Here is a 139,552-nt window from a genome sequence, read left to right as displayed (position 1 = left end):
CCTGTTCCCACAAATGCCCACAACCTAGCAACATAGCAACCACACTATAACAGAATCAATCTCAATCCCAAAATCAGCCATCTGGTTAAAAACCATCAAAGCATTCTTGGCACACCCAGTTTTGAAATAGTATTCCAAGAGACCAAACTCCTCTCGTTCACTGCATCAAAAACTCTTTGTGCTCCTTCCTTCCTCCCACAATTCACATACATTGCCAGTAAGGAATTCTGCGCATAGGGGTAACACCACTGTGGCACGTCTGCCTGTGAACCACTCTACCCAATCCAAGCAATGAAAGCTCACTAAAAGCCTTGGCAACAATGGGATAAGTATAGTTGTCCGGGAGGCAATATTCTAATTTAAGCATTTCAACAAACACCTTTAGCACATCCAGAGTATCGCCTATTTGTGCACATCGTCATCAAGTTATTATAGAAGAGAGCACTTCGTTCAGGCAATTTGTCGAGCAGGAGCATGAGAGATATACCCGCAATGCACATCGGCAGCAACCAGGCTTGTTTGATAAGGAGATATATTACAGTACAACCGTATTCCATGGAACAACAGCCAGGAAGGACAATTAAACATAATATATATATATATATATATATATATATATATATATATATATATATAAACCAATCGGTCCTATCATTTAAAAATAATAATTTTAATAAATAGATAAAACTGAATTTTATGAATTTAGAATGATTATCAACACCAAATAATTGATTCATTATATAAATTTTAATTTACATAAAATAATAGATTCATTATATAGTTTTTAATTTGATAACAGTTATGAAAGAAAAATCATATCATCTCATTAAAAAACGCAAAATATGACGTTTACAGAGGACATGGTTGCCGTTTGGATGAGTAAGGTCTCATATTCAATTTGTTATGTTTATGTAGAAGTTAGCATTCTACAGAAGCTCATCAAAATATCATATTAAAATTGCACAACGGATTCCTTAGTTCTGCATAATTTTTTTTTTTACTCAATCAAAATGGCCCCTTCACATAAACTACACCAACTTGGAAATCCATATGAATTAGCACAAAAAATTATTATAGGAAACATGAAATCAATTGCTGCTAAATTTCAGAAGATATAATGAGCTATCATAAGCCAATTCTCATCCATGATCACAATTATTAGCCTTCTATAATCCACAATAGGTCACCATAATAAGTAATTCAAGAAATTAAGCTGTTAAATTTTTTTCATGATTGACACAAACAGTATGTAAAACTGTCAAAGCATACCTGCTAAAAAAAAACCTAAACAATTGACAAATTAATTAAATTTGATCTTAGGACGTAGAAGTTTGGCAAGGCTCGTGGAGCTGAATGGTAGGCATCTGATGGCGGCAAAGCGGACAAAGGTGGCTGGACATGAGCCATTTAACAATGCAATCCTCGTGATAAAGATGAGAGCATGGCATCTGAATCAGATCATCTCCATCCTCGAAATCTTCCATGCACACGGTACAGTTTTTAGAATCCTGAATCCCAATAATCCCAATACGAAACATAAGTCTTGTTAACCCGTCAATGGATGATTTTGACGCAGGAATTGGCAAGCGTATACCAACCCCCATTAATAGATTAATGACATAAGGATTCCTGTGGTCATATTCTCGCCAGTGGACTTGTGTCATATATGTGTTTACTGAAGCTGATGTGGTGTAACCAGATATTTCAAGTAAGAACATAACGTCAGGACAAACTTGACTCAGAACATGCTCATGGATGTATCTTGGGAGTCCCATGGCAGTCAAGGTCTCGCATGTAAGATTGCTTGCTGAATTTGGATAATCACAGGCGGGAACTTCGATGCATCTTTGAACTCTAAGGATCTCCTGTGAAAGAATGATTGGATCGGGAAAATCAGGCAATTGAACGTAACCTTTGTAAATATGAAAGAGGATGAAATTCATCCTAACCATTGGTGCAGAGAGCTGGTCTTCCATGAGAAGGAATGGAGCAGTAAAACTGTGGAAGACGGGAAGCAGTGAAACTGTAGAAGACGGGAAGCAGGGATAATTTTGGTTGTGAATGGTGTGTATATATATATATATATATATATATATATATATATATAAGAATCTCCCTAATTGTACTTAGTTACGAATTAGGATTAAGACTTGGTTTTTAAGTAGGACTTGTATCATACTGAAATCCTGTGAGGGAAAGGATTAGTGCTAGGCAAATAAGAATAGATATACATATCCACGAATTTGTCTTTCCCTTCTCCTGGAATGACTAGGAAACTCATGGGTACGAATAGAGCGTGATGTCCAACGTCCAGGTAACTAGGCATTCCCCTTCCTTTGATTCAGTGTGTTTTCTACTTCCCATTCAATGAGAGAGTTTATGATAATGGAGTTAGAAACATGATATTTTGATTTTATTTCAAAATTTAAACCCTCAATCCATTTCCAATTTTGGCTCTTTATGATTGATTTTCCCTTGTCCTGCTCAAGACCCCTTTTTTGCTGAATTTACTGATCGTTGATCAATAAAGCTAGACTCAAGCTATTGTTCCTTTTTAAGTCGATTTACAGAAATCGGATCATTCTAGGGATTTAGAAAATTTTTGGTGTAAACTGGAATCTTTGTTAACATAAAATTACTCCTTTTTGATCCCTCTCTCAAGAAACCATATTGGTTACACTTACCTGAGCTGATGATTAACGTATATCACTTAGGAAATTCAAAGAATAGAGCACAATTTTAATAAGGAAATATCCATAAAAAATAAGAATTTTATTATAAAATACATATATTTGAATTAAATAAAATCTTAATAAATGTTTCTTCAAAGCATAAAGCAAAGCTAAACAATGAACTAATCAAGGATGGTAAAAAAGATTTTACAAGGTGTGTTTATGTGGAAGAAAAAATAATTCTCAGTAAGAATTGGGTAATCATTAGATGTGCTGATTTAACTTTAAGTTTACGAGTTTATGAATATTTTTATAAAAGTTAACTGTAATTTCTTTAATAAATTTCAATAAACTTTAATTTAATTACATAAAGTCACTGTAATCATAAATTAAAAATTTTTAGGTTAATTTTTAAACAGGTTAAGATTATCAAGGTATCTAATTCATTCGCTTCCCTAACTTTTGTTTTTAAGTGTTAATGTCAACTCAACAGAATGCTTTCGACATTTATATCTTTATGATCTCACGATTACACATAATAATGATAATTATAAGCTATCTATGGAATTACAATGAATCCAACTAACTATGAGACTGATTGGGGCAATTTATGGCAAGGTTGACTCCAAATTCCCTCAATGGCTGAAATGCATGCATGAGACTTACAAAATTAGTAAAATGCTTAAAATCATTTGATGTTGAAGCTTAGCTAGAGCTCAAGCAGCCTCCATATGTAGGGAACTCCTTCCCAATTAGCGTCAATGCATGTAATGATGAGAAAGGGTAGATAAAAAAAAATCATATAATAATTTGCTCAAAATGGAACATGAGAAAATTTTGGAGCTGTTATTATTATTATTATAAGAAATAATAGTTAAAAATTGAAAAAAAAAAATTATCTTGAAAGAATGCTTAGTTAATAAATAACTCACTCTTGAAACTTTATAGTCATTCTGAGTCACCCAAGATGATTGATTATAATTTTCAATATAAATAGTGTATTTAATATTAAACTTATAAGTAGTAATAAAATACTATTTTTTCGATTGAGACCTAATTCAACCATCATAAATTTTTCTATAGTTTCTAAGGCTGAACATTGATTCAAACCAAACTGAAATGAATCATCAAAATCAAATAAATCGAATTATCATATTTTATAAATCAAATTGAATTGAACCATCATAATTCAATTCTGTTTAGTTAGAACTGATCGATTTTTGGGCTTTATTTTTTTATTTAGACTTATTTTTTAAGTTATTTGGTCTGATTTTTATCTTGATTTGAACCTAATAACCATTAATCAATGTATATATATAAAGTAATTCAAACATTAATAAAGCAATTTGGTTTGGTTTGTTTCAACATATTTTTTTTTTCTAAAATTAAACCGAATCAAAATAACTAAAATTCTTAAAATCTAAAATCAAACTAAATCAGATTACCTTAAAAACCAAACTGAATTGAGACGATTCAATTCAATTTATTTAGTTTAAATTGAATAGAGCTCATCCTAATGGTTACATCTTCATTTAATTAATGCTATTATTAATAAGTATAGTTTTCATAAAAAATACATATTCCCTCCATCTCATTTGAAGGTTTTCACACAAAGATGAAAAAATATTGAATAACATTTTTTTTATATAAAAATTAATAATTAACTAAAGTATCTTTATATTTAATTAAGATAGTTAAATGTGATAAGAAAAAAAATAAATACATGAGGAATAAAAATAAATAATGATAAAATTAAAAAAAAATTAATGCTTCTTTAATTTTTCTAAAAAATAAATAAAATGAGATAAAAAAAATTTAAAACATTACTTGAAATAGGATAGAGAAAGTATAATATATTAATAATTAATAAAACAACATTATTCCGATTGAGATCTAATTTAATCTTCATAAATTTCTCTCTATGGTTATATCTTAAACAATGAGGTGAGGCCCCTCATTCATTTAATTAAAGCTATTATTAATGTGTATAGTTTTTCATAAAAAATGGCATACTCTCCCATATTATTAAGGTTTTTGCATAAAAATTTTTTTTTAAAAAAAGACAATTTCCTTTTTATAAAAATATATTAATAATTAATTAAAATATCTTTATATTTAATTAAGATAGAGAAATGTGATAAGAAAAAGATAAACGCAATGAGAATAAAAATAAATAATTATAAAATTAAAAAAAAATTAATGTCACTTTAATTTTTCTAAAAAAAATAAATAAAATGACAAAAAAACTTTTTTAAAATATTTCTTGAAATGGGACAAAGAAAGTATAATATATTAATAATTATTATATGACAATTTTTATCTGTCGTATTTAGGTTTTATACAATAATTAAGAAAACGATTAAATAGCCTTATTCTTATAAAAATATATTAGTAATTGATTACAACTCAACTTAACTAAGCTTTTATCCCAAAAATTTTGGGTCGGCTATATGGATTCTCTTTCTACACTCTAAACGATTTTGAGTTAAATCCTCGGAAATGTGTGATGCTTCTAGGTCATGTTTTACTACTTTCCTCCAAGTCAGTTTAGGTCTACCCCTTCTTTTCTTTCTATTATCTACCCTAATGTGCTCTACTTGTCTAACTGGAGTCTCCGTATGTCTACGCTTCACATGACCAAACCACCTTAATCTCTCTTCTCTCAACTTATCCTCAATTGGTACCACTCCTACCTTTTCTCTAATACTCTCATTACGGACTTTATCTAGTCTAGTATAGCCACTCATCCACTTTATCCGCAACTCTTATCTTAGACATATATGACTCCTTCAGTGCCCAACACTCACTACCATATAACATGGCCGGTCGTATGGCTGTATGGTAAAATTTTCCTTTCAACTTATTGGGAATCTTGTGATCACGTAAAACTCCCGTGGCACATCTCCATTTCAACCATTCGGCTTTAATCCTATGACTAACATCCTCCTCACATTCCCCATCCACTTGCAGGACTAAGCCAAGATATTTAAAATGATTACTTTGGGACAATATCACTCCATCCAAACTAACTCCTTTTCTATTACTAGTTCGGCCTTCACTGAAATTGCAATGCATATATTTTATCTTCGTTCTACTTAACTTAAAGCCCTTTGACTCTAGAGTACTTCTCCAAAGCTCTAGCTTTCTATTAACTCCTTCTTGCATCTCATCTATCAGAATTATATCATCTGCAAACATCATGCACCAAGAGATACTCTCTTATATATGTTTCGTTAATTCATCTAAAACTAATGTAAAAAGGTAAGGGCTTACAACTAAACCTTAGTGTAATCTAACTGAGATAGGAAAATCTCTTGTATCCCCTCTCACTGTGTGCACAATAGTGGTTGCTCCTTCATACATGTCTTTCAACACTTGCATGTACCTAATAGATACCCCCTTTTGTTCTAACACTCTCCATAAGACATCTCTTGGAACACTATCATAAGCCTTCTCCAAATTGATAAAAATCATGTGTAAATCTTTTATTGCATCTCTATATTTTTCCATCAAGCTTCTAATGAGAAAGATCGCTTCCATAGTTGAACGACTAGGCATGAAGCCAAATTGACTAGGAGAGATAGAAGTATCATGATGTAGTCGATGTTCCACAACTCTCTCTCATAACTTCATAGTATGGCTCATGAGTTTAATTACTCTATAGTTTGAGCAACTCTATATGTCTCCCTTATTTTTAAAAATAAGTACTAAAATACTCCTCCTCCATTCATCAGGCATTTTCTTTGAATTTAGAATCTTATTGAACAATTTAATTAACCATGTCACTCTCATATCTCTCAAACACTTCCATACTTTAATTGGTATTCCATCAGGTCCACAGGCTTTACCCACTTTCATTCTCTTAAGTGCTTCCTTTACTTCTAAAGATCTAATCCTTCTAGTATAATTTACTAAAGAGATCATCAAAATAATTTCTCCATTTTTCTTTAATGTCCTCATCTTTCACTAATGCTTTTCCTTCTTTATCCTTAATGCACCTAACTTGATTGAGATCTTGACATTTTTTTTCTTTGCTCCTTGTTAATCTATAAATATCTTTCTCCCCTTCTTTAGTTTCACGTTTCTCATATAACTTTTCAAAGGCCTGCGCTCTTACTTGACTAACTGTCTTTTCTGCTTATTTCTTTGCTATATTGTACTGTTCATATGCCTCATTATTATCACACTTAGATAATTTCTTATACCATTCTCTCTTTCTCTTCACTACCTTTTGTACTTTCTCATTCCACCACCATCTCTCTTTTGAGGGTGGTCCATGTCCTCTAGACTCTCTAAGTATTTTTCTAGCTACTTCTCTAATCTTTGATGCTATCTGTATCCACATATCATTGACCTCCATATTCAACTTCCATGCTTCGGACTCGAGAAGCTTATTTTTGAACTTCACTTGCTTTACTCCTTTGAACTCCCACCACTTTGTTCGAGCTACACTATTTCTTCTAACCTTACTTGAATTATTCCTAAACTTGATATCCAAGACCACTAACTGATGTTGACTTGTTAAAGCCTCTCCCGGAATGACCTTACAATCCTTGCATAGAGCACTATTTGTAATTGACTAAATTATTATATAATCACTTAAAAAATTATATAAATATTTATTGTAATATTTAATATAGATAAAGAATAAAATTTTAAAAAAATTAACACTACTTAATTTTTAAATATGACATATAATTTAGATTAAAAAAATTTTAATTAATGCTATTATTAATGTGCATAGTTTTTTTTATATATAAAAAAATAGACATACTCCTTCCATCTTATTTTAAGTGCTTTTAAATTTTTGTACAACAAATAAAAAAATAATTGAATAATCTTATTTTTATAAAAAAATATTAATAATTGATTAAAGTACCCTCATACTTAATTAAGATAGAAAAATGTGATAAGAAAAAGATAAATGCATTAAGAACAAAAATAGATAATGATAAAATTAAAAAAAAATTAATATTACCTAGAAAATGTAATATATTAATAATTACTACCTACGTTAATTTTTATTTGTTGTATTTAGGCCTCACTCAGTATTAAGAAAATAATGGTAGCTATATGGATGTGTAAGGTCTTATAACGGTCAGGAGGTTCTCTATTCCACCTATGGGATAAAACCGTGAGGCTTATGGCCAAAGCGAACAATTTTTCTAGCGGTTGGAGCCCGATCGTTACAATAGTTCCCTCATTTCATATATCATTACTTTTTCAACCAAAGACCATTTCCGTGCTTTGCCGATGTGGGATTTGCCTAAGGGACCTTTCTCCCCCCCTTTTGGGACTTAGCGTCCTGGCTAAGGTTTGCCCCACCATCATCCAAGAGGACACACAAGCTGCTCTGATACCAATTATAATAGTCGGGCTCCAACCACTAGAGGAATTGCTCGCTTTGGCCATAAGCCTCACGGTTTTGTCCCATAGGTGGAATGGAGAACTTCCTAGGAGGTCACCCATCTTAGGATTTCTCTCAAGCGAGCACGCTTAACCCGGGAGTTCTTCCAACTCTCCAGGCCATTCCACCAAAAAGCGCCTCTAGTGATTAGTTCCTCCATTTTATATATCATTACTTTTTGAACCCAAGACTATCTCCGTGCTTTGCCGATATAGGATTTACCTAAGGGAGCCCGATCATTACAATTGGTATCAGAGCCGCTCACTTGTCCTCTTGGGTGAAGGTGGGGCAAAACTCAGCGAGGACACTGAGTCCCGAAAGGGGGAGAGAAAGGTCCCTTAGGCAAATTCCACATCGGCAAAGCACGGATATGGTCTTGGGTTCAAAAAATGATGATATATAAAATGAGGGAACTAATCACTAGAGACGCCTTTTGGTGGAATGGCCTAGAGAGTTGGAAGAACTCTAGGGTTAAGCGTGCTTGCTTAAGAGAAATCCTAGGATGGGTGACTTCCTAGGAAGTTCTCCATTCCTCCTATGGGACAAAACCGTGAGGCTTATGGCCAAAGCAAACAATTCCTCTAGTAGTTGGAGCCCAATCGTTACAGTATGCATGAGACTCACAAAATTAGTAAAATGCTTAAAATCATTTGGTGTTGAAGCTTAGCTAGAGCTCAAGCAACCTCCATATGTAGGGAACTCCTTCCCAATTAGTGTCAATGCATATAATGATGAGAAAGGGTAAATAAAAAAATCACATAATAATTTGATCAAAGTGGAACACGAGCAAATTTTGGAGCATTGATTATTATTATTATTATAAGAAATACTAATTAAAAATTTTAAAAAAGTTATTTTGAAAGAATACTTGATTAATAAATAACTCACTTTTTAGTTTTTAACCTTTACGGTCATTTTGAGTGACCCACGATGATTATCATAATTTTCAATATGAAAAGTACATTTAATTTGAAACTTGCGAGTAGTAATAAAATGCCATTTGTTCAATTGAGACCTAATTCAAACTTCATAAATTTTTCTATGATTTCTAGGGTTAAGCATTTGGTTCAAATTAAATAGAATAGAAACATTACAACCAAATTATCATATTTTAGAAACCAAGTTGAACCGAACTGTCATAATTTAGTTCAGTTCGATTTGAACTGATCAATTGTTGGGCTTTGGTTTTTTTTTTATTTAGACTTGATTTTTGATACACCTGTATTATATAGATATCTTAAGGCACAATTACATTACATTTCATAGCATATAGATAGTTAATTGTACGCATTTTAGTTAGTTTCATTAGTTTTTGTTAAATTAGTTAATCTCCACTAAATTTCATATATTCTATATATTTTTAGGTGTTCTAAAGGAAGTACAAGGCATAGGAGTCAAATAAACAAGCTTTGGAAGAAGGAAAAGTGGGGGAAGCTGCTGCATTGTAGTACACAGGTCGTGTACAAAGCAAGTCAGACCCGTGTAACCTTCTGGCAGGAAGAGATGAAGAGAATATGAAGAAGCCAAAGTACACGGGTCATGTAGCTGACCCGTGTAACTCTCTGGACATCTAAGCCTAAATAGCTAAAGAAAGGAAGGCAGTACATGGGCCATGTACTTCACCCCGTGTAAACCTTAAGACCCATGTGTAACTTTCTGCTTCCCACCTGACTGAAGCCAAAGTCCATCCAGAGGTTTACACGCCCCTAGGCCGTGTAGTGCCACACGGGCTATGTACTTTATAGCAGATAGGCTTCTGATATGATTCTAACTCCACTTTTTGCACTTCCAATAGACTTCTAAAGCTCTTAGGGCTCTAAAACATGGCTCTGAGACACCTCATATAAATACTAGAAGACAGAAATAGGGGGAGGAGCCCTTCGAAAGAAGTTTTCTTATTTAGAGTTAGCTTTGCAAACCCTAGTTTTTCAAGCCCTTTGAAGAGAAGTTGCATCAGTACCAAGGAGAAGACATCTCAGTCGAAGTTCCAAAAGTTCAAAGTTGTATAATCTTCTTCTGGGTTCTTTTGTTTAATTTATTCAAATTGCTTTTATGTTATTTTATTTTAATTACAATATGTTTGTTAAACTCATCATGAATGAGTAGTTTCTTTAATTCTAAAATTAGAAGATTAGCTCTTTTAATTTCTATTATGGATATATATTAAGTTTATTCAGTAGAATTGAGCCTTGTCCTTTGATTCAATATTCTGTGTTCTTAATGCATGCTATGTGTTGGTACCCCTTTAGTCATGATATAAGATACTGGTTGAAGAACTGAAAGGTAAATATTAGTATTGGATATCAGAATTTTGAACCTAGGAAATCTGACCTAGAGATAGGCTGACATCCTTTATGAAATTTCACAATTAATCAAAGATCTTAAAGGGTTTTAATTAAGATTGATCACCACGAAAGTAGGGTTCATATTAATTAAAATACACTTTAGGTTCTTTAATAGAGGACCTAGGATACTTTAAGATTAATTTCCATCAAAGTAACAATCCTCAATCTATTGAATAAGCAAGGTTAAATTCATAATAGGGTTAAAGTGTGAAATCTTAATCTGGAATTGTTTTCCTCATAAATTCTTTTAGATTAAAATTTCAACTTTATTCTCTCTTATTTCCCAATATTCTCAGCAGTAGTTTAGATTTAATCTTTTCATAACTTTAGTAGTTTAAACAGTTAAAATCGTTGTCTAGCTTAGTACTTACACTTATAAATTTCTCGTGGGAACGATGCTCTACTCACTACTATATTACTTGTTAACAATCCGTGCACTTGTGGGGTTGTAAATTAGCAAACAATTTTAAAGTTTTTTTGTTTGATTTTCACCTTGATTTGAGACTAATAACCATTAATCAATGAATATATATACAAAATATATAAATTTCCTATAAAAATAAAGCATTAAAAAATTAATAAAGCAATTCGGTTTTGTTCAGTTCAATATTTTTTTTTCTTCAAAATTAAACCGAGCTAAAATAACTAAAATTTTTAAAATCTATAATCGAATTGAACCAAATTACGTTAAAAACTAAATCAAATTATCAAATTAGAGTGATTCCGTTCAATTTATTCTATTTAAAACGATAGTTCTCACCCCTAATGGTTACATCTTAAAAGTAAGTTGGCCCACATTCATTTAATTAATGCTATTATCAATGTGTGTAGTTTTCATAAAAAATGATATATTCTCCCCATCTCATTTGAAGGTTTTTCACAAAGATTAAAAAAATATTGAATAACTTTATTTTTATAAAAAAAATATTAATAATTAATTAAAATACCCTTATACTTAATTAAGATAGAGAAATGTGATAAGAAAAAGATAAATACACTGGGAATCAAAATAGATAATAATAAAATTAAAAAAAAAATTAATGCTTCTTTAATTTTTCTAAAAAAAAATAAAATGAGATAAAAAAAATTTTAAAATCACTTAAAAGAGAACTAAAAAAAGTATAATATATTAATAATTAATAAAACAACATTGTTCCGATTGAGATTTAATTTAATCTTCATAAATTTTTCTATGGTTACATCTTAAACAATGAGATGAGGCACCTCATTCATTTAATTAAAGATATTATATTAATGTGTATAGTTTTTATAAAAAATACACACTCTTCCGTATCATTTCAAGTGCTTTAAAGGCTTTTGCACAAAAAATTTAAAAAAAATAGATAATATAAAAAATATTAATAATTAATTAAAATACTTTAACATTTAATTAAGATAGAAAAATATGATAAGAAAAAGATACATGCTTTGGGAATAAAAATAAACAATAGTAAAACTTAAAAAAAAATTAATGCTTTCTTAATTTTTTTAAAAAAATAAACAAAGTAAGAAAATTTTTTTTTTAAAATATCACTTGAAAAGGGACAAAGAAAGTATAGTATGTTAATAATTATTATATCCGTCAATTTTTATTTGTTATATTTAATTTTTGTATAATAATTAAAAAAATAATTAAATAATCTTATTTTTATAAAATTATATTAACAATCGGACTAAATTATCATTTGTTTTACTTAAAAAATGGTATAAATATTTATTATAATATTTAATAAAGGTAAATAATAAAATTAAAAAAAATAGTTAATACTGCTTAATTTTTTAAATATAACATATAATTTAGATAAAAGAAAATTTTAATTAATGCTATTATTAATGTGCATAGTTTTTCTATAAAAAATTGACATACTCCCTCCCTCTTATTTTAAATGCTTTTAAGATTTTTGTACAAAGATTAAAAAAATAATTGAATAATATTATTTTTATAAAAAATATTAATAATTGATTAAAGTACCTTTATACTTAATTAAGATAAAAAAATATAATAAAAAAAAGATAAATGCATTGAGAATAAAAATAGACAATAGTAAAATTGAAAAAAATTATTATTTTCTAATTTTTCTAAAAAAGAAAATAAAGTGAGACAAAAAAAAATTTTAAACATCACCATGGAGAAAATATAATAAATTAATAATTACCACATGCGTCAATTTTATCTATTGCATTTAGATTTTACATGGTATTAAGAAAATAATTGGCTAGATAACTTCATTTTTATATAATAATTTTTTATTTAAATTGAATTAAATAATTTTATATGACCCAACTGACTAAACTTTTTGACTTCGCCTCTGGCCATGCATGATGAGTGCTGTTGTGGCATGCCACATTAGCACCATGTCATACATGGGTATTATGTCAATATGCCATATCATCAAATTTTATCCCATAATTTATTTTATTATCTAAGTGAAAAAAGATAAAAGTAAATGTCATAAATTGTAAATATGTGAAAATACAGGTCTTCAATTTTAAAAAGGGGAAAGTTCAAGTCTTAAATTTTAAAAGCATAAAAATTTCGAAACTATATGAAAAAACAAGGAGAGAGAGAGAGAGAGAGAGAGAGAGAGAGAGATATAGATACAGGGAGACACAATGAGAGAAAGAGGAAAAAGAAGAAATGAAGAGAGATTGATTCTTCCATACGTCTCTATTGCAATGAATTGATTACCTCAATCATTTTTATTTATGTTTTTATAATCGGACGGATTGATAAATCAAGATGTTGATAATTTGCTTTATTTTAATGAATCGATTTCGTAAAATATTTATAAATATAAAAAATTAAATTCGAAAAAAAAATTAAAATATAAAAAGTAATTGGACCCAATCAGTTATTGAACTAATTCATATTATGGTGGATGACTAAGACTTCACAATTAAAAAAATTAATAAAAATATCATATTCAATTTGTTATGTTTCTGTAGAAGTTAGCATTTTTTCTAGAAAAATATAATAAATCTATTACTCTACAGAAGCCCATCATAATATCATCTTAAAATTGCACAAGCATTCCTTAGTCCTGCATATTTTTTTTTCTATTCAACCAAGTTGAAAATCCATATGAATTAACGGAAAAAAAATATTATAATGAGCTATTATAAGCCAATTCTCATCTATGATCTCATTTATTAGCCTTCCATAATCTGTAATAGGTCATCATAATAAGTAATTTAAGAAATTAAGCTATTAATTGTTTTCATGGTTGACACAAATAGTGTTTAAAACTGCCAAAGCATACCTACTAAACAATTGGCAAATTAATTAAATTTGATCTTGGGGCACAGAATTTTGGCAAGGCTCATGGAGCTGAATGGTGGGCATCTGATGGCGGCAAAGTGGACAAAAGTGGCTGGACATAAGCCATTTAACAATGCAATCCTCGTGATAAAGGTGAGAGCATGGCATCTGAATCAGATCATGTCCATCCTCGAAATTTTCCACACACACGGTGCAGTTTTTAGAATCCTGAACCCCAATACGAAACATTTTGTTAACCCGTCAATGGATGATTTTGACGCAGGAATTGGCAGGCGTATACCAACCGCCATTAATAGATTAATGACATAAGGATTCCTATGGTCATATTCTCGCCAGTGGACTTGTCTCGTATGGATGTTTACTGAAGCTGATGTGGTGTAACCAGATATTTCAAGAAAGAACATAACGTCAGGACAAACTTGACTCACAATGCGCTCATGTTTGTAACTTGGGTGTCCCACGTGTCACGGGACGGGAGTTCTAGCCCCGTGCGGCACCTAGGTCCCCCTTGGCCAGGGCCCCTAGGTCAGCCTCTCCCTATCTGGCAAGCTCGCATAAGCCCAAAACGCCGGAAAAAGAGCGCGAAAACCACCCAGCGTAGAGCGCGCCGTTTCGGCTTCCTGGCCAAAATCCTACTGATCCGGCCACCGTTTGGGCTGAGTCTTGTGCCAAAACACATCTACGCCGAGAGCTTTCCATAAACACCAAGAACACCAAAATCCATTGAGTGGTTTGCTCAATTTTTATCCGGAAAGTTGTAGCCTATTTCGATTTTTGGACTAGATTTCTCACAAACCGTGAACCCCAAGAGAAAACCGAGAGTACCAGAGCGCTTCACTCATCGAGAGCTTCGCGGCAATATAAATTTCAAAATTTTTCGAAACCGTTTTTTTGTGGGTCCCACGAAACTTCGTAGTATTTTTTCGAGCACTAAATGAGCTTAGAAAATTTCATAAAAAATTTTATACTAACTCCCGTGTTGTGGGTTTCGTGTAGGTACCTTCAATTCGTGGAAATTCAATAGTTGTCCAAGTCTGCAAATTTCCGGCCAGACAAACAGGTTACCGAAAAAGTCTTGGAATTGGGTTGAGATTTTGGCTACCCTACCGTTGTCAGACATTCCGAGCGCGTCCAAGGAGTCAGAATTGGCATAGGTAAACCCGAACCTTACTTTTTATTAATTGTTTAGTGCTTGAATTGGATTAAAAATTCATAAAATATTCATGGTAGCTCAGAAAATTATAATTCTATTTGCATTAGCTTAGTAATAATGCTAAGGACCGCAGGGTAACGTTTTAGAATTTTTAGAGCTCATTTGGGTAGTGTTTGCAAAAGAGTCAATTATAAGTACTAAACTGTGATTTTACATATTGTGATTGATGACTGTTTGGATGGGCTCAGGAGAGGTTGTGTGATGTGATTGAGTTATGGGTGTATGGTTTGTGAATATAGAAATACGTTTTAAGCCATTTTACAGGTTGGGTAGGTCCTAAGTATGGGGGAGACTCTGCCGGATTTTTGGTACGACTTAGGACATTTTTTGTCTTTACTTAGTTTGTATTGAGTCAAATGTATTAAACAATTATAATAAAATTGTCAGGTGAGCCGGGACAGCCTTCCTCCTCTGCCCAGCTGCCACAGTGACTGCGGTTAAGTCTGTGAGTAAAATATTAATTTTAAACGTAATTTCGATATTAGTATATGCTCAAACATGCCCATGCATCACTTATAAATATATATCTATGTAGTTAAACATTAGGCACGTTTTATATTGCATTTATAAATGTTAAGGTGTTATGGATGTTGTTTGTGGTAATTTGGAGCAGTGTGTGTGCGTGGCGTGCGTGTGATATGGTGTTGGATATGGACAGGACGGGGAGACACGACTTGAGAGATACTTGCTGGGACTCGGTCCTTCGGGGTAGACACGGCTTGAGGGATACTTGCTGGGACCCGGTCCTTCGGGGTAGACACGGCTTGACCCTGGGACCCCATATTTGGTTTATTAAGCAAAAATCCGGCTTGAGATCTTCCCTGGCAGAGATTGGATTAAGATGGCTGTATAGGGAATCAGCTCCCATATATGTATTGTTTGACAGTGTTGGATGTGTGAGTGTTCCAAATTGCCTTTTTGATGTGATTTGTATGAAATTTATGATAATGTTGTATTTCACTCCATATGGTGCATTAGCTTAGATAGCTATAGAGATTATGGTTAAAATTGATATTTTACTCTCTGAGTCGAACGCTCACTCTGTTCACCTTATTTTTCCAAGATATAGGAGATTTTTTGTTGAGTTCTAACTTGCCTCTCTCCCTCGTAGGTCGTCTATTAATGTCTGTAATATTTGTATAATTTTATTAACTCCTAGAATTCCGCATATGTTAGAAATATTTATTTGATTTGGGTATGTAATATAATTATCATATTGGACCTGTAAACTTATTAAATGCATATATGTTAGACTGGATGAGGGAGCCGAACTCTCATTTATTTTTATGGCATCGTGATTATATGGAGGGTGAGCTGAGCTCCCCAGATGATTATATATTGTGTTTACAGGTCGGGTGAGTCAAAAGCTCCCCGTTGTATGGTCCATTTTATGGCCGAACTCTGTCCGGTTGAATTCTTGAAATTGAGCCCAAATGGGCCTTAGAGTTGGGTTAAGGAATAGTTAGGCTTACTACGGACCGCGGGAGTTTTAGGCTGGCCCAAGTCCTAATGCCAGTCCTGCACATAGGTTGGGTCGTGACATAAAATTACTCATTTTTTATCACTCTCTCAAGAAACCATATTGGTTACACTTACCTGAGCTGATGATTAATGTACCACTAGGCAATTCAAAGAATAAAGCACAATTTTCCACCTTCAGTTATTTCATTTGATCCTGTAGATGAGATTAGGGTTGTTTGGATAGAGTAAGGTAAGTGTAAGTAATGGAAGAGTAAACAAAGGTAAAAAAAGAAAAGAATAAGGAGAGTTATAATAAGAAAATCTTATATTTAAGAAAGGGTGAATTAATGAAAAGTTAAGAGAAATATAATATATATTTTTTATTTTTGGAAAAGAGTGAATGATGGGTAAATTTAAGAGTGTATAAATAGAAATTTATAACTCTTATCTCTTCTGATATTCCAATTTGGGATGTAAGAAAAATTGAGATTTAAGGAGTAATGGACAGTAAAACTTACCCTTATTTATCTTTATCCTTCGTTAAGTGGCCTCTTCCCAAACAGGTTAATACTTGCCCCTTCTTAGCTTTATTTATCCCTTACTCACCCTTTTCCAGACAGACCTTAAAAAATAAAGAACTTAGCAGAGGTTTTAGTTGATGACAAGATATTTTAATTGCTTATTTCCTTTTGTTTGGATCTGCAGTACGAAAAGGACAAGGCACAATCTTCTTCTAGTTCTTCAATTCTTTTGGCTAGTGGCTTTATTCTTCCTCCCGTTTCCTTTTTTCGTCTTTTAGTTGCTATCTCTCTTTTGTCAATGGCTTCAGCTCTGCCTCAGACTCTGCAATATTTTTGACTAGTTTTGGAACAAATGAGTCTCCCGTAAAATTTCTGCTTCCCTTGCAGCAGTCTGGCCCTTTATCATTTCCTCCATTGAGTATTGGTATGTAGTAACAAGCGAAGATAGTACCCCGTAAAAAATTAAATATTAAACATAGAAAATATACAGCTTAATAAATGGGGAGTGGGGTTATTCAGATCTGAAGACAGAATTTTGGTTTTTTACTTAGGAAATCTCATTTACTAATTAGTTTAGGGAATCTCATTTGCTAATTAGTTTTGATAGGGTTGGGAGAAAGAAATTTTTATGAAATGGAATAAGTTCTCCCTTTAGACAGCAAATGGATAATACTAAGTCCACAGCAAATTGATAACATTCATAAAATTTCATTGTGTCTGGTGAAGCTCTATGCATAAATAAGATTTTCCAGTGGCTGAAACAAATTGATATAAACATATATTGGATCCCTTTGGTAAAAGAATTATTGGTTAATATGAATTATAATTGTGATTTAGGGATTGAAGTATATGGGGACGTACCTAAAATTTGCTATACACACTTGATATGCTATACAAACTTGCATTCAACACAACAATCACTGATTCTGATCAGTCTCTTAATTTCTTCCATGAATCATAGTTAAATTCATTTCTTTGTGAAAAAGATAATCTACAAATGCTAAAGGATCTATGTGGCATTTATGCTTAATTTACTTTTTGTGGAAATGATGGATGGCAATAGAGATCAGATAGAGATCAAAATTGCACATCACACATTGCTGGAAGCATTGCTTGCATCTCTTACCACAGAAGTTACAAGAACAATAACAGATTTGAAATAGAGTAACAAGGTGTAGGTGGCCCTCATACTGAATGGAGGGTGACAGAAAAATGTCATTTATATCAAGGAAAAATGGGCACTTATCACAGTGATATGCAAAGAAAGCAATTTTGTGATTGCATGCATTGCAAGCGACAGGTTGAGGTGGGTGAACCTTGGCGCGGATGAAAGGGGTGCTACTGGATTTTTTTGAGGTAATTCAGCACATGATTTGTGTGAAAAAAAAAAGTTGCATCTCTTACAACCATAGGTGAGATGGAAAATGCTTTGCAGCGCCAGCAAACGTCATCACCATGCTTAATTTCACAAGGCAATAATGGATGTTCGTGGTTAAAATGTTCAATCCGCTCCTGACGTTCAGATGCCAATATGTTGGGAAGTGATGCACGTTTAACATTCAATGTGAATTCATATTAGCTGCAGCGGAACATAAAAGCCTGGTCAGGATCTATTGCAATCATGACAAAAGAAGTGAGAATTTACGTACAGGGTCAGTGGGCACCAGAGAAAGAAGTGTTGAATTTCACGTGGAAGATCAGCACAAGATTTTCGCAAATGAAATTTGCAACGGCTACACTGGTATTTAGGACCACAGCAGAAATAAGAAATTTCCACAAGCCCGGGCGATCCTTTCCATAGTTTGCACAACTGTAAGAAATAGAAGTAGGTGTTAGTCGCTTGATGCCAGCCAGTCAAACCTTGAAGTAACTACAATAGGCAGACAGATTTATAATAGAATTAGAATTTCACATTCTCAAAGAAGAAAGGTAATTAGTTTATGGCAATGGAAATAAATGTAAGTTGAATGACATGGATGCCTTTCTCATTAGTGTTGTATAACCGTCAACCTTCATGAAGGTGACATATTTGTCCAGACATCACCTTTTTTTAGGTCTTAAAACTTATTCCAATAAATGAAGCACACATCCTGCAAGCTGCGAAGAGTGACTAGGGGCACCATTGGCGTATCTTTGACTTGTCCGGTGACCAGTTTCTTGCAACGCTTGTGCGGTCATTGGATAAGATAATCTAAAGTATTCGCTTAGCTTATTTCAACTGCGTCTCAAGTCCTGGCAGCCAAGCTAAGAAAAGTAATTCCCTGTGATAAGAACATCTCAAGTAAGAAAGGATTTCTAGAACTTCAGCGTTTGAACATATATACTTACACATAAAGCATGACAAGTATAACAGGGAAAACAATGAAACTAACAAGAGCTCTCATCATTTACTAAACGCCAAAAATTTGTCGGAGAAGGTAGCAAATTAGATTACAAATCCCAAATAAATGCAGGAAAGGCCTACAATCAGTTACGTTACCCACCACAAATACAGCTCATCACATACACATCCTACCTGGACAATTTATTATTGATCTACAAGACTACACTCACAATTGACAAATGGAAAACAATGTGGCATGATTCTAAAAATCCACAAATTTTGCAAGATTTTGAGAACGCAAACCCAAGAAATGGTCCTTTAAGTAACTATTTTCACAGCCTTTCTCTTCATCAAATCAGCTCTTGATTCCATCTTCAGGGGCGATGGGGCAGAGAAAACTAAGCCCCCATCTTGATACTGGCAGAACCCATGAATTTCAAACTCACCGCCCCCTCTTACATTCCTTGTAGGATTCCTCTCCCCATCACTGCTCTGTGTAGATGTCGCATTCTCATCCTCAACAAAGCCATTCTCCGTACTTTTAGAGATCCCCTTTCTCTCTTCAATTTCATTTCAATCCATAGTCTCTCCATGACCATCACTGGAATCACTCCACTCAGCGAAGCTACCATCTCTACTTAAAGCTGACTCATGGTTGTCGCTGAAAACCCTATACACATTTCCATTCTCAGCAAAGCTGACAGTTTTCTTCACTCTAGGTTTACCAACATTGTTTTTTATCAAAGCCACATTTCTAATTTTGGAACCGCCATGCTTTCCATCAGGGCAAAACTTAGGGTTTACAAAGTCATCTTCCTCGTCATTGATGAATTGCTGAAAACCTTCAAGCTCCACATCTTCTTCATCATTATCACAAACTCTAGAAAATCCACGAATCTTCTCAACTCTGTCACTCAATTTCTCCACTATGTCCTTCTGATATCCACTTAAATCTCCATATCCAATACTGGCATTCGAAGCCCTAGATTTGTAGCTGTTCCTAACAAAACTCACTTTTTTTGCAGGTTCATATGAATATCCATGCCTTTTAGCTGCAAGCCCATCAATGAACTCCAAAAATCTCACTATGTCTCTACTAATTGACCTTTTTCCCTCTCTGATCGTAGGATCACCGCCCTACAAACAGAAGCCACTAAGAATTAAAAGGATAAAAAAAATTATAAAATTGCAAAAAAAAAAAAAGGAGAACTACCTTTGAATGATATACCTGAATAGAGTCAAGTTTGAGCAGCAAGTCCATGGCTTTGTGGGAAATAACATCACAATTGAGATGGGTTTTACTCGAGATAGAGGATTTGAGAGAGTGGAAGCTGGATTTAACAAAAGCAATGTCCTGGAGCTGACTTAGGGTTCTTGATCTAAAAACAAGAAAGGCACGGAAATGGGTTTGAATAACGCGAGCGGCTGCCTCTCTAAGAGAATACGATGGATGGCTATGATAATTCAAAGCAGAAGAAGTAGAAAAACGGTGAAGAGAGGATTCCAGAGTGTTGATTCGTTGAAGAAGAGAAGAGAGAACAGACTGAGTTTGTTGGTCATCAGCCAGCTGTTGAAAATGAAGATTTTGTGGCTGAACTTGTAGGTTTTGGAGATGATTTTTCTGGGCGCAAGGTTTATTATGGCTGGAAGGATAAACATACGGTAGCTGCCGAAGGAGAGATCCAAGAGCTTGGAGAAGTGAATCAATTGATAATTGCTGTAGTGGTGGTGGTGCAGAAGGGTGATCAGGTTGGATGCAGCAATGGTTGCAATGGCAGCTGCAACAGCAAGTTGTAGTTGGGGGGTTGGAAGTGGCGGTGATGAAGGAAGGGTTTTGGCAGTGATGTTGGTGAGGGATGCTAGGATGGTGAGAAGCCATTGTTTGCTAGTGAAGAATGTAGAAGCGGAGAAAAGAGGGAGTGAAGGTTGAGAAATGATTAGGTGCACGCACATGTATCGTTTCTCACGTAATTACGTGAGATTTATTCTCAATATTATATATTATATTATAAGAAGAATTTTTTTTTTTTTTTTTTTCTGTAAGAGAGAATTATTTTTTAGTGCCTAAGGCACATCTAATAATTGGCCGTGAGGGTTTTGCGAGCGAAATAAAGAAAGTAGGAGAATAGAGGTATGGCTTCATGCGACGGGATCAGCAAAATCTGGGGTAGGACCGCCACGACCTGCCGTTTTACTGCCAATGCACGTGCACATCGTAACAAGCGGTTCTTGGCCGAGGCCCCTGGGCCTTGAACCGGACTTCATGGGGCATGATTCTGATTTTGAGGTTTCAAACCAGTTTAAGAAAATTGCGATATCAATTTTAATTTAATTGTTAAAACAATTTAATAATAATAATAATTATTATTATTATTATTTAAATTCAATCAAGAGTAAACTATTAGTCAAAATATCGATTTTGATTTAATCTAATTTAAATTTTTATTATTACATTGTATCATTTAAAAAAATTTATAATAGATCTACAAAAAAATAAGAATATAAAAATTAAAAAGATTTAATAAAATATAACTTTGTTGCGAATAAAATTTCTACAAATGGACGATAGGAAGCGCCCTGAAGCGCTCTCGCGTGTCACTTCGCCAACGTAAATATCAAACCGCCTCTGTACTACAATACAAACACCAACACTCATACAAGCTGCACTAGCGTTTTCTCAACCAATCAAAATGGGCCACTTTATCCACATATTTGAAATTTCAATAATCTAACCCCAGGTGTGATAAATAGAGATGGTAAAGAAGTAATCACCCGCAGAATAATCAAATCCCAGATCCCGTCAACGTGGGACCCCTCGATTTTGGATCGATAAAAATAGGTCCGTGAAAGGAAAATCACGGAGCTTTTTTCCTTTCTTTTATGATTGACCGTTTTGAATTTGTACTATCTTCTTCCACCACTCGCTATATACACTCTGATCGCTTAACACTCGTCACTCATCATCACTGAAAGAGCGAGACCGAGGGAGAGAGAGAGAGAGAGAGAGAATGGCGACTTCACATTTCTCTGCGACTTCGCATTGTAGTCCTGTTTCGAGATTCGTCGATTTCGGTTCTAGAAGCGGTGGCAAGTGGAGATCGAATCTGTTCTTGATTCGGACCTTGAGGTCGCGGTCTCTTACGAGGTCGTTTTCGGTTAAAAATGTGTCTAGCGAGCCAAAGACGAAATTCAAAGATCCGATCTCTGACGAAGGTGGGCTGTCTCCTATGTATTGTATTTTCTGTTGTTTTGCCGTATGTTGTTCTCAAGATTTTGTTTGTGTTAGTGTGTTGTGGTTTTGAATGTTAATGATGAGGTTGAGAGCGTGTTTATGTGGATGGAAGTGTGCGGATCAGCGGATGAGAGATCTTCCAATCTAAATATGTCGTTTTAGCCTCTCTGCTCTCCCTCTTTCTCTCTTCCTCTTCTTCTTCTTCTCTTCATTTTTTCGTCCTTGAATGTGTAGTGTAAATGCTAAAGTAAAAACTTAAGTATCCATCATTTCTCTTTTAGTATAGGAGATATTGAGAAAGTGATGCTTGCTGGCTGTTGATAGGAACACCTCTTATGTTATCTTGTTAGTGTTGAAAAAGGATTGGGACCCACCATCTATTGGATTAGTATGCAATATTATCAAAATTCATACTATTTGATGATTTTAACTAGCCATCTCTTTGCAATCAAACTTGCTGGACGGTACACGAGCTCTCCAGCTTGTCTTGGAAAATAGAGAATGCTAGCTAACTGGCTTCCTTTTATGTTAAGCTACTAAATCATGCATGGTTGTTGGGTTCGGATTTTTTTTGATGCTGACATGATAATGTAAACTGGTTGTTGGAAATGTAGCACGCAAAAGTTAAGCTATTTTGGTTTGTGTTTATACATGGTGGAGGGCGTTTTTCTTCTAAATTAAGATAAGTACGCAAGTAGTTTTGATTAAGCGACAGGAAAAATCTAACTCTTACTTCCTAGTCCTGCAATCGTGAGGAAACAAAGAGTTTTAACTTCATGCGTGAAGGAAAAACCCTGCCTTGGTTCGATATTCACATATCTCACTTCATGTCTATCCTATTTGTTTAGGCTCCTTGTGTTTCAGATTAGCCCTAAATGTGCTTTAATTTTGCAATTGAAGGTTTCCTTCCTTCTGCTACCTGTTATGACTCTCTCTCTCTCTGCCTCTGTGTTTGTGTCTCTGTTTTTCTCCATTTATATTTTGTTTTATTTATTTATTTTGGGTTGGGGGGGGTGTTTGGGGTGTTGTTTTGCACTAAGTTTAGGATATGTGGTGGCTCATCCTCTCTTCATAATAACAGAAAAATAGGAAAGGTTGGAAGGGGTTTCCTTAACATTTTCTTAATAGTATTGCAATGTACTTAATATCTTTTACTACACTTAATTCTTACTTGAATATTTTGGTGTAGAAAATCCAAGTAGTCGGAGTCCTTTCACTTCAGATGCCTCATCTATCGCCTCAAGTATCAAATACCATGCAGAATTCACACCATCATTTTCCCCAGAGAAATTTGAGCTTCCAAAGGCCTTCTTTGCAACTGCGCAAAGTGTTCGTGATGCTCTCATCATAAATTGGAATGAAACGTATGAGCACTATGAGAGATTGAATGTAAAACAGGCGTATTATTTGTCAATGGAATTTCTACAGGTTTATCATGATCTTCTGCTTTAGTCTTAACAACTGATAATTCATTCTGTAAATAATTATGTTTGTCATCATGATTTTTCTTGTAGGGTAGAGCACTGTTGAATGCAATTGGTAATTTAGAGCTGACTGGTGCATATGCAGAGGCTTTGACCAAGCTAGGACACAATTTGGAGAATGTGGCTCGTCATGTGAGGTTTCTTTTTAACAACTTTTTTCAATTTTTTATTTTCTTATTGGTGGTAAGTTGTGCATGGCAATGTTGGTACAATTTGCTAATATATTTTAAATTAACTTAGGAGGATTGATGCTCAAACAACAGGCTTGATAGCCTGTGAGGAAAGTCAAAAGTATATGGGATATAGAGTAAACCCTAAAGAGCTTCAGTTCAAGTCTTATAGTTTCAAATAATTTTGATTTGGCAGGTTTTCCTTTCTATTTTTAAATGTCTGCTTTAAAGCTTTCATACTTTGATCTGTTATGGACCAGTGGTTATAGGAAAAGAAATGATTCTCTTTTTGTAAGAGCGTGTGTGCACACTTATATGGTTCTACATGTGTTTTACTGGCTGATTTCGTTGGTCAAATGATAACAGGAGCCTGATGCTGCACTTGGAAATGGAGGTCTTGGGCGACTCGCCTCCTGCTTTTTGGACTCTTTGGCAACATTAAATTATCCTGCATGGGGTTATGGATTAAGATACAGGTATGGCTTATTTAAACAGCGAATTACAAAAGATGGTCAAGAGGAGGTTGCTGAAGATTGGCTTGAGGTATGCTTGCTTTCAGCTCACTATCTTTTGCTTCAGATGATTCCTTTAAATATACCTATGTTCTTTGAAGGATAGCTGGCATTTTGGTCCTTTACTTTTCTTATTTTATTAGCTAATTATGTTTTTCTGCTTGTAGATGGGTAATCCCTGGGAAATTGTGAGAAATGATGTTGCATATCCTGTAAAATTTTACGGCAAGGTTGTTAGTGGATCAGATGGGAAAAAACACTGGATCGGAGGAGAAGATATAAAGGCTGTGGCATATGATGTCCCAATACCAGGATATAAAACTAAAAGCACTATTAACCTTCGACTTTGGTCAACTAAAGCTCCAGCCGAAGATTTGGACTTGTATGCTTTCAATGCTGGGGAGCACACTAAAGCATATGAGGCCCTTGCAAATGCTGAAAAGGTCTGTATTTCTTATGAATATTTTAATGTTCTCATAATTAAATCGACTGCTATGTGCCCATTATTTTCCTAATTGTTCTGATTCTTGCACGCCGGAGAGATTTTACTCTCTAATTTATGTTAATACTTTAAGTTTATTTCTGTGGCTTCCACTTTTCGGAAAATTTAATACCTAGCAACTGTGTTTCTTCTGTTTACACATTTTATGTTGCTGCACTTCATACTAGTACCTTTTATCAAATGTTCCTTTTCGGTTCTACTTTTGCATCTGCTTTGTCTTTTTTGGAAAACAGTATGAATTTATGGGATAATCATTGCAATACTTTCCCGTAATGTTAGATTTGCTATATTCTCTATCCTGGGGATGATTCAGCGGAGGGCAAGATCCTACGGTTGAAACAACAATATACCTTATGTTCAGCTTCTCTCCAAGATATCATTGCACGGTTCGAGAGAAGATCTGGATCAAACATAAAGTGGGAAGAATTTCCTGAGAAAGTTGCAGTGCAGATGAATGACACTCATCCCACTCTCTGCATTCCAGAGCTGATGAGAATTTTGATAGACTTGAAAGGCTTAAGCTGGAAGGAGGCCTGGAATATTACCCAAAGGTATCATCATTTATCCTTGTATTAACTATTAACTACATGCATTTTTTTTTTTTTTGGTTTTTTTGATAAGCTGTGTCAATAAAACAATTATTCTACTATTTTTTTTTTTGGAATATATGCAGTGTAATATGGTTATATTTGAAACATTTCAACATAGTGGAGAGTTGGATGGTTGTGATGTGAGTGTGGCATTAGATCTTTGCTAATAGTTTGCCTAGTGAATTTTTGTGGTACTTAGTTACTTAATACTTGCTAGTGAATTATTGCCATTACTTGGACTAATGATAAAGGTCTTGGTCTTAAAGTCACAATGGTTCCTTGTATCACCAATCCCCCAATCTGACATGTGATACACCTAGGGTTGCAGGCCTAAGTCTTTTGTGTAACCCCTTCATTCAAAAATGATGAGAAGTAGGACCAAATATTCAAATTTTCTACCCCAGGCGCTCACTTCAGTGGAATGATAATTGAGTATGGACTTTTTCACTTGTTATTGATTTATGACAGTGAATTTTTTCTATAAATTAGAATGAGCCAGCTAAACTTACAGTATGAAACAACTGAGATGTTACATTTTTTGATGGTTCTTTTTTATTTCTTCTCGTCTTCTTTTTAATTTTCTGGTGGTGTTTGCCGGTGAATTTCCTCAGAACATCTCACCTCAGCAGTTTCCTTTGGCTTTGATTGTAATTCGGCGTTTCATGAGATCCAAAGAAAATGGAAACATGGGAAGTGAATATTTATCATTTATTAGTTCCCCATCTAGCAATGGCTGTTTGCAGTTGTCCTTTGTTTGTTGGTCATCGCTCTCCTCTTAACCTCTTGATTTTGCAATTTTCTTTAGATGTTGCAGTACCTATCTCATTATACCATGTAAAGAGGTGGGCAAAATGCTGGGAAATTTAGATTTGTTATTTAAAAAAAATCTTCTTCCCGTACAATTTTTTAATGGTACATAATATTCCTCCACTATGTTTACTCTCAAATTTTATATCTTGTAAGTTTTAACCTCATTTCCTGTCAATTATATACCAGAACTGTGGCATATACGAACCATACTGTTCTACCTGAAGCATTGGAGAAATGGAGTTTAGAGCTTATGGAGAAGCTGTTACCACGACATGTTGAGATCATAGAAATGATTGATGAAGAGGTAATACTGGATTTTTTTTTAAACAAAACCCTATTTCTGTGGTGATGTAGTGACGTACTCATCTTAGTTCTATTTCTCTCTTTCATATTTTGCAGCTGATAAAAACCATTGTTTCTGAGTATGGAAGAGCAGATCCCGACCTTTTGGAGAAAAAACTGAAGGAAATGAGAATATTAGAAAATGTAGATTTGCCTTCCACCTTTGCGGATTTAATTGTTAAACCCAAGGAAAGCTCTGTTGCAGCTATGAGTGAAGAAACTGAAAAATCTGATGATGAAAGCAAGCTGATTAGTGAAAAAGATGAAATTGATAGTGAAGATGAGCCAGAAAGCAAAGGTGAACCCAATGGCAAAGGCACTCAGAAGAAGGAAAAGGTGGTGGCAGAACCGCCACCAAAACCACCAAAGCTGGTCCGTATGGCTAATCTTTGTGTTGTAGGTGGTCATGCAGTAAATGGAGTTGCTGAGATACATAGTGAAATAGTGAAGGATGAAGTGTTTAATGCATTTTATGAGGTGAGGTGATTCTTGCTTTATTTGCTTGCAGTAGAATGCATTCAAATGACTTCAATGAAACTGAGGGGTTTAGGTTCCTCTCCTAATTATTGTGGAAATGTTCATAACTCTGACCCCTGTGCTTTCATTCTGGCAGTTGTGGCCTAATAAGTTTCAAAATAAAACCAATGGGGTTACTCCAAGAAGATGGATCCGTTTCTGCAATCCGGATTTGAGTAAAATTATTACTGACTGGACTGGATCTGAAGAATGGGTTTTAAAGACTGAAAAGCTTGCTGAACTAAGAAAGGTAATCCACCTTATGTAAATCTTTTATTTTTGAAATTCTTTCAATTGGCAGACCACACCATGATTAGTTTTCAAAGTTGTTCACATGGAACATCTTTTACACTTTGTTGCAATCTTCAATGGTTTCATACTATAGGAACACTTGACACTTGACATAACAGTGAGAGCAGTCTATGTGGTAGTAACTGTGCATGGTGGTGGAAATGGTGATGGTAACAAATGTGTTGTTGGTTGGTGATGGTACTAGCAAAAAAAGTAGTAGTGGTGTCTATGCCCATAAGTGGAGGTGGTGGCAGCATCAAAGACATTGGTGGGCGGTACAGGTACTGATGGAGGCAGACATGCAGTGGTAGTAGTTCTGGTGGTCATCAATGGAAGATAGTAGTGGCGGTGACAGTGACAGTGACAGAAATGGTGGCAGTGGCCACATCCATGAAGGTGGGGTGGGGGTGGAGGTGGATGTGGATGTGATGGTGGTGGTGCTGGCATAGGGAAGTGATCATACTGATTAATATTTAGGTCAATAATTAAAATAGGTATAAATACCCAACCTTTATCCATTCCATGTATTAATGAGTTGCTTCGATGCATTTAATCTGCATTAAAACATAAGAAACCCATTTATAACCCACACACTTTGTAAAGGATGTGTATGGTATGGGTCGAATTTGGCACCTTTATTCTAGACTTGTATCTGACTTTCCTTTTGGCATTGAAAAATGATGATTGTGCCTAATATTGGGCTGGTAATATATAGATTTATGTGGAGTAGGGGAAACCCTTCCTGGATGCACTAATAGATTCTTTGGATTACATGTTCTAATTTTTGTCACCTTGAGTTTCAAAATGATTCAAGTAGCTATGTTGTACTGACTTAGACTGTTTTGGAAGTACATCAGTTCAATTTTGGCCACTGAAGAAGAGAAATTGAGTTTCTTTGGAAAATTCGTTGTCTCCACATTCTATAGATTTGGAGTTCTGATGAGAGCTGCAAGCTCCCAAATATTTCCCATCTTTTCAGTGGCTAGGTATATTGCTTACAAAATAAAATCTGAAACATTTGTTTGTGTAGGATGTCTTGAAAATAGTCTGGTTCCTAAACTAGCTGACTACTTATTTGATAATTAATGTTAATATTTATTGGATTGGCTTGATCAAAATGTCACTGCATATCATCTTGATCAAAGTTCGTGCAATTTGTATATGTAGTTTGCAGATAATGAGGATCTTCAAACCCAATGGAGGGCAGCAAAGAAAAGCAACAAGATGAAGGTTGTGTCATTCCTCAAAGAAAAAACAGGGTATTCTGTCAGCCCCGATGCAATGTTTGATATCCAGGTAGCTTGTTGTTGAAGTCTTCACACTCCTATTAATGTGAGTGGACAAATCATTATATATTTTAGCAAACAGATGAAAATACTTACAAGTTTCAGATGAGAAGCAAAATTAATTATGTTGAGTTCTTTACCTGCCTCAGAAAGTGGAAAAGAAATTATGAGAATGTATGGAAGGATTAGGCAATAATTAGGGAGAGTTTTGTTTCTTTCCATTCCTTTTTCTTCATCCGAATCGACAGTTTCTAAGTAGTTGATAAAAGTTATTGTGTACAGGTGAAGCGTATTCATGAATACAAGCGACAGCTGCTGAATATTCTTGGAATTGTGTACCGCTACAAGAAGATGAAAGAAATGAGTGCTGCAGAAAGGAAAGCTAAGTATGTTCCTAGAGTTTGTATATTTGGTGGAAAAGCATTCGCTACATATGTGCAAGCCAAAAGGATTGTGAAATTTATCACGGATGTGGGGGCTACAGTTAATCATGATGCTGAAATAGGTGATTTACTTAAGGTATAGCTTTAACACTTGATATTTGTTGTGCTAATTTAATGGATATCTCATTTGAATTTCTTTTTCTTTAGCTATTATGGTATAGTTTTCGGACCTTAGCAATAATGGAGCCCTGAACCAAGAATATTGGACGACAAAGATCCATATAGAGGAACTCGGTTGTATTTTGTCCATGTATTTGGTGCTGATGAGTAGTTGGAATCATCTTTCTGATTTGGTTGATTTTTTTTTTGTTATCTTCAGTGCTTTCAATTACAGAATGCTTGATATTGCTCACAAGGAATTGTCATCAGAGTATGATCTGATGCAACTACCAAACTGCATTTCTGTAATGCAAGAATTCCTTTTTCTTTTTATTTTTTCTCAAAAGAACAATTGGCAAACATTGAAATTGTTGTGATACTTAAAAGACAAGACTATCCATCTTCTTTCAATTTGTCAATCAGAGCCTATGGAATCTGTTTGGTGCCTATTGATTGTGGCTTGAACAATTCCATATTTGTGCTTACTTATATATGGAATTTGGGGTTATTATTTGATCTGAGTTAATATTTTTTTTTGTAAAACATTAAAATTCAAATGCTTTGTTCTGTTTAATTGTAGATGTCAATCACTTGCAATAAGTCCCATTCTATCACTAAAATTGTACATGTTCTTTTCGTTATTGAACTTTAGGTTGTTTTTGTCCCGGATTACAACGTCAGTGTTGCTGAATTGCTTATTCCTGCAAGTGAGCTTTCACAGCATATCAGGTAATTCAATTTTGTTCACAATGTAGTTATTTTGCATTTATTTCTTGGCCACATAGGTTTTCTGTTGGCCTCAAATGTTATTGAGATACAAAACTGGGAATGGTTCCAAGAGTACATTCTACTTATATTTAGACCATATTTGTCTTTCAACCGCCTTGTTTTGCCTGAAAGTATATTTACTAAAGGTGTGTCTGGGCTGTGCGCCTTGTTGCCTAGGCATATATTTTTCTAGGTGCAAGGTGCAAGGTGCAACAAGGCATGCCTCTGTTATATTTTGACTGCCCCAGTTCATTTTTCCTATAACTCATACTATTTAATCTATCAATTTTTTGTTGGGTACGAGTTTATGGGGTATTCGAATACACCTAATTAAATTGAAAGCAACAAAACAAAAATGAATACTAACTAGATAGGTACTGCAACATTTTCAATTGAAAATAACACCAAAAAAGAGGAAGAAAAAAGGAAGAGAAGATAGGAGGAGAAGACAATAGGCTTCCACAGTTCCATTTAACCACTCTCCTCTCTCTCTTGGTCCTCTTTCTTTGTTCTTTCTTTTAATAGAGCATACATGAAACACATGCTTTTTAAGTCGAGAAGGAGCATTGACTACAGATCAGAGGTCTTATGACATGTAATTTTTTTAAAAAAAAATTTATAACAAATTTCATTTCTTTTGCACTGCTCAAAGGCATGTGCCTTTGCCTAGCACCTAGGCTTTAAGATCTTTTTGTGACTTAGTGGTCCTTGTGCTATTTAGAAATAGGTCTGAAAAGAGCTTTGTGATACTAATTCAAAGTGAGCGTTTGTTTCCCTCCTTCTGTAGCACTGCTGGGATGGAAGCCAGTGGAACGAGCAACATGAAGTTTGCTATGAATGGTTGCATCCTAATAGGGACCTTAGATGGGGCCAATGTTGAAATACGTCAGGAGGTTGGAGAAGACAATTTTTTCCTCTTCGGTGCTGAAGCTCATGAGATCGCAGGGCTGAGGAAAGAAAGAGCTAATGGGAAGGTATGCCAAATGAACCAATTTTTTAATCTTTGAAATAATTTATTAAACTAAATTTCTGGCATTAACCTCACAGATAAATGGTATCACAATGATCTTAGTCTAGGCTAAGATTAACAAATGCAAGTTTTTCTTCAATGTGTAAGGGGATGATAAAATAAATAAAAGGATTTAACATTTCAGCCGTGCTCTTAATATAGTTTGTTCCGGACCCACGATTCGAAGAAGTGAAAGAATTTGTCAGAAGTGGTGTTTTTGGCTCTTACAACTATGATGAACTGATGGGATCACTAGAGGGAAATGAAGGTTTTGGTCGTGCTGATTATTTCCTCGTTGGCAAGGACTTCCCCAGCTATATAGAATGCCAAGAGAAAGTCGATGAGGCATATCAGGACCAAAGTGTAAGTTGCATTTTTTTTTTTTTTATGATTTCCCTCAATTACTGAATAACAAGGAAACAGACATGATGGCATACTTGTCCGCTAGATCCATCTTGGCTTTCATTTATATTTAAATAATTTGGTAAAATCCTTGTCATGTTGTTAACATCTGTAACTGGTGGCAGAGATGGACCAAGATGTCAATCATGAATACAGCAGGTTCATACAAGTTCAGCAGCGACAGGACGATCCATGAATATGCCAAGGATATTTGGAGTATTGAACCTGTCATATTGCCATAGTCGCCATCACTTGAGTTGCTGTGTTGGTGGCGCCACAAGCTCAAGACTCTGAGCTTTCCGCATCCGACTGTAAACGTTGATTTGCCATCCTGAAATAAATGTGGCTTTAATATTAGCAATGAAAAAAATAAGAGAGCTTGTATGTGAAGTTCGACCGCTGCAAAAACAAATAAAAGAATGAAGTTCAAAATATCATTCCTCCATTTTGTAATAGCTCAACTGCCTCTTCTATCCCCTTGATCAAACCATTATACACTTGTCGCCTTGAGAGAGGCTTGCTTGGATTTTGACAAATGGTCTTCATTTCCATCCAACCACTGCCACTTGGGATTGGCAATGGGCCGGTTGTGAATCCGGGCAAAGATGGGTCAAAAGAAAAAAAAAAAATGCCAAGTAGAAGTAGAGCGCAAGTATTTTCCTTTTTTTTTTTTTTTAATTTTAGAAGTTATTAAAAATAATATTTTTGGCATATTATCATTGATATTATCTATATAAATATAAAACTTTATATAATATTAATTGATATTTGAGAAAGAAAATAATATTCAAGTAATTAAATATATTTTTTTTAAAAGATAAATTAGTTTTGTAATGCAAATGCATTTTGTTTGAGGTCAAGAGTAGAGCAAAGTGGATTCACTAAAGTCTTGAATTCATTCGTTTTGCAATCTTCTTCGGCGATTGTGGAATTTCATATCGGGCTCGAGGCGTGATGAGTGATGATATAGTCTTTCATCAGCAAGGGACAAAATTCAATTGACAAAGTATAATGGGTTGGCTGTGCTTAAACTTAAGGTTTCTTATTTGAAAGGTTTATTTTATCCAATGATTTAAACTCCACCATACCCATCATTTAGATGGTCACATTCATACCAATGAGCTTTATTGGTACTGAAGGTCTTGAGTTCAAATCCTATACATAGCCAGCCAAATCAACCAAGAAACATTCATTTTGCAGTATTATTCTGCATTGACATGCTTTCGTCTTTAATGCTCCACCTGAGTGCAGCAGTGAAGGAAATCTCTAACTTTCTATACATGTAAATGAAAAACTCCTCTGTTTGTGGCATCACTTTAAACCCGGCCATTGTCCAATTCAAACGAAAATGAGATAATTCAATTTAAAACTGAAATTAGGCAGAATTAATCTTGTCTGAATTTTGACAGAATATAGATTTTTTAAAATATAACTTTTTATTAAAAAAATTTTACTGTTGAATTTAAATCGAACCTGAATTGAAGGAAACTCTATGGTCCAATTTTATTCCCCTTGACCCAAAACTGCTGATTCAGGCTCTAAAACGGCCCGTGCCCACCCCCAGCCTCGTATCTAGACTACATCAAATAGACGATCACACATGCATTCTTCCAACTCATATAAATTAACCTGAAACAATACCATTAAAGAGATACCAGTAAAAGATGGATAAAAAAAAAAAGGTATTAAAAGTAAAATTTACAACAGCATGCATAAGATTCTTGGTCTCCCACGCTGTGCCAGAGATTCACATGTGAACATCTGGAAGACAAAGGCAATTGTATACAAGTGAATGGACCCATGTCTCGAGGCTAAAAGGATTTTAGGATTATCGTGAAAATGCTCGATGAACACCAGAAGTCTCTTTAATGAATGTGTCTTTCAATAGCCAACAAGAACATTGTGCATGGAAGTTTGTTGTCTAGAACATCATCAATGCAGAACAGGTAACACCTTCTAACGAGAATATGGACATAGTAATGAATGAAAATCACAGAAGTACTAGGTTTGCCAAATCTTCTACTCCAAATATTTTTTATTCAGGTGGCAGCAACCATTATTACTCCATGTTTCTTTAGCATTGCAGCATGCTTGCGCCCGGTGAGATGATCTTTGTATACATTCTCACTATTGCACACCACATTACAAATTGCACATACTCTGACTGCCCCCAATGCTGCCCCACCTTTAACAATTTTCCTTCTCTTTGTCTCCAAATCTTCTGCTGGTGCAGCTGCTTTCTTCTTACCCCTTTGTCCATTGAAAACTTTGGCCTTATCAGGATCTTTTTGTAGCCCAATAATTGGATTACATGACACTGATGAATTACTGGGACCACCAGCAGCCGCTTGTAATTTCTCCAAGTTTTTCTTGTGTTTCTTTCCCAATTTATGTTGGTCAAGTACTTCATTGCTGTTACAGTCCACTTTACAAATTTGACAATATGCAGACTGAACAACCTTTGTTTTCTTTTGGTGTTTCTTCCAAGTGCCATTTCCCTGAAGCTGAAGTGCAAAGTTAGTCCACAAAGTGGACCCAGGATGTGCAACCGCCAACTGTTCTGTGCCATCTTGAGGTATTGTGACAGTCTGTAGATTCTAGAGGCATTAATCATTGATGAACAAATTATAATATAAATGCTATAAAGAAGGGGGGGAAATGCAAATAGATACAAGAGTAATCATGTTTATTTACGGTCTTTGACGGCCGCCAAACTAATGCTCAATTTCACCACGTGCATGAGCAAACGAGGCATGCATCCACTAATACCATAGCTACTGGAACAATAATAACAGCATCGTCTCCCAAGCACAACTTGATTGAACTAATTCTAGATCAAAAATCAATTTGAAGTCAGCTACATGGATCACCTTCTTCCCATTAGCTCTCTTAAGGGCAAAACTTTCTATTAGCTGTCTCAATATTATGTCAGTTTTTTTACCACTTCAGTCAACATCATCTCCACTTCTCCAGTCCACTTCTACCTTAATTTCTCTCACTATCTGAACCTAATATTTTTCCAAATTGGAGCCTCCACAGGTTTATGCTTGATTAACTAATCCAACTCATAAAACCCTCCTGCCACTCATTCTTGCAATATATGAATAGACACATTTTCTTATCCTCGCCACGGCTACTCAAATTAAAAGACCTTCCAAAATATTTTAGTTACATGAGAAAATTAACAATTCCAAGTAAACGATATGAAACAAATAGTTCAAACAAAAGTGAAAAACATGTCAACTTGGGACATTTTCCATTCAATGGAAGCCCGCATTCTAGTTAACTACTTTTGGATAAAGACATGTCAAATCCTGTTTTTTGCACTATAACTTAATTTTAGTTTGTTGTAATTTAGCATGTTTGACCCACAGAGGCTTGTGCATATAAATATTGCCTGAGCACTCGGAGGTCCAGGCCTAAAAGAAGTTTTCTGAAAGGAAAAGAGTATTTATCAAGAAACATGCTTACAGTGAGATTCTAAACAATGGCACATGCTAATGTGCCTCCATCCATGCTTGCAACAAAAATGCAAGTGCAAATTTGAGATGATTTATTGTAAAACGATGACATCGCAAAAGGCTAAACTGAAATGGGAATGTTGTTCTTACCACGTTTCACTGATGGGGTAATTAACATATTATACTGATAGGTAACGTAAAGATGGCAAAAAATGCTCCCAGTGAACAACCTAGCAACCATTCCGCTAGCTTTTCATTGTCCATCATTGGGCAATTAAATATTATGCAAGACGTTATTTTTCTCTGATTTCATTATTGCATTCTATAATTTTGTGTTCACAAAGAGACAATCTTCTAACACACACCATATTTAAAAGGGAGAATACTAAACTTCACATGGAATTCATCACAGCATTTTAGTGAAAATAATAAGTAACATCACAAAAATTCATAGCAACAGATGACTAGAGTCGTGCAAAGGAGACTTTCAAATGATGCCACTTTCAATAGAATGGACTACGGCACTATAATTAATATATAACCTCAACAACTCCTAAACCTTTTACAATAAGCTCTAGCCAGAAGGAAACTTGACCAAACACTCAGCACCGGAATGAAATCCAAAAGTGCACAACTTTAAAGCTCATATTAATATACCGGCCGGTTAAGGTCAGAGTACTTTTTGTCACGATCAAGGCTGGTACTTTATAAAAATGGTCACCGTTAGTCTAGAATATTTTAATTCTATTTAATATCCAATCACTCAGCAAATATTTTAAAATAAAAAATTAAAAACAAAAAGTAAAAGAAGACCAACCACTTACAACAGCGCCTCCATATCCAGCCGGGTCAGCCCCGTACTGCCGGACGGCCTCCTTGGCAGCCCAATTCTGCAAATTGGGATCGAAATAGTATCCAGAAGCATCAGCTTGTACATAAGAGAGGGCGTTGGGTTGTGAGAAAGAGATCAGGGAGGGATACGAGTCCACTCCAGGTGGTCTGAGAGCGGTGGTGGCGGAGGAATCATTATAGACATGATGGAGTTGTTGGAGAGGGAATTGAGTATTAGGGTTTTGGGAATAATAAGAGTAATAAGGGTCAGTGGGTGGTGGAATAGGGTTGGGATTCATTTCAAGGCGGAGGTTGAAGTCCTGAAAGTTTCACATATATAATAATAAATCAGAGCAGAAGGACGGAGATATTGTTGGCTTGCACTTTTTCTGTTTACAGAAGTGAACGACAGAGAAATAAAATTGTATTTTTTTTTATTTAAAGTGATCATTTCAAAAAAAAAAATTCATGTTAGTTTATAAAAAAAAAAAAATATGACCCTTTATGAAAAAATAAAATTATAAATATAGTTTTTTAAAATAACATAATAAAATAATATTATTATTAATTTAAAATAATATTTTATTGTGTTATTTTATAAAAAATATCATTTTTATATGTTTATTCTTATGTAAAGTGTCTATTTTTATATTAACTTATTTTTTTGAGGAAATTAACTTATTATATTTTTTTATAAAATAATTACTTTATAAAAAATAAATATGAATTTACATAAAATTTATGAGATAAAATTTGTATAAAATTTCGTAAATAATGTAAATATATAATAAATTTGAAAAGTATTTTAACCTGACAAAGGGAATGTCCATTGCATGGATTTGAGGCTAAAGCCCAAGAAAAGGTTCCATTGGATTGATAAAATTAATGTTAAAGATAGTGAATTAGCGATTAACAAAATAGCTGGAAGCTTATCTATGCATTTCCTATTCTGAGGTCATATGGAAGGATCACTAAACAAAAATTTGTAGCAATTTGTGTTTAACTTCTGTGCCAATTCATTTCCAGCTTAACCCTGTCACTCACGTTCTTAAATCTTAACAAATGGTGGCAAGGTGTGAACCACAAGGACCACCATTGTTTTCTGCCTGCCAAAAAAATTCTAAAAAATTCAGGGCATACACATGGGTCCATTGATTCTTAATTTCTCATATCTTTCATCTGGCAATGCAGGGCGTCGTGCAGCAGAGATATTATTCCTTTTATTACCCTTGAACTTAAAGTAGGCCAACCCATATCTCCAGGTAAAGCAGGCAAGCTCATTCCTAATTGTAATTACTAATCCAGAAACCGAAGGCAATAAAAACCATTGTGAACTTAACCCCAAGCTAGTGGCCTCTCAGCTTAAAGTCATTTTATCTCCGTTTATATACACTATTGAGCTTCCTTGGAAACTCATTTAGCTCCTTCCAAGTCTGATTGAGAGCTTGAGCATTCACGACGAATCTGATTTGGTGTTTGTATTCATCTTGGTTTCATGATAATGCTAGTGCCAATGTGAGGGGGAAAATTACATAAAAAGAGGAGAGAAGAGGAGGATTTTGAGAAAATGTTCCTTCTGATAACAGGAAAGTGCCACAGCAGTCAAAAGTGGGTACAGATGTTAGTTAGAGGATCGCCTGTTTAGCATTGCTTTGCAAGTAATATTTCCTTTAGACTAAAAGAGACAAAACTTGGTGTTCTTCAAGCCTTCTCTGTTGCCCGTTGGGCACTATAGAATATTTAGACTAGAGTTTGAAACAAAACACAAGCTATTTACTAGTAGCTTGATCCTTTGCAGCCCAATCGATTTAAGCTTGTGCCTTGAAATCTTACTGTTATAAAGTATAAAGGAATTATTCGCCTTTAATGTCAAGGCAAAGGCCCTTTTACCCATCTACCAGCCAGCATAAGAAGAGCGTCTACAAGACATTGAGAGGGAAGAGAGAGAAACAAACAATATATAATACAGTGTAAATTTTTTTTTTCCTTGATTGCAAATTAGAGCAGGAAATGACAGATAGATTGCAAATTTGAGATAATATGTCATATTTGTGGGTGTCAGGTGACTAAACAACCACCTATAGCTCAGATAGACATATAACATATAATACAGATCTTAATCATCTTGATCATCATCATGCTCCTCTGTCTCTCTCACAAGTCCCAATCCCACATATTAAACAATTCCAATCTTCTAGATTGCACATAGACAGTAGCCCAAACTACTGAGATTAGCATTCAAGAGCAGAACAGAAAAAGAAGTATATTGCATTTTGTTCAAACGCTTGGTACAAAAGAATGAGAAGCCAAAACTGGGAACTCAATGTAGAATCAACAATAGTTTTTCTGTTCAATATCTTCCTTTTGACATACCTATAAGAAAACTAAAATGCACAAGGAACAAAACAAATCCTATTTCAGTATCAAAATTTCGAAGACTATTGATAATGAAGTTCTTTCAGATCAAAGACAAAAAGATGTTAAATGTAAGAGAATAAACCAGATAAGGGTAGCAGTCAGTTCTAAGCTATAAGCAGCAAAGTCAAGCTCTATATCCAAGCGGATTATCCTTGAACCAGTAATGAAATCCACCATATTCTCTACTTTATTCAAATCTTCAGTCTTCAGAAGCCAGATGCTGTATTATTAGCCTCAGTTAGCTATAAGATCCACCAATGACTCGTGTTTGTAGCTGCGAATTCCAGCCCTCCATGACTCGAACCCAAATTCACAATTGGCCTCTGTATGAAGCATGCCAGGGACATTAATATCAGGTGCATCACAAATATCAAGATCCTCTTGTTTCATTGCCATATTCTGCTCTTCTCTTGCTTTAGAATGATGAGCCCTCTTGTGACCTCCCAAAGCTTGGCCCGACACAAAATTTTTAGAGCAGATGTGGCATTTATGCTCCTTGCTCTTCTTAGACTGAAAACTTGTCATAATCACTCCATTTACTTCCTCTTTCCCTGAATCCTTAATGCATTCAAGATTGACGAGCTTGCTTGAAAGGTCAATTTTGTCAGGCAAAAGTTTAGTCTCAATATCCTCTTGCAGCTGCTCAATCTTTAAAGCAACGGAACTTTTTGTTGTTCTATGAAATGTTTGGTGGCCACCAAGTGCCTGATAAGTGGGAAAAATCTTGTTGCAGATCCGGCACTGGAATTGGCTCTTCTTAGAATCATCTGCAGTATCAAAATCTGAAGTTGAACATATCACCTCAGTGCAAGAATCCTTCCCCATTTTAGCATCACAAGCTTCAAAAGTGGCTTTCTTGCTTCGAGTGCATTTTACATATCCCAAACCAGAAAGACCCAATCCAACTTCTTCGGTAAACTCCTGGCTTGATTCTGACTCAGTGGCGCTATCCACTGCATCATGAATTCCCTTCTCTGTCTCAGTATCACACAAAAGCAATCCAGATTCATCCTCCGGTTTAGGCCCCTTGGAATCAACTCCCTGATAAAAATTCTCAATAGGAACTTCCAACGCAATCTTCTTTTCTTTGTTACACACCATATCAGAATCACAATCACTACATTCAGAGGTCTTATTCTTAGAATCTGAAGCACAAGGATCTAACTTCTGCTCTCTTGGCTTTTTCTTCTTGACAGGTTCATCATCCTCCAAAACATAGTCTCCATCCTCACTTCTCCCCCCAGTTGGGTTACTTTGGTGCAAAGATTTAACCTCAAAGCCAAAGGACACAGAACTATTATCCAAAGACTCACCAATTGATTTAAATTCACCCCATTTGCATACGCCCCTAGACAGCATCATCAAACACATAGCCACCTCTTCCACTTCTTCCTCAACTTCAAAACCAGATGCAGATTCATTCAAGCTAGAAAATGAGGAATTAGGAGTAACCTTGTACCTTATTCTATTTGATCTCTTCCTTCGTACAAGACCCGCAGTCCCAGTATCTGATAAAGTCATTACAACCAAGCTAGGCCTTGAACCGGTCATTGATTCTCTGGAGACTTTATACTTATCAGAGTGCAGCCTCATGTGACCAGTAAGAGATCTTAGTGTCCGGAACCCTTTCCCACATTCTTTGCAGCGAATTCCTTTCCTTTCTTCCACCGAGTGATGCCTCATGTGACCATGGAGAGATCTTGGGAACTCAAATTGTTTGCCACACACTCTGCATTCCAAACTTTCTTGAACGGAGACACTGTCATTATGGTTCAAGCCCGAGGATTTCCAAGATTTCTTGGGGTTTTCTCTTAGGCCATAACCTTCGATACTCAGATTGCCGTTTTCAAGCTTAACCTCTTCTTTAGCTGAATCTCTAGCTACGTGAATCCTCATGTGACCCCCCAAGATTCTCCCACTCAAGAAACTCTTGTTGCACAATTTGCACACATGCTTCCTTTCGTGATCTTGCTCCATTTTATGTGTTTCACTAACCCAATGAAACAAACGGAAAAACCCAGATCATAAAACCAAGCAAAACCACAACTTTTCCCAGAAAAAAATGCTAGAATTTTCTCACATTTCAGGGGAACAAACAAAAAAAAAAATTAAAGCAGAGGAATCAATGAAAACCCGGATAAAAAGGAAGCAAAATTCGGAGGCAAATTTCGGTGCCCATGGTTTTTTTGAAGGGAAATGAGAATAAACCTGTGGGTTTTGTAGTCTTGAAGGTCAAAAACAAGATCTACAAAAAGAACCCTATACAAAGAGCGACCTCTGTTCCATTACTCTGTCACTCTTGTGGGTACCTGAAGCATATGCAAGCGCGACATCGCAATGAAATAGTGACTGGTACTGCGACCACAGAGCAAGAATAGCCCAAAAAGAGAGAAAGGGAGAGAGAGCGAGAGAGAGTGAGTCTTTCCCTCTAAGATGGAAGAGAAAAAAAAAAGGAAGAAATCCTTGCATGGAAGTTAAGCTAAAGAAGCAGAGTTTAACTCGCTTATATACAATATGAATACTCGCTTCGCTCGCATAAGCATTGATTTGGTCTGGAAGTGGGTAGTTTGGAAAGAATGTGTAATTTTCTTGGTAATTAAGATTAATCAATTTTGCTAATGAGAAAAATAAGATTTGGGGTAAAAATGATTGCTTGCAGTAGAAGTAATTTGATATAGTTTTAGGTTCGCCATTTCAATCCATATTATTATTCTTTTTCACTCACCATCAGTTTTTAGCTAAGCAATTTGCAAGACAAGACTACTTGATCCAATGGCTAGGATTGTCCCTTCCATCTCTGATTACTTGTTTTAGCTTCGATGAAACCAGCAGCCGCTAACCATTTCTGCATTTTGTCGCATACTCAATGTCAATGCGTTTGGTATATTTTTATCATTTTATTGATTGAATTTATTTATATAATTAAATTCATTTGTTTGGGTTGATAATTTAAATCCAACAATACAAACGTCTGATCATAATTTTTTTTTTTTTTCATACAAATGAAAGATAAATAAAATTAAAATGAGGTTCAAAAAACATGAACTCTCAGAATTTAAATCTTTAACATTTTAGATTATGAAATTAATAATGGAATGGATTTGTGTTAATTTCTTCAATAATGATGCTATTTGTAATTAGATTAATTAGTAAGTTTCAACCTTGTGGCTTCTCTGTTATTTTAATCAAAAAATAAAAGGTGTTTGCAAACCTTACATTAATTAATCAACAGGCTGGCCAAGATGGATCAGATCCAAAAGCTGGGCCATGATTACATAAACCAGAATATTAATGTTTTTTATCTTCAGACCGTAATTTTCCTTCGATTCCTCAAAGCATGAATCTCTAATGAACACATTACTAACTTTCTAGATGATTAAAATATATATATATATATATATATATATATATATATATATATATATATATATGGATTGGACATCAAATTAAATACATGCATGTTTATAAATAGAAAATGCAAAGAATATCAGATACAATTACCAAAGGAATCCCAAACATTATCATTAGCTTCAAAAATGATGCTTAAATTTGACAACTTGACACCTAATCTGAAAAGTCTTTATTACTACCCTTCTAAATTATTAAGGTAAGACTATCAAAATTAAGATGCCTTACTTTGTGCCTTCAATTCATAAGCTAAATCATGAGGCTTCTTACATTTACCAATAAATTTTGTTTGTTTGCAATATAATATTTATATCTTAGATCAAACGTTCGCATGTAATCTCTAAACTAATGATGCTTAAATTACTGGAATGATAATTTTGATTCTTAGTTTGCATGGTAATTGGGCAGTAATTGCTGATGGTGGTAAGAAATAATAATAATAATAATAATAATAATAATAATAATAATAACATCACGAAATAAAATAATAGTGATTACATTCTAATAATTTTCTTCAGTCAAGCAAAATAATAAAGCAATATAATTGCTATCACATTAAAGGCAAAGAATAAGATTTACACATTAGGAGACGAGACTGGCAAAACCCATCATCGCCTATTTAATGAGCAGTAAGCAAAAGCTTCAAAAAAAAAAAAACATCTTCCAATGAGAATATATATATATATATATATATATATATATATATATATATATATATTATTGCCACCGCCAACCTGTTACATTGGGCATCTCATTAATCTTTTCCGGAATTGATAAAATACTAGAATGAAAGCAAATGAAGGGGACAAAAGGGCCAACAAACCCAATCAGTACCAACTGATACGAAAACAACATCATATCGAAATAACATGACGACATGTGAAGGGTAAACACATTTGGGATGCAATTCTATTGCAGCCTGACACTGAAGTTATCAACTGGAAACATATTTACTTCCGGTATTTCAGGTCATGCCACACAGATTGCAACTGCAGCTTGGCAAATTTCCACGAAAGTTCCTTTGGCCCATCCGTGGAAAATCCCAACACCATCTATAAAACTACTTTTTTTTTTTGGTCAAATGAAAGAATACAAGCACCATGATTAAGGACAGGACTAGATCGCTGTTAAAATCATGGCCTATAAAGCTACCTTACACTTTGCAATGCCTCCATTTCACAAAACTTGCAAGCAAAAGGTAGATTGTTTAGCTGTCAATCTGAGAATCTTTCTTATTTGTACAACTGGATTGCTGAGTGGCTTTGAGAACGCCTACCTAGGCCAACTTTGCATGATAACAATCACTAACGGTGACCGACATCATACTTCAGCAAGCACCCGGTTCACCCTCCTCTCAGGAAGTCCCCTGCACAAACTTGTCAAGGTAACAGCATTAATTCCTTCACATATGATAGTTTATGATGTGTTCCCTGATTGGATCACACTTGACCGGAGTGTCTTCCATCGTTTACAATATCAAGTGGACCACAGGAATCAACATTGTCCCTCTGACACTCATATGATGTGCATGAACCGTCTTCGATATCAAAATCATTCCCCTTGTTACAGGAAATCCCTCTGAAAAGTTTAAAGCCAACATCACCACCACAATCATCAGTGGAAATACCAACATGTGCTTCTGAAATATCATCCAAATCTCCCTCATACTCCTCATCAGTTGCAACTCTCTGAACATCATCAGCAGCAGCACTCTCTCTTGAAGCACCAATTTCATCATCATCCTCGATGGGTTCATTGCAATTCTCAGCATGACCCTCCTGATAATAAGCAATACCATCTTGTCCATTGAGAGATTCCACTCCAGAATCCTCATCTTCCTCTGCCATTCCAGCTTCATTTCTTTGCCACTCATCATTATCACTGTCAATGTTTAGCGGGTCAAACCTATTCTGCTCAGAACGTCTCCGAAGCATGAATACATTGAAATAATAATTGAAAAGCTCCCCTTTCGTGCGGGAAGGGAACGCTGCTGCCAGATGGTCCCAAAAGTTCCTGCCCAATGATGGAGGGTTTGATAGGACTACATTATGGAAGACTTGCTCCTCCTCTTCAGTCCATTTGTTTGCTACATCTTCTCCCATATCATAAAAACCCAGCCCCTCAAATATCTCCTCCCCAAGGCTCTCCCTAAGTTTCTGCCTAGCTTCCACGATGTGCTGTTTCACACATCCAATAGATCCCAGATCAAGGCAACTACAGTCAGTTCTGGTGCCCCCACAGTAATGGGTTACAGATGCTTCCAAATCAGGCATAGGAATGACACAAATACCTATCAGCCTCTCCTCATAACCATCATCAACTATGACACTGGGGCTGGATGATGATGCAAGCACAACTTGGGGATTAGACTTGTCTAGCTTATTAGAAGAGGTATTTGGACCCTCCCACTCTGGAACAAAAGCTTGATGCCCTGGTCCAATTGAAACTGGCTTCCGAAAAGGATAGTCAAGAGATGAGAACACCTCATCAGGCTGCATTAAAGCCCTTAGCTGGTGTCCATGATCAAAATACTCTGGGAAAACTGAGAGGTTATCTGCTTCAAGAATTCCGTTGTTGATCCAAAAAAAATGGGGCAAATAACCAGAAGGACCACTTTCTAAGTTGTTGGGGTCATTTGAAACAACTGTGACCAAATCATTTGCAGAGCTCCCAACATCTTGACAGTTACAGAGACTGTCATTGCCATCTGCACAATAAAAACAAATCAACGATGAAAACTAGAAGACTTAATATTATCAATTAAACCATCTTATATCCAATACAAATTTACTGCCCATAATATAAGAACATTACAACCATATTAATTGTGATTATCAAGAAAATCCATTAAATGAATTCAGGAAAGCAGATGCAGATGAACACAATTTGAAGGCCACAACCTTTCTTTTAAGAGACCACAGATCACAAGAGAGCTTCCTCAAGTCCCTTTCAATCTCATTTGATTGAATTAACTCTTAGAAAGTCAACATGATATATATATATATATATATATATATATAGTGAAGTGGTCCTAACTCCTAAATACATTTCCATATGCCTTTTTCCATATAAAGTGATCGAATAGGCTAGGCTAAATCATTTGAAGAAAAAAGTTGGAGCATAAACTACTAGTATGGCTACACCTTAAGGATAACAAAAACATGCCTCATTTTTTTATCCAAAGAATCTCAGAAATTCATAAACAAGACTGTCAATTATTTGTTACCTGAAATTACAGCTTTCTGGCGAGAATCATTAGGAGGGGCAATTGGAGCAAACTGTTCAATGTGTTCAAGGTGTCTAGGGTGCTTACAAGCAACCTCATAAGAATCATCGTCAACAAAAGGCCGTTTGTGAATCATTTTTTTACCTGCAAGTCAAAATTATTTCTATTCAGAATTTTCTTTTACGAGTTAAAAAAAAAAAAAAGGAAGATGAAGAACAAGAAGAAGAAGAAGTTCAATGAAGTTAGAAAAGAGAAATGCAAGCAGTAAACAAAGTTCTCAAAAAGTGGGATCTATAGACCTAGAACATAGGATTTTCTTTTTCAACTACAAAATAAATCAAAATAGTTTAAGAGGCAATAAAAATACGTACCACAAACCATCCTAAAACAATCTGTTTATTTTCAAATAGAAACAGTATGGAGAATTGAAAGTATAAAGAATGAACATAATAAACACTTGGTTTAATGCTTCAAAAGCTTGTCAACCCAACAAAGGACAATTAATATCTAACTAGGCACAAACACTCTTGGCATCTATTGGCTTTAGCATAAGCAAGTTAAAATTAGTTTTCCTTCCTTGTAAGACATGCTTTTTCAAGTCATTACTTTCATGCATATTCTAAGCAAAGTCTGGATAAAACAGTATGCCTAAAAATGTTGAATTAGCAAAAAGTCAGATCGCATTCACACGACACAAGTACCTACATTACCTGCTTGGAAAAAAATTAATGAAAAAATAAAAGAGAGCTAACATATGCCTATGCCACAATATTTAGCTATCTCTCTGGTGCTCATTCCATATGTATTATATAAACTCCATTTTCTAGCTCCCAGAATTACCATTATTAATATGTTTCCAATTTTTTCTTCAACTCCTGTATCCTACATATATATATATATATGACAATCAATCTCTAATCAAACTCATCACTTGAGTGATAATTATAAAAATGTAATCACATGATTCAGCTAGAGGAGCTTGAATTTACCTAAAAAATGTCCGATGAAAAAATTGATAATATCACAGGATTGACCAGAAGGCGATGAAGTTGAACAAATATGTAAACCCAACTCACAAAATCGAAACTCTAGATTCCTGATTTTAATTACAATTAAACACCAGTTTCCAAGAATAAAAAACAGAAAATGATGTCACTCCGTGTAGACAAATTGAATCGAAAAGAAAATCGACATAAATGAAAATTTTTCAAAACTTAAAAAATGAAAGAATTTTGACTGACCCAGATGAATCGACCCCACAAAAAAAAATATACAGACCTAGATTTAGAGATCGAACAAAAATCCCAATTCTTAATAGCAAAAATATCGAGGACCTGAAAACCCTAACCCTAGAAACGAATCCGAGGCCTTTAGGATCAATAGATAGAGGAGAAAGCGAATCGAAAGAAGAAAGGATCTAATTGGGGAACAGAGATAGAGATCAGAAGAATTTCTGATCGAAATGTATGAAGATTTTGGATCGAGAAAAGGGCAAAGTCAGGGCCAAATTTATAGGAAATTTAAGGAGTGCGGTCGGTGATCCGAGGAAAGAAACTTTTGGCCCTGGAGCCTGGAGGTCCGTGGCGACAATTGAATTACCAAAAGGAGAAAGAATCTTGCGATAATTACGTGAATTGCCACTTGAGGATTCTTTCGGGAATTAGGAAACGAGTCTTTAAATTATGTTGATGCAAGGAACTTTGATGATTTAAGGGCCGTTTTGACACATGGATGATAGTGATTGGGACTTTGAAGTTCCAATAACGGCACGTGGAAGTTTGCGCAGGAACCGTGTTTGGTTAGACGTCGCAATTTGGGTTTCTATAAAGTGATGAATCGATTGAATTCTCAAAACGATAGGCATTAGATATGGCTACTTCCAAACAGTCCTTCAGAATATCCAAAAGCAGAAATCAACTGGACTATAAATGATAATTGCGGCTAAATTAGATTCACACTAGGGATATGAATTCATGGTTTGGAAAAGTTTCATTCTTGCAACAAAATATGAAAATAATATAAATAATTAAGATAGAAATTCAGCATCATCAAGAGTGAATGTTGAATGACCCAGTTGAACCTGTTCAAACATTATACCGCAGAGCCTCATGTCTTTACGCAATCAAGCAACTCAAGCGAAGCAAAAATGCAGAAAGGAGAACTCAATGCCATGGTATTGCAGGACAAATGCAAGCACAGACCATATATAAGACCTGATAGTAATGGATTAACAAAATGTAAAATTGAACCTCAGCAAATCTCTCGAATTTGTAAAAAGTAATAGCATATGAGGATTGTTTAGCCTTACGATCCTGAAATTGACACTTACATTATGTTTGAGAAGGGAGGAAAGTAAGAGGGGAAAGAAAATGTAAAGGAAGAATAAATTTATTTTTTATTTTTTGTTTTGATTGATTAGAAAATAAAGGAGGAGGGAAAATATAAATATTTTGTCTTTTTCTCCTTTCTCTCCAGTGAGGAAAAATAGAAGGAAAATGTTTAAAAGTATAAAAATACTCCTGTATTTAATTTTTTTTTTTTTAAATTTAGAAGCAAAGTTATAATTTTACTATTCATAAAACAACTTTTCCTTTAATATTTACTCTCCCAATCCAAATAAGGTGAAGGAAAATAATTCCTTATTTTTCTATTTTTATTTTCTTTCCCTCTTTTATTTTCCTTCCTCCCTTCCCAAATATAGTGTTAAATTTGTCATCAAACCTTTATCAAATACAGTCCAATTGTTTTTGCTTCTCAAGCTTGATCTAGTTCACATAATGAGATTATGCTTAGAATCTTTTCCTCCTGCTGATAGAAAATAACCATTCCTAAGATCGAAGTATGCAACACATTTTTCAATCAGCAGCCTCTATAGGAGGCATATCAAAATTTAAACTAGAAACGAATCTGGTCGGCTCCTCAGAAATCAAAGTTGGTCAAATTTTTTGAACCTGTCACGACTCAACCTATAGGCCTGCCAGACAGACACTAGGACCTGGACCAGCTTAAAGCCCCCGAGACCTGTAATAAGCCTAACTATTCCTCAACCTAACTCTAAGGCCCATTTGGGCCCAATTTCAAGAATTCAATCGGACAGAACCCAATCATAAAATGGACCATTTAACGGGGAGTTTTTGACTCGCTGACCTGTAAACACAATATATAATAAATTGGGGAGCTCAGCTCACCCTCCACATAATAAAAATGTTATAACTCAAATGGGAGCTCAGCTCCCTCATCAAATCCCATCATGCATACAGTTAATAATTTTATAGGTCCAACATAACTTTTATAATACAGGCCCAAAATAAAAATAAGTGCTTCTAACACATGCGGAGTCTAAAAATTTAACTCAATTGTATAAAATATATTAAATACTATCAATGGACTTGAGAAGAAGAAGAGCAGGTTAGCCACAACAAATAATACCTCTGTAGCCTGGAAAAAAAGATGAACAGGAGTGAGCGTTCGACTTAAAGAGTAAAATATCAATTTTAAGCATAATCTCTATAGCTATCTAAAGCTAATGCACTCTATGGAATGAAATGCAATATCGTCATAATTTTCATATCATAACAGCAAAAAGGCAATTTGGAGCACTCACACACCTAACACTGTCAAACAATACATATATGAGAGCTGATCCCCTATACAGCCCTCTTAATCTAACCTCTGTCAGCGAGTGTCTCTCAAGTCGGACTTTCGCTTAATAAACCAAATGCGGGGTCCCAGCGAATGTCTCTCAAGCCGTGTCTACTATGAAGGATCGGGTCCCAGCGAGTGTCTCTCAAGCTGTGTTTACCCCGTCCTGTCCATATCCAATACCATACCACACGCACGCCACGCACATACACTGCTCCAAATTACCACAAACAACATTCATGGCACTTCAACAATTATGAATGCAAAATAACACATACTTAGTGTTTAACTACATAGATATATATTTATAAGTGATGCATGGGCATGCTTGAACATATAATAATATCGAAATTACAATTAAAATTAATATTTTACTCACATACTTAACCGAAGTCACTGTGGCAGTTGGGCAGAGGAGGAAGGCTGTCCCGGCTCACCTGACAATTTTATTATAATTATTTAATACATTTGACTCAATACAAACTAAGAAAAGACCAAAGATGTCCTAAGTTGTGCCGAAAATCCGGCAGAGTCTCCCCTATACCTAGGACCTACCCAACCTGCAAAAGGGCTTAAAATAACACTTCTAAACTCAATCCATATCTCATCATCATTATATGGGCCCTCCAAACCAAGTAATAATCACAACATCAGATAACTCAATTATAAAACTTCAAAACTAATAATTTTCAAAAACTATCCAAACTAACTTTAAAAATTCTATAAACCTGCCCCGCGGTCCTTAATAATATTATAAGGCTATTGCAATAGGAATCGTAATTTTCTTATCATCCACGAATATTTTATAAATTTTATTCTAACCCAGTACAAGGTAAAAATTGAGTAATATAGAGTTCGAGTTTACCTATACCAAATCTGACAACTGGAACACTTCCAGAACATCTGAAAACGGTGGGGTAGCCTATAATCTTGACCTGGTTCTGAAATGGTTCCAATAGCTTATCTACTATGCCCGAAATTACAGATCCGGACGACGATCGAATTTCCACGAAATGAAAGTACATACGCGAAGTCCACAATACCAGAGTTAGAATTATATATATAAAATAATTATTTGAAAATTAGGGATGCTCATTCTTCCCTCCTTATAGAAAATTCGTCATCGAATTTTACACAAGGTAGAACAATGACACATAGTTGCATATCAAACTTATAAGTACTTGCTGCGCATATCCCGCTCTAACTTCCAAGTGCATTTCTCCATAGATTAACTCCTCCACAAGACTAGCCATAGGGATTTGCCTTAACCAAAGTTGTCTCATCTGATAGTCTACTATAACTACTAGTTGCTCCTCAAATATCAAATTCTCATTTAACTCCACTGTGTCTGGTTGCAGCACATGAGAAGGATCGGGAACATACTTTCTAAGCATGAAAATGTGGAATATTGGATGGACATGAGAAAGGTTTGGTGGCAACTCTAACTGATAGGCAACTATTTCCACTTTGTCCATGATCTTAAAAGGTCCTATATAACGGAGTGTCAATTTACTTTTTCTTTTCAAATTTCATAACCCTTTTCATAGGAGAAACCTTCAAGAACACGTCACTCATTGCAAATTTTACAACTTTCCGCCTTGGATTTGCATGGATGGTTAAAAATTTTTATGTCTATTTGCCCCTGTCGTAGTATGCCAGCTACCATCCTCCTTCTGAATCTAAACTATCACATCTAACTACTCGTTTATCCCTCTTTTTTTTGTCATCTCTAGTACTCATTATAACTCCACTACTCTCGACTTGATATCTGATAACTTTAATAAACTTTGGTGTGTTTACCTCACTTTTATTACGCCCTAACGTGTCTCTTGGTGAATTCAGTCCTTATTCCTTTGTTTCAATAATCTCTGTTCTCCAAAAACATGACTTATGTTCCTTACCCTATAATATCCTATGAAATGCTTTCCTGTAGCACCTATCATATACATCTCGTTCGAAACCTTTACTTGTCCTATGACCTCAATGGTCAATACCTATAAATCTTCTCACTCCCATAATACTTCAAATTTTCAATCTGTTTTGTGTCATTACTAAGGTCCTTAGACCAGCTCCTGTCCATCTTATGTAACTAGTTATGTAGAGCTCCATCCAAGTGTCAAGCATACCCTACACCACTTATCAATATTGGAAAGTGAACTTGGTCTCTTCTCTTATAGGACAAATGTATTTGTATTCCCTGACAACCCAGTTAATGCAACTTTATCGTTTCCCACTCCTTCTCTGGAATGGAAATATCTAGACTTCTTCCTAAAGCTTCTTAGTATGTGGCCTACTTCTGACACATTGGCACTTAGATCGAGGCTCTACTACTCCTTTAATCTATCATCTCATAATAACTTGTTTCAAACATCTCTTAGTGTGTTCCTAGCTTACCTATTCATTCTTATCCTCATCATTATAACTAGCTCTACCAAGCTTTCTTCCTGTCATTTGGATCTTATCCACTTTCTTTTCCTATTTCTGCTATCATTGATATCTTTTCAATATGCTGTACTTATTCCTTAATCTTAGTCCTATCTCACCCTTACATCTTTTCCTTCAAAGATGTCCATCCCATCATTAACTTTAACTTTTTTTTTTTTTTATTTCTTAGTCTTATCTTAATTACTAGTTCCATTACTTCGAGAATTCTAACTTTACGATTGACTCCTACTAGCACATTCTTTATATTACGTAACACTTGTAATTAACTATAGAAAATTCTTTTTGTATCCCCTTTCCCAACTTACCTATCAGAACATTATCATTCCCTACCAGTCTTAGTAGGAAATTGCTCATCCTGGATGGATAGAAGCCCCAGAAATTATAAGTTCCATATGAACTAACACGGCTGTGGGAAATATGTGCCATGCCTTAATTCTGAACAAGATACTTCACGTGTTATTCTCCTTAATATAATCACATATACTGCCCATAGCTTTCCAAACTTCAGCCTCAACTTTTCCCATTAGTAATAATTTCATTCGTTGTAACTCATTAGCAAATAGCACTTCCTCCAGCCTATAGTTCAAAAGGGTTGTAAGCCCTAGTAACTAGCTCGATTTAACTCCTGTCACCTCTATGATCATTCTTTTATACTTACCATTAGGTATACCATTATCGTCATTTTCGCCTCAAAATATTGGATATGTACTAACGCCCATCAAATTTTCAATTAATTGGGTCACTTTGACACGACCTCTCTTCTTAACATAATCTCCTAGAATCGAAACACGAACTAATTTGAAAATAAAGAGAAATGTTCTCCCACCATTTATGGTATACTATTGTTTGATAAATAAGATTTAGCTCATACCCCTTAGTCTCCCTTTTTAGTTTCATTATTTATTTGTAATTATTGTGCGTTATTACAAGATATCAATTGTATCTATCATTTGTTATACTGTTGTCCTGCCTGACATATCATCTTAGAATTTACTATTTCCTTTTTACTCTTCATTGATCTTCCATACTTATAATTATTTGTCCAATGCTCTTTATACTTAGTTATATTCTAGAAGATAAAAGCACTCACAGATTCTTTCAGATCTACTCCAATCTTACCAACAATCACTCCTCTAATCCATGTATTTCTCAATATCTTATAATTTTACCTATACCTATCTTGTCTTATTCTAACCGTTATTAGCGTTCTGCTACATATTATCATACTATTATTTATTTATTTATTATTATTATTCTTTTTTTTTACATAATTATTCTATCGATCACACTAAAAATATGTTTAACTTCAATTTTTGACTCTAGGTCTCACCACTCTAAATTTTAATATCAAGTCTCTGTGACATTATCCCTCATCTTGCATATTTATATCCCTTTTATTGACTTTTATCCAACTTACTCCTACTGATCTTGCTTCTTTATCTGACAATACAATTCAAGTTACCACAGCACGCTCAACAGTTACTACCTACTTTGGTCGCACACCTCACCAAATTTCTATTGTACTGTCAATAACTAAAAGGGTTCTTATGTCATTGCCCCATTATCCTACCTTGGGGGTAGAAAACAGATAAGGTCTAATCCAGATCATGTAACTCTAAGCTCTAGGCTCAGGCTCCTAACACTACATCAATTATGACCTGCTCTAAGTCTTGTACTTCCGGGTTTCATAACTTAACAATGTTCTTCCTAATGCCATCCTTTTCTATGCTCTGTATCCTTTTTTTTTTTATCTCGTTTACCTTTTCTAAAACCACACTTACCTCCTCGGTATTTTAGCTCTATTCTTCCTAATCTTATCCTAATTTGTTTTTTCAGTTTATTCTTTAGCAAACTCTTTTTATCTTACCCAAATCCAAACTTTCACTCTTCCATCCTTCGGCTCTATTTTCTTTTTGAACCTGATTGTCATATCAGAAACTTATACCTTTCCACTATCCCTACCACGTCATCTATACCTCAATGTTAGTCAGAATTGATCTTCTAACTACCCTAGCTAGACTTCTACTGGCATTCAGGTTATCTCTCCTCCTGCATTTGAACCGCACTCCATCTATATATATATATATATTCTATGATTTATCGATGCTAACTTTTGTCATTTTTCTTTTACTTTATTTGGAGTGTACTTTAGTCTTAAGCATTAAGAAGCTAAAGATGAACTTAGGGAATAGCAGTCATACTTCTCCTGCGTGATCTCTATTCTTACCCTTTTGGACTACATACTACCCCCTGCTACCTTAGGGAGGGGATCTGTAGCAACTCTAATTTTTTATATCCATTTAATTAGCTGAAACTTAAAATACTAGGTATCCAAACCCGTCATTCAATTTAAAGGCTTACATACATCTTGATCTTACATCTTATAATTCCTACATGGAACTTGTACCCTCTCCAGAACACCTGAGCTAACAACTCTCTATCTCACGCTACAATCCCATCTAAGACATTACTCCATAAGTCATCATTATCAGTAATAATCTTCGATCCCTTCTGAAAAGATAGGACTGTACCCTAACTTACTGCAACAAAGGTACTACATTTATCACCTTGCCAAAACCATGTCAAATTAATAATTCTCTTATCATATCATAGCTCTGTAAATCATCAATTCATAGTTTCGACCTTCCCTAGGTAGTAGGGTTATACTTTACACCTTACTGATATACACAATGTATACTATTCTCACTAAGCTCTAAGCAAAACGTCTGTCGTACTGCAAAAACCATCCAAAATTTCATACCGAAGACCAGATGGTCTCACTCTATAGATGTCACATTTACTTTGCAACTAATCCGTAGCCTCTGGTCTGATGGCAACTCTTGACGTAACTCGAGCTCATGCTAGAGTAACCGAGTTACTGACTCTAATTACCACCCAACTGTGACCTTTCGATATTCCAGCTCTAGATCCCTAACTAGGAGTTTCCAACTCCTTTGCAGATATAGAACTCTGTTATGGCATAATTGTACCAAAACAGAGGCCATCCATAAACACCATCATTATACAGTACCACGGGGATGCACGCAGCTCTACACAATAATCTCATGTCGGTACTATAATCTGCAGCTTATAGAGCAGACATCGAGAACATTGTATAGTTACTACGATACGTCCTGACAGACTAGGTCTCCTAATCTCTTATCTCTCTTGAATCTACTATTATCATAAACTTACTCTGACTGGGTCATCCACTGATGACTACTAGCAGTGGTATCCTCACCCTTATCTAGTGCAATTATACTATCAAAACTCACCTTTATGTACTTGTACCTAGCACCAGATAGGCACAACACTTAGACCCATACTGATAGAAATATAGTGTTTCTTGGAGAACATATTTTCATGGCAGACCTCAACATGTCTGCTAACTTTATTTCACACTTTTATGTACTTCACAAAACTGAAGCACTCTTATATTAACCAAGGAATAACGCAGAATCTATAAACGAAAAATTACAGAAAAAAGACGAAACAGAATCCTATACTCTGCATGTGACAACTCTAGGTGCACACTTCGTCATAAATCTAAAGCCTAAGCTTTAATACCACATTTATCATGACCCAACCTATGAGCCAGACCGGCACTAGGACCTGGGCCAGCTTAAAGCCCCTGAGGCCCGTAGTAAGCCTAACTTTTTACTCAACCCAACTCTAAGGCCCATTTGGGCCCAATTTCAAGAATTCAACCGGACAGAGTTCAACCATAAAATGGACCATTTAACGGGGAGTTTTTGACTCGCCCGACCTGTAAACACAATATATAATAAATTGCGGAGCTCAGCTCACCCTCCACATAATCAAAATGTCATAACTCAAATGGGAGCTCAGCTCCCTTATCCAATCCCATCATGCATACAGTTAATAATTTTATAGGTCCAAAATAACTTTTATAATACAGGCTCAAAATAAAAATAAGTGCTTCTAACACATGTGGAGTCTAAAAATTTAACTCAATTATACAAAATACATTAAATACTATCAAAGGACCTGTGAAGAAGAAGAGCAAGTTAGCCACAATAAATAATCCCCCTGTAGCCTGAAAAAATAGATGAATAGGAGTGAGCGTTCGACTCAGAGAGTAAAATATCAATTTTAACTATAATCTCTATAGCTATCTAAAGTTAATGCACCCTGTGGAGTGAAATGCAATATCGTCATAATTTTCATATCATAACAATAAAAAGGCATTTTGGAGCACTCACACACCCAACACCGTCAAACAATACATATATGGGAGCTGATCCCCTATACAGCCCTCTTAATCCAACCTCTGCCAGCGAGTGTCTCTCAAGCAGGACTTTCGCATAATAAATCAAATGCGGGGTCCCAGCGAGTGTCTCTCAAGCCGTGTCTACCCCGAAGGATCGGGTCCCAGCGAGTTTCTCTCAAGCAGTGTCTACCCGTCCTATCCATATCCAATACCATACCACACGCACGCCACATACACACACTGCTCCAAATTACCACAAACAACATCCATGACACTTCAACAATTATGAATGTAATATAAAATGTGCCTAGTGTTTAACTATATAGATACATATTTATAAATGATGCATGGGCATGCTTGAACATATAATAATATTAAAATTACAATTAAAATTAATATTTCACTCACAGACTTAACTGAAGTCACTGTAGCTGCTGGGCGGAGGAGGAAGGCTGTCCCGGCTCACTTGACAATTTTATTAAAATTATTTAATACATTTGACTCAACACAAACTAAGAAAAGACCAAAGATGTCCTAAATTGTGCCGAAAATCCGGCAGAATTTCTCCTATACCTAGGACCTACCCAACCTGTAAAAAAGCTTAAAATAACACTTCTAAACTCAACCCATATCTCATCATTATTATATGGCTCCTCCTGGGCCCTCCAAACCAAGCAATAATCACAACATCAGACAACTCAATTATAAGACTTCAAAACTAATATTTTTCAAAAACTATCCAAACTAACTTTAAAAATTCTATAAACCTGCATCGCGGTCCTTAACAATATTATAAGGCTATTGCAATAGGAATCGTAATTTTCTTTTCATCCACGAATATTTTATAAATTTTATTCTAACCCAGTACAAGGCAAAAATTGAGTAATGTAGAGTTTGAGTTTACCTAAGCCAAATCTGACAACTAGAACGCGTCCAGAACGTTTGAAAACGGTAGGATAGCCTATAATCTTGATCCAATTATGAAATAGTTCCAGTAGCTTATCTGCTCGGTCCGAAATTATAAATCCGGACGACGATCGAATTTCCACAAAATAAAAGTACATATACGAAGTCCACAATATCAAAATTAAAATAATATATATATATATAAAATAATTATTTAAAAATTAAAAATATTACAGAACCAAACTAGTGAAAAACATTCTGTTTATGGTATAATTCCTCATCAAACAATAGCTTTTTTTTTTTTGGGTCCACTCAACAACCATATTTATTCTTTTCTCCTTTTAGTTCAAAAGTACAGGCAAAAGACAAACATTTAGAACAAGACAAAAAGAGTGCTTAGATATTTCGACATTCAAAAAGATGCGAAGACATAGGTTTTCCACCTTTCAGGAATTCACCATTCTAATTATTATTATACATAAAATCAAGTACAAGCCAAATCAAGTTTTCTGAGAATAAGTAACAGTGACAGAGATATATTTGAATGCAATGTAAGGTGTCGCAAAACATAGAGCCTCCTGCTTCCAACATGAAAGTAATGCTGACTGTCCCAACTACTATGGGAAAGCAAGAAACAATAACGACAATAGTAAAGAATCAAATTGCTAGCCTATAACTTCAACGAGTTCACCCGCAGCATGAGCAAACCAAATCAGCCTCTCTTTTAAGCTACAGCAGGCATGTCCTTGAGCCATGCATCCAGTGGCTTACCAATCGAGTATACAATGAAGCCAATCTCCCTCAGCGTATCCACATTCACAACATTCCTTCCATCAAAAACAAATGCTGGCTTCTGCATGTTATCATAAATCCTCTTGTAATCAAGAGTCTTGAATTCATCCCACTCAGTCAAAATGCAAAGACCATGGGCATCTTTTGTTGCCTCATAGGCATCCCAAACTACATTAACTTGCTTAACAGTGGTGGGGCTCGTTGGCTGGAGATGGAGAGGATGGTCCCAATCAAACTTCTTCATGGTAAGATCCCTCTGAATCTGGTCATCAGTCACCTGTGGATCATAGATGCTCAACCGGGCCTTATCTCCCAACAGTCCCTTGCAGACATCGATTGCTGGGGTCTCCCTTGTATCACCAGTATCCTTCTTAAATGCAAACCCTAAAATGGCAATCTTTTTGTTTGAAACTGTATTAAACATAGAGGATACAACACGGTTCACAAATCGGTTCTTCTGGTAGTCATTTATCTTGATGACTTGTTTCCAATACTCTGCCACCTCTGGAAGGCCATTGCACTCACAGATGTAAACTAGATTCAAAATGTCCTTCTGGAAGCAGGATCCACCAAAACCAACACTAGCATTCAAGAACTTGGGACCAATTCTAGTGTCCTTGCCAACTGCATATGACACCTGGGTAACATCAGCCCCAGTTGCCTCACAGAGAGCTGACATCGCATTAACAGATGAGATCCTCTGGGCCAAGAATGCATTGGCAGCAAGCTTGGACAGCTCTGCAGACCAAAGGTTGGTTGTTAGGATGCGATCTTCCGGTACCCACTGAGCATAAACATCCTTCAATGCTTCAATTGCTGCCTGGCCTTCTGGGGTTTCCCTCCCACCAATGAGAACCCTATCTGGGCTAAGCAGATCACTGATTGCAGTTCCCTCAGCAAGGAACTCTGGGTTTGAGAGGATCTGGAATTTGATCCCCTTGCTGTTGTGGGTCAAAATTTTTTCAATTGCTTCTGCTGTCTTAACTGGAACTGTTGATTTCTCAACTACAATTTTGTTAGACTTGGACACATCAGCAATCATACGTGCTGCACTCTCCCAATATGTCAGATCAGCAGCTTTACCAGCTCCCAATCCCCGTGTTTTTGTTGGGGTGTTAACAGAAACAAAGACTATATCAGCCTCTGAGACATGTTTCTCCACTTCAGTGCTGAAGAAGAGGTTCCTGCCTCGGCACTCCTTCACAACACCATCAAGGCCTGGCTCATAAATGGGCAGCTGTTCACTGTTCCACGCATTGATCCTTGAAACAGAGATATCAACTACAGCCACCTCAATTGATGGACACTTGAGTGCAATGACTGCCATTGTAGGCCCACCAACATAACCAGCTCCGATGCAGCAAATCTTCACCATTTTCTTATTCAAAGTTTAGTACCTGAAACATATCAAATTTATACATATAAGGGGAGGGCAAAAATACAATACATAGAACGTATATTTCCAAATGTTCCCATGGCAATTAACTGATCTGTACTTACAAACAGTAAATATGGGAAACGGACCCAGAATTTGCAAACTTCCAACACAATGAATGACAAAATCAATGCTAAATAAATAACATTTGACTTTTACCTTTGAATAATTAGAACTCCATCATTTTCCCTTTTTTTTTTGGACAGCAAGCCATTTTCTAGAGCATAAGCTGTGTATTTGCCTTCTATGATATCATACCATGTTTACTCCAACACCAATTTCGATACATCCATTTAAACATTACTAGATCTAGAGTTTTGGACTCCATATCCTTCCTTAGTCCTAAGTACTACTCATTCTCAATTAATTACTTGTTCAATGATCATCATTGCAAACAAGTAGACTAAAAGATTAAAGAAAAAAAAAATGAAACCTTTTGCTACCTCAACAACAACTAGAGCTGAGAAACATCAAGATCCAACTAAATCCCAAAATTATCCTGGACCACAGAGACAGATCCAGAACAATTCAGAGAAAAACAATGATAGATCTTATAAATCTCGAGAGAGAAACACATGAATATCAAATCAACTACCGAACATTTGAATCAGATATAAAATATCCCACTTAACACGAAAATTGGATTAATAATCTCAAAAATTCCGATATGCGCAAAAGTCACGGATCAAGAACCAAAAAAAAAAAAAAATGCCAACAGATCTACAGAACTAGCAACCAAAGAATAACAAACAAAATCGAAAAATAATCACATCAAAGACGACCAAATGGAGCAATCGAAAGATTCAGAACGGCATTTATACCTTTCTGCAATAGAGAATGTAAAGAGAGAGATGTACAAAATGAAGAGAGGTCTTGTCGGTGCAAGTGCTGTTTTGGTTCGTTGTAGGTGCACGAAAACAAAGAGAGCAGAGTCAGGGTTTAAATATCGGCTTCAAATCTTAGACCTGCCCAGAGAAAATTACAAAATGACCAAATTGCTACGGTTGATGTGGCGCTCTCAATCTGCTGGCCTTCTAAACACGGCCATCTGATTCTGACGGGTGGAGTGGAGGAGGAGAAGGGTAGAAAGGTAAAAGTGAAGATAACGTGGAATATTATTATGCCGGGTGTAGAATGAAGTTACGGGAATGCCCTTGGACCGCTCAGTTGTATTGTTCTATTACTGGATGCCACGCGTTTTGCATTGGAATGAAAAATACGGAGTGGGAGGGACCTTATCTGTAAAGCACACACATTCATAGATCATGGTGTGTTGCTCCTTACCTTCCTCTTTTTTTAATTTAATAATTATTAAATTAAATATTTATATTTAAATATAAATAATAAATTTCTATAAAAATATTTAATTTAATAATTTTTAAATTCATTTTTATATAAATTTAAGTTATTAAATATGTCTATTTATTTTTTAATAAATATGATAATACATTGTTGGTGGTATATAAGACAAAGTGAATTTTCGAATGCTACGCCAAAGTGAAAGAACAAAACAAATAGTCTTTACATTGGCCAGTAACTAAACAGCAGGTCAGCTCGTCGTTGTATGAGCAATGGCTCTCATGTGCAATTAAGGCCATGAGAGAAAACTTAAGATAGTACAATTTCTGGCATATATGAACAGGGGAAGCTTCAAAAACAAGCATAATTTGCTTGAGGATTCAGGAAGGGGAAGGTGTTAGTGTATCTTTGCTGCTATATTAAGTTATGACGGAAATAATGATTTCCCCAAAAGTTCATGATAAATTAGTTTGAGTTATGGAAGAAGATAACAAGTAATTTAAGATCAAAACAAACATTAGAATGTAGAGAGAATGTGAACATTTGCTAGAAGACACAATACTAATTTGTCATTTGGGCATTAGAGAGTATGAGACAGCAATGCCCATAGGACTCATTGCTATAATATATTTTGTATATAGTTGGTCATGTCATCTCCATATGCCTATGCTCCATTTTGCTTTTAAGTTTTGTTTATTCTGAATTTTGTTTATATTTCTTTTTTGTCTTCCATGCTTATGTTCTCTAATATGTCATATTTTTGCTCATATATTTTTTTAAAAAAATCTTATTTGATAATGTTTTAAAGTATTTTTTTAAAGGGAAAATTTTAAAAATAATTAAATGTAATGAATGTACATTTAAAATGAATGAATAATTTTGAATTTTTATTTTAAATATAAATTATAAAATGTCATTACATATTAAATTTAAATATTATTTCATTTTAAGTCTTTATCAATTCAAATGAGCCCTTTTGAAATGTTTGACCATGAACCATTTACATACCAACTTTGATTTGAAAGACATTTTCATATTTATTTATTCAATTACAAGGTTGCATATTCTTTAGCCCCCACAATTTTCTTAAAAAAATTATAATTAATTGATATAAAATATACATCACTTAATATAATACATAAAATTTATCAATAATATTGTCTCAATATAATGAAAATAAAAAATTATATATACAGCTTAAAATATCTTATATAATTTAATATAATTAATTTCATTAATAAAAATATTAAGTGTTAAAGCAGTGAGGGATCTCACGTATATATTATTGTGTTGGCAATTACTCACCAATAACATTCTTATGGCCTATGCAACCATTTATTGAAAAAATAATAAAATCACAAAAAATTAAACTATAAGTCTTTTTTTTCCTTGCAATATATGTATATATATAACACAAATAAATTTTAATTTAATAATAATGGTATTCTTTCCAAAATTTCAATAAAATTTCCTATCATCTCACCACAAATCCCTTAGGCTTTGTTTGGATGGGGTAATGGAAGGGTAATTAATGAAATGGTAAAGGGGGTAAGGAGGGTTATAATAAAAAAAAATCTCATGTTTAGAAATTGGTGAATTAATGGAGAGGTAAAGAGAAATAATGTATATTATTTATATTTGAAAATAAGTGAAAGAAAAGTAAATAATTATTAGAAGTACAAAAATATTATTTTTTATTAGATAATTTATTAAATGATAAACTCATCATGATAAATCTTGAATTTGCAAACAGTAATGGTCTACCATTAATAAATTACAAAATTAATAAATTAAAATAATAATGCACAAATCTAATAAATATTCAATAAAAAATTGATTATTTAAAAGAAAAAAAATTTGTTAATTAAAGTATAATAATTGCAATAAACTATTGAAAGATCAAAAAAAAAATTTGATAATTGAAGCATAATAATTACAATAAACTATTAAAAGAACAAATAATTAAGAGCGGTGAAAATATGTATGACCACTTGAGAAAGAAGATATTTATTTGTAGTGGTACTATAAATTTATTTTTAATGGATATAATTAAATTTTTAATAAAAAATTAAGAATACAATAAAAAAATAAAAAATAAAATAATTTTCAATGCTTACCTCTCCCTACTTACGCTCCAAAATTAAAGTGTAAGAAAAAATAGAATTTAAGTGGTAAATATAGAAAAAGCCTTATCCTAGTTACCCTTATTTATCATTCCCTTGCTACCACCCAAATAGAATCTATCAAACTCTTTCAACATTCGCCTTTCCTTATTTTATTTGATACTAAAAAAGAAGCATACCCTTTCCCCACACCATTTCATATTTGATCTAATTTCATATTCGTTTACAAGAATTATAATGGAGTAAAATGAAATTGAATCTTGCAATCTGCATTACAATTCAATTGCAAATTTGTAATGTAAGAAAAAATAAAGTTTTTGTGATGATTAAGAAAAAAAGGAAATTAACACATTTTCATTTAAATTATTTAAATATTTATTTAAAAATCATATATTAAAATTATATATATATATATATTTGTAAGATTCTTAATTTCATGTACTACAACAATGCATACACACGATAATTAGAGTAGTACTCAAAAATAAAAATTATAGTTTGTAAAATAAAAATCTAAATTTATCAAATAAAAAAATTCATATCCCTCATTTTTACAAGAAAATAAAGGATATTTTATACGTCATCCCTGTGTTGATCTTTGGCTCGCAACCTATAACGCGGTTATGAATCAGAACCATCCGCATCTCTAGACTCCACGATTATTTGGTCCCTAAATCAGCCAATCTACGGTCAAAAAACCAAACATTAATTCAAATAATAATCCAACGCACCACCGCAAACTACAACCCTACCACCAGGAAAACTAGCCGTTACAAAGAGCGTCCAAAACCTTTAACGCTCTTTTTTCTTCATCTATTCCTCATTCATTGTTCTTTCATTGATCAATCAAAGAAACCCAATTCTCTCCCAGCCTCTGAGATTTCTGCACTATCTCATCCTAAACCCCTCAATTTTCTCATAAAACAAACAGAATAACTTTTTTTTTAATTTACTTTTATCTGTTGATTCATTTGTGTTTTCGGGCGTTTCTTTTTTCCCATGGATTTGAGCACCAAGACTTCAATATCAGTTACACCGATGAAAGATCCTCTTGCATTTCAATCCAAAGTTCATGGAATCTCCAAAATCTCTGAGAATTCAAATCCCAACAATTCCTATTCAAGCCCTGGGGCAAAACCCACAAATTCCCCAATGATCAAATCTGCAAAATCCCAAAAATCAGCATCAAAGAATCCAATCATCAATCACAATGCAGTCCCTTACTTCCCTAGAAACAAGATCAGGGAAAGGAAGTTTGTGGTGGCAAAGAAGAACTCCAAGAAGGAGAAAGTGAATTCAACTTCAACCGTGGACTGCAAGTGCAAAGAGAGATTTGGAGGTAATGTAAACAAGTGTTTGTGTGTGGCCTATGAGACTTTAAGAGCTTCACAGGAGGAGTTTTTTAAGAAACGAGATAGCACCGGAGAGAAAGATGAACTGGACAAAGAAAAGGTCAGTGATTATAAAGCTGAAAGTGAAGAAGAGGATGAGATAGAAAAGGGATTTATGGCTCAAAAGGATGAGGCTGAAGGTGGGTATGGTTCAGATAATCAAAGTTTGGGTGAGAGTGAGCAATCAGGTCAAGTGGGCATTTCTACAATTAAAAGGAGGAGAGACAGGCTGCTTGAACAAGCAAGAAACAGTATACCTGAATCTGGGATAGTGATGCATCTGGTTAAGGCTTTTGAGCAGCTACGAACGATACCAGATCCCAAGGAATCTGATAAGAAGGAAGACGAGAAGATTAAGGAGGAGAAAAAGAAGGCAATGCTATGGGTGCTGCCTGGATTGCAGAATCCTAAAGTGCCTGATATTCAGACTAATTCTTCATTTTCATTGCCTGAATTCCAGCATTCTAAGATGCCCAAATCGCAGGACTCTCCTTCTTCGTTATGCCCATCAGATTTGTTTCTGACTTCTGAGAATCTGGGTTTGGATCCAAGGCTTTCTGTTTCCTCATCATGGGACAGCAGTAAATGCAGGTTAGTAATGATTTCTGAATTGATTTTTCAACCCCTACATTAGATCATTTGTTTGCGTGTTTTAATACTTGTTTTGACTGGATACTTCATTCTGCGCTCCCCCCAAATTTCAGTATTTCTAGCAGGACTTCTAATGGAGGTCGGAGAAGCAGAAGAAATGTAAGATTTTACCCTATTGAGAGTTTGCGTCCATGATCCTTCATTTATTAAATTTGTGTCACATTGTTTGTATCTTAGAGCTCTGAGTCATGTGGAACAATGGGAGGGAGCAGATGGAAGAAGAAGCAACTGAAAACCACATGTCAAAAGCCATTTAAGCTAAGGACAGAGGTAATATTTTACAATGGGAATTCATCATGAAATGTTAACTTTGTTTTTCAGATGAATTATATTTTAAACTGTGGAGATTGGTTCTCACTTTAGCAAAGAGGAAGAAAGAAGGAGGAGGAATTCATGAAAAAGTTACAGGAAATGATGGCTGAGGAGGAGAAGCAGCGGATTCCTGTTGCACAAGGTCTTCCTTGGACAACAGATGAACCAGAGGTGAGTTTGTCAATTGCTAAAATCAAGTGGGAATACAGAGGTGGGGCTTTATAATCTAAACAAAATTAAGTCATGCCTTTGTTTTTTTTAGTTCATACTTGAGCTTGGTCTATGTTATTTCAGTGTCTAATCAAACCTCTAGTAAGAGAGAACACCAGGCCCATTGACCTTAAGCTACATAGTGATATTCGGGCAGTGGAGCGAGCTGAGTTTGACCAGCAGGTAATTTTTTTTAACTACTTTAGTATTCTTGCAAATATATTTATGCTTTACTCTCTCTTTATGGTTAAATGCAGGTAATTTTTTTTAACTACTTTAGTATTCTTGCAAATATATTTATGCTTTACTCTCTCTTTATGGTTAAATTTCTAGTAGCTAAATAAAGTTTGAATTCTAGTTGGGAATGATCTTTATGGTTAAATGCATCAATCCTTGAAAGTTAACAGTTTGTGTGATATCAGGTAGCTGAGAAGTTAAGCCTTATTGAGCAATACAAGATGGAAAGAGAAAGGCAGCAAAAGGTAATTCAAATATAAAAGGCATGATATTGAGTTATTGGTGTTTCCTGACTAAAATATTTACACTAGTCTTTTTCCTCCTGTAGATGCATGATATTCCATAAGCCCTTACCTTTTTACATTAGTTTTAGATGAACTGACGAAACATATACAAGAGTACTTTCTTTGGTGCATGATGTTTGTGAATGATATTATTCTGATAGATGATGCACGAGAAGGAGCCAATAGAAAGCTAGAACTTTGGAGAAGTACTCTAGAGTTAAAGGGTTTTAAGTTAAGTAGAACAAAGACCAGAATACATGCATTACAAGTTCAGTGAAGGCCAAACTGGTGATAGGGAAGGAGTTAGTTTGAATGGAGTGATACTGCCCCAAAGTAATCACTTTAAATATCTAGGCTCAGTTCTTCAAGTAGATGGGGGATGTGAGGAGGATGTTAGTCATAGGATTAAAGCCGGATGGTTGAAGTGGAGACGTGCCACGGGAGTTTCATGTGATCGTAACATTCCCAATAAATTGAAAGGAAAATTTTACCGTACAGCCACCGGCTATGTTATATGGTAGTGAGTGTTGGGCACTGAAAGAGTCATATGCATCTAAGATAAGAGTTGCAGAGATGAGAATGTTAAGATGGATGAGTGGCCATACTAGACTAGATAAAGTCCGTAATGAGAGTATTAGAGAAAAGGTAGGAGTGGTGCCAATTGAAGATAAGTTGAAGAGAAATTGAGGTAGTTTGGTTATGTGAAGCGTAGACATACGGAGGCTCCAGTTAGACAAGTAGAGCACATTAGGTTAGAGGATAGAAAGAAAAAAAAAGGGTAGACCTAAATTGACTTGGAGGAGAGTAGTACAACATGACCTAGAAGCATTACACATTTCTTAACCCAAAATCATTCAGAGTGGAGAAAGCGAATCCATATAGCCGACCCCAAATTTTTCGGATAAAGGCTTAGTTGAGTTGAGTTGAGTAGATCTAGCCATACGACCGGCTATGTTATATGGTAGTGAGTGTTGAGCACTGAAAGAGTCATATGCATCTAAGATAAGAGTTGCAGAGATGAGAATGTTAAGATGGATGAGTGGCCATTCTAGACTAGATAAAGTCCGTAATGAGAGTATTAGAGAAAAGGTAGGAGTGGTGCCAATTGAAGATAAGTTGAGAGAAGGGAGATTGAGGTGGTTTGGTTAGAGGATAGAAAGAAAAAAAAAGGGTAGACCTAAATTGACTTGGAGGAGAGTAGTACAACATGACCTAGAAGCATTACACATTTACCTAAATTGACTTGGAGGAGAGTAGTACAACATGACCTAGAAGCATTACACATTTCTTAACCCAAAATCGTTCAGAGTGGAGAAAGCGAATCCATATAGCCGACCCCAAATTTTTGGGATAAAGGCTTAGTTGAGTTGAGTTGAGTAGATCTAGCCATACGACCGGCTATGTTATATGGTAGTGAGTGTTGGGCACTGAAAGAGTCATATGCATCTAAGATAAGAGTTGCAGAGATGAGAATGTTAAGATGGATGAGTGGCCATTCTAGACTAGATAAAGTCCGTAATGAGAGTATTAGAGAAAAGGTAGGAGTGGTGCCAATTGAAGATAAGTTGAAAGAAGGGAGATTGAGGTGGTTTGGTTATGTGAAGCGTAGACATACGGAGGCTCCAGTTAGACAAGTAGAGCACATTAGGTTAAAGGATAGAAAGAAAAAAAAAAAGCGTAGACCTAAATTGATTTGGAGGAGAGTAGTACAACATGACCTAGAAGCATTATACATTTTTTAACCCAAAATCGTTCAGAGTGGAGAAAGTGAATCCATATAGCCGACCCCAAATTTTTGGGATGAAGGTTTAGTTGAGTTGAGTTGAGTAGATCTAGCCATACGACCGGCTATGTTATATGGTAGTGAGTGTTGGGCACTGAAAGAGTCATATGCATCTAAGATATAAGAGTTGCAGAGATGAGAATGTTAAGATGGATGAGTGGCCATTCTAGACTAGATAAAGTCCGTAATGAGAGTATTAGAAAAAAGATAGGCCACGCCAATTGAAGATAAGTTGAGAGAAGGGAGATTGAGGTGGTTTGGTTATGTGAAGCGTAGACATACGGAGGCTCCAGTTAGACAAGTAGAGCACATTAGGTTAGAGGATAGAAAGAAAAAAAAAAGGGTAGACCTAAATTGACTTGGAGGAGAGTAGTATAACATGACCTAGAAGCATTACACATTTCTGAGGATTTAACCCAAAATCGTTCAGAGTGGAGAAAGCGAATCCATATAGCCAATCCCAAATTTTTGGGATAAAGGTTTAGTTGAGTTGAGTTGAGTAGATGACATGATATTGAGTTATTGGTGTTTCCTGACTAAAATATTTACACTAGTCTTTTTCCTCCTGTAGATGGCAGAAGAGGAAGAAATAAGCAGATTGAGGAAGGAGCTTGTTCCAGTTAGACAAGTAGAGCACATTAGGTTAGAGGATAGAAAGAAAAAAAAAAGGGTAGACCTAAATTGACTTGGAGGAGAGTAGTATAACATGACCTAGAAGCATTACACATTTCTGAGGATTTAACCCAAAATCGTTCAGAGTGGAGAAAGCGAATCCATATAGCCAATCCCAAATTTTTGGGATAAAGGTTTAGTTGAGTTGAGTTGAGTAGATGGCATGATATTCTCATATTGGTGTTTCCTGACTAAAATATTTACACTAGTCTTTTTCCTCCTGTAGATGGCAGAAGAGGAAGAAATAAGCAGATTGAGGAAGGAGCTTGTTCCAAAAGCACAACCTATGCCCTATTTCGACCGGCCCTTCATTCCCAGAAGGTAAAGGTTTATCTGGTTTGTTTATTTGCAAGTTCAAGGAATGCCTCACCCAGAATGAGGCATTTATTTATTTTTATACTCAGCTTAGAATGAGTTGTACACAGTAACTGTTTTCACTGTTATTTATGTACAAGAGGGCAAGGTATGCAGAACCTTTTCTTGTTAATTAAAAAGCATAGCAAGTGCATGTCTTCAGTTTGGCTCATGTCTTGTGCCATATGAAGCTTTCTTTTGCTGAGTGGGCTAATCTGTTGCAATTTTAGTGAAGCATTTTCACGAATAAGGCCTTACTTATGTTTTTGGCTTGAGTGAAGGTCAATGAAGCATCCAACTGTGCCTAAAGAGCCAAAGTTTCACATACCGCAACATAAGAAGATTAAATGCTGTTTATCATGGAACGACCTCAGCACCTTTACTTACCAACAGTGAAGCAACAAAAGGCCAAGATATAAGAATAGAAGCATTTCAGACATCATCATTCCTTGTCAGGATTCTTTTCTTATATCTTCTGTACATGAAGCAAACAATTTAGTTGCAATTCAAACCTTTGGTTTGTTTATAGTGAAATATGAAAAATCCTAGGGGGATTTGAATGAATTTCTCTTCATTTTGCTTGTCCCAGCTTCCACTGTCGAACTATAAATGCAGTGGTTGTGTTGTTCTTTGCTGGGTATGGGATAGCTCATAGACAACTTATCACACTGATAATTCATCATGGACAAGATTTACTCAAACATAAAATAAGCTAAGGCTTTTTCAGCCTATAAAATGTAACCTACATTTATAGTTGCAAACAATTCATTAAGTTTCAGTATCAACATATTTTTTTACAATTTTTTTATTAGTTTTTTTTGCAATTTCTTTTTGTTGATATCAACAATTTTAAGACGTTGGATATATAATTTTATATAAAATATTTTTCTACATTATTTATATAAATGGTGTATTAAATGCAATTAATGATTCACTAAAAGGATGGGATAATTTAAAATCCCCGTAAAATAAATATTTATAAAAAAAATAAATTAATAAATTTGCAAATTAATTTTTATTTTATTTTAATATAATTAATTTTAATTAAAAGCCCGCTTGAGATATTATTATTTTATTTTTATTATTTCTTAAAGAATTTTGGTCTAAAGCTTGACTCAAAGTATTTGTCCGCCCATCAATAAAAAGCTTAAAGTTTTTTTTTTGGTAGAAGTCACTAGGTATTCAAAGTTCTATGGCCCGATTAATTCGGATTCATGTTAAATAGACTCATAAAAAAAGATAAAGTGCTTTTTTTTAATTTTTAAATATATTTTATACTCAGAACCCTAATTAAGAAAGAAGAGACTCTTATCACTCTATCTCACCTTTTGCGTGTAGAGCCCAAACTTTTTTATAAGACGTTGAACATATTATCTTACATTAAAAACTTTTCTACATTATTTATATAAATAGTATATTAAATGCAATGGATGATTCACTAAAAAAAAAAAGGAATAATATAAAATTTCCTTAAAATAAAAATTTTTAAGAAAAAAGTTAATGAATTTGTAAATTAATATTTATTTTATTTTATTTTAATATAATTAATTTCAATTAAAATTCAATTTGAGATATTGTTATTTTATTTTTATTATTTCTTAAAAAAGGTTTGGTTTAAATCTTGACCCAAAGCTCATGGGATCCAAACATCCCCGCAAAACTGTAACTGGGCTGGTCCGAAGGGAAGGAAACCCTAACCTAATTGTTGCCGCACTATATAAATACTGATAACTCACAAATCCAGAAACCCTAGCGATTGACAGAGCCTATCTTATCCCTGAACTCTACAATTAGCGCCTTCTGCTTGAACAAAGGAGGCCTCTTGCCGTGACTGAAAGATGGCGACCGCTAAGACTGTCAAGGACGTATCTCCCCACGAATTCGTCAAGGCTTATGCTGCACACCTCAAGCGATCTGGCAAGGTATAGCTTCTGTAGTTCCTCTCACTGTAATCTATAGGTTTTTCGGGTTTGTACTTATTAGATCTGATTTTGGAACTGCTATGTTTCAAGTACTGCGTATTCCTTTGTCTTTGCGGATCACGGAATTTTCTTTGATTGGTTGATAGATATGTTAAATTTTACCTTGTGAGTTCATGAACTGTATTATGAGACTGGAGCGGATTGCTAATTGATGGTGTATGGTTTGATTGGAGGAGACATCGTGTCTCTGTGCAGAACTGTTGCTTGAACTTCAACTATGTCCCAAAACGTGCGAACTTTTTTTTTTTGTAACTATGTTTTTGAGGGCTTAACATTAGAACATTGTTCATCTTGTGTGAAAGGTGAGCTGAAATTGGGTTTATCCCTAACTTGTGGGAAAAATAATTACCGTCCACTTGAAGGTATTTAGGTAAATTTTTTGTTATAAAAAATCATACCATAGATGGATCTCTGTTGCCTGATGTGGTCTGAAACAAGGGGTAGGAGGATGTGATTCCTGGAAATTTAGGCAACAAGGTTTATTCGGTCTTTAGGGAAGACATGAGTGTTTCTAATTCTTGAAGATGTATTGACCTAGTGCACCTGAAAGTATAAGTTCATTAATCATTAGTGATGCGGGTGTGTGGTAGAGTGTAAGGTATATTGTTTATATTGTTGTTGATCTTTTTGAGTTAATGACAAATGAGAACGGCTGTATTTGTCATAGTTATCTATTGACATTATTTATGGAACTGTTTGGGGAACCTTTGTTGATATACATCATGGTAAGTTTTCTCTATTTTTATTTATTTATTTATTTATGTTGGATAACAGATTGAGTTGCCTCCCTGGACTGATATTGTGAAGACTGGTAGACTCAAGGAGCTTGCACCTTATGACCCAGACTGGTACTATGTTCGAGCTGGTAGGTCTCTCTCTACCTTCTTCTCATTCCACACATACACCTACTCTGGATGTATGCTTATGAAGTTGGTGATGCACTGCTGTGATTTTCTTGTATGTTTAATATTTTATTTTGTTTGCAGCCTCCATGGCTAGGAAGATTTACTTGAGGGGAGGCCTTGGTGTGGGTGCCTTCCGAAGGATTTATGGTGGGAGCAAGAGAAATGGAAGTCGTCCACCCCATTTCTGCAAGAGTAGTGGTGCTATTGCTCGTCACATCCTTCAGCAATTGCAGAATATGAATATTGTTGACATCGACCCAAAGGGGTGAGATCTGGATTCCTTTAGGCTTATTGTACGCTGTTATCAAATTATAGTTCCTCAGATTTTGCTCAAATTTCTACTTTCTGTTGCATTGATTTCATTTGAACCTTCTTGGAAATTCAATTTCAATTACCTCTCCCCATCTTTAGTTTTACCATGAAAAAGGCTGAGGAATAGTAATTTTCAATTTTTCATAGTGTGATGCTCGTGACAAGTGTTCATATTTGCTGATGTGCATATCTTTGCTATTGTGGTAGGGGAAGGAGAATAACTTCAAGCGGTCAACGGGATCTTGACCAAGTGGCTGGGCGAATTGTGATTGCCCCTTGATCAATCAAATGTGGAGCTATGCTAAGGAAGAGTATTTATTTTGTTAGTTTTAGCTTTCTGTTTTAGAGTGCTGAAGAGATGTTGCTACAGAATCAGATAACATGTGATGAAATTTTTTGGTTTCAGCTGTCGGTGTTTTTGAGATAAACATGGGTTCCCTCTCGTTTGCTTTTTATTTATGGCATTTTTGGATTTACTCTTTTTGTTATCCCATTATCCCGTATATATATATATATATATATATATTTTTTTTTTTTTTGGCTATGAAAAGAAACCACATAATAGTGTCGTTCCTTCCGTCGTGATTACCTTCGATTCATTTAAAATATTTTTTATTGGACGTTTAAATATTTCAAATCTTGATTGCGCAATATGGTTAATTTATTTGGTTCGATTGGGATTTTAAATTTGGGATTCCTTAAAAATTTATAATTTTAATCGTTTTTCTTAGTCTAATCGTACAGCGCTTGAAATTTTGATATTTATTGACATAAAGTTTAAATTAGATCTTATGATGTTCATTTTTTTTTTGAAATATTATGATTTTCAATGTTTAAATTAATTAAGTGCTACAAAGATGTAGTGTTTTTTTCATAACTATTTCAGGATTAATATATGAAAATATAAATAAGTTATAAAATGAAAAATAAGTAGAAAAAGTAGTTATAATTTAAAAAAATTTATTTTAAATACATGGATAAAATTTTATTTTATGAGACTTATTATTATGAATTTATCATCCCATGTATTCATAGAAATCACTTATTCATACTAAAAATTTCTTATAACTGACTTTGCTTCTATTAGCAAATCATTAACTAATTGAATTATAATTTAGGTTACCTAAATTATAATTTACTTATTTTTTTAATAGAATTATAGTTTAATTATTAATGCTATATAGTTTAATTATTACTATTATTTTATTTTAAACTCTTTCTCTATCTGTTCCTCTCTCTCCGTTTTTTCTATCTTCTCCGATCTCGGCTGCTACGGATCCATTTGATTCGGCTCGAAAATGCATATGCTGGAGCTGGAGAATGAGTTCAGTTTGATCCACCATCATCTTGGTTTGAATCAGGCCCTGATATGTTCAACTTGTAATTTTGTGAAATTTATTTATTATTTTAGGATTTACTTTACTAGTAATATATATGCTCAACCCTTTTTTTTTTTTTTAAGGGAATTTGAATTGTTGGCTTTTAAATTATTATAATATTTTATATCATATAACTTTTCAAAAATTAATTATTTAATAATGGTTGGCTTTTAAATATTATATTTATATTTAAAACACGCAAAAATAAAATACAAAATACTTAATAAATTAAAATATTTGACAAGTATAAAAAAATAAAATATGCGGAATTAAGAAAATGAAAATCTCAAGTGGTACGGATTTTTTTGTGAAAATATGGAATTTCCCTTGAAAAAAAAAATATGTAAGACAATTTAGGTACATTTGGTCAAAGTTATGAACGAGGATACTTTTCATCGTGAACCATGATAAATAAATAATGAAAAAATTATTATTTAATTTTTATATTTTAAAAATATAATATTTTATTTTTATTAAATTATTTAATTAATTCATGATTAATTAAATTATTTTTTTATTTTTTTATTTTAATAAAAGGTAATTAATTTATTTTTATATTTTAAAAATATATATTTTTAAATAAAAATAAAAAATTTTATTATATATACACACTTTTACTATTGTTATTGTGCAACTCATGATTAATTGATTCTCCTTACTTATATCAAATTAAACATTATTCATATCCCCTTTTGGATAGAAATCTACGTTCTAATACCATAGCTGGCTGGGAGTTCCTAAACCTGAGTTAAACATAATAATACTCATGCGATGTTGAGATACCACAAGCCACCATGGCCAAACAAATCTCAAGACTTTGTCCTTTTGTGTTATTATATAGAACTAGATTTAGAGGATCGTAGCAATGGATCAATGAACTAGCATTAGTAGATGATGATATGATATACAGGATCCACTAAGAGTGGCAAGTGTAGAGCATACTCACGCCTTAGTAGAGGATGATATGAATAAGATAAAATTCGTGACTTTCAAGAGAGGAAGAGAAATTTAAAAAGCCATAAAGTAAGATAAGAAAGCTGGAATGTTATTACTTGGTAACTCTTGTTCAAAATAAAACCCAAGCTCCCTTTTTATAGAAGGAGAGCTGAAACTATTATAATAACTTTTTATACAAACACATGTCTACTTAATAGTTAGGTGGAGACATTTAACAAGATAAGAACTAGTTAGATAGGCACATGATTTATAACTAGGTCATACATAAAGACAAATGACTCATTTGACTAAGATTAATTATACAGAGGATTTATCTGACTAAAATTAATTATACAGATACATATTTTTCCAATTTCAGAGAGATAGTCTGCTAGGGGCATCTGTCACGGGTTACATACTGTGAAACTTATGCCATAATAGTCTACAGGCTTCATTTTGGATTTTTCGGGTTTCTTTTGGCTCTGTCTGGAAGAGTTCTTTTTTAGAAGGAATTCTGACTGGGACTCAAATTATTATTGTAATAATCTAAGTCATCAGAATCGATGTTCTTGCCATAAAAATCTCTTTTTCATGAGCTTCTAGGTTCATCAAAGGGTTTGGTGTCGGTGTCCAGATCTGTTGGATCCTATGAATCTTGTCAAATCTCTGAACTGTAGTCCGGAACTGCTTCAAGTTTTGCTTTTGGACTCATAGAGGTTGATTCCAAAATTTGAGCTTTAGGCCTGAAATGGTTGAGTTCATGTAGATAGGCTGTAATTTTCTTTATGAGGATGGTGGAGGTGTCCCTTGTGGTGACAGACTTGAAATAAGTCAGGTATTCATATACTGAATTTTGAGTCCAGAGTATCCCTTCAGGGTTTCTAAAGAAAGGCCAAAAGTTGTTTATGGGCTGAACTATCTTTTGAAAATAGCAGAATCTCATCAATATAGATTAGGGCACTATGAAGAATAGGTTCAAAGATTTGAACCATGGCCTTTTGAAATAGTGAGGGAGCAACTTTGAGCCCAACAGGCATTATGATCCACTGATATTAAGCTTTAAAAATGCAGAATATTGTCTTTTATCTTTCTATTGGATCAATTCCTAGCTGCCAAAATCATACTTTAAGATCAACTTTGAAAAGATATGCTCTTCTTGTAAATGAGTGAATAGAGAACTGATCCTGGGAAGTAAAAATTTGTCATCCATTAAGAAATGATTTAAGGGCTTATAGTCAATGACCAGCCTTTTCTTCCCTCAAATTCTTTCTGATCTTTTTTTCAGCATAAAAGGCTTGACAGGCCCATCCTGAACTGGTGGGCTCAATAAGACCTTGTTGAAGTAGCTGTTGGCATTCCTGTTGAGATAGCAGGAGGTCTGTTGGAGTCATTCCTAGATGAGTTGCCTTTGTAGGGTTGACATCTTGATTAAGCTTAAAAGGGAGCTTAATAAAGAAATTCCTGTTTTTCCATAGAGGTGCTAGATGAGAAAAGTCAGTATGGGATTCTGCACAGGATGGCATAAGCAGCTCCTTGTATTTCATAAATTCTTCTGGAATTTCAGACAAGGAGAACATTTTCAGAACAGTGGTGAAGGTTTTAAAAGACCATTTCTGTTTTTAGCATGTAGGAAGGATTTGAAGATGTTGAGCTTACTGATACACATTAAATCCTATCAATAAATCTTTATCAGGCAAAGTTGATCCAATGACTTTTGTCCATATAGTATAGTCTGGAAAGAATTGTATTCCAATGGGCCTTTTGAAAATGAAGTTGGTGTGAAATACTTTCCCATCTACGGCTTTGAAATATTCTAAATAAGGCATCCATGCTTCATCAGGCAACACTGCAGGATTTATCATGCTTTTATGGGAACCGGTATTAAGAAAACTAATAATAGGAATTGGTCTTTCATATTTTAAAGGTAGGACATGAATGTGCACCTACGGAATTCAGATCAGGGGCTACATTGGATGGCATGACTGAAGAGTATTGATATTGAGGTGTCCGAAATCATCTTTCAATGAAGATTTTTCTTCTTCTGAAAAGATCTCTTTCAGGGCGAAGACAGTTTCTTCATCGACTTCTTCTTGTTCTAAAAATAGGAACTCAACATCAACATTGTGCAGGCTAAGATGCGTACTTTGGTGAATTTATTTGATCAATTTTACTGCTTGTTTAGGCTTTTGAGGGCATTCTTTGAAGAACTATCCATTTTTCCTACAGATAAAGCATCTGTCTGTTTTGAACCTTTTTCCCCTTGCTGATTTTTCTTAAAAAATAAAACAGATCTTCCTTTCTTTCTATTATTGCCGCTATTGATTCTGTAATGCTTCAGATGCTTTTTCTTTTTGGATTTACAAGTGCAATTCTTTTTTTTGCATTTGATTATGAGATAAGATTTTTTACACATTTTTCACAGAGACTTATTATTGTCCAGCATGTCACTCAGAAAGTGCTATTGATCACACATTTTTTCAAGAGTGGTTAGTATCATTTGATGAATTTCTCTCAGAGTTATCTGAGTCATGTCTTTGCAAGTTGCCAAAATTGCTCACTATAATTCAGGCTATAGTTATTCTGGCAAAGAAGCAATATAAGTATGTCACAGGTTGACATCATTGTATCCATTCAACAGATAGTATCTCTAAGACATCCTTTGGCAATGAAACTCAATATCTTTCTTTTTTAGGGGGTAGCATTTTATCTTAAAATATTCTTGTTACACTTGTCTGTTGTAGAGTGTGTAGTCACCAATAAATTTCTCATAAAGAGCATTCTTAACTCATATGATTGATGCTTGGTAAAATAAGAGCTGCTTGTAATCTCAAAGTCTCTAGAACCATTCTCTTAATGATCCAATGAATCTACAGGAGAATTCTTTTAAAACACTCGATAATACCGCATTCAGTTTAGACATTTGGAGATTAAGCCAAGCATGGAATTCCGTCATTCTATCTTTCTATTTGGCTAGAGGAATAACATCAAGAGTGAACCAAGGACCAAAAGTTGGCCTGGGGAGACCTTCATCTAGCTTTTCTCCATCAAGAGTATCAGTTGGTTACTCTACATGAGGTTCTGTGATCCCATCATTAGAGTCTGTTAAAATTGTCATCAGCAGGTTTGTGATATCTGCCAATTCTTCTTCAAAATCAATGCCTAATGAGGAGTCTGGCCCATTTGTTGGGGCTGTGACATCCCTTACCCGTCTACAGTGTACCCAAGCGAGACATGTTACACTCGGTGTCGGAGCTTCCTATCTTATCTTACTTTATTCTTTTAATAATTTGTTCTCATTATATTTTAATATCAAGTTATTTTTCTAAGGAAAAACAAGCGGAGTTTCCCCTGTTTCTATTACCATTTGACACATTTTCACTATTTACCTGTTTAAAAATGTCAATAATATTTTCATAGAATAATTCATCCATACTCATATCATCATTTCAAAAATCATTATGTAATTCAAATCCATACTCATTTGTACAAATTCATTCATGCTTATTACATATATCAAAATTCTCAATTTCATTAGTTTACATAATTTATAAACTAATTACATAAATTCATAATTTACATCAGGTGCATATTACATACAATTTTCTAATTTTCATTACAACACAATAAATAATTATAATGCATAAATTACATAATATGACTAATGTGAGCCATATCTACATGCATTGCTGAGGAGGTGATAACATTGAGCACTTCTGATACTTCTGCAGATTCGAACTCCAAAATCTCAGTCTAATGTCCACTGGGCTTTGTTTTCAGTACCTGCGCGAGGGAAATAAATCCATCGAGCTAAGCATTGCTGCTTAGTGGTGCGACAATATAACAAAGAAAATAATATACAAATAAAGAAAGAAATGGATTATACTTTGGATACTCTAAAATTTAATCTAATTTAATATAATACTTATAGTATCAACTATCTTTCGTTCTAATTTCTATTTTTTATTCTAATTTATTCCCCTTAAGAAGTAATTTATTCCTAAATTTACAGTAGTAATATATTTATATCTCTTTTGCAAATATTTTTATCATTTCATTCAATACTTTCTATGTTATCGCAGATTATTTAATAGCAATTAAATTTTAATATCGTTCCAATTTATTTCAATTCTTTCTACTAAATAACTAATCTGATTTATTTTAAATATTCTTACTCTTTTATTTAATTGCTAATATTTTTAGTTGCTATTATTCTTAACTCATTTTAATGAATTTCACTGCCCAAGTAACCTATGACAGGCTGACTAAACTGGATAATAGGTCGTTGGTACTGGACACCGTGGTGCCTCGGGCCGTCATACCATGGGACGTGGAATATCAACTACATATATAGTCAGTATGGCTAAAAAGCCATGATAACATATAATCGAGAATAAAAGCCATGAGTGCGGGCACAAAATCATGAGTGCAGGCATAACGCATTATTGCTAAAACAATACCCTATTAGCATGCTAATCTATTCAATCTGACACACGTATCTAGGCAGTACATGGATACATAAGTACCATTAATTGTTAATATGTTTTGTTTTATTATTTCATTATTTTTCGATAAATTTCAATTATAATTTATAATATTTCAATTCTATTAGTAACAAAAATATAAATTTTTAGAATACAATTTTACATAAATTATGCATTTATCATAATTTATACATTCATTTATTATATCATTTGTATTGATCATAATTCATAATAATGGTTCTCATAAACTATTATACTCAGAACATTCTTTTTGTTTCTCATATGCCATTAATTATGTAAGGTATCAATTTCTAGTTACAAAAGAGGCATAAGCCCTAGTGATAATTTCGCCTCATTTTCACATTTAACAGTCCATATATATATAATTCACATTTTATATTCCCAGTTGTATTATGAATATATTATGAGGTCCATAACTGAAAATTAAATTTTTCCTAGTAATGTAGTTGAGATACAAACTTATTTATGTATTAATTTTAATTTCTCTTTTTCCTCATGATGAGAACAAGTATTCATAATTCATCTTAATTCCTCTCATGTACCACTTATTGGGTAGGATATTATTATTATTATTATTACAATGAAACATAATTCCTCATGTTGACTTCATCTCATTTATACATTTGACAATTCACTTATGCTAATTACAATTTCATATTTCTAATTGTATTACTAATGTATCATGAATTCTATTTGTAATAGGCATATAAGCTCTAACTATCTATTCCTTATGATTTAGGTGAATTATCATTCATATTTCAAGTAATCCATGAATATTTCATGGATTTCAAATTTAACTAAATTTTTCTTAAATCCTAGTGTCACTCAAATTTACCTTTCACAATTTACCTACTACATCCTATATTAATAACTACAATGGTTCTTATAGTTTAATTTTCTACTTCACATAATTTAGTAGTTACTATTCATTTGACCATTTACAATCAAAGGTTGACTTTTTTATTTATAATAAATTTGTTGAGCCTAAATTCACCTAGATACAACATTTTGCAATTTATTTTTATTGGCATTGATTGCCAAACTCAATTTCTAGCCTCCTATGTTTTATTTCAATTTTTTAGAATTTGAGATCCAAGTTTACTGTTCCATTGGACCTTACTACAGTAGAATTTTGACAAAATTTTCTTCATGAAAGTTGTTACTTTATGTGTCTTCTTTAATTTTCTTTTTGAATCACTCCATTTGGAGTTTTGTAGCTCAAGTTATAGCCTAAATGCCATAACTGGCCGGATTGATTTTATCCAGAAATTATGGGCAGAATTTGGTTCTGCCAGATTTAGTGTCCTAACTTGGGTTAGAAATTTCAATTGGTTAAGTTCAAAATTTAAGTTTGTGTTCTTCATAAAAATTGTCCTAAATTGTCTAATCTTTCTATTAATATAAATTTCAGGTTAATTAAACATTTCTATAGTGAGTTATGACCAAATGAACAAACACTGTTCATTTGGTCACTTTTATTAGGTCCATAATTGGTTACCTGGATTTGGACAATTTTTAGGGTATCCTAAGTTTATTTTCTGGGCAAGATTTCTTCATCAAAGTTGTGTCATTATGTATCTAATTTCACCTCCAATTGGCCTTGCACCAATTGAAGCTACACAAATTTAGTTAAGACTCTCCAAACACATTGGACTCCAAGGGTCCAGATTTACAACCACAGGGTAGTCCACAATTTCCCAATCCAATACCACAACTCACTTTATTTTATGTTCAAAACTTACTAAATGGTTACTAATTGACCAATAAAATATTCATTGACCATTACATGAGCAAAACTCTAATTTTGCTCAAAATCCTAAATTCCAAATTTTACAACTTTCACCATACATAAATAATCAAGTTCTCATCACTTTGTTCACATCAAGGGCAGTTGCTATACTAATTTAATTCAAAGAAAAGCATCAAAACCCTAGCAATTCCTTGGCTGCTAAAATTTGGGAGTTACTCTAGTATGCAGAATTTTCTCCTTTTTTCCACAATTTCTAGTTAAATTAGTGTCCTAACATGCTTACAAGAATAAAGAGAGAGAGAGAGAGAGAGAGAGAGAGAGAGAGAGAGAGAGAGAGAGAGAGAGAGATAGCACTAACCTTATGTAGAGACTTTTCTCAACACTCCATAGTTCACTTTCCTTAGTTTTCTTGGCTGCCAAACACCTTCCCAAGTTGTGTAGATAAATTTTAATAAAGGTATCTTAGAGTTTGGTGGAGATAAATCAAGGTTTTGGAAGGGAAAAATAAAAGAAATTTTTAATGGAGATAGTGAGAGGAGTTCGGCAGGTTATGTAGAAGATGAAGTAGAATTTGTTTTCATTTTGATCTCAATTTATTGATATTTATCCCCTTTTTAATTGCTTGGCTAATTTCCATTGGTTGGTAATTTTATTTTATTCATTTATGACATTATGCTTATGTCATAAGTCTAATTTAAATTCAATTTCTTTTCTCGTTTCTTTTACTCATTTTCAATTAAATTTTTAGTAATATTTATTCATATTTTATATCATATAATTTATTTACTTAATTGGACAAGTTGGTCAAAAATCATCTTTGAAAACAAAATGACCAAAATGCCCATTGTTTTACTTAACGGACTAAAATTGTCTGTATCGATCTAAAAATTTTTCTAAGCATTTTCTTGGTATTCTAATGCCATCAAAACCTCAATGACTCTTCTTTGGAGTCCCAAAAATTATTTTACAGAATTTTCATCGGGTTTAGAGCTACTAGCTGTGAAGACAGTAACTTCCCGTTAGGGTCACCCATCACCAGGGTACCGGCTCATTTAACTTCATTGTATTTTATTTCTAAAATTTTTCCTTAATTTTTCTTATACTTATTTGAATTATTTATGACTCCTTACTCTAATATAATTATAGTTCAAGACATTCTAGCTGTCCGGACAGACCTTTATCACCAGAACAGTAGAACGTACGGTCAGGCTAAAGTGAGGGCGTTACAGGGGCCCAGCTGAAAATACCATTTGTTGGAAAGGAGGATCACCAGCCACTTGTTGTTTGTCTTTTTTGGGTTTGACTTTATATTCCTCCATAGATTCTGAAGATGAAATACTTTTAGAGGGTTAAGCAGTAGATGGGGAAGGCTGAGCTTTTGGTTTAGGTTTTTCTTAAAAAGGATTATGAAATTGTGATTGAGGATAAGGGTTTGTCTGCTAGAATGGTTTATAGGTAGAGGATGGATAAAATGAAGAAAAAGGATTATAATCAGAAGGAGGAAGAAACGGATTATGATGGTCATGGTCAAATGGTGATGATTTCCTTTTGACTAAATCAGCTTCCATCTGAGCTCTTTAAGTATTAACTTTTTGATTTCTGACTCATTTTACTCAAATTTATAGCCAAACATTTTCTACTGAAGTAAGGCTATAAGGTCTTTATCAAGTTGATTAACTCTGGATTAAAGGTCAACATAAATTTTATTGACCTGGGCTGATAAATTATCAACTTTTGTTTCAGTCAATTGGGTTTGTCCAACTATCAGGTCCATTTTTGAGTCAATTTTTTCCAGGAAAGTATTTTGAGCCTTGGCATTTAGAGTTTGCCAGTTGAGGACTTTTTCAACATGAGTTAATGGCTTAGGTTGTCTATCTTGGCTAACAGCAGATGTCTGAATAAATGCCTAGATGTAAGCTGTTGTGCTGGATCAATTCGGTGCCTGAGCGGCTGAAAATCTGATTCATACATGTCTTATTGTGAGATCATCATACAGGGCTGTACAAGAGGAAGTACCGGAGGTGGTGGAATTGGAACCCTTATTTCTTTCTCCCTTTCTTTTCTCAAGATTTCTAAGGCAAGTTCATAGATTGATAAAGGATTTTTCCTTTGAATATCTTTATGAATACCAATCCAGGGTCTTGAATCTGGAGAGGAATCTCTTCTAGCTTTCAGGGTCTTGCAGGGGAATCTTGCTTCTTTTTCCCTTTCTTGCGGCTGCGATAACTATCATCATCATCATCATCATCCCAGTGTTCTAGGTGATAGTCACATCCTTCATTGCATATCCCTGAACCTGAAGCATCCCAAATGAAATGTCCATGGATCTTATCTGTGTAGACTAGTTGTTCATCTACCTGAAAGGAGTGAACATGAATCTTTTCTCTTTTTCCTCGCACTGGAGAGATCATCATGGTTTGAAAGATTATAGGAGTTTGGGAAGTGCTTCCTGGTTCGTTGAAAACTGTATTAACAGTACCATCTGCTTGCCTGTGAAACGTAGGCTCTATCACTTGGATAGGTCAAGAATTATCATACAACTTTTCATAGTTGGTAAACCATTCCAGTGGGATGATCTTTACCAAATCTTTTTTAGACAGTTGTCGAGAAATCTAAACATGGTTTCTGTGTCTAGAAGGATGAATAGAGCATCAAAGGACACTCCTGGCTAAGATAAATCTATGGCATGATCTTAAAACCTATAGATTATCTGGTGGTGTAAGGTAGCTACCATAGAGGAGACAGTCTGCTTTGCCCCAATAAGCTAGACTTGGACTTTCAGTGCCGTGGGAAGATTAGGGTCTAAATGAGACATGTTGTAGTTAGGGAAAAAAGTAAGGACCACACTTCCAGCATGGAGAATGGTTATACAGGTGCCAATCATAGCATGTTCATAATTGAGAAACCTGGTATCCAATAAGGACAATCTGGCTGTTACTGGGAGGTCTCGTCTGCCATAGAGGGTGAGCACAAGGCGAACTGCTCCATAATGTATATGAGAATATCCTTATCTTCCCCATGAAGGGATAAGAGTTGGAGGGATTTCAAGAGTCACATATTGTTCTGCAGTTGTGGATTTAAGAGCACACTGATCCAGATGTGAAATCTAGACATGCTCGTTAGTAGCCGTTCTTTTGGAGGAAATGAGAGTTATAATGCTTCTAGTAAAAAATCCAGAGCACCTATAAATATTATATAAACTTATCAAAGGAATAAGAGATTCTTCAACTTGTGCGCCTTCAGGGATGTGTGAATTTTTAATCAGGTTGTCTATTTTAGAGGTTAAAGTTCGTCTACAGGAAGGTGATAGGGATAGAAAAGAGATGAGATTAACTTGATCAGAGGAAGAGGATGAAGAATATGAAACTGGTTCAATAATGATGTTTGAATATGGTATTGGTATTGTACAACTCATGGTTAATTGATTCTCCTTATTTATCTCGAATTAAATCTTATTCATATTCCCATATTGGCCATAATGGCTTGTGGTATTTCGACATCGCATGGATATTATTATACTTAACTCAGATTTATGAGCTTAATAAGTATTATTGAATAATTGATAAGTATTATTTATCAATGGAAAAAAACATAAAAATAATGCTTCGAAAAGTAAATGAAAATATTTAAATAGTTTTAAAAAACATGAATTTTTATTTAATCTTTAATTTTATATAAAAGTATATATATTTTAAAATATTATATTTTTTAAAATATAAAAATTAAATAATTAATTTTATTAAAATTGAGAGACTAAATAATAATTTTTTAAAATATAAAAATTAATTAATTAATTTAATTAAAATAAAAAATTAAATAATAATTTAATTAATATTAAAATTTATTCGGTAATAAATAAATTTGTTGGAAGTTTAAATAATTTTAAAAATTAAAAAAATTAAATAATATATTTTTTAAATAAAAAAGTTAAAATATATAAATTTATTAAAATGTTATTATTAAATAATAATTTTTCGTAAATAAACCCTCGTCCCCCCTGTACGACGCCGTTGTCCCTGACAAGACCCAAACAACATCGCAGTCAAATTGTCAGGACTCCTCCACAGAACTCTCATCTTACAGCTAACATCATGTTCTTCTGCTAACAGCTGTTTCTACTTTTCTCGCTAACGCCCATCCTCTCATCAAACCCTAGCCTCTACACCTACGTCCAATCAAACCATGGCGTTGAAGCATCTCCTAGCTCTCGCCCGCCGGTCCCACAGACCTCCACTATCTGCTGTTTCTGCCGTCCGATCCTCGTCTACCGCCGTTACCTCTTCCTCGCCTTCTACTCCTCCCTCTCCTCCTCCTCCAGACGCCATGATCTACGACCGTCTCGCCGAATCAGTGAAATCCAAGCTCAAACAGCTCGAGAACCCTGACCCAAGGTTCCTCAAATACGGTTCCCCTCACCCGACTCTCACGACCCATACCCATATCCTCTCCGCACCCGAAACCCGCGTCACTACTCTCCCCAATGGCCTCCGCGTCGCAACGGTATCCACTCTCGCCTCAAAAACAGCAACTGTTGGGGTCTGGATTGACGCTGGGTCTCGCTTCGAGACTGATGATACTAACGGAACGGCGCATTTTCTAGAGCACATGATTTTCAAGGGGACAGAGAGGAGGTCTGCGAGGGACCTTGAGGAGGAGATTGAGAACATGGGTGGCCATTTGAATGCCTACACTAGTAGGGAACAAACTACTTATTATGCCAAAGTTATGGACAAGGATGTCAACAAAGCATTGGATATTTTGGCTGACATATTGCAGAACTCGAAATTCGACGAGAACCGGATTAGTCGCGAGAGGGATGTGATTTTGAGGGAAATGGAAGAGGTGATTGAATTATTTTTCCTTTGCGTGTCTTGGTTATTCTGGTTAATTTGTGTGTTTTTTGTTCTCTTGGAGGTGGATTATATTTTTGTTGATTGCTGAATGTGAAATTTGTGTGCTTCTGGTTTCAATTGATTAAAAATTGTGTTTTTTTTTAGGTCCAGAATTTGAAATTTATAGTTTTTTTTTTTTTTTTAAATTTCAAATTAGTTATGTGGGAACTATTTGTCCTTTCGGTAGCTTGATACTTGGATAATTATATTAAATTTTTTTGTTATTACTATTTGGCAACTGCTAGTTTCTTAGGGTAGCGATTGAAATTGTTTTTTTGGTTAGATTTCATGACACTTGGTGTTTGTTGATTGATGTAGAAATATAATGAGATTTTCACCTCTTAATCTGGTTAGTTTTTATGGTGTTTGATATTGGGTTTTGGAATTGGAAATAAAATAAGGTTTCAGGTTGCTTTGAAGTGTGCTTTTAATAAGAAATTAAGGAGCATTTATTCTCTCTCTCTCTCTCTCTCTCTCTTGTGGGGTGGTGTGGGGGGAGGAGGGGTTTGTGAAGCAGGGATAGGGAGGATGATGTGACGCTCAACATACCATGTTTTGTCTGATTGACTTGTACCTTTTTGGCTTTACCTTTTTTCTGAAAATCAAACTTGTCTTATGGAACTTTTGTAGGTTGAGGGACAAACTGAGGAGGTTATCTTTGACCATTTGCATGCAACTGCATTCCAGTACACTCCTTTGGGTAGAACTATTCTTGGACCAGCTAAAAATATCAGGTCAATTACCAGAGATCATCTTCAGGGCTATATACAAACACACTACACTGCTCCCCGAATGGTACTGAAGGAACTGATAACAATTTCCTTTTTATATAGTGGACTCTGTAGAACTGCTGAAGTATATGTTTCCTTTCATCTATATTAATTGATATATTGATTATAAAGATTTAATTTTGAAATCCTCATCGTGGATGTCCTCTGGGACCTCCATTTTAGGTCATTGTTGCTTCTGGAGCAGTTAAGCATGAGGAAGTTGTTGAGCAAGTGAAGAAGTTGTTTACTAAGTTATCAGCTGATCCAACCACTGCTTCTCAGCTGGTTGCCAAAGAACCAGCTTTTTTTACTGGATCTGAGGTAGGAGGATTTTGCTTGAATATCCATAATAATGTCTTTTTATGTGACTCCGATGCTTTTTCTAAACTTTTGTATCAATTATTGCTGTGGAAGTCAGGTTAGAATAATTGATGATGATATTCCTTTGGCACAATTTGCTGTTGCTTTTGAAGGAGCATCCTGGACAGATCCAGATTCTATTGCTCTAATGGTCATGCAAGCTATGCTGGGCTCATGGAATAAAAATACTGGAGGTGGAAAACACATGGGGTAAGCACTGCCCTGTTACTTGCTAACACCCCTACTAAAAGAGAGGGCTGTTAATATAATGAATGAGAGAGGGAGAGAATTCTTAAACAGGAAAGCTCAAATCAGCATATTTGGGACTAAGCCTGTTCCACTTAAATGAAGACTCTGAAATTGACCCAATTTTTTGATTGATTTTCAATGATTTATACCATTTTTTCTGTAAAAAAACAAAAAATCATTTTTGAACTTTAACAAGCAAGTTCTCTCATAAAATTGTCTTCATTTTAGCTCGTGCATTAATTCAATTTACAATCCTAAACAGTTCTGAGCTTGCACAAAGGGTTGGCATTAATGAAATAGCAGAAAGCATGATGGCGTTTAACACCAACTACAAAGACACTGGCCTTTTTGGTGTTTATGCTGTTGCTAAGGTGAGGCCACTATCCTGTTTTAATATCTTTGTTGGTCTTGGTGAATACTCCTTGCATACATAATAACAATATAAAGTGCATTGTGTTTTAGTCTATAATTGAAAATGCTAGAGATTCAATGATGCAATGAAGGGAAAAGATGAGTGGTGGTGGACCAAGTTTAATGTCTAAGAACTCTTGTGATTCTGCGGTGGGAAAAAGAAAAATCTTTTTTATGCTGTAGGCTGTTGAAAGATATTAATAAGGAACTATAATTTCCCTATAGAGCAACATTTTACTGTTATGAAAATATCATATTGGCGGATAGTTGATTGAAGTATGAGACTGGTGCAAGCACTGGGATGAATATTTGAGTCACATAGCCTGCCCTATTGCTATAAAGACATGCTTTCTCCGTTTCCGTAAATATATATTAGATACAAATGCACTTCCTGGATTTTGGTGTTAATTCATGTTGGAAGCTATTTCTATTATAATGTATTATATAAATTTTATAGGATTACATTTGAGTCATTTAACATTTTTATCATTTGGACTCTCTATGATAGCATCAATTTTTTTTTAAAATGAAAAGTTGTCTTATGTTCCTCTTGCAGGCAGATTGCTTGGATGATTTAGCTTGGGCAATTATGTATGAGACAACCAAGTTGAGTTATCGAGTTTCTGAAGCTGATGTCACCCGTGCTCGTAATCAGGTAGCCACTATATATAATTAGGGGTGAGCATTTGGTTTATTTGGTTCAGAATCGAACCAGACTAACCAAAAAACCGAAAAAGAGAAATTTTATGAACTAAACCAAACTGAACTAAATTGAACTTTCAGTGTTATTAAGGATAAATTTTAACAACTGTTCCTGAATTTATATAGTTGTAATACTATAGTCCTTCAACTTTAAAATGTAACATAAAACCTTCAAAATTTTCAAATTTTGCACATTAAAATCCCTCTTACTTTTAGTTATTGATTTTTCAGTTAGAAATTGATGGGAACAGCTCCCACACGGTGTTTTGTCAACATTTCTCTCTCCTCTCTTATGCAAAGTGTAAAATTATTCTTACTACACGTGAAAAATTATTTTGTCTATAGAGAGGAGAATGATTCAATTTACACATGGCTTGAGAGAGAAAAGAGAAATACTAAGTTTCATGTTGGAACTGTTCAGGTCAGAGTCTAATTGAAAAACCGATAATTAGAGGTTAGAGAGATTTACTGTGCAAAATGTGAAAGTTGACGGGCTTTTATGTTATATTTTTAAGTTGAGGGATTGTAATGTTATAACTAGATAAGTTCAGGGACGGTTGTTAAAATTTATCCGTGTTATTAAAGGTGCCAAAAGGTTTTGGGTGAGGCAGGCGAGGCGTGCGGCCCTAGTCCCAAGAGGCGAGTGCCTCTCTTGCCTGGGCACTGAGTCTCCAAGTGAGACGAGGCAAGGCATGCCTTTTCAAAGTAACTTTTTTTTAACCTTCTTGTCTCCTTTTCTCCTCTTCTCTTCTATCCTTCCCTTCTCTCCTCTTCTCCTCTTCTCTTCTCTCCTATTTCTCCCTAAACCTTGATAAAGTGGAGTTCATTAATCATTTTTAAATTTCATTTCCTTTTTATAACCTTATTTTCTGCTTTCTTTTTCTCTTGTATTACATATAGTGCAAAGAATTTTTTTTTTCTTTTCAATATGCTTTTTTACTTATTAAACTAGTTAAGTATGATATTTTTATGTTTTGTGTGTGTGTGTGTGTGTGTGTGTGTGTGTGTGTAGGCTATGGTGCCCCACTTCAGAAAGGCCATTACCTCACCTTTCGCCTAAGGCCATAGGGTACTCTGATGCCTCTCACCTTAATAACACTGACCTTGAGTTTGCAGCTTGGCCATTTGTATAATCTTTTCTGAGTTAATAATATATAAACAATATAATTATAAAAATAGTATTTTGAATATAAATATAAAATGCTTAAATAAATCCAACAAAAAGCATCAACTATATTTGCATCTAACATTACATATTTATATACCCTTCATTTTTTAAAGAAAGGCTGTAATTTGTTAATCCAATAAATTTATATTAATTTAAATTTCTTTAAATTATTTCATTCTATAATTTTCATAATTTATTTTAAAATTTTCACTTGATTCCAAACAATATTTTAGACTATCGGATATACTTCTTTATATCAAATGATGCATTCGTACTTTTTTTTTTCTTTTTCCTATTTAATTGAAACTACATGCTTACTACAATTTATAATCTTCTAAAAGAAACTGATTTAAGGATAGTATAGGAACACTGGCAAAGGGAAAAAAAAATTAGGGCCAAGATCAAGGATTTTTTTTTTTTTTTGTCCTACTGGCTCTTTTCTAAAAGGCTATCAAACGTGGAAATCTTGACTATTAGACAAACAATGCTAGGAGGATAGATGCGAGTATAGGCAAACAAATCAACATAAATGCAAGACAAAAGGGAAATAGTACATCAAGCCTTGTATGGCATATAGAAAAGAAATGAATGGTACCCCTCTGCTCCTTACTATTAAAAACATATCCCGAGTATGTATGATAATATATGTATATATTAATATTAAAAGAGTATACATAATGATGTATGTATATATTATTAGTAAAGCATGTAGTGTGGGACCATGAAATTTTTTGTTGCCTAATCTCCTTTTGCTTAGATACTATCCACTTACCGCTGTATCTGATTGCAGTTGAAATCATCATTGCTACTTCACATTGATGGAACCAGTCCTGTAGCTGAAGATATTGGACGCCAGGTACAACTTCTCTTCCATATCAAAACATTCTGTTGGGGAAAAACGTTAGGAAGGATAGGACTTCAATGTGAATTATTAGGTCTGATGATTGCATTATTTGTATAAACCAAATTGTATTAGATTTATCAAGCACATTGCTTGGTATAGAGATGATCCAAAGCGCTATTAAATGAGAAGATGCTAGTATCTGAATAAATCAGCCTTGAAATAATTGCTTGACTATTGATTCTATATTTTAAGTGACATTTGTTATATCAATTAATACATGTTAGTTTATCTGAGACATTTCAGTTTATTTATTTCTTAATTTTTTTAATCATTAATTTAAACTTCACTGTGCATGTATAACGTTTAGAGGGTGCCATAGGGTTGAGGTTAAAGAGGGTTAACGGTTAAGCTTTAACATTGTTTGGTTGGTCTGATCCTAGGGGTTAACAGTAAAGGAGATTAATGGTTAACTCTTACAATGTATTTTTGTTAACCTCCTCCTCCTTAGGTTAAAGAGGTTAACGGAGAGGAAAGAGTGGTAAGGAGAATTTTTTTTTTAATTGTATTAACATTTATCACAACTAAAATTAATAATATAATATTTAAATATAAAATAATAACAAATCATTTATTAAGAAATAAATAAAATTAAAAAAAACAATTAATTAAATAAATAATAAATAATAACAAAAAAAGTATATATAACATATAATTTAATAATATATAAATATATTTATAAATATCATTAATATAATTTAATAAATTATTTAAAAAGATATAAATATATCTATGAATGTAATTAATAATTTATTTTTTTATATATGTGACATTCAGCTTGTTTGTGTCAAACACACTTAACTGTAAATCCGACAATATTTTTTTACCCTTAATTGTTAATCTTAACCATTACTTGTGACACCAGTTTTCTTTTTCTTTTTTTTTTTTTTTTTTAATCCTCGATCCAAATGCACTCTTACTAACATCAATGACCTTGTTGAACAAGATAAGAAAATAATGGAGCATTATTTAAACAATGGTTGAGCTACATCTTGTGATTTGTTATGTTATTAGCAAAAAACATTAATTGTCATAGCTCTACATCTAATATTTTAATGTTCTTGTATGATCTAATATAAAAAAAAAAAAATAATGATCACTGGAGTCGGTCATATGATAACTGATATTTTAGGTTATTAAAACCACGATTGGAGCTACATCTTGTGATTGGTTATTCAATTACCAAGTAGTACCTGTTGTCATTCATGACTTCCTATCCTAGGTTTTTAATGTTATTCTTTTATGATTTGATAGTCAGAAGTATCATTGTTTAAAGTTATGGATGGCGATCATAGTTGTGTCGAGTGCAGGAGACTAGGTTTTTACTGAGAAATGATGCTGCTAATTATTACTGTTAATTTTTATCGTGATTTTTTAATGGTCGCAGCTACTTACATATGGTCGGAGAATTCCGTTTGCTGAATTGTTCGCTAGAATTGATGCTGTTGATGCAAGTAGTATTAAACGCGTAGCAAACAGATTTATTCATGACAAGGTAGGAAGTAATGTCAATCAAAGGTATCATTGCTTTGTGAATATCCTAATTGAATGGTTTGGTTTTTGACAGGATATTGCAATTGCTGCCACGGGTCCTATCCAGGGGTTGCCTGACTACAACTGGTTCAGACGCAGGACCTACTTGAACCGCTACTAGACTCTCAGGCTTTTGTTTTATTACAGCTTTGCTACATTATTGGGCGATTAAACGCAGCCGACATCTTCTTGTGGGGTTTTTGGGGGGAGGGGGAGCCCCCAAAGGCTGGAATTTTCAAATCATTTTTTTTTTTTTTTTTTAGGTTTCTCTCAGCAATGCAATGCTAGTATTATTGCATTAATAAAGAACGCAGTGTTCAGAAATTTGGTTCTTTTAATTAAAGCACAACGGCTATTTTTGTCGATTATTTTCAGCTGAATCCTCTCCTCGCTTGCATTGCATAGCGTTGTTGTTCAGGCTTTCATCGTTAATTAAACTGCAAGCTCTTCCGCCCCCACGTGTTTCTTTTGGACAGAAGCTCTGAATTGAGCCGATCCATTATGTGCTTTGAATCCCAGCAATTCTTTTTTTTATTCCGATATTTCTGTTGATAACTTCTAAGTTGTAATGGTTATATTCAAAATATATATTTTTTGGTTGAACTGCCAACTTTCCCAAGGCCGCTTCTGTAGCTGCTTTCCAATTATGGATCTAAACTACATCCCTGGAAAAGTAGATGGTAATTGATCTAATAATAAAACCTGTTAAAAATTGCGAGACAAATCTCAATGATAAAAAATAAAGATCAGTCTAAAAGAGAAGACCCCAGACCATAATTACTGCATGCACAAGTCGTTGTAGGAGGGAAACGTAACGTTCCTCTCTCAAAGCCCAGTTGAGTGTGAAATGGGTGTGGTTTGGTTGGTTAGTTTAACAAAATGGTGTTTCCTTCATTGTAAGTATCGAAACCCATCTCCAATTGCCATTAGCTTTGTTGGCTTTGTACTTCATTTTCTTGATTCACCATCAACTTTCTTTGATCCCATCGCCGTCATTTCTCCTACAAATCTTCGCCCTCTCCCTCTCTCCTCTGTTATTTTCCTTTCCTGCTTCTTTATATCTTGGTTTCGTGCCAAATTTATCAACAATGGCTTCCTTATCAGTTCCATGCCCTAAGACCGCTGTGGTTGCTCGCGTTCGATCCAATGCCCCAAACCCAAGTACCAAGTCCACCATTTCTTTTCCTCCTCGTCCTTCCACTCTTCTTGGATTTCAGGTTTGTTCTTGCTTTCTGTTTCTTCTTACAAAGCGTAATAGTTGGTTATTGTCTTTGTTTTATTTTTGTATGCATTTGTTTTATTTTTTCAACTCTACTTCTCTTTAAGCTTTATTTGATTATTTTACCGTGACAGTAGTGGAACAAGAACAGTTTTTTCCTTTGTTTGATGCTAAAGTTTTGTTTATAGCTTGAATCTAGTGGTACTGAGTGCTCTGCTTCAGGGATCAGTGCAAATCGAATTGTGATTTTCTGAACCTATTTCAGCTTAGTTTTTTTGCTTATGAATCACCAGCAACCTGATTTGTCTGCATTAACACCCCATTTAGTTTTTATGCTTATGTTTATTAACGTATGGTATCTTATGCTATGGGCTTTTATGGATTTTATTGTTAACATGTTTTGATGCAAAGATGACATGGAATATTAAGGTAAAATAAATATAAAAATTATTAAAATATTCTATTAATATTTTAAATATATAAATAGTTTAAATGGTAGGATATAATTGAAATTTTATAAGTTGTGTAAGGATAAAATGTGAATATAAAATTTTTAAAAGATGAATTTGATGCAAAGATGACATGGAATGTTAAGGTAAAATAAATATAAAAATTATTAAAATATTCTATTAATATTTTAAATATATAAATAGTTTAAATAATAGGATATAATTGAAATTTTATAAATTGTGTAAGGATAAAATGTGAATATAAAAATTTTAAAAGATGAATTTGGTGATTTGAAAACTTGTGGTAAAGTGATGGTTAAGAAACTATCATTTTATAACTTAAAATCACCCTTTTTCAAGAATTAGGAGAACTAGGAGAGATGAAACTACGAGGAACCATGATCCAAACATAGTGTAAAACTATATGGTTGAATCACTGAATCACTCTTGACTTAAATTTTTTGTTCTCTTTTCAGTTAAAACTTCATCTAGTCAAGCTTTTTTGAGCTTGTAAATGGATTTGAACTCATGTTTTGTTATCATTACTGAAAAGCCTAACGATAAACACTCGATGTTCAATTTGTGATACACTAGTATCTCTGCAGAAATACTATTGCTTTTGATTATTCGATGAAGTGGTTCTCTTTTGCAGTGGCCTGATGGGAAGCAATCTCCTGTTACTAAGGTGCATGCACAGCTCAATGAGGTGAGGGTTGCCCATTTATAAGTTGTAAGAAAGGTTAACTGTTTGAATCAGGAGTTAATTGTCATCATCATGGTTGACTATTTTAATTTTTAAATCCAAGGTTGTTGCCAAGAAGCCTTCAAACTCCGCACCTGTTCTGGACACCAACTCCGAAGTTCCATCATCCGAGGAAAAAGATGAGCCTGCAGAAAACATTCCAGGTGCATCATCAATTTTGGCATTCATGGCACAAGTGTCAGACCTTGTAAAGTAAGCGCAAGCAACCTATTTTTTCAATGCCATTGTCGATTACTTGTCATACACATGCATCAATTTCATTGATTAAGTTCGAGACTTTTTCATGTAAATTCGTGAGCAGGCTTGTGGATTCAAGAGATATTACAGAGCTCCAACTGAAGCAATTAGATTGTGAGCTCATAATAAGGAAACAGGAGGCTTTACAGCTACCACCACCAACAGTTCCTGTCATTGCAATGCAGCCTCATTACCAACAAGCAGCACCTGCATCTCCACCACCAGCAGCTCCTGCATCTGCTCCTCCATGCTCCACTCCTCCAGCTTCTGCACCTGCCTTACCTTCCCCTGCAAAGACGAGCACTTCATCTCATCCATCACTGAAATGCCCAATGGCAGGAACCTTCTATCGGTCTCCAGCACCTGGTGAAGCCCCATTTGTGAAGGTAAGTGCTCATACCAGTGAGTCTTCCATTTAAAAGTTAGTGCCCCCTACACAATGCCTGGATTCCCATTGAAGATGAGGCAGCTTTAAAGTACTTAAAATTATCATGCTGAAGTAAATATTTCCTCCATATATTTTGTTTCTCTTACAGGTAGGAGATAAAGTGCAGAAGGGTCAGGTCGTCTGCATTATTGAGGCCATGAAGCTACTGAATGAAATTGAGGTATGTTATTATTTCTCTCAAAATTATGGTCCATTCAACCACTTGAATTGGAAAGAGTTGTATTCATGCATATATGTTAATTTCACTTTTCTTTGATCGATTGTTTATGGTTTCTTAGGCTGATCAGTCTGGAACCATAGCTGAGATTCTGGTCGAAGATGGGAAACCAGTTAGTGTGGACACGGTAATCTCTCTCTCTTTGCTCCTCCTATTCATATTTTATGTGGTCGTATCTCATATTCTAAAGCCCTGTTGTTATCTCTATGCAGCCTTTACTTGTCATTGCACCATGAATCAATTCCCAGGATCATTATATACTCGGTAGCAGCCAGTATTTGCAGACGAATAACTTCAGAATTTGCAATATCACTCGATTTATTACTTTGTAATATTTTTAAAAGAATAATTTTCCTATCTTCGTCTGGGGAAAGCTCTAATTATACTTTTATAATTGCGTTTGATAAGCCTCAAGGCATTAGAAATGTAGGAGATGAGTAATTTTTAAGAAGTCAAAAGTGTCAAATTTTTAAGACATTTTTGGAGTGAATTTTGAAGCCTACCCCAAACACAAAAGCAAAAATTCTGTTGCTGATTGGTTTGGATCATGTAATAGAAACCACTATGAAGAGCATTCAGTATCACGCATTTAACAATTAGATGAAGAATATGGAATGTTTTCATTAAATTATAAAGGGAAGGGCTTATGCGAATACGACTGATTTGCATATTCTCTTGTTCAGAATTCAAATACATAAATATTTTCTCGTCTTAGGACAAACATGTGAACTTTTATAATGGGGAACCAAAGCAAAACTATGAAATGGAGAGATTATAGAATCCATTATCAATTAGAGGGATCGCACATTATTTTATTGATTAATCAAAATAAAATATGCCTTCATTTTTCAATAAAAAATGAAATGTCAATAACCTAGAAAAATAAGTTAAAATATTGTTTGGTACAAATGTTAAAAAAAAAAAAAGAAAAAAAAAAAAAAACACTGGTAGGTTACAAACAAACTACAAGAGCAATATTACAATTCTGACTTTACCATACGTACAAGGAATTCCAAATTTCTAGGGCAAGCGAATAGAAAAGTTGGAGGAAAAACAAAAAAAGCTTGTCATCTCATGGAATGCCACGGAATGATTTGAGAAGTTCAAAGCTTGCTGTTTTACAATTTCGACTGAATAGGAAACTATGCACACTTTGCTGGCAACTGATACAAAAATCTTGAATTTCATTGACAGAAAAGAATGTAGTCAAAACATATTGAGCAAATTTCAAAATGGAAACGGATTGTGAAAGTGCCCTGCAGGCCCATACTAAATAGAACCTGCATATCCCCGGACCTCATTCTTTCTTTCTTTTATTTTTTTTGTTTCCTTCTATTTCCAGAATTCTTTTCTTTTTGCTGTCATGCTATTCTATTGCTTTTCCATTTCTCCGACGTAAATGTACATGTTAGCCTAACTATTTCATATTTACAAAAGCTATGATCGCTGCCTACCTGCTCTATTGTAGTTACCTCTCCTGCCACTACCACTTTGTCTCCGAACCCCTCCTGTCCAATCAAAATCTTCATCATCATCATCATCATCATCATCTCCATTCATACGTCCATATTTTGTCTTCCTAGGGGTAGGGCGCTTCCTCTTGATGTTTGCAGTATAAGTGGAGTAATCAACAGCATCTTCCTTTAAAGCACTCTTAAACTCCTTTACAAGAATGCCAGTATAAAAAAATGAATTGGAGGATATACATAAAGTCGAACAAAATGCAGTTTTCACAGTACCTGATATCTCTGCACCAAATCCCGATATGTGGATGGCACACTAGTCGATGTTTCACTGATGTCAAATGGAATATTCTGCCTTGAGAGAACTTCCCCAGATTTTGGGGGTTCGTTTGGAGAGAAAGCCTGGCAGTAGATATATCAAGTCAAGTTAGTTGCAACCATGCATCTAAATAATTTTAGTTTGCAGTAAAGGAAAGTATTGGCAGAAGCCTAATTTCTATGGCATTAACCTGGCAGCGGGCATCATTCAGGCTATACACAACTTTTAGATGCCTCTTGAGCTTCAAAAGAAGCTGCAAAGCAATTGCCCAAAGACAATCAACCTGCATAAACACCACGGATAAAGGAGTAAGCAATAAATGGGATATAACTCAACTCAACTCAACTAAGCCTTTATCCCAAAAATTTGGGGTCGGCTATATGGATTCGCTTTTTCCACTCTGAACGATTTTGGGTTAAATCCTCAGAAATGTGTAATGCTTCTAAGTCATGCTGTACTACTCTCCTCCAAGTCAATTTAGGTCTATCCCTTTTTTTCTTTCTATCCTCTAGCCTAATGTGTTCTACTTGTCTAACTGGAGCCTCCGTATGTCTACGCTTCACATGACCAAACCACCTCAATCTCCCTTCTCTCAACTTATCTTCAATTGGCACCACTCCTACCTTTTCTCTAATACTTTCATTACGGACTTTATCTAGTCTAGTATGACCACTCATCCACCTTAACATTCTCATCTCTGCAACTCTTATCTTAGATGCATACGACTCTTTCAGTGCCCAACACTCACTACCATATAGCATAGCCGGTCGTATGGCTGTACGGTAAAATTTTCCTTTTAATTTATTGGGAATCTTACGATCACATAAAACTCTCGTGGCACGTCTCCACTTCAACCATCCGGCTTTAATCCTATGACTAACATCCTTCTCACATCCCCCATCTACTTGAAGGACTGAGCCTAGATATTTAAAGTGATTACTTTGGGACAGTGCCACTCCATTCAAACTAACTCCTTCCCTATCACCAGTTTGGCTTTCACTGAACTTGCAATGCATGTATTCTGTCTTCGTTCTACTTAACTTAAAACCCTTTGACTCTAGAGTACTTCTCCAAAGTTCTAGCTTCCTATTGACTCCTTCTCGTGTCTCATCTATCAGAACAATATCATTCGCAAACATCATGCACCAAGAAATACTCTCTTGTATATGTTTTCAGTTCATCTAAAACTAATGTAAAAAGGTAAGGGCTTATGGTTGATCCTTGGTGTAATCCAATTGAGATCGGAAAATCTCTTGTGTCCCCTCCCACTGTGCGCACAATAGTAGTTGCTCCTTCATACATATCTTTCAATACTTGTATGTACCTAATAGATACCCTCTTTTGTTCTAACGCATTCCATAAGACCTCTCTTGGAACACTATCATAAGCCTTCTCCAAATCAATAAAAACCATGTGTAGATCTTTCTTCCCATCTCTATATTTCTCCATCAAGCTTCTAATGAGAAAGATCGCTTCCATAGTTGAACGACCAGGCATGAAACCAAATTGATTGAGAGAGATAGAAGTATCATGACGTAGTCGATGCTCTACAACTCTCTCCCACAACTTCATAGTATGGCTCATGAGTTTAATTCCCCTATAGTTTGAGCAACTCTGTATGTCTCCCTTATTTTTAAAAATAGGTACTAAAATACTCTTCCTCCATTCATCAGGCATTTTCTTTGAGTTTAGAATCTTATTAAATAATTTAGTTAACCATGCCACTCCCATATCTCCCAAATACTTCCACACTTCAATTGGTATTTCATCGGGTCCACAGGCTTTACCTACTTTCATTCTCTTAAGTGCTTCCTTTACTTCTAAAGATCTAATCCTTCTAGTATAATTTACATTCTTTTCTATTGTTCTATAATCTATATTCACGCTATTTCCATTTTGACTTTTTCCATTTTGACTATTATTAAAGAGATCATTAAAATAATTTCTCCATCTTTCTTTAATGTCCTCATCTTTCACCAACATTTTTCATTCTTTATCCTTAATGCACCTAACTTGATTGAGATCTTGACATTTCCTTTCTCTACTCCTTGCTAATCTATAAATATCTTTCTCCCCTTCTTTAGTTCCAAGTTTCTCATATAACTTTTCAAAGGCCTGTGCTCTTGCTTGGCTAACTGCCTTTTTTGCCTCTTTCTTTGCTATCTTGTACTGTTCATATGCCTCGTTATTATCACATTTAGGTAATTTCTTATACCATTCCCTTTTTCTCTTCACTGCCTTTTGTACTTCCTCATTCCACCACCATCTCTCTTTTGAGGGTGGTCCATGTCCTTTAGACTCCCCAAGTACTTTTCTAGCTACTTCTCTAATCTTTGATGTCATCTGTATCCACATATCATTGGCCTCCATATCTAGCTTCCATACTTCAGACTTAAAAAGCTCATTTTTGAACTTCACTTGCTTTACTCCTTTGAACTCCCACCACTTTATTCGAGCTACACTATTTCTTCTGACCTTACTTGAATTGTTCCTAAACTTGACATCCAAGACCACCAACCTATGTTGACTTGTTAAAGCCTCTCCTGGAATGACCTTGCAATCCTTGCATAGAGCTCTATTTGTCTTCCTGGTTAAGAGGAAGTCGATTTGGCTTCTATGTTGCCCACTTTTGAAAGTCACTAAATGTGACTCTCTTTTTATAAAGTAGGTATTTGCTAGTATTAGGTCGTATGCCATAGCAAAATCCAGGATGCTTTTTCCCTCCTTATTTCGACTGCCAAAATCAAAACCTCCATGAACATTCTCATAACCTTGCCTATCACTTCCTACATGTCCATTCAAATCTCCACCAATGAAAACATTCTCTTCATTCGGTATGCTTTGCATTAAATCATCCATATCTTCCCAAAACCTTTGTTTACTCTCACTGTCTAGTCCTATTTGTGGGGCATAAGCACTAACTATATTTAATAAATGGGATATGTTGAGATTTTTTTTCATGCATACAATTTTTTATCCAAAAAAGGAAAAGTAAGAGAGAGAGAGAGAGAGAGAAAAGCTAGAAAGGCCATTAAGGCCACAACAATAAATAATGATGTGCTAGTGCGAAAAACCAAAAACACAATAAAATTTGAACCAAAGCCCTTGAAAGAAACAAAAAGACAACAACCTAAGAAAATTCCCCACCAATGTGCAGGTTTAGAGGGAAAACCTTTCTGCTAATCCAAAACCAACACATTCTCCGATTGGATATGAAATAGCATCAGAGATTCAAAAAGTACCTGGATTTTCTCCTCATCATTTTTCGAGATGCTGAAAGAATCAGCTGAGCTCATCCTATCCATCTTTGGTTCTCTTAAAGCAATAGGGTTCAAGACCAAATGAGGCTCTTCCTGAACTGTTCCATTCAAATCAAATGATGTCAAAGGAGTCAAATCAGGCTGCACAACTAGATCTTGCTGCATCATCCCATTCAAATTCATTGTGGGCATATGATAGAGAACAGGCTGAGCTGGCTCTTGTTGAATTACCCCATTTTCATGAGGCAACTTTCGGGAATTTCTTTGTGACAAATGTAAAATTAAGCCTTTCATATTTGCTTCAAGTGCTCCAGCTCTAACCTGTATTATCCGATTTATAGCGTATATCAAATAAAGGGGTTCATCAGGAGATGTAAATGGCAGCATAGCAAGTACTTCTGTGCAGTACCTGTAAAGAGAAACCAACTTCTGTAAACAACATAACAAATGGGGAGATGAGAAATCTGGGACTAGCACTAAATAGAGAACTCACATCAAAAATGGAATAACTGAATTGGTCCAGGTTGGATTATCAAATTTGCGAACTATTGAAGACATAAATTTGTTCCTTGAAACACGGTTTCCACGAATAAGCTTGTAGATTCGGGAAACTCCAATCCTTGCTTGAACGAGAGAGCCACCTTCAGGTTTTCCCTTCAAATTTCCAGCAGCTCTAGATTGGAGTTTTTGGTTTAGATTTTCAGGAGAAACACTGCAGGATTGCATGAATATAAATGATAACTGAAGGCCATCCCCCAACCGGCTTTCAAAAAAAGCAGGATACCTGAAATGAATCTATTTATAAGTTGGCATAAAAATATCAAGGGACGAAAAAAGGAATTTTGTTTTGAAAAGCCTACTTCTCATTCATATTCATCAATAAATGATGCGCCAACTTTGAGTTCAACTCTTGAGGATCTGTTTCAAGTGCTATAAGGTATGGAACACAAGTGATAGGATGAACCAGACCTTGACGTAGCACTATCTCCACAATCTGCAGTGAAAGTGTAGCAACAAATATAAAACTCAGGACATAACTAAAATTCTGAGAGAACAATGTGCTTTCTAACAAGTGCACAAGAGCAATCAGACGAAGAAATTTTTGATCTAGTACCTATACTGGAACATCAGTTAAAAATTGCTGGAAAAAAATATTTCCATATTCAAAGTGATAATTATTCAACTGTTATTTGTGCTCATAACTTTCATTTTCCAAATTTCCCAAGGCCATACATGACATGTTAATTGCTTTGCCTTTCTCCTCTGAAGTAAGCTGTGGCCAGGTTTGCATTGAGAGAACGGGACAAGAAAACAGAATGTAGGTTCATACCTTAAGTGCAGTCTGGCGAACTTGTTCACTGAAATCCAAACATCTCCCCAAAATATTATCCCAGTACAATTGAACTATACCCCCACAGATGTTAGTATCACCTGCACCAGCAGCAACAGGAACACTGTGGCCCCCTTCTACAGGATAATGGTTTACATCATTGCTGACTTTATCTGCTCCCATTTGACTTTCAGAGTCAAGAAGATACTCGTACATGTTTTGCAATGCTTGTATCTGAACAAAAGAATGATTAGCTTCCAGAGAATCAAATCACAGAACAACAGGGGAATTAATACCTTAAGACGAACATCAGAACCAGAAGATAAAGTTGCCTCTAATATTTTCCCGATGTCCTTTTCCAGCATATACTCAGGCCTAGCAATTAGAACAAAACCTAATGCCTACAAGAATTAAAAACTAGATAAGTCTGTCTTAAACTCAAGCAGGCTAAAAAGTCTAAGGGCCAATAACAACATACCTGCAAAGATCTGACTTTTATACCAAAATCCTCCATTTGTAGATACTTTTTAAACAAGGTGAGGTTGCTAACAACATCAATATTTTTGTTACCAGAGGTGCTCAGCAAAGAATTCCCATAGCGAATAAGCAATCCAAGACAAAAAAGAGAACGGCACAATAGCTGCATTTTGCATGGGGGAAATAGTCTTAAATAATATATTCTTTATTTTAAAAGATTTGCTTCATGAAGGAACAATATGCACCAAACCAGTCAACTGAACACAGTAACAAAAATGCTCATGGGAAACGAAAACACAAGAAATTCACAAAGGTAGCAGACCCCACAAGTGTTGTCAACAGTTTTCAGTTTATTTGAGCAAGAGCTTGTCCCAAATACCTCGATTCAATTAAACAAGGAAGTAGTGCAACAATTGAACTAAACTGAGGTTGGCATATTCAAATTTGATTTATATAAGTTGACTAGATGTGAGTTTGGCTTCGTATAAACAAGTCAAAACAAATATTCCAATCACAGATTGTCTGTTAAGAACCTCTACAGCATGCTTGAGTTGCTTGTTTATTAATGCTTATGGAGACGATAAGTTTGAAAACCAGTCTTTAACAAACCAAGACTTCAAATTATTAGAAAATGGCTTGGATAATTTATGGCCACATGGAAAGGGTATATTTTCCTTTACTTGATTGATTAAACCCTAAACTTACCCCCGCCGCCCGCACCCCCTCCCCCCCCTCTCCCCCCCATTGGCACTAAGCCGATGAATCTAGATAACATTTTGTATTCATGTTACATTGAAGTTGGCTATAACAGTGTTTACATTTCAAAACACACACAAAATGATCACTTTTTTTTTTTAATAGTTACACCCATGGTGTCCAAAATTTTTCAAATTTGCTATTTTATTGTGAATTTTTTTTCCAAATTTAATGTCCAACTACTTCTACTTAAGTGCATTTGAGTGACAGACCTACTTTTTGCTCTAAGTGCCAAACAATCTTGACAGTTTAACAATTTTGTCATCCATCCAAACTATTTTGTATCATCCGCATGCATAGAGCACATAAATATGACTACATAATTCAGAGTGCAGCTTATGATGTGGCATTGTAGATGCTTAACTTTAAATTAAATAACATAAATGAATATGAAAGCCAAACAATTAATAATAATAATGATGATGATGATGATGAAGCCACCAACCTGCTTGTTATCAGTTCCCAGAGCATCCAGACGTTTGAAGAATACCTGGATAAGATACTCAACAACAGCAGCACCCTTTCCTGCTACTCCACTCAAAGAGCATAGACACCTGACATGAGAAACAAGATCCACGCTGCCATAAATTTGAAAGCTGATAAAAAAAATTTAAAAGCAGAGTCATCTAAACAATGGCATAGAACACTGGCAAATCTAGAAAAAAATTTTCCTGGAGAAAACATATAAAAAAAATATGCATATCAAAAATAAAGTTTTCAAATTGATTTTCAAGTATTAAGAGTTCAACATCTAAAAACTTAGTGCAATCAAATTAAGTCAATCTAACCAACAGAAGAGAACAAACTACAAGATTCAAGCAAGTCATACAAATAAACAATTTATTTTAATGTTTACCAAAAAGAAGGTTCAATAACTAAATTTATGAGGAGTCAATTTAAACAAATATACTTCGAAAAAAAAAAATAAACAAACATGTATGTGAGTGTGTGTGGAACTTTTTAATTAAAGGAGGGGTTAATTGACCCCTCATTTTCGAAGGTGCATCCGCCACTGGCATAGAGCACATAAATACAGATAATTAAATGTTTTAGATCCCTGACAAGAAAGGCTTAGCACAACATAAAAAAATAGCTTAGCACAAAATAAAGAATAGCTATCCCCAACTCAATCTAACCCCAAAATATTAGCAAAAGATGGCAGTTATAACAAGGGAAAAAGCAAAGATAAGAAAAGAGGAAAGTTAAAAAAGAAGAAGATGAAGAAGAGGTCAATCAAAATTACTTGATGCAAGCATGGACAACTGTTAAAAATGAATGCCGAACAATCATGTGCATCAAATCTTGTTCAAGCTCTTCAACAACACTTTGAGGCAACTTTCGGATCAATGGAACAACAGAATCAATTATAAAGATTATACTCTCCAGTAAATGTGCAACTGCTCGGTTGTCAACCTGGACACAAGCAAAAGCCTATAAGGTCACATGAATACAACCTACAACAGGAAAATATTCAATGAAGGTGGCCTACTTTCAAATTTCTTTCCTTTTTTTAAATTTTAGTTCAATATGTATCCAAATTGAAAATACATGTGAAAGCAGCCATCTGCGATGATGAATATTAAAAGGGCACCATTAGGATGAAAAAATGATCTACTTGCAAGGAAAGGTGGCTACTATGCAAATACTACTCAAGCAAAGAAGCAAAAATACAAGATATTTCAATGAGTTATCAATAGGCATATTGCTTTTAGAGCTAGCAATTGTAAGTACCAAGCAACTTAAAGTACAAAGCAACCAGTTATGACTCAGCCAAACCAAGGTCCTCAAAGAAAATCAAAATTGATAATAAACTTCAACATTTTCACATGAGACAGATGTCTTGAAACTCAAAAATACATATTCGTAGTCACAATCCTAAGACTTTTACCATTTGCACCAAATAATGACCCCTTATTAAGCAATTTTCTATGTGTAAATTCCAAACTGCCTTTTTAAATAACTAATTGTTATGTCAATGCCCCGTTATTCAACAGTTCCACAATGGCTCCCTCAATGATACTTGAAGATATGTTTCAGGACAATTCAGTACATGCTTTCCAATTACATATTTAAAATAAAACCATGTAATCACTACAACTGGCATCCTTGTGCCATCAGCCAATACCAGATAAGCAAATATCATCACAATGAAAACTTCCAAGAACCTGAGTCTTGAGATATGGCTGCAGAGTGACTACAAATTGGGAAGGGTCAGAAGCTGGTGCACAAAGCGTAGCATCCACAACACAAAATGCATGCAGTGCCAGCACATAAGGTAGCGTGCTCACTTCCATTTCCTTGCTGCTCATTTCCTCTACCTGGCAGAACAAATTTCCAAATAAGTTTCTCAAAACCAAAAAAAAAAAGAACATTTGCATGCACAAGAAACCATGATACCTGCAATATCTTTTCTAGTAAGCACTTGCACATCAACTCACAGCGCTTACGAACTGATGCAACTGACACAGGATTGATCCCAGCAGCTTTAGCTGATTGTGGGAAAAAATCAAGGGCTAGGTTGCGCTTAATGACAGTGACAAGAAGCTGATGGCTTGGCATCTTCCTCAACATCTCAACAATTTGCTCAGTCTTCTTAGCCACCTCCAAGGGCACAGAACTACCATCTCCAAAATATTGTGTCAGCAAACCTGATGGTTCCTCAAACCAGAACTCATAAAAGGTCTTGCAAACAAGATCCTGGAATAAGATAAGTATAAATGCAGGGAAATAACATTAGGGAAGTAAACAAATTTTCACGCAAGCACATGGTATTCCTAAAAAATGAAATCAATGATGAATCATGAAACTTATGAAAGAATATGATAATGGCACTGCTAACCATTACAATGATAAACATGACAAGCACAATTCAGAAGATTTTCACTAACCCAAAAGGCTAGGTGAGAAAATGCAGATTAATAAGGGCAGTCACCAAATATAACTATATAACATACACAAAGGACTAAACACCAGGAAAAATATACAAATACTAAAACATGGCAGAAGTGACTAACAATTATTTATGAACTCATTTCATTTGCTTCAAAATTACCTGAATACTTGACTCATCATCACTAATGCGAGAAATGATTTCAATACAAGCAGTCTTAAATTCAGAGAAGTTAGCATTTGAGGTGCACATATCTCGGATAATTTTGATAGCTCGTTTTCTAACACTTACTCCTGTGTCTTTTATCCTCTCAGCAACTTTCTCAAAATACTGTGCAAAATACCAAAATTTTGAATGATGAGGGAAGAAAAATAAATAAGAAAAGCATGTCCCACAAATGTACAACAATGAGAGAAATTCAACTTGACAAACCTTCAGCCCAACATCAGGATGTGAAGCAATATGCCTACCAACAAGTTCTAATGCTGCTTCTCTTACAGATATTGCGGAGTCACAAAATCTTCCTTCAACAGCCATTTGAACACGTTTGTCACATAATACTTCCGGATCAACTTCTACAATAATACTAACCTGATCCCATCAAACCAAAGGGAAAGATGCAATGATTGCATCATCAGATAAAAGCCAATTATTCCAAAATAAAAAGCCCAGAAGATCAACAGATTAAACTTTCCACTTACTGCTCGTAAAGACTTGGCCCTAATTACAGGAGAATTCTCCCTTAAACTTGCCTGAAATGACAAATATGTAAGTATCAAGATCATTCTTATAAAAGCAGAGGAAGTGAGATAGTTTACTGACCAGAAGCACATGAAGAATCTTATCAAAACCTCTGCAGAAGGAACTAAGTTGACCCAGTGCTAAAGTAATCTTCTTTGCTGAATCCCTCTTCAACTTTGAATAGTTAGTCACAGTATCACGCACGACAAGATTTGATTTAAGTCTTGTAAGGTAGTAAATGAGTTTCTGCTGAGATTTTGGATCATCTTTGTACCATAAACATAGATAGAACCTGCACAAAAATGTTCTCTCTATAACATCTATGGAAATATAAAAACAGCAAGGATAGAGCTTCATGTACAAACCATCGAACAAAAAGATGCACATCATCAGCAGATGCAGAATCTTGGAGGTGATTCAAGAGCAACTGTTGAACAATTTCAACTTTTGTAATGGGATCACAGGCTTTAGAATCCTTTTCCAATCGAATATTGTTCTTTTTCCCCTCTTCCTTGCTCTGTGATTTGCAGTATGATTGTAACACAATTAGTTGCTTTTTGCAGACACAAATCTGGCATTGCCAACTCCGATAAGGAGCTTCATGTTCTCTTACTTCCATGCAATCAGCATGAAACAATCTACGGCAACCTTGACACATAAACACTGCTTTCTCAACTATTCCAGCTAAGCAAACACAACAAGCATCTTTAGGATAACTCTGGTCGACATTATCACCATCAGTCAATTCCATTAATATCCAAAATTTGTTCCTGCAGCAAATGACAGCATCCTGCTTCAATCTTGCTGCAACAGTACCCAGAAGATCAATGGCCAAGGAACGAGAAGAGATGTCCTTGGATTTCAGCCCAGCATTCTGGAGCAGCAATACGCAAAGAACCTGCAACCAACAGTTTGTTGGATATCATCCTGACAAGATCAAAGGGATATGCACAGAGATGTCTGCAGGAAAAACAACATAATATATTTAATCAGACATATTATTTTTATGCAGCTCACCTCCAGGATGGGAGCTGATGCAGGGTATTCGGGTAAATTCAGAGTTGTTAGTAGATCTGTAACAATATTTTCTATCATCACTTTCAGTTCAGAAGCATCCTGATTCTTTACAGTTGTGAAGCGCTGAAGGACTCGGGTCCAGAAAAGACAGCATGTTTCTGTGACCGCTTCATGGCATTTGGTTGGATAACTAGCATCCAAAGAGACTTCTAAAATAGAATTACCACTTGACGCTTCCCTCAAAGGATCAGGAAGGTTTGCACTGCTGTGAACCAATTGAATCAACAAAGCAGTAATAATCTGAATCTGCCTCCGTTCTTCATCGGGCAGATGGTAGGCTCTTAGTACTCGTTTTGAAAATGGTAACTTCCAGAGAAGTTGAACAACTTCATCTATAACATATGTTCGGTGCAGTGCATATGAATAGAATATCTGTATCACCATTAAAACCTAGAGATTCAGACCAGAGACAGCATGATAAACATGCATTCTCAACATATATGTTTGCATGCATACATGTACAAACTACAAACATCATGCATAAGTAGTTAACAAGAAACACCATATACAGATCTCTACCCCGCCAATTAAACCAATTGCCTTCAATTGCAAGAGTTGGATATTATCCACCAAAAACGTTGTAAAGCTTGTCTTCAACAGTTGTAAAATGCAACTATCAGATAACCTCTCTATCAATAACAAATCCTTCAGCAAACCAAGAACAGTGCACAGTTTCTGTAGTATAGCATTCACAGCACCAGAGACCCTATCAAAGAGAAAATCATCAACAATAAGAAAAAACCTTGCTTCCAAATATTAAAAGTTCAGCATAATATTCAATGTTAGGGAATAGCATATTGATAAGCACACTTGTTTAATGTTGATTTCTTCAGTTTTGTACTCTTTTGAGTACGCCTTCTCTTGCTTGCTGAACCATATTCAGTCTCAAGTTCTTCATCTTCATCACCTGATAAAAGTTTAAAAAAAAATGTAACATTTAATTAGAGAAAGAATAGTGTAATTAAATAATGATTTGATGCTACAAAACAGCCAACAAGGGAAAACAGCAAGCTACGTTATATCAAACCAGTTTGCAAAAATCATCACTCTTTCTTTTCATTATTGTTAAAATTGAGAGTTGACTAGTCTGATTTTTGAGCTAGAAATATGTAAACAATTCAAACTGTACACACTCATAATCAAGTAAAATAAAGTTGAAATTGCATTTCCAAATGCTAAAATAATTACAATTATACAAGTTTACAGGGTAAAATAATTTTACTGACTTGAAAGTTTGTAATTTAAAATATTGCCTTTTCATGCTTGGTAGAAGTTATTGCTTATTTACTTTGACGTCAGTTTCAAATTTGAAGTTTTGAACGTCAACTTGTTGATTAATATTAAATAGCAATAACAATTAGTTTGTGTGCTGTCATAATGATTTTGCATGTGCATCTAAAGGTTCATATTGTACTTTTGACATTATGATCATGGATAAGAACTAATATATTATATAATGTTTATAATGTATATGCAGATGTGTAACCTATTCATTTATTATTATGGCTTTTCAAAATTGAAATTGTGCTTTCAAATGTGAAGTTTTAACTTATCAATTGTTATGTATGAAGTTATTAATGAGACTTAAATGATGGAAATGTTAGTTTTAAAATAAAAATAATTGGAGTCTTATAGTAAAGATTGTATTAGAAAGTTATATTCAAACACACCAAATGGAGAGGATTGCTATATGCCTATAAAGTAACTCAACTCAACTCAACTCAACTAAGCCTTTATCCCAAAAATTTGGGGTCGGCTATATGGATTCGCTTTTTCTACTCTAAACGATTTTGGGTTAAATCCTCAGAAATGTGTAATGCTTCTAGGTCATGTTGTACTACTTTCCTCCAAGTCAATTTAGGTCTACCCCTTTTTTTTCTTTCTATCCTCTAACCTAATGTTCTTTACGTGTCTAACTAGAGCCTCCGTATGTCTATGCTTCACATGACCAAACCACCTTAATCTCCCTTCTCTCAACTTATCCTCAATTGGCACCACTCCTACCTTTTCTCTAATACTCTCATTACGGACTTTATCTAGACTAGTATTGCTACTCATCCACCTTAACATTCTCATCTCTACAACTCTTATCTTAGACGCATATAACTCCTTCAGTGCCCAACACTCACTACTATATAACATAGCCGGTCATATGGCTATACGGTAAAATTTTCCTTTCAACTTATTAGGAATCTTGCAATCACATAAAACTCCCGTGGCACGTCTCCACTTCAACCATCCGGCTTTAATCCTATGACTAACATACTCCTCACATCCCCCATCTACTTAAAGGACTGAGCCGAGATATTTAAAGTGATTACTTTGGGACAGTACCACTCCATCCAAACTAACTCCTTCTCTATTACCAGTTTGGCCTTCACTGAACTTGCAATGCATGTATTCTGTCTTCGTTCTACTTAACTTAAAGCCTTTTGACTTTAGACTACTTCTTCAAAGCTCTAACTTTTTATTGACTCCTTCTCGCGTCTCATCTATCAAAACAATATCATCCGCAAACATCATGCACCAAGGAATACTTTCTTGTATATGTTTCGTCAATTCATCTAAAACTAATGTAAAAAGGTAAGGGCTTATAGCTGATCCTTGGTGTAATCCAATTGAGATCGGAAAATCTCGTCCCCTGCCACTGTGTGCACAATAGTAGTTGCTCCTTCATACACATCTTTCAACACTTGTATATACCTAATAGATACCCTCTTTTGTTCTAACACACTCCATAAGACATCTCTTGGAACACTATCATAAGCTTTCTCCAAATCAATAAAAACCATGTGTAGATCTTTCTTCACATCTCTATATTTCTCCATCAAGTTTCTAATGAGAAAGATCGCTTCCATAATTGAACGGCTGGGCATGAAGCTAAACTGATTGAGAGAGATAGAAGTATCATGACGTAGTCGATGCTCCACAACTCTCTCCCACAACTTCATAGTATGGCTCATGAGTTTAATTACCCTATAGTTTGAGCAACTCTGTATGTCTCTCTTATTTTTAAAAATAGGTACTAAAATACTCCTCCTCCATTCATCAGGAATTTTCTTTGAGTTTAGAATCTTATTATATAATTAGTTAACCATGCCACTCCCATATCTCCCAAACACTTCCACACTTCAATTGGTATTCCAACGGGTTCACAGGCTTTACACAATTTCATTCTCTTAAGTGTTTCCTTTACTTCTAAAGATCTAATCCTTCTAGTATAATTCACATTCTTTTCTATTACTCTATAGTCTATATTCACACTATTACCATTTTGACTATTATTAAAGAGATCATTAAAATAATTTCTCCAACTTTCTTTAATGTCCTCATCTTTCACCAACAAATTTCCTTCTTTATCCTTAATGCACCTAACTTGATTGAGATCTTGACATTTCCTTTCTCTCCTCATTGCTAATCTATAAATATCTTTCTCCCCTTCTTTAGTTCCAAGTTTCTCATATAACTTTTCAAAAGCCTGTAGTCTTGACTAACTGCCTTTTTTGCCTCTTTCTTTGCTATCTTGTATTGTTCATATGCCTCATTATTATCATATTTAGGTAATTTCTTATACCATTCCCTTTTTCTCTTCACTGCCTTTTGTACTTCCTCATTCTAACACCATCTCTTTTTTGAGGATGGTTCATGTCCTTTAGACTCTCCAAGTACTTTTCTAACTACTTCTCTAATCTTTGATGCCATCTGTATCCACATATCATTGGCCTCCATATCCAGCTTCCATGCTTCAGACTCGAGAATCTTATTTTTGAACTTCACTTGCTTTACTCCTTTGAACTCCCACCACTTTGTTCGAGCTACACTATTTTTTCTGACTTTACTTAAATTATTCCTAAACTTGACATCCAAGACCACTAACCGATGTTGACTTGTTAAAGTCTCTCCTAGAATGACCTTGCAATCCTTGCATAGAGCTCTATTTGTCTTCCTAATTAAGAGGAAGTCGATTTGGCTTCTATGTTGCCCACTTTTGAAAGTCACTAAATGTGACTCTTTTTATAAAGTAGGTATTTGCTAGTATTAGGTCATATGCCATAGCAAAATCTAGGATGTTTTTTCCCTCCTCATTTCGACTGCCAAAACCAAAACCTCCATGAACATTCTCATAACTTTGCCTATCACTTACTACATGTCCATTCAAATCTCCACCAATGAAAACATTATCTTCATTCGGTATGCTTTGCATTAAATCATCCATATCTTCCCAAAACCTTTGTTTACTCTCACTATCTAGTCCTATTTGTGGGACATAAGCACTAACTATATTTATTGTTTCTCCTTCTAGTACTAGCTTTACTAGTATAATTCTATCTCCTACTATTTTCACAGCTATTACAGCGTCTTTCAATGTCCTGTCTATGATTATGCCCACTTCGTTCTTGTTTCTCTCCTTTCCGATAAACCACAGTTTGAACCCTGAATTACCCACTTCCTTGCTTTTCTCTCCTACCCATTTAGTCTCCTGAATGCAAGCAATATTCACCCTTCTCCTTTCCAAGGTATCCACAAGCTCCATTAATTTTCCTGTAAGTGATCCAACATTCCAAGTACCAACCCTGATCCTCCTCCTATCCTGTTACTTCCTAATTGGTCTCCTTCTATGATATCTTCTATTATTTTCTATGTCTATCTTGTGTTCTATTCCACTATCTGTTCTACTATCTGTCTTATGGACTAACTTCTTTACCCACACCCGTCCATGATGTGGGAATCCTTGCTCACTTAACACCACACCCAGGCGCCGGCATAGCTTGTCGCTTTCGGTGAACGCCCTACACCCTTGCATATTTCTCACTACACCCGGGCTCCAATGTAGCGCGTCATAAGTAGAGAACACCCCAACGTTTATATCATTTGAATCCATATCATAAAGTGTAACGAAATTTTTACGCTGGTTGTCACCTACCGCAACCCTCCTCCTTTATCCGGGCTTGGGACCGGCTAAGCGCAAACTACTTAGGCGGAGTTTACCTTTAAAGTAGTGGTAGGAAATTCTTTGGTACTAAATTCAGGTGTTCAGGAGGAAAAGTTGCTCCAGAAGCATATGAAAAGCAATGACACATGGAAGAAAGCAAGTTATAGAAAGTTCCAGCCTTATCAAATCATAAGATTTACCTTCAGGTGGCCCATTTTCACTTGGCTTATGCAAAGCACGATATGATGGATCATATGCCGACATAACATCCATTATCTGATGCTTAGAGAACTCAAGAATTCTTTCAATGTTCTGATGTGAAAATGCCATAATCAGTCATAAGAAGTTAGAATCATACAAAATACAAAGGCATGCGATTTGTACGAACTGAAAGGAAAAAAACTGGGACAACAATTATGATACACTCTCAATCAAGAAGGAACAAATGAAGAAGAAAGGAAAGTATAGGATGAACCTCTTCTTTATACAGTTGCTTTGGCATGTTATTATGAGCCATTACAGCTAGAGCTGCATGAATGGATTCCAGGGCACAAAAGACTAGGGAGACTGCATCTGAATCCTGTGACATTTGGAACAAAAGCAAATAACTACATCATACAGCTGAGTTTTGAAACAAAAGAATAATACGTACACCTGCAGGAGGGGGGAGGGGGGGGGGCCGCCGCGCGGTTAGGCACATCAAACCAGGTATAAGATATTTATCCATCCAGAAGAAGACCAAAGTATTACAATTTCAATCAAGAAGCAACGGTTGATGTGGGGATCGCAAATAAAAGGCAGACTGTAGAAGTCGCTGATTTCTAACTTTCTAAAACATTTTTTGACAGATATCAATAACTAATTTCCACAAAAAGCTAAATAAGTTTCCTTATCTGGAAACATAAATTCATTTTAACTTTAGTAAAATTGACCACACAATCAGTTGAGGTTTTTCACTTAAAAGATATTATTTAAGGATCTTTGAAATTATTGCACAAAAATCAAAATAAAATATTCCATCCAATTGCTGAATGGCAAAATTACCCCTAAGACAACAAATAACAGATTAATATGTGGCAAATATGACAGATTTAGGCTGCAAGACTCCCAAGACAAAGGAACTGAAAAAATGCCAAATAAAAGCAAAGATTACAACCTTAAAATCTGATTTTCTAACAAACATTAAAATGCAAAAAAAGTAAACACCCCCCCCCCCCCCCTAAAAAACGAAACAAAAAAACAAAATAAAAGCTAGCATAAACAAGAAGTCAGAAGCAAAATAAAAGAATAAGAGACTCACATGTTCACATTCATCAACAGACAAACCTTCTGCTCGGTGTATCTGATGATCTAGGACCCGCAAGAGCCTTACAAGAATATCTACAGGAACCAAATGTAGAAGCTTTTTTGAACATATGGACATTATTTCATTCACAAGCATTCTAACATCAGATACAGGCACTGACAACCATTCTGCGTCATCCCGCTCATCACTCATGATTTCGGCTCTTCCACAGAATTCCTCTAGCACATCACAGAAGCTTCCAATGGCGGCATCTAAACAAAGATTTTAGCACCAAATCTTAGAATAAGTGGGGAAAAGAGGAGAGTGAAAGAGTGAAATCATCATCACATTGCAAACCTTGAAGCTCAGCAGGATCTGGCTGAACCAACAGCGGCACATCATCAGTGCCCTTCTTCTTGGCTTTCGGTTTTCTTGTAGATGATCCAATGTCCTGCAGTTTATCTTCATTGTCAAGAATACAGAAGCAAATCAATTATTTATAACTAAATCCAAAGTCCCAACACATATACATACATTAGGAATGGAGTTGAACTGCTGATTTTGAGTTGCACCATAGTCCCTTTGACCTTGACTCGGAAGAGGTATACTAGGCCCAATGGGCTTGCTTTCAAATACTGTACTTCTGGAAATTTGCTTCTTATCTAAGAAACTTGAACAAGTGCAGTAAACCATAAGCACAACCTTTTAAGTGTCATATAAAATGGACAGTGTCACTAGCACAGGGGAAAAAAAAAAAGAAAAAAGAGCATAGAATCAGTGCAAAACATCCAAAGAATCCAGCATATCTAAATTAAACTTGAAAACTAAGATATCAATCTGACTTCTTTTCTGTTTATTCATTTTTCTATGTTTGAGCAATTATCAGCACAGAACAGTTGTGAGGGCTCTCGTTCTGTCTCATTATTAAGTTCCAATTCTATTTACAAACCAAACTGTGACATCATATTTGATAAAAATAGAATGCTAAAAATATTTCCACCAATGATATATGTTAAGTAATTAATTGTGATCAATAGAACCACAATTATCTATCCATTATTTAATGCATATACAAACAATTTAATACAGTTGCTTATCAACACTGAAGATCCAAGTCACCTATCACTTTATTGACATCTATTTTGTATGCAAAGGAAAAATACAGTTCAACATATAATTAGATAAGGTAATTTGGACTTGACAAAAATGCACCTGTTTAACAGTAGTACAATTACAGAACATTGAACAGCTTAGCAACACATTGACATATCTTATTCTACCCGTATGTATAATAGTACTACTTTTATGGCATATTCATTAGAACCAAACATCATGTTTACAGTAACGAATTGTTACTTTCTAGCTAGCATATAAGTTTTCCTTTTAAATTGGGAAGTTCTCAGAACTTACACCAGTCCATGAACACTTTTGTAATATCCTATCTATCAGCACCTGAAATTTTTGGTTTGTGGATCTGCCTTTCCAACAGAACAAAACTAATTGCATCCAGAAATCATCTCAGCAATCCCACAAACCTATACCCTCATTTTTCCAGCCTTAATTACACTATTGTTTAAGTCTGAACAATAAAAATAAAATGGTCAACGCTATAATAATGTCTTTCCATAAATATGCCGTCTAATCTCATCCATTTGCAAGAGGTGAAGGGTTATTTCCAAGACATAAATTAAATATATTCTCATTGAATATTCTTTTGCTTGTCACAATTGCATTATGACACACAACTTAGCTGACAGGGTTATCCTTACAGTATTATTTTTCACACTCCAAGGTAACCTATATCTAAGGGTTTAATCTAATAACACAAATTTTAGGTGCTCATCCCCTGTTCATCTATATTGATAATAAATCACATATTGACTCAACTTTACAATAAAATCAAGCCTAGCTAGAGAGAAAAAAAAGATGCTTATGTGAGGGAGGGGAGAGAACAAATTGGAAGAGCAATAGTGTGTATTTTGTTTACCGGGAGTTACATACTTGAATGCTTCACGATTGCATTGAAGAACCAGGTCATGAAGCTCTGAAGGCTCAACTAATTCAAATGGAATTGGCCTCGTCTCATCTCTAAGATTCCTGTAAAAACAACAGGCATAAACAAAATGCTGCCATTCAGTGTGATTAAGATAAGATAGGAAAAGCAAGAACCCGGTAGACTATTGACAATATCTATTATAGAATTAATCAATAAACAACAATGCCGCCTCAGTTGACAAAGAAATCAGACTATAGAAGTTCCTCAAAGCCAAAAAAAAATCTGAACCAAAGCTAGAACAATTAAGACTAAGCAAAAAGTATGCAATTCTCACATTTATTTGGAGTTCTGAAAAAGGAAAAAAGAAGACTAAATCAAGCCAGTTGTGCTTCAAGCTCCTATGACTTGATTTGACTAACCCTCTGTTTGGATTAAGTGCAGCGTGATTTATTAATGGATCGTATCGTGAAATATTATATTATATCGTATGGTTTTTGTTATTAACATGTTTGAAAAGATAATATGGTACATAATGGTATAATAACCTTCTCTTCTTTAGTTAGATGGTATGGTATGGTATGGTAAAATAAATATAATGATTACTAGAATACCCTTTATTACTATTTTAAATATATAAACAGTTTTAAAATATTTATTTAAATAAAATATTAATTTATAAATAATGTTATTATAATAATAATTAAAGATACATTTTATACTTTTTAATTAATCACTAAATATATCTATTAAATCAGTGCTATTAAAGGTGCCAAAAGGCGTCGGGGGAGGCACTCGCCTCGCCTCACCACACCAGGCAGTGCCTCGCCTAGGATGAGAGAGGCGAGCGCCTCTCTCACCACAGCAAGGAGGCGCCAGGCGAGAGAGGCGTCGCCTCTCTCATATTACCTCTTTTTTTTATTTATTTATTTTATTTATGTGTTTTAAAAGGAAAAATACCTTCTCATTTTCACATTGCAACAGCCAAAGAAACAGTAGTTTTCTGTGAAAATTAAAAAAAAAAAAAAAAAAAGGAAGGAGTAGATGGAAGAAGAAGAAGCAGAACCACATTTCTACGAAAATCCAAGGAAGAAGAAGAAACAAAATGAAATGCAGTAGGTTGGTGGCGGTAAATTGATGGCAATAAATTAGAGTGAGAGTAATTAGATGACTTTACCATATTGGTGGCTGATAACAATAAATTGGAGTAATTGGTGGAATAATTAGTTGACTTTACTATGTTAGTGAAATTATTAGTGACAGTAATTATAATAAATACAATTTTATAAAAAAATTATAATAAAGACAAAATAATTTATAAGCAGATTTGAAAATTATATAATTCTAGTAATTAATAATAATAATAATAATAATAATAAAGTGATTTTAAATTCGAATATGTATATTATGCTAATATATATATATATGTGTGTGCGCGCGCGCGCTAAAAAATATATAAAACTTAGGCTATGTCACGGCGGGGCGCCTCACTTAAAAAAGGGTCGCCTCGCCTCTCGCCTCACAAAAAAGGCAAGGCGAGACCCTATCACCTTAGTGCCGCCTTTCTTCTTAATAACTATGTATTAAATATATAACATTGAAACTATATAATTAGACTTTTATATATTGTGCATAGATAAAATAGAAAATAAAAATTCTAAACCATGCCAATTGGTGGTTTGAAAAGCTATGGTAAAGGAACAATCTTCCAAACATGTTGAGTAACCATAAACCATCCAAAACACGATCAAAACATAGCTAAACTTTGGACATCAAGAGATCAAGTCTTGAAATATAATCCAATCTCAATGAAATGTGACCGTTTTGCAATGATTTCAATACGATGTACTCAGATGAAATACTGCAAAATTGTAACTTTTGCAGTTCACACATAGCATTAAAAGTAAGCTTAAAAGCCTTACTCCATATACAGCCGAAATAGCAACTCTATAAAATTTTGCTTACGACTTAAACTCTCGAGAAAAACAGGAGCTTAAAATTCAGATAATTCAAAATATCAATTAAAAGGGAGAAAAAGTACATTGCAAACGTTAACCACTTCATTTCAATTACATCCTTAATTCACAATTTAAACCACAAATTCACAGTGTAAATGAAACTTGCGTCAAGATATCGATACCTTAAGCTACTCAAAGAATATAACCGAACTTAAATTCACATTTTCACTCAGTTTCGCAAGCTGGGAGATGTAAAACCGCATTTTCCACTTAATTTCATTAATTTCCTAAACTCAAACTTCGAGGTACTACAAACTAATAAAAAAACTCAATTGCTGCTCAAACGCAAAGGAAAAACTTACAGGTAGGAAACGTCCGTTTCTCGAAGCAGATCAGCGATTCGAGCAGACTGAGAGAGAATTTCACTTCGATTGAAAGACAAAACACCTCTAACGCTAGTACCACCAGTTTCATCGAATAACCGGAAGTGCGGATCCGATGCGCCACAGAACACCGGAAGCGAAGGCAGTGGCAAGCACGGGGCAACCTCCGAGTGTATCGTGTTGGATAGTCCTATGCCCCGTGGAACGGAGCCAGAGGTCCAGCCCGAGGCAGAGCCGGTTGCATATGAATTTGAATAGCTCATCGATTGATTAACCGGTGAGTTAAAGAGTGGCAAAGTAAAAGCATGAATAGAGAGTGATGTAGAGTAGCGCGGAAATGGCAATCATGTAATAAGGTGGAAGTATAGGGGTAATTAGAAGAGAATTAGGGTTTTATGAGTTGCAAAGAGAGTTTGGAGCCCTAGAAGGAGAGAATTAGGGAGAGCAATGAGGGATACAAATGGCGGGGAAAATGGGCAAAGAGAATTTAGGCGTGTGCAATTTAGCGACTAAGTTGACTGAGTCACGAAAATGCCCTTGGTTGACCCTTTTTTACTAGCGTGGTCTAGTGATATGGTTGTATGAACGGCGTCGTAGTTCGCCCATATTTTGTGAAGTTACGCAAATGCCATCTGGCTTGTTGTTCGCGTGGCCAACTCGTCTGAGACGTTTAAAGGGTGTTCAATTTTTGGTGAGGTTGGTGAGTATACTTTTTCCTTTTTCTTGGGAAGGTATTTTACCTCTAATTTTTGAATTTAGAAACTTGTCAACTGTTGTCCATACGTTTGGTTTGGAGCGGATCCTAACCCGAAATTTAACACTATTTAAGGCCTGCCTTGTTTTAAAAAATATATATATCTTATAATTTTTATGATTATAATATATTAATTTTATTTTTAAAATAATAATAATTTTAAGAACAATATCAAATAACTTTTTAATAATATTTTTATAATAGATGAATCCTACATAATTCCTATAAGTTAAGGAAAATAATTTTAGCCCATATTTGATATGTAGTAATTAAAAGATTAATTATTAGATATATCGATAACACTAAAAATAGTACTTCTTTTTTTATAAAAAAGTATATCCTTTCTATAATATAGAAAATAGATCTCATATAATTATTAGAGATAGTACATGTGTACTTAATAATTTTTTATAATTAAAATTATAATGTAATTATGATAATATTACATATTTAATTACATTATTTAGTAACACTAAAAAAAGTTAACGTAATGTAATGATAATCACGTAATATAATTTATTTTATTTAAAATAATTAATTATACTTAAAGTATAATAATGATTATTATATATAAAAATATATATAATAATAATTACTTATTTTGATTTTTTTTATTTATTATCAATTACATAACCACAATCATTATTCAGTCACTATTGTAGTTGTCATCACTATTCCTACTCTGTCACCACTACTACCCTCACCACAACAACAACCACCACCACCACCACCATCTTGTTATCACTATCGTTATTACTATCATATGACTACCATTATCATTACTTAGTTATTATCATATTTGCCACCACCTGGGTACTATAATTACCACTACTTCATATTTTCACCACAAACTACTATCTAATTACTGGTATCGCTACAACCATTATCATCACCATTTAGTCACTATTATTATTCAACTACTAATCATTGTAACTATTATCACTTATTATTAACATTATAAATAAATTAAATATTAAAATAAAAATTATCATTACATTACGCTATTTATATTTTTATTTTATAATAAAAAAATATAATAACAATTGCATCATATTATATTAAAATTTTAATTATATTACATAACTGATTATATTATATAATTTATTATATTACATTACACTATATCATACCAAATGTGAACTTATATATTTGCTAACTTTTTAGAGTGTAGATAATTTAACTCAATAATATTATATTATTTTTTTAAACAAGATATTAAATTTCAATTTCAATCAAAATTAAACTAAAATAAATCATATTTCTCTTAAAAATTATTGAATTAATTACACTCTCACGTGTGTAGAGGGACTCATGATTATTAATTATATATATATATATATATATATATATATATATATATATATATATATATATATATATATATGTATTTTATACTATATTGCATGCTCATGCATGTTCTAGATATCATATCACTTCAGGTAAAAATATTGTATTTTATCAAAAAATTTCAATTGAGATGGAACTAAAGCCATTACTAAACAACTAATCCTCAAACATTATTAAAAATAAAGATTAAGAAGTGATAAAATGATATGACAGAACATGCAACACTACTCTTATGAAAATAAATAAATAAATAAATAAATAAATAAAAGTAAATGATTTTATTAGATATTTCCTTTAAGACTTTCATTATATTAAAATATTAGCCGAACTATACAATGAGGGTAATTCTCCTTGTAATAAGCTACGTTAGCGATGGAAGATAAAGCTATCCCATTTCTTAAATCCCTTTAATTGTCTGAACAAACCAATTAAAAAATGAACCAATGAATTGTAAAATTTTATTTATGGGAAATCTATTGTGGAGCTTGCTCAAAATAAAATTTTCCTCTCAATTTTCCTCGCCGTCACAGGGTATCATTCTTTTTTTTTTTTTTTTTTTTTTTTATATCATCTCCTGAATTCACTTCGGATTCCTCTAAATTCTCCTTATCATTTCCTGAGGACTTTGACCCTTCACCTTTCACTTGTGATAGCACGGTATCACTCTGATTGTGCTCATCCCCATCACTGAGATTGTTCTCATCTTCTGAGGAGTTGGGCTCGGGCTCTTCGATTATCACTTCATCAGCTGACGGGATATAAACTTGTTTATGAACAATTTTGCAGACAACAAATTTTGAAATCTGTAAATTAAAAACAAAATATTCAGAACAACAAGTACAATGTAATCATATATATAAATCAAATTTGTTAGATGGAGAGGCCCCAAACAACATATAAATTAATGAAAAGCAGATGTGTGTCATTAATGTCTAAGTCCCCTGCTCACTTAGCCACAAACTTTTCAGCTCCAAAATGGAGTTTTGCAAAGCTATATGTTATGGGGTTTGAAGGCTTTAGAGCTTGTGCACCCAAATTCCCCACAATGTCAAACTTGCCCTGTGTATTAGTTGGAGAACCCTTAATGCCATTATATGGAATCACTAAATTTTAGAACTCAAAACAAGTGAAGGCCAAGAATAGTAAGCTCTAAACTCAAACCACAGAGAGTTATTTTGAAGTTACCTTCTCTTTCATAGTATGGTCATCTTCATTAACTTTGATCTTGTCAGGGTTAATTCTATACTCTTGTATACTCCATCGAGATTTTGTACCACAAGGTGGCCTTCCATGGTAGAAGTCCAGTGTCCTTACAAAGCCAATGAGTTCCTTCCCGTCGAAGATGGTCCTACGGGAGGAGAGATAATAATAACCATCGACTGTTAAAATCTTGCCTCTTCTTCTATTGGAATAGAAGTACCAATATTCATTCGGCTGTCCATACTTAAATTCACCTGAACAAAATTTTACACATCCAAATTTGAATTACTACCATATTTTAACTTGATTGCAAAGACACGGGAATCATAAACAACATAAACCAACATTTTCAAACTGATCTGGAACAGGAAAAAAAGATGTTTCTATTTTTAGCAAGAGATACAAAGGAATCCTAAATAGTCTATATCCCAAGTAGCTGCTGAGTGATCAAAAGGTGCAGACAAAGTGGCAATGTCAATGGGAGAGGACCAAAACGAAGGGGCGTAATGGTTCGAAAGTGCCAAAAACGGGAAATTTTGACTAGTGGTGAGACCAAATAAAAAATACTGACGAGGTCTAGATAAGTTTTTCTATTCAAGCTTTATTTTCCATGGATGGGCATTAAGGAGCTATAAGGAATCATAAGATACATTTAAAAAAAGCAAGCAAACTGATTAATTAAGTAGAATTGCTTTAACCAAACAGTGTTTAAAATAGCCTTTAACCAAACAGCATTTAAATTTTTGTTTAAGAAGCTCAAAGACGCCTTTAACCAAGCAGCATTGAAATTAAGAAACATAAATGCCATTGACAATGATTATTGCTAATAATGTAATGAAAAGGAGGAAAGATGAGAAAATAACTTACTCAAAGGAAGATGATATGGGTTGGAAGCATAAACATCAATGGTCGGGACTAAATCAATATGATCGTTGAGACCCAATATCTTTTTCTTCAAATAAAACAGTAACAGCTGAGTATCAGTAGGGCAAAACCTGAACCCACATGGAAGAACACGGCCTTCTTCTTCAACCCAATACATTATCGGGATTATTTATATAAACCCTTCTCGAAGCTAAATTGATAAACTTAAAGTTTGAACTTATCCAAGCAAAATTTGCTTGTTTGGCGTGTCTATATATAGCTTTACATGGAGAATGTGGGAATTGGAAGGAATTAAATATTGGTGGTGGAATCGGAATAGGAATGATGGATTTTCTGGAGCTATACGTCGATGGCAACTCGAACGACTTGATTCTGAATAGGAAGTAACAAATACAATATTATATGAGACAAGTCATTATTGGATAAACCTAATTTATCATCAACTCAACGCACATTATCAACGCACATTATACATCGTGAGATCCTTGTGATGGACCTGATTCATCGTGGGCTCAAAATACAATATTCATATATTTGGGTTTACAAAAATTACACCTAATTAAACTTTTCTCTATTTTAGATATGGATTTAGGTTGCATCAACGTAAAAACAAATAAAATGATAAATTTTTTTAGTTTTATTTTTTTAAAATTATAAATTATATAAATAAAGTCTTATTTTTCTGTTTAGTGAAAGTTTTCAAGTTTAATTATTTTTTAAAAAATAAGTAAAAAAAATTTGGAAAAATAAAATTGGTTTTAATATGTTTTCATGCATGATTGAGTTGGTTCTGGAGTTGCTTCTCATGGTTATTGTCACAGCCCAACCTATGGGCCGGACCAGCACTAGGACCTGGGCCAGCCTAAAGCCCTCGAGGCTCGTAGTAAGCCTAACTATTCACTAATCCAACTCTAAGGCCCATTTGGGCCCAATTTCAAGAAATCAACCGGACAGAGTTCGGCCATAAAATGGACCTTTCAACGAGGAGTTTTTGACTCACCCGACCTGTAAACACAATAAATACTCAATTGTGGAGCTCAGCTCACCCTCCAAATACTCATATCAACATAAAAATAAATGGAACATAAAAATAAATGGGAGCTCAGCTCCCTCATCCAGTCCATCAAACATGCATGTGATAATAATTTTACAAGTCCAAAATAACAATTTATATTACAGACCCAAATCAATTAAATGTTTCTAACATATGCGGAAATTCTAGAAATTTATAGAATTACACAAACATGAATAGATGACCTACGAGAAAGGAAAGCAGGTTAACCTCAAAAATATCCTCCTGTGGCCTGGAAAAATATTGAACAGGAGTGAGCGCTCGACTCAGAGAGTAAAATATCAATTTCAACCATAATCTCTATAACTATCTAAAGCTAATGCATCCTGTAAAGTGAAATGCAACATCAGCAATAAATTCACATCATAGCAGCAAAAAGGTAATTTGGAGCACTCACACACCCAGAATATCAATCATAATATATGGGAGCTGATCTCCTATATAGCTCTCTTAAATCCAACCTGTGCCAGCGAAAAACTCAACTCGGACTTTCACTTAATAACTAAATCGGGGTCCCAGCGAAGAACTCAAGCCGTGTCTACCCCGAAGGACCGGGTCCCAGCGAAGATCTCAAGCCGTGTCTACCCGTCCTATCCATAGTCCACACCACATCACACGCATGCCAACGCAAGCACACTGCTCCAAATTACCACAACAACATCCAATGCACTTTAACAGTTATGAATGCAACATAAAACGTGCCTAGAGTTTAACTACATAGATACATACATATAAGTGATGCATGGGCATGCTGGAACATATAATAATAGTGAAATTATAATTAAAATTAATATTTTACTCACAGACTTGACGGCAATCACTGTGGCGGCTGGGTGGAGGAAGAAGGTTGTCCCAGCTCACCTGACAATACAATTGACTCAATACAAATCAAGAAAAGACCAAATACGTCATAAGTCATACCGAAAATCCGGCAGAGTCTCCCCTATACCTAAGACCTACCCAACCTATAAAAGGGCTCAAAACGCACTTCTATATTCACAATCCATATATTCACAACTCAATCACATCACACAGCCCCTCCTGGAACCATCCAAACAGTCATCCATTACAATATGTAAAATTTCAATTTAGTCCTTATAATTGACTCTTTTTGCAAAAACTACCCAAATGAACTTTAAAAATTCTAAAACTTTTCCCCGCGGTCCTTAGCAATATTACTAGGCTAATGCAAAAAGAATCATAATTTTCTGAGCTACCACAAATATTTTACGGATTTTTAATCTCATTTAAGCACTAGAAAATTATGAAAAAGTAAGGTTCGAGTTTACCTATGCCGATTCCGACTTCGGGGACGCGCTTTGGATGTCTGACAATGGTGGGGTAGCCAAAATCTCGATCCAATTCGGAGACTTTTTCGGTAGCCGGTTTGTCTGGCCGAAATTCACAGACCTGGACAACTGTCGAATTTCCATAAATTGAAGATACCTATACGAAGCCCACAACACGGGGGTTAGTATATAAATTTTACGGAATTTTCTAAGCTCACTAATGCTCGGAAAAACTCTGCGAAGTTCCGTGGGACCCACCGAAAACGGTATCGGAAAAATTTGAAATTTATATCGCCGCGAAACTCCCGACGAGTGGAGCGATCTGGTACTCTCGGTTTTCTCGTGGGGTTCACGGTTTGAGAGAAATCTAGCCCAAAAGTCAAAATAGGCTAAAACTTTCCGGGCAAAAATTAGACAAACCGCTCTATGGATTTCGGCGTTCTTAGTGTCTATGGAAAGATCTCGATGAATATATGGATTTAGACACAAGATCCGGTCCGATTGGTGGCCGGATCGGCCGAATCTGGCGCGCCGCGTGCGCCGCATTGCTTCTCGCGTTTTTCCGGTTCTGTGCAAATGCTTAGTCGGCTGGGACGGTGCGGGCTGGGGTGGCAGGGGAGGTGGCGGCGCGGCAAGGGGAGGAGGGAGGAGAGAGAAAACGGGAGAGAAAGAGAGGAAGAAGGAAACGCGCGCAGGAGAAAAAGAGAAGAAGAAGAAGGAGCCAGTCCGATTCGATCGGTCCGATCCGATCTAGTTCGATTCGGCCGGTTCGATTCAGACTACAAAATTTTGAATTTTTACTCTGCCTTGGGACCAAAAATGAGGCCCAAAAATTTTGAAAAAATTCTAAAAAACTCAGAAAAATTCGTTGACTCTAAATATATTTTTAGTTTTGCCACGTGATCTTTAAATTAATTTTTAAAAATCATCAAAATTTTATATTTTCAGAAAATCAAACCCGATTTTGAAAATCTGAAAAATTTCAAATAATTTCCTAAAATTTAAATAAAATTAAAACATTAATATTTATCTAAAAATAATAAATTTAAAAATTAGGGGTGTTACAGTCATATTATATACAGGGCTGAGGAGCTCATCATGGTCATCAAAGTATTAAGTTGTATAAAGGATGTTGTCCTTTCAAATTCAATATAAAATTTTTAAATTGGATAATATTGCCTATTTTATTTTTTAATTTCTTATTAATATAGTTTAATTTGACTTGTATAATTTGCATGGAATCATTGAATCTTATGTGAGCTATTTTTTTTTTAGATTAATTCAAGCAAAAAGATATAAAGTTGAATTCAAAACAAATCTGAATAAACATTTATACATATCATAGTAGTATTTGGCTGGATGGTATAGAAATTAAATAGAAGGCAATCCCGGCCCTTAATAATGATGTGTAAGGTGTAGTATATTTATTGGACATCGATCCAATGCTTGACAAAAGTTAATTACGCAATTAACTGCTTAATCATGTAAGTAATTGTTGTTAGGAAAAATAATGCAGGGAGCACGCATATCAGTCAATTCATTAAATAATAGAAATTATTCAGCACATGCTTTATTTTTTGTAACGGAAAAGGCTACTGTTGTTGATAAGAGTAAATTTATATGCTCCAAGTTCATAACACAAACATATCCTAATAAAACTTTAAGCCCAAATCGAAAAAACTAAGGCCCAACCACTAGGAACGCTAATCAATCTGAGTGAAAGACAAGAAACTATCGTCCCAACAAGTATAAGTGAACCGTCACTGTCACCGCGGCACAAGGAAATGTTGTGGCCATAGAAGGAGAAAACTCAACCAGCTATCCAAACAGTGTAAATAGCCTCAAGCCTCTTTTTTTTAATTAATTTTTTTGTCTGATTAGACTTGAAGCTAGAATAAGGATTTACAACTCTTTTCAAGATTACTACACATCCCAGACCCAATTAGATACGGAAATTCCAACATAGGCCAGTGTCCATTATTCTTTTCAAGATTATTACTTCCTCAGCCCAATTAGGCACAGACATTGATAAAACAAACAAGGGCCGTATGACACCCATTTTGCGTCTTGTTAAATTGTTATTGCCCATTAGTTTTTTTTTTTTTAACAAAATGGTCATTATCAAAAAAAAGTTTGTTTTTGTTATTTTGATGTTGCAAAGATGAGAACATATACATATATATAAATATACATACCCCGCCGCCGAACAGTATCAACCAACTTCTTTGCAGAAGTTGCATGTACAGCAATGCACTTCAACCAAGAACACATGCCACGCATAAGCAAAACATGATGAATCATATATTTGATATCAAATGCCTCAACATTCCAATTTAGCTAGGAATTGATACCTTGAACCCGTGTTATCAAAGGCGAGCGATGCGAGGCGCTTCTCTGTCGCTTCGACTGCCTGACTAGACTTTGAGGAGGCGACGCCACAGGCCAGAGAGGCGAGAGGCGACGCAGGCGAGAGGCGACGCCTCTTCACAGCAACGGTAAGTTTTTTTTTAATTAAAAAAAAAAACCAAACACTTACTTACCTAATGCTACCACACCACTCTCTCAGCACAGCCGCTTTTCCTCAACCTCACGAAGACAGCAAAGCATCACAGATGCTACTTTACGACGACAAGGACGGATCATCGGGGTTCTTCCTTTCGAGACAGAACAGGTACGCCATTACGCCCTCTCTCTTTTCTTCTTCTTCTTCTTCTTCTTTCGTCGCTGCGATCTCTCTCTCTCATGAGTCACGACTTCTTTTTCTTCTTTCTTTCAAATATCGATCTCTCTCTCACCACGTCTTTTTCTTTTTTTACTTTCTCCCTCTCCACTTTTCTTCTTTCCTAGTAATGTTTTTTATTTTTTTATTTTTTCCCCTCATGTCTCCTTCTTCTTTCAGCAGCGAGCAGTCCCTTTTTATTTTTTTTTTATTTTTTTCCCCTCACGTCTCCTTCTTCTTTCAGCAGTGAGCAGTCCCTTTTTATTTATTTTTATTTTTTTTCCTTCTCCTCCTTATTATTAATTAGTTATTATTAATTATTTGTTTATTTGTTAATTTAATTATTTTATTTTTGATTCTTGTTAATTAATTATTTAAAATTTATGAGTATTGGTAAATTGATTATTTTGCTTTGTATTTTTGTTTAATTAGTTGATTAATTAATATGGGTATTGTTGATTTGTTGGTAATTAGTTTAATTTTTATTTGTTATTCTTGTTAATTTGATTAGTTTTACTTTTTACCTTGTTAATTAGACATTATTTGTTAATTAATTGTTTATTTTATATGGATATTATTAATTTATTGTTAATTTGATTTTTTATCTTCTTATTATTGTTAATTAATTGTTTAATTTATATGGGTATTGTTAATTTGTTATTTAATTAGTTTACCTTTTACTTGTTATTCTTATTAATTAGTTTTAGTTTGATTAATTTTGTTTTTTTCTTGTTAATTAAATATTAGATGTTTATTTTATATGGCTATTATTAATTTATTATTAATTTGAATATTTTCTTTTTGTTCTTGATAAGTAATTGTGTAATTTATATGGACATTATTACTTTGTTGTTAATTAGTTTACTTTTTACTTCTTATTATTGTTAATTAGTTGTTAGATTAATTAGTTTTACTTTTCTCTTGTTAATTAGACATTAGTTGTTAATTAGTTGTTAGATTAATTAGTGTTACTTTTGTCTTGTTAATTAGACAATAGTTGTAAATTAGTTGTTTATTTTATGTGGTATTATTAATTTATTATTAATTTGATTATTTTACTTTTTGTTCTTATTAAATAATTGTTTAATTTATATGGTCATTGTTAATTTGTTGTTAATTAGTTTACTGTTTTACTTTTTACTTATCATTCTTGTTAATTACTTATTTAATTTATATTGGGTATTGTTAATTTGTTGTTAATTTATTTATTTTTTATTCTTATTAATTTTTTTGTTAGATTATAAATGGGTGATAAGAATAATATGTAACACCCCAAGATTTTAATTTTATTATTTATGAGTATTTTTGGTATTTTAATTTTATTCAAATTTTAAGAAATTATTTGAGATTTTTCGGATTTTAAAAATCGGGTTCGATTTTCCGAAAATATAAACTTTGATGATTTTTAAAAATTAATTTAAAGACCACGTGGCAAAACTAAAAATATATTTGGAATCTACAAATTTTTCTGAGTTTTCTGAAATTTTTTCGGAATTTTTGGACCTCGTTTTCGGTCCCGAGGTAGAGTAAAAAAATTCAAAATTTTGTATCTTGAATCGTACAGGCCGAATCGAACCGGACCGGATCGGACCGGTCGAATCGGACCGGCCTTTTCTTTTTCTTCCTTCTTCCTCCAGCGCGCGTCGACCTCTCTCCCTTCTCTCTCTCTTTTCTCTCTCCTCCCTCCTCCCCTTGCCACGCCTCCACCTCCCCTGCCCTCCCACCTCGCCGGCGCCTCACCTAGGTCCTCCCCCACGGCCGGCCGCCGCCTGGAACGCCTGAAAACGGCCTCTGAAGGGACGCGCAGCGCGCGCGCGACGCTTGGACTTCCCGGCCAAAATCCGGCAGATCCGGCCACCAATTGGATCGGGTCTTGTGTCTAAAATCATCTACTCGGCGAGAGCTTTCCATAGACACCAAGAACGCGGAAATCCATCGAGCGGTTTGTCCAATTTTTGCTCGGGAAGTTTTAGCCCATTTCGACTTTTGGGCTAGATTTCTCACAAACCGTGAATCCCACGAGAAAACTGAGAGTACCAGCGCGCTCCACTCGTCGAGAGCTTCGCGGCAACATAAATTTCGAATTTTTCCGACACCGTTTTTTGGTGGGTCCCACGGAACTTCGCAGTATTTTTCCGAACATTTAATGAGCTTAGAAAATTCTAAAAAATTTATGTACTAACCCCCGTGTTATGGGCTTCGTGTAGGTATCCTCAATTCGCAGAAATTCGACAGTTGTCCGGGTCTGTGAATTTCCGGCCAGACAGACCCGTTACAGGAAAAGTCTCCGAATTGGACCGAGATTTTGGCTACCCCATCATTGTCAGACGTCCCGAGCGCGTCTCCGAAGTCGGAATCGGCAAAGGTAAACCCGAATCTTGCTTTTTCGTAATTTTCTAGTGCTTAAATAGGATTAAAAAACCATAAAATATTCGTGGTAGCTTAGAAAATTATGATTCTTTTTGTAATAGCTTAGTAATATTGCTAAGGACCGCGGGGCAAAGTTTAAGAATTTTTAGAGCTTATTTGGACAGTTTTTGCAAAAATGATCAATTATAAGGACTAAATTGAAATTTTACCTATTGTGATGAATGATTGATTTGATGGGCCCAGGAGGGGCTGTGTGATGTGATTGAGTTGTGGATATATGGATTGTGAATATAGAAGTGTGTTTTGAGCCATTTTGCAGGTTGGGTAGGTCCTAGGTATAGGGGAGACTCTGCCGGATTTTCGGCACGACTTAGGACGTATTTGGTCTTTTTCTTTGTTTGTATGGAGTCAAATTTATTAAATGATTGTAATAAAATTGTCAGGTGAGCCGTGACAGCCTTCTTCCTCCGCCCAGCCGCCACAGTGACCGTTGTCAAGTCTGTGAGTAAAATATTAATTTTAATTGTAATTTCGATATTATTATATGTTCAAGCATGCCCATGCATCACTTATATGCATATATTTATGTAGTTAAACTTTAGGCACGATTTATGTTGCATTGATAACTGTTAAAGTGCCATGGATGTTGTTGTGGTAATTTGGAGCAGTGTGCGTGCGTTGGCGTGCGTGTGATGTGGTGTGGACTATGGATAGGACGGGTAGTCACGGCTTGAGTTCTTCGCTGGGACCCGATCCTTCGGGGGGTAGTCACGGCTTGAGTTCTTCGCTGGGACCCCCGATTTGGTTTATTAAGCGAAAGTCCGGCTTGAGTTCTTCGCTGGCACCAGGTTGGATTTAAGGAGTCAGATAGGGATCACCCCATATATTATGATTGATACTACAGGGTGTGTGAGTGCTCCAAAATACCTTTTTGATGTTATGATGTGAAAATGTTGTTGATGTTGCATTTCACTCTACAGGGTGCATTAGTTTTAGATAGTTATAGAGATTATGGTTAAAATTGATATTTTACTCTCTGAGTCGAACGCTCACTCCTGTTCAATATTTTTCCAGGCCACAGGAGGATATTTTTGAGGTTAACCTGCTTTTCTCCCTCGCAGGTCATTTATTTATGTTTATGTAATTTTATAAACTTCTAGAATTTCCGCATGTGCTAGAAATGTTTATTTGATTTGGGTCTGTAAACTAAATTATTATTGTGGACCTGTAAAATTATTATATGCATGTTTGATGGATTGGATGAGGGAGCTGAGCTCCCATTTATTTTTATGCCGATGAGTATGTGGAGGGTGAGCTGAGCTCCCCAATTGATGTTATATTTTGTTTACAGGTCGGGTGAGTCAAAAACTCCCCGTTGAAAGGTCCACTTTATGGCCGGACTCTGTCCGGTTGGTTTCTTGAAATTGAGCCCAAATGGGCCTTAGAGTTGGGTTAATGAACAGTTAGGCTTACTACGGACCTCGGGGGCTTTAGGCTGGCCCAGGTCCTAGTGCCGGTCCGGCCCATAGGTTGGGTCGTGACATAATACATCTGGATCTTCTGCTAGTAGTAGAAGAACGGACCCAGGATGAGCACATGTGATTCAAGTTAGTGAAAATAATACCAATAATCTTCAATGCATGTATTGTATGAAAGTTTATAAATGAGGAATTAATAGAATCAAGCAACATCTTACTGGAGGTTACAAAAATGTAGTTCGGTGTCCAAAATGTCCAGAAGATGTAAGGAATCAAATGCAGGAATTCATCGCTAAAAAAAGAGAGCAAAAATCAATTATGAATATGGAAAGACCACCTGAATTTAATGATGTTGAAGTACCGGGATTAGATGAAAATGAGGAAGAGGAAGAGTTGATGCAAGAAATTGGCAGTGAAAGAAGAAGGCAAGTACTGGAGGTCACAGGTACTAGTGCTTCAAAAAAACCAAAAGTTTTACCACCACAAAGTAGTAGAGGGCCTATTGACTGTTATTTTTCCCTTAGACCTACTGTTATGGGAAAAAATATGAGGCAAACTACCATTGATGAAAATAGTCTAGCTAAAAAGGAGTTAAGGGAGCATGCTTGTGTTGCCATAGCACGATGGATGTATGATGTAGGAATAGCTTTTAATGCTGTGAATTATGATAGCTTTGGGGAAATGATTCGAGTAATTGGAAATTATGGGAGAGAAATGAAACCTCCAAGTTCTCATGAGGTTAGAGTTCGGTTACTTAACAAAGAAGTGCAAATCATAAATGATCTTCTCGAGTCTCATAAAGAAGAATGGGAAAATTATAGATGTACATTGATGTGTGATGGATGGACAAATAGAAAAGGAAGAACCTTGATTAATTTCTTGGCTAGTAGTCCAAAGGGAAGTGTATTTATTAAATCAGTTGATGCAAGTGATGAATCAAAGACAGCGACATTGTTGGTTAGTTTGATTGAGAAAGAATTGATAGAAATTGGTCCCAAAAAAATGATTTAAGTTGTTATAGATAATGCATCAAATAATGTTACGGCAGTTAAAATTTTTATTTAATTTTTTTGTCTGATTAGCCTTGAAGCTAGAATAAGGATTTACAACTCTCTTCAAGATTGCTACACATCCCAGGCCCAATTAGATACAGAAATTCCAACACACGTCAGTATCCATTATTCTTTTCAAGATTGCTGCTTCCCCAGCCCAATAAGGCACAGACATTGATAAAACAAACAAGGGCCGCATGTCACCCATTTTGCGTCTTGTTAAATTGTTATTGCCCATTAGTTTTTTTTTTTTTTTTTTTTTTACAAAATGGTCATTATCAAAAAAAGTTTGTTTTTATTATTTTGATGTTGTAAAGATGAGAACATATACATATATATAATTATATATACCCCGCCGCCGAACACTATCAACCAACTTCTTTGCAGAAGTTGCATGTACAGCAATGCACTTCAGCCAAGAACACATGCCACGCATAAGCAAAACATGATGAATCATATATTTGATATCAAGTGCCTCTAGATTGCAATTTAGCTAGGAATCGATACCTTGAACAATACTTTAATAATCATTGCTGAATTATGCAAAGATATTATCACACTGTTTCAACTAAGTCAACCTACGGATAAGCGCAAGACCCCATGATCACATACCAGATGGGAGATAAGATGTCAAGGGAGCTTCAACGAAAAACAGATGTTCATATGCATTGACCACAACAAAGAAGAAAATATGTACAAACTTTAAAAAAATAATAAAATGACATAACAAAACCAGAATTCCACCGAGGATGAAGGCCTTTGAACTATTCTCCCTGGACAGTCCCCCTTGCATCATGAACCGCAACTTATTGAGCTTAGTTCCTCACCTCTTAGTTTGGTCATCACAGTTCCACACTTCACTTCCAATCAAGCATGTCTAATAGCCACAAAACCTCCTCCCTGGAATTTGCAGCATCACGGAAATCCATTTCAATCCCAAAAACATCAATGACACCCTCATTTCCATCTTCCATGAAGAGCAAAGATATCCATGCTCGGATACCAGGAATAAATGGGTGAACTGGGGAGAAATCAAGGTACTCAAATGCCATAGCCCTGTAGGCAGTCCGATCTATATAATCAAACATAGATCTATTAATGACACGAGCAACTTTGTTGGAATCTTTGCGCCCTACAAGCACTGAAACACTCACAGTCTGGCTCAAAGGAATCTTGACTCTTGGCTCAACAGGTAGAATCATTTTATAATCAGGACCGTCAAGGTGAAATCTAAGTATATCACAAATTCCAGGTGGTGGGACTCTGATTCCAGTCAGCAAAACAGGGCCTGGAACAACTTCCGAGAAGATAAATTTTTCTTCAGTCCAAATATCGATGAAAAAATCTAAATCATCAAAAGAAAGTCTTGGGGGAAGCAGGGTTTGACGATGCTGTCGCTTATTAAATGTTTGATAGAGCTTGAAGTAGGTCACAGTTGGAGGGCTAGGCCTCTTGCAAATTGAAGGCCATCTCTTGGCACATAGGCATTTCCAAAAGTAATCATCTCGGGCTATATCTCTCCACTGTTTGCAAACTGCCATACAAGAAGCAAGGTCTATGCCATCCAGCAAAGGGAAAACAGCCTTCAGCACTTCATCACATGACATTTTTCAGCTAGCAAACAACAATTAAAAGCAGATATGGTCCAGTAATCAATTAGAGCACCTAAATGCAGTCGAATCTGACATGTCCCTGTGAAGGAAATGAGACATAGTTTAGATTCAAAAGCAACTTGGGTAAACACGTTAAATGCGTTTAAATCTAGGCATTTGAACATGAAGAAATTAGAGAACAAAGTGACCTAACCTACACATCATAGGTACTAGAAACAGTTTACACAAGTTGTTCACCGCAACAGGGATGATCAAAATGGGTACTTCAACTTCTTCCGTGAATCAAGATTTCTATCCGTAAAGTAATGGACTCATAAAATAAGCTTTAGTAATTTATTTTTTGCAGTGCTTGTGATGCTCCAAAAGCTAAAAAGTCCACTCCTCAAAATAATACGTATCTCTTTTGCACAAGAGCAATTAGCAATCTAATGAGGTGAATTACATGTATATGACTACATTTGCACTATCCACGCATGCAACTGTACTGCAACCCACTGCTTTCATTATCTTATATCTTTAGTTTTTTCTGCCCCCAAAAAATAAGCGGACACACGTAGTATCTAGTGCTAATATTTCACATTCACAACAAACATTCAACATCAATCCATTAGCAGTTGAAGAAACAGAATAATCAGCTTGGATTATAAGACACCATACTGCTCGTAGTCATAACTAGCACTTTGAAATCACACATGACTACAAATTGCACCAAAGGTTGAAAAAGTAAACTCAAAGCACAAAATAAACTGAATTCATGTACGATAAATTAAAAGTTAACAAAGGGACAATTTTGACTCACTTCAAATGTAAAATGGCTCAACATGCACCATGAGCTGAAGCCATATAATATATAAACAAACTATCATTTGCTCAAATTAGTAACAACAAACACCCCAAAAACCTATGCGAATGTTGACCCACTAATCATATGAAATGGAAATTCAAAGCAGAAACCAAATGAAAATTATCAGGAAAATAAATTGAATCCCAAAATATGTACGATAACATAAATTTGCAGACATGCCCAATCCTGAAAATTTTGCACTTACAAACAAATAAAACAAAAAAAAAGATAAAATTAATCATCCACTGAAAAAGGGCAGACACATGATAGTCATTAAAAGCAAAATATAATCGAATCAATCAAACACATGGATATCACTAACTCATAAATTCCCATTTCATAGATCAATACAAACATCACATGAGATCAAAGAGAGGAGGCAAACCGAGGATCGATACGATAAAAGGAGAAAATGAAGACGGTGAAATTGAGATCGGAGAAGAGATTAAAAAGGGCACCTGAGCTCTTGTGGAAATGATAAAGCCCCAAGTTGTTGAAGCCAGAGAAAGGTCTTCGCTTTGGGTCTAAGGTAGAAAGAGAGAGAGAGAGAGAGAGGGAGAGATCTGAAAAGTGAAAAGTCAGGCTTACGATAATGAACCCGTCATTACAGCCTTTTATTCTACGATTGATTAGTTGGACCAAGTGCTGATTTGATTCTTTTCTTTTTCTCTTTTTCTTTTACCCTCTTCAACTTTTCATTTATACAAGAAAACCCCTCAAGTTTTTTTTTAAACTATAATTTAGTCTCTAAACTTTAATTAAATCACAACTTAATCTTTATAATTTCAAAATTAAATAATTTAATCTCACAAGTTAATTTTCACTTTAAAATTTTAGTAAATTTATCATTAATTTTAATAAAAATATTAAAATACCCTTAATTTTATTTTTAATTTAAAAATAATTTAATCTTAAAATTAATTTTATAGACAATTTTAGTCTTTGAGATTTATTGAAACTTATAACTTAATCCCTATAATTTTTAAACAAAGTAATTTAGTCATTGACATTTTAATAAATCAACAAGTTAGTTCATTTCCATTAATTTCTCATTAAATTTAATAAAAATATCAAAATACTTTTAATTTAAAAAAAAATTAATATGTGATGTTTAATTTTATTAACAATTTACGATCGGATTCTATTTTATTTTTCATATATATAACAATATAATATAATATAATATAATATTGTAAATTGGTATATATATATATATATATATATATAATTATTCATATATTATTAAAATCATAATTATTTGTAAAATTATAAGGTTGATTTTTAAATGGTTACAAAGTTCAAGAATTGATATGTAAAATATATGGATATTTTGTAATTAATTAAAAATTTTAAGGATATTAAAGTAATTAATTTATATTTTTAATAATAATAATTTAAATTTAAATTTTTTTAATTTAGTGAGATCATGTTCAAAGGGATTATATTATAATTTATCATTTTTAAGTAATTATTTAATATTTTTTTGTTAAAGTTAATTTGGGCCTTAAGATTTGGGCTTAGACCATGGGTTGATAGGTTAAAGATCATCTGGCCATCATTTACGAACTTTGGGTTCGTTAATTTGGCCCTTGGGATTTGGGCTCGGACAATAGGCCTTAGGATTTCATTAAACGTCTTCTCAGGAGAGAAGTTATACCTGAAGAAAAAGAAATTTAATCTGAATGGTATTGTGAAAGGGAAGATTATGAGAAAGGAGGAAAGAGTCACCTTGAAACAAAGTTCTTTTCTTGCATATAACAAGGTAAAATTTAACGATCGTCATTGAACTTATATAGTTGTAACACTACAGTCCTTAAATTTAAAAATGTAACATAACCCCCCCCTCAACTTTCAAATTTTACACAATAAAATCCCTCAAATATCTAATCACCAGTTTTTCAATTAGACGTTGTCTTAGACAGTTTCAGCATAACGCTTAGTCATCATTTCACTTTCCTCTCTCAAGTCATGTGTAAATTGAATCCTTCTACTTTTTATAGAGAAAATAATTTTTCATGTGTAGAGACAATAATTTTATACTTTGCATAAGAAAAGAAAGAAAAATATTGACTAAGCGCCACGTTGGATCTGCTCACGTCAGCATCTAACTGAAAAATTAGTAATTAGAAGTCAGAGGGATTTTACTATACAAAATTTGAAAGTTGAGGGGGTTTTATGTTATATTTTAAAGTTAAAGGACTATACTGTTATAACTATATAAGTTCAGAGACAGTTGTTAAAATTTATCCCATATAACAAAGTGTTGCATATAACAGCTTGTCTTACAGTTGCAGCTGTATACATTAGGCCCCAGGCCCTGTTCTTGCTGAGTGTTGCCACGTGAGATGTGAATTACTGAGCGAGTAGTCGTAAATAAGGGTTGCTATGTCAAGTTTATTTAAAGCATAGCTAATGCATCAATATGATATAATTATAATGCTTATATGTATAAACAGAATGGATGACCATGAATTGCTGGGTGAGATATTTATGCTAATATCATAAAAAAAAAAAAACGTTTATGACAATGTCTTTGCTAGTTTTTACAATGAAAGTTCACTTACTGGAAGGGAGTCACGTCCATGTGATTTTAAATCTGTAAGTTCTCCAATGTATCCTTGTGATCCTCTACAAGAATTACTGATGGATACATGAAGCATGGAATGAACACAAAAAACAATAGCTGTTGGATGCAGCTGATAGCGGATGGGTATCCAAATAGTTGAATTAAAGTGTTTGATAAAACTCTAAAAAATTAGCTGATAACTGAAAGGCAGCTGATAGGATACCTATCAGCTGCAGATTCTATCAGCTCTAAAATAGGAGTTTTTTAGAACTGCTCTATATATTTTTTTATTTTTTGACTAAAATATCCCTACTTTAATATTTACGCAGTGTCCTTCACTGTATTATCTTCTTGCTCCTATTTGAATCAAAATACTGATTTCTTTTCAATCTATCATTTTCCTTATTTTATTTTCTTGCTTCTATTTTCATCGAAGCTGTGATTTCTTTTCAATTTCTGTGCCATTATTGTGTCTCCTTCTTGAACTTATCAATTGAAATTCTAATTTCTTCTCAAGATAGAATTAACTTGTGACATTAAAGTGCATCAGATTATTCCCTATTGAGTCAAGAAGGTATGATTTTCTGATTTTTAATTCTATTTATATTACTATTGTGTCTCCTTTTTTAGTTTTGAATTTAATTTAATTCTAATGATATGTGATCGCAATGCTTATGAACAGAGAGTGAAAGATAGCAACTCTAAACTTAAATTATGAACTCATACATTATGATTTCAGTTTAGCTGCATATATGTGTGTGTATATATATATATATATATATATATATATATCTTAACTGCAATTTCTTTTCCCCCGATGCTATTCACCTCACAAAGAAAAAATCAATTTCTTTTTCTCCTGTTCACCTCACAATGACGAAATAACTGCTATATATATATATATATATATATATATATATATATATATATATGCTATTCACCTCTCAATGAAAGAAATTGAAAATCAATTTCTTTTTCTGATGCTATTCACCTCCCAATGAAAGAATTTGCAAATCAATTTCTTTTTCCCCTGTTCACCTCACAATAAAAAAAAATCAATTTATTTTTTCCCTATTCACCTCACAAAGAAAAAAAGTCAACAATAGCCATTTTATATATATATTCACCTCCCAATGATTTCCGATGCTATTCACCTCCAAATGAAAGAAATTGAAAATCAATTTCTTTTTTTCCTGTTCACCTCACAATAAAAAAATCAATATATTTTTTCCCTATTCACCTCACAAAGAAAAAAGACAACAATAGCTGCTATATATATATGTGTGTCTGTGTGTGTTCTTAAATGTTCCATTTATGATGATAGACATCAGCTAATTTCATAAAATTCCATTTATGAGTGAATGTTTCATTTATGACGATAGACATCAATTTAGTTTACATATATATATATATATATATATATATTTTCTTTTTTTCCTGATGCTATTCACCTCACAATGAAAAGAATCAATGGTGTTCATGAATCTAAGAGCTTGACTTAGAAATTATGTTCTGTGCCTAGAACAGTAGTAATCTTGTTCCATTTATGATGATAGACATCTTTAGAGGTATGAATGTTTTGCATTAGAATAGTCATCACATCATGAATTATTTCAATTACTCCTTTGCTTCCATTGTATCATTTGGAATCAAGCTGTTTCAAATGGAGTTTTGGTTGTTGGAATTTAGAATAGGTCTAAAACATTTGAGATCAAGTAGAAAAATTAAAACACATGAGACATCAAATTGTACCTTGAGTTCCTTTTGTGGGCCTTCATAGGGCATGGTTAGATGCCTTGAAAGTGTGGAGATCTTTATTGTGATTTTCTAGAACCTTGAAGGTTTGCTGAAACTATTACTTAAATCAAATGAAAATTTTCTTTAGTTTGATTCTGCTATAGATGTTAATTAAAAAGGTTAATTGTAATAAATAGAAAGCTACACTAATAGGAAGAAGAATCAGTAATTACTTTCATTTGGTGCATGATTGCTTGAAAACATAGGGAGCAATAACTATTTGTGTTATTATTAAGCACCTTTGGTCAAATATTGTTGAATTAAGCATCAAATATAGTGCTTCAAACACAATGTTTATTTCTAGCAGAACTTTCTTAGGGAAAAAGATGTGTTATATTTATGTAGCATGAGAGCTGATGACAAGTTATTATTCATTGCCCTTTGAATCGATCCAAAAGGTTCAATCTAATTTCAGTATGTTTAGTGCTCGAGATATGAGATAATAATTTAGTTGAGGACATTCTTAGTTTTGCCAGATATGGGAATCACACCTTGGAAATAATTAGGGACCTGGAAGTAGTATGGCTCAAATTTATTGATCAATCCTTCGAATTCTCATTACTACTGATTTGGTTTTGGTTGAACATTGTTCTTAATCCAAGATAGAACAAACTTTAAAATTAAACAATTAATATGAAGAAAAGAATTGTTAATTATGTTAGATATATAAAGTCTAGAATATGGTGATCTCATGTTTCTTGGTATTTTTTCAAGAGGTCAATTTGTAATAGAAGTTGGTTGTACAGTTCTTTTATTAACTAAACAAGTCAATTTCCAATTGTCATGATCAATTTTAATGCTGGAATTAGCTATAGTACTAGGAATTATTTGATGTTTATCATTAGAATTTAGAGATTTTGGAAAGAGTTATTATTAGTTATCTCATGATAAATTCATGTAATATTGAAGGTCTAGATTATTATTTTTAATTTTATTTGCCTTTCAAAAGCTTGAATTCTTACAAAATAGGAAACTTACTTTCATGCTTTTTTTCTTGAATTAATTTCAAATGGGGATTTATGTTTAATACTTTTGCATACTTTTATTTACTTGAATGTTATTTTTATTTGGAGTTAATAGCATTCATCTTTATAGGTTGATATGGCTACAAAAAATAAGGGTGCTGGAAGGGTTGCATGGAGTAGTGAGCAATTTAACTTGTTTGTTAAAATTTGTGTTCGAGGCACTAATTTGGGCAAGAGAAATGGTGGTGGATGGGGCGACAAAGGATATACATGGTTACAGAATGAATTGAGGCAAGTTGGTGTAGAGTATACTAAAGAGCAATTAAGGCACAAGTAAAATTGGATGAAAGATCAATGGAAGATGTGGAAAGCATTAAAAGGGAATGAAACAGGATTAGGATGGGATCCCATAAAAGGCACAGTTGTTGCTCCTGATGAGTGGTGGAACAAAAAAATTAAGGTAAGTTAAATAAAGAACTAGCTTTTAAGGCTTTATTAAACAAATAGGCATTTAATTATTTATTAACACTAGTGTTTTGATTTTTATATGTATTAGGAAAATTCAAATTTTGCAAGATTTCAAGAGAAAGGAATTGGACAAGAGCTTTATGAAAACTATCAAGAATTATTTCTAGGAACTGTGGCTACTAGAGAATTTGCACATGCACCATCATCTGGAGTTTTACCTAATGAAACTCAAGAGATGCAATAATTTAATACCGCAGATCATGTTGAGGAGAATATTAATCCAAAATCTAATTTTGATGATGATTTAAATGAAATAATGAATGCTGGTTTTGGATCTGGAGGTTCATTCAGTCAAGCAGTAGGTGAAAATGTGAGTTTAGAGAATACAAAAAAT

At 34.5% G+C, this 139,552-nt stretch overlaps 14 protein-coding genes across 25 annotated transcripts; 5 read left to right on the top strand and 9 right to left on the bottom strand.

Annotated features, from left to right (window-relative positions):
* Positions 1–1,316: 1,316 nt before the first annotated feature.
* On the bottom strand, positions 1,317–1,952 carry LOC110657686 (putative RING-H2 finger protein ATL61). The gene has a single exon (XM_021815001.2). The coding sequence runs from the start codon at positions 1,950–1,952 to the stop codon at positions 1,317–1,319; it is 636 nt and encodes a 211-aa protein (XP_021670693.2).
* A 15,889-nt stretch (positions 1,953–17,841) lies between these two features.
* Positions 17,842–21,174, bottom strand: LOC110657714 (BAG family molecular chaperone regulator 8, chloroplastic). The gene is made up of 4 exons (XM_058137909.1): positions 20,436–21,174; positions 19,453–20,359; positions 18,549–19,160; positions 17,842–18,478 (listed from the first exon to the last, which is right to left on the bottom strand). Exons 1-2 carry the CDS (start codon positions 21,099–21,101, stop codon positions 19,796–19,798), a joined length of 1,230 nt encoding a protein of 409 aa, XP_057993892.1. The 5' UTR covers positions 21,102–21,174; the 3' UTR covers positions 17,842–18,478; positions 18,549–19,160; positions 19,453–19,795.
* Positions 21,175–21,888: 714 nt separating this feature from the next.
* LOC110657715 (alpha-1,4 glucan phosphorylase L isozyme, chloroplastic/amyloplastic) lies at positions 21,889–32,123 on the top strand. The gene is made up of 15 exons (XM_021815050.2): positions 21,889–22,435; positions 23,644–23,882; positions 23,969–24,070; positions 24,475–24,651; positions 24,788–25,063; positions 25,402–25,673; positions 26,709–26,826; positions 26,922–27,341; positions 27,478–27,630; positions 28,839–28,967; positions 29,240–29,476; positions 30,152–30,228; positions 31,055–31,241; positions 31,439–31,639; positions 31,804–32,123. The coding sequence occupies exons 1-15, from the start codon at positions 22,231–22,233 to the stop codon at positions 31,918–31,920; spliced, it is 2,910 nt and encodes a 969-aa protein (XP_021670742.2). The 5' UTR covers positions 21,889–22,230; the 3' UTR covers positions 31,921–32,123.
* A 1,175-nt stretch (positions 32,124–33,298) lies between these two features.
* LOC110657716 (uncharacterized) lies at positions 33,299–36,414 on the bottom strand. Its single transcript, XM_021815051.2, has 2 exons — positions 35,964–36,414; positions 33,299–34,266 (listed from the first exon to the last, which is right to left on the bottom strand). Exons 1-2 carry the CDS (start codon positions 36,267–36,269, stop codon positions 33,718–33,720), a joined length of 855 nt encoding a protein of 284 aa, XP_021670743.2. The 5' UTR covers positions 36,270–36,414; the 3' UTR covers positions 33,299–33,717.
* A 1,793-nt stretch (positions 36,415–38,207) lies between these two features.
* On the bottom strand, positions 38,208–41,101 carry LOC110657717 (uncharacterized). Its single transcript, XM_021815052.2, has one exon. It carries the CDS (start codon positions 40,363–40,365, stop codon positions 38,623–38,625), a length of 1,743 nt encoding a protein of 580 aa, XP_021670744.1. The 5' UTR covers positions 40,366–41,101; the 3' UTR covers positions 38,208–38,622.
* Positions 41,102–42,583: 1,482 nt separating this feature from the next.
* On the bottom strand, positions 42,584–46,562 carry LOC110657718 (uncharacterized). 2 transcript variants are annotated; one of them, XM_021815054.2, is made up of 3 exons: positions 46,301–46,562; positions 45,023–45,166; positions 42,584–44,503 (listed from the first exon to the last, which is right to left on the bottom strand). In XM_021815054.2, exons 2-3 carry the CDS (start codon positions 45,156–45,158, stop codon positions 43,236–43,238), a joined length of 1,404 nt encoding a protein of 467 aa, XP_021670746.2. In that variant the 5' UTR covers positions 45,159–45,166; positions 46,301–46,562; the 3' UTR covers positions 42,584–43,235. The 2 variants fall into 2 exon arrangements, with proteins under 2 accessions (XP_021670746.2, XP_057993681.1); XM_058137698.1 differs by having other exon boundaries at positions 46,012–46,560.
* A 10,119-nt stretch (positions 46,563–56,681) lies between these two features.
* LOC110657719 (UDP-glucose 6-dehydrogenase 1) lies at positions 56,682–59,554 on the bottom strand. The gene is made up of 2 exons (XM_021815055.2): positions 59,295–59,554; positions 56,682–58,435 (listed from the first exon to the last, which is right to left on the bottom strand). Exon 2 carries the CDS (start codon positions 58,411–58,413, stop codon positions 56,971–56,973), a length of 1,443 nt encoding a protein of 480 aa, XP_021670747.1. The 5' UTR covers positions 58,414–58,435; positions 59,295–59,554; the 3' UTR covers positions 56,682–56,970.
* A 3,091-nt stretch (positions 59,555–62,645) lies between these two features.
* LOC110657720 (microtubule-destabilizing protein 60-like) lies at positions 62,646–68,455 on the top strand. The gene is made up of 8 exons (XM_058138572.1): positions 62,646–63,877; positions 63,991–64,036; positions 64,115–64,207; positions 64,301–64,420; positions 64,544–64,642; positions 64,882–64,941; positions 67,662–67,756; positions 68,071–68,455. Exons 1-8 carry the CDS (start codon positions 62,895–62,897, stop codon positions 68,183–68,185), a joined length of 1,611 nt encoding a protein of 536 aa, XP_057994555.1. The 5' UTR covers positions 62,646–62,894; the 3' UTR covers positions 68,186–68,455.
* A 991-nt stretch (positions 68,456–69,446) lies between these two features.
* On the top strand, positions 69,447–71,464 carry LOC110657722 (40S ribosomal protein S19-3). Its single transcript, XM_021815058.2, has 4 exons — positions 69,447–69,711; positions 70,546–70,636; positions 70,758–70,941; positions 71,196–71,464. Exons 1-4 carry the CDS (start codon positions 69,628–69,630, stop codon positions 71,266–71,268), a joined length of 432 nt encoding a protein of 143 aa, XP_021670750.1. The 5' UTR covers positions 69,447–69,627; the 3' UTR covers positions 71,269–71,464.
* A 12,131-nt stretch (positions 71,465–83,595) lies between these two features.
* LOC110658907 (probable mitochondrial-processing peptidase subunit beta, mitochondrial) lies at positions 83,596–90,915 on the top strand. Its single transcript, XM_021816695.2, has 9 exons — positions 83,596–84,397; positions 85,078–85,242; positions 85,401–85,538; positions 85,636–85,787; positions 86,089–86,197; positions 86,794–86,892; positions 88,898–88,963; positions 90,396–90,503; positions 90,576–90,915. Exons 1-9 carry the CDS (start codon positions 83,738–83,740, stop codon positions 90,660–90,662), a joined length of 1,584 nt encoding a protein of 527 aa, XP_021672387.2. The 5' UTR covers positions 83,596–83,737; the 3' UTR covers positions 90,663–90,915.
* Positions 90,916–91,065: 150 nt separating this feature from the next.
* Positions 91,066–94,351, top strand: LOC110658908 (biotin carboxyl carrier protein of acetyl-CoA carboxylase 2, chloroplastic). Of its 2 annotated transcripts, XM_058137459.1 has the most exons (8): positions 91,066–91,437; positions 91,646–91,758; positions 92,862–92,915; positions 93,016–93,164; positions 93,274–93,595; positions 93,746–93,817; positions 93,936–94,001; positions 94,087–94,351. In XM_058137459.1, exons 1-8 carry the CDS (start codon positions 91,389–91,391, stop codon positions 94,108–94,110), a joined length of 849 nt encoding a protein of 282 aa, XP_057993442.1. In that variant the 5' UTR covers positions 91,066–91,388; the 3' UTR covers positions 94,111–94,351. The 2 variants fall into 2 exon arrangements, with proteins under 2 accessions (XP_057993442.1, XP_021672388.2); XM_021816696.2 differs by lacking the exon at positions 91,066–91,437 and having other exon boundaries at positions 91,444–91,758.
* A 687-nt stretch (positions 94,352–95,038) lies between these two features.
* Positions 95,039–117,225, bottom strand: LOC110658910 (sister chromatid cohesion protein SCC2-like). 9 transcript variants are annotated; one of them, XM_058137456.1, is made up of 28 exons: positions 116,719–117,224; positions 114,393–114,502; positions 112,940–113,067; positions 112,763–112,856; positions 112,421–112,677; positions 111,596–111,700; positions 111,321–111,432; positions 106,998–107,094; positions 106,707–106,893; positions 106,128–106,559; positions 105,476–106,008; positions 105,192–105,402; positions 105,071–105,121; positions 104,802–104,960; positions 104,661–104,699; positions 103,877–104,176; positions 103,639–103,797; positions 102,723–102,892; positions 101,925–102,075; positions 100,725–100,886; positions 100,543–100,647; positions 100,247–100,480; positions 99,777–99,910; positions 99,410–99,700; positions 98,899–99,325; positions 95,847–95,939; positions 95,614–95,739; positions 95,039–95,536 (listed from the first exon to the last, which is right to left on the bottom strand). In XM_058137456.1, the coding sequence occupies exons 1-28, from the start codon at positions 117,000–117,002 to the stop codon at positions 95,312–95,314; spliced, it is 5,376 nt and encodes a 1,791-aa protein (XP_057993439.1). In that variant the 5' UTR covers positions 117,003–117,224; the 3' UTR covers positions 95,039–95,311. The 9 variants fall into 9 exon arrangements, 8 of the variants coding, with proteins under 8 accessions (XP_057993439.1, XP_057993434.1, XP_057993437.1 ...); XM_058137451.1 differs by having other exon boundaries at positions 104,532–104,699; positions 116,719–117,223; XM_058137454.1 differs by having other exon boundaries at positions 101,925–102,033; positions 104,532–104,699; positions 116,719–117,223.
* Positions 117,226–118,170: 945 nt separating this feature from the next.
* LOC110658920 (NAC domain-containing protein 74-like) lies at positions 118,171–121,082 on the bottom strand. The gene is made up of 4 exons (XM_058138466.1): positions 120,908–121,082; positions 120,026–120,294; positions 119,425–119,643; positions 118,171–118,260 (listed from the first exon to the last, which is right to left on the bottom strand). Exons 1-4 carry the CDS (start codon positions 121,080–121,082, stop codon positions 118,171–118,173), a joined length of 753 nt encoding a protein of 250 aa, XP_057994449.1.
* A 10,327-nt stretch (positions 121,083–131,409) lies between these two features.
* On the bottom strand, positions 131,410–133,988 carry LOC110658906 (F-box protein At5g39250). 2 transcript variants are annotated; one of them, XM_021816693.2, is made up of 2 exons: positions 133,821–133,988; positions 131,410–132,597 (listed from the first exon to the last, which is right to left on the bottom strand). In XM_021816693.2, exon 2 carries the CDS (start codon positions 132,510–132,512, stop codon positions 131,763–131,765), a length of 750 nt encoding a protein of 249 aa, XP_021672385.2. In that variant the 5' UTR covers positions 132,513–132,597; positions 133,821–133,988; the 3' UTR covers positions 131,410–131,762. The 2 variants fall into 2 exon arrangements, with proteins under 2 accessions (XP_021672385.2, XP_021672386.2); XM_021816694.2 differs by having other exon boundaries at positions 133,748–133,904.
* Between the last annotated feature and the right edge of the window lie 5,564 nt (positions 133,989–139,552).

Source organism: Hevea brasiliensis, chromosome 16 (genome assembly GCF_030052815.1).
Source record: "Hevea brasiliensis isolate MT/VB/25A 57/8 chromosome 16, ASM3005281v1, whole genome shotgun sequence".
NCBI classification, from domain to species: Eukaryota; Viridiplantae; Streptophyta; class Magnoliopsida; order Malpighiales; family Euphorbiaceae; genus Hevea; species Hevea brasiliensis.
This window is presented reverse-complemented; position numbering and strand designations above follow the sequence as displayed.

Bases quoted from the DNA above. Each gene is read 5' to 3' on its own strand.
- LOC110657686 (XM_021815001.2), bottom strand. From the start codon at position 1,952: ATGGTTAGGATGAATTTCATCCTCTTTCATATTTACAAAGGTTACGTT.
- LOC110657714 (XM_058137909.1), bottom strand. From the start codon at position 21,101: ATGGCTTCTCACCATCCTAGCATCCCTCACCAACATCACTGCCAAAAC. The intron at 20,360-20,435 runs GTAGTTCTCCTT...TTCTGTTTGTAG, and splicing joins TTCAGGTATATCATTCAAAG to GGCGGTGATCCTACGATCAG.
- LOC110657715 (XM_021815050.2), top strand. From the start codon at position 22,231: ATGGCGACTTCACATTTCTCTGCGACTTCGCATTGTAGTCCTGTTTCG. The intron at 23,883-23,968 runs GTTTATCATGAT...TTTTTCTTGTAG, and splicing joins TGTCAATGGAATTTCTACAG to GGTAGAGCACTGTTGAATGC. The intron at 31,640-31,803 runs GTAAGTTGCATT...AACTGGTGGCAG, and splicing joins AGGCATATCAGGACCAAAGT to AGATGGACCAAGATGTCAAT.
- LOC110657716 (XM_021815051.2), bottom strand. From the start codon at position 36,269: ATGAATCCCAACCCTATTCCACCACCCACTGACCCTTATTACTCTTAT. The intron at 34,267-35,963 runs GTAAGTGGTTGG...TAGAATCTACAG, and splicing joins CTGGATATGGAGGCGCTGTT to ACTGTCACAATACCTCAAGA.
- LOC110657717 (XM_021815052.2), bottom strand. From the start codon at position 40,365: ATGGAGCAAGATCACGAAAGGAAGCATGTGTGCAAATTGTGCAACAAG.
- LOC110657718 (XM_021815054.2), bottom strand. From the start codon at position 45,158: ATGATTCACAAACGGCCTTTTGTTGACGATGATTCTTATGAGGTTGCT. The intron at 44,504-45,022 runs GTAACAAATAAT...TTTATTGTGCAG, and splicing joins CCAGAAAGCTGTAATTTCAG to ATGGCAATGACAGTCTCTGT.
- LOC110657719 (XM_021815055.2), bottom strand. From the start codon at position 58,413: ATGGTGAAGATTTGCTGCATCGGAGCTGGTTATGTTGGTGGGCCTACA.
- LOC110657720 (XM_058138572.1), top strand. From the start codon at position 62,895: ATGGATTTGAGCACCAAGACTTCAATATCAGTTACACCGATGAAAGAT. The intron at 64,037-64,114 runs GTAAGATTTTAC...TTTGTATCTTAG, and splicing joins GTCGGAGAAGCAGAAGAAAT to AGCTCTGAGTCATGTGGAAC. The intron at 64,643-64,881 runs GTAATTTTTTTT...GTGTGATATCAG, and splicing joins GAGCTGAGTTTGACCAGCAG to GTAGCTGAGAAGTTAAGCCT.
- LOC110657722 (XM_021815058.2), top strand. From the start codon at position 69,628: ATGGCGACCGCTAAGACTGTCAAGGACGTATCTCCCCACGAATTCGTC. The intron at 70,637-70,757 runs GTAGGTCTCTCT...TTTTGTTTGCAG, and splicing joins CTGGTACTATGTTCGAGCTG to CCTCCATGGCTAGGAAGATT. The intron at 70,942-71,195 runs GTGAGATCTGGA...CTATTGTGGTAG, and splicing joins GTTGACATCGACCCAAAGGG to GGGAAGGAGAATAACTTCAA.
- LOC110658907 (XM_021816695.2), top strand. From the start codon at position 83,738: ATGGCGTTGAAGCATCTCCTAGCTCTCGCCCGCCGGTCCCACAGACCT. The intron at 84,398-85,077 runs GTGATTGAATTA...GAACTTTTGTAG, and splicing joins TTTTGAGGGAAATGGAAGAG to GTTGAGGGACAAACTGAGGA. The intron at 88,964-90,395 runs GTACAACTTCTC...TAATGGTCGCAG, and splicing joins CTGAAGATATTGGACGCCAG to CTACTTACATATGGTCGGAG.
- LOC110658908 (XM_058137459.1), top strand. From the start codon at position 91,389: ATGGGTGTGGTTTGGTTGGTTAGTTTAACAAAATGGTGTTTCCTTCAT. The intron at 93,596-93,745 runs GTAAGTGCTCAT...TTTCTCTTACAG, and splicing joins GTGAAGCCCCATTTGTGAAG to GTAGGAGATAAAGTGCAGAA. The intron at 94,002-94,086 runs GTAATCTCTCTC...ATCTCTATGCAG, and splicing joins AACCAGTTAGTGTGGACACG to CCTTTACTTGTCATTGCACC.
- LOC110658910 (XM_058137451.1), bottom strand. From the start codon at position 117,002: ATGAGCTATTCAAATTCATATGCAACCGGCTCTGCCTCGGGCTGGACC. The intron at 106,560-106,706 runs GTAGAGATCTGT...ATGGTGATACAG, and splicing joins CAATTGGTTTAATTGGCGGG to ATATTCTATTCATATGCACT. The intron at 95,537-95,613 runs GTACTGTGAAAA...ATTCTTGTAAAG, and splicing joins ATTTGGTGCAGAGATATCAG to GAGTTTAAGAGTGCTTTAAA.
- LOC110658920 (XM_058138466.1), bottom strand. From the start codon at position 121,082: ATGTATTGGGTTGAAGAAGAAGGCCGTGTTCTTCCATGTGGGTTCAGG. The intron at 120,295-120,907 runs GTAAGTTATTTT...AATTTTGTTCAG, and splicing joins CCCATATCATCTTCCTTTGA to GTGAATTTAAGTATGGACAG. The intron at 119,644-120,025 runs GTAACTTCAAAA...TTTAATTTACAG, and splicing joins ACCATACTATGAAAGAGAAG to ATTTCAAAATTTGTTGTCTG.
- LOC110658906 (XM_021816693.2), bottom strand. From the start codon at position 132,512: ATGTCATGTGATGAAGTGCTGAAGGCTGTTTTCCCTTTGCTGGATGGC.